This window comes from Hemiscyllium ocellatum, chromosome 7 (genome assembly GCF_020745735.1).
Source record: "Hemiscyllium ocellatum isolate sHemOce1 chromosome 7, sHemOce1.pat.X.cur, whole genome shotgun sequence".
Classification (NCBI taxonomy): Eukaryota; Metazoa; Chordata; class Chondrichthyes; order Orectolobiformes; family Hemiscylliidae; genus Hemiscyllium; species Hemiscyllium ocellatum.
In genome coordinates, this window is record NC_083407.1 from 23,687,419 (window position 1) to 23,831,597 (window position 144,179).

The 144,179-nt window shown below is 42.2% G+C and overlaps 1 protein-coding gene across 1 annotated transcript; it reads left to right on the top strand.

Annotated features, from left to right (window-relative positions):
• Nucleotides 1-1,767: 1,767 nt before the first annotated feature.
• On the top strand, nucleotides 1,768-115,880 carry si:dkey-219c10.4 (high affinity cGMP-specific 3',5'-cyclic phosphodiesterase 9A). The gene is made up of 15 exons (XM_060827737.1): nucleotides 1,768-1,858; nucleotides 43,542-43,685; nucleotides 46,277-46,282; nucleotides 47,069-47,120; nucleotides 54,141-54,243; nucleotides 58,237-58,379; nucleotides 62,545-62,604; nucleotides 66,190-66,367; nucleotides 76,776-76,898; nucleotides 86,208-86,300; nucleotides 90,932-90,999; nucleotides 98,479-98,581; nucleotides 109,037-109,141; nucleotides 111,320-111,466; nucleotides 115,620-115,880. Exons 1-15 carry the CDS (start codon nucleotides 1,768-1,770, stop codon nucleotides 115,878-115,880), a joined length of 1,677 nt encoding a protein of 558 aa, XP_060683720.1.
• Nucleotides 115,881-144,179: the final 28,299 nt, after the last annotated feature.

Sequence of the window (144,179 nt, forward strand, 5' to 3'; positions counted from 1 at the left end):
CTCAAAGAAATTTCAGAAGGCACTATCTATCAAAAGGTACCTTTTCCCATAAAAGCAGTAAAAAATAAGAAGACGGAGAAGACAGCAGAATTGGGAGACTGGAAGGAAGACTGGAAGATAACATAAGAGACTGTGTGGACTTGAGATTAAGTTAAGTTAATGTCATGTTTAATAACTGTGTCATTGGAGCAGCATTTTTATAGAGTTGGGGTCAGACAGTAATTAGTTAAGAAATTTGTTAATAGTTTTTGTTTAGTATTCACTATTAGGTTTAGGAAAATAAATTGCTATTTTCTTTAAATAGTGGGAATTAGGAGTTCTCTTTCACTTATACTTTTAATCGATTATGAAGTGAGGTGAGCTTTTCTGAATGTTTGGTTCGCAGAGGAGTTTGACCTCTGTGTCATAACAATTGTGTGGTACAAATGTTACTTGCTGCTTATCAATGCAAGCCAAATGTTGTCCAGGTCTATCAGTGTGTGAACAGCTTCAGTATCTGCAGATGTTGCCAATAATGGAGAATTTTAGCAATGGTGAAAGTCTGGATTGGTTAGAAATAGTTTCTTTAGAATTGGGGAGATTTAATTGAGGTGTATAAAATTATGATGGGTTTTGGTGGATACCAAGGACAGATTTTATTAGTAGAAGAATAGCTGGTGTACAGATTTAAACAAATTTGTACACATATTTGAGGGAACTTGAATATTTAACTCAGAGATTATTGGGAATCTGTAAATCACTACCTGAGAGGGTCGTTGAGATAAAAACTCCCATTACTTTGACAAAACATTGAAATATGCACTTGAGGTGTTATAGCCTACATGCTGTGGTACAGGCATTTAAAATGAAATCAGTGGAACAAATCTTTTTAGCCAGGACAGATCCAATGGATCAAATGGTGTCCCTTTGTGTTACAGGTCTGTCTACGTTTCTAAAGATGGCTGGGATTTTGTGCATTAGATGTCCAGTGTGACCACATATATATATATATATATATGTGCGTTTCATATGCTGTATGTGACTGTGTGTGTTAGTTACACTGTGTGTGACTGTGTATCAGTCACATTGTATGAGCTAGAAGTTGTGTTCGTTACACTGTGTCTGTGGGTTAGAAGTGTGTATTAGTTACATTGTGTTTCTGTGTGTTAATTACACGGTATGTGTTAGAGGCGTGTGTGCTAGTTACACGCTAAGAGTGACACTGTGCTCCTTGCACTGTGAGTAACACTGTGTGTATTATACGGTGTGAATCGTTGTGCATATGTTCATGATTTGGAAGTGCCGGTGTTGGACTGGGGTCTACAAAGTTAAAAATCACACAACACCAGATTATAGTCCAACAGGTTTAACTGGAAGCACTAGCTTTAGGAGTGCTGCTCCTTCATCAGGTGGTTGTGGAGTGTAACACCGTTGTCGGAGTGGCAGAGTGTGTTAATTACAGTGTGTGAATGACTGTGTTGCTGCTAGATGCACTGTCAAGGTGCTTGGATGTGCGTGCGTTCGGTTGTGTCGGTAGTTGGGTGATCCCTGCGATGGATTTAGATTAGATTAGATTCCTGACAGTGTGGAATTTGTTTTCCGCGCTCTCCTTGTATGACATATTCCACAATGACTGACTGTTTAAACTCCAGCTTCTGTGTGTATTGCTTTTATTGGTGACACTGGTCCCCAGTCCAGCGCTCCTCATCTGCCCGCATTTGTTAGACATTCCCAGGCAGCATTCTGCTGCTTCTCATCATCACACATCTGACTGGACTCAGACGGGCGATGACAACAACAAAGATCATTTACTTCTCGGTGGACGGCAGACCCGAACAAGCGGAGTTCCCTAGCGACTGCCCAGCCCAAGATGTGAAAGGTAAGAAAAGTTTTATTTGGGCGAAAAGCCGAAACATTTCACTCCTTGTGGGGTGAAGGGAAGTAGATGTTAACAAAGATTGAATTCCGTATGGTCGGCTTTTGATACGGGAGCAGAGGATTCAGCTAATGTAGTAAATAGCTAGCCATGGCCACTGGGACACTAATCGGACTCCTAATTGAATCCTGCCTGATGGATGCAGCTGTCTGCTGGAGGCGCAGATAGTGATTTCAAAAAGCAGGTCCCTTTATGACTCCTCATCGCAGATTGCTGAGGGTTTTTTTTAAAGTGTAATTTTGAATCGTTTTAATAAGTACAGCCAGCAATTCGGAGCTGTCAACAGTTGGAAAAACGCCGTGCACAATATGACTGACTTAAAGGAGGAAGAGCCATCTGATAAAAGTATTTGCAAGCACACCATCCATTGACTGAAGTCACGTTGAGGGACCTGGGTTCGATTCCCTCCTCAGGCGACTGCCTGTGTGGAGTTTGCACATTCTCCATGTGTTTGCGTAGGTTTCTTCACACAATCCAAAGATGTGTAGATCAGGTGAATTGGCCATGCTAAATTGCCCATTGTGTTAGGTGTACTAGTCAGGAGTAAATATACGAGAATGGGTCTGGGTGGGTTACTCTTTGGAAGGTAGGTGTGGACCTGTGGGGACGAATGGCCTCTTTCCACACTGTAGGGAACCTAATGAGCCAATCGGTTCTTGTATGATGTGTGGACTGAAAGTAGAACATTTTATCAAGTGCAATTCTTGTTTTGGACAATTTGTTTTTACATTGTTGAAAATTATCTTTAAAAGATCAGAATTATGAAACTAAAACATGGTGGCGAAGATTTGGGGGGCTGGGGGCAGCGATTTCCTTTATGTCCCAAGCCAGGCTGTCTTTAGAAAGGCTTTGACAATTCAAACACAATATGCATGGAAGGACTTGTTGCCCACTTGTTTTGTGATCAGAATGAGTTGGTCGAGTTATGCATTGCACCTTGCAGGAAATTCCCTATCTAGATGTGCATGAAGCATGACCAATGCTTCTTTTCAGTAGCTTGTTTTACCTGAAAGAGGTCATCAGCCTGAAGCTGTTCCAAGTGTCAATCAAATGTAGCTTGAGGGGCACCACTCTGCGTTCATGGCTGACCAGAACTTTCTCCCACTCTCATTAATTACCATAGGCCTATTGGAGGGATTTTGCAGATAACAATTAATCCATCTGGTTGCATTCTGTACACACTTTCAATGGCCACCAAGCCCTTGAACGGGACCTGAACCTACAGCCTCTGGCTCAGAGGTAGAGAAACTACCCTTTGCAACATAAGATCTCCTTGTGGCATTTTCCACATTAATTAAGCTAAACATGATGGCAAAGTCTTTGAACCCTTTCTGAAGAAGGGTCACTGGGCCTTCTGAAGAAAGCCCAAAACGTTACCTCCACTTTCTTTCCACGGATGCTACCAGACCTGCTGAGATTTCCCCAGCAATTTCTGTTTTTATTTCTGATTTCCGGCATCTGCAGTTCTTTTTTTGACATTTAATGGTTTATTCTATCCAAGTCTCAACCAAATGTAAGTACATTAAACAAATAATGTGCATTAACAGGTTCCAAGTGGTTCTTTTTCCTTCATTCTTTCTTAGGATGTGAGTATTAGTGACAAGACCAGTATCTTTGCCCACCTCTATTGGACTTGTCAGATTCATAGGGTGAACCACATTTCTGTGGGTCTGAAGTCACATGTAGGTCTGACCACGTAAATGTGGTAGATTTCCTTCCAAATGGGTCTTTGCAACAATGAATGATTGTTTTCATGGTCACTATTATTGATACTAGCTTTCAATTTCACGTTTTATTAATTTAATTTGAATCTCACCCAGCTGCTGTGATGGGATTTAGACTTAGACTTAGACTTAGACTTACAGTGTGGAAACAGGCCCTTCAGCCCAACAAGTCCACACCGACCCGCCGAAGCGCAACCCACCCATACCCCTACATTTACCCCTACCTAACACTACGGGCAATTTAGCATGGCCAATTCACCTGACCCGCACATCTTTGGACTGTGGGAGGAAACCGGAGCACCCGGAGGAAACCCACGCAGACACGGGGAGAATGTGCAAACTCCACACAGTCAGTCGCCTGAGTCGGGAATTGAACCCGGGTCTCAGGCGATATGAGGCAGCAGTGCTAACCACTGTGCCACCGTGCTGCCCAATTGAACCCAAAGCATCAGTCTAGGCTGCTGGATTACTCATTAACTATGGCTTTAATGCAAAAAAAATTCAAGTTCAATTCACCTTTTGTTATCCTGTTAGTCATTTGATTCAATGATAATGAAGTCATTTGTTAATCATAGTCATCAATTTCAATCAACACAGCAGACCAGTTAGGATGGAAGGAATTAACTGGTAATGGGCTGTGTTGCAACAAGGGTCTGACATTTGTGTAACAATCCAGAGCCGCTGGATTGAAGTGCCTCTGGATGTTAAAAGCATGGTAAAAACATTAGTTGTTGAAATTTGGCCTTCTTGTCCTTTCCTGCTTACCACATGCAAACCTCTGTAGTTTGAAGATAGCTAAAAGCTCAGTTATGATTTCCTATGTCAAAAATGCTGCTGACATTTATTGTGAATGCTGACGCACGAAGAATTATGTGAGGGTGTATAGTTCCCATTGAACTGTAACTCAGCTGTAGGTCAAAATTTTCAGGATAGACAGTGAGAAGAGAAAATTGGTGAGGCAGGCAGTCTTTAAAACATAATTCAGTGGCAGAATCATTTGTTCCCTCTGGCATGCTTAACTACTCAATAATTACTTTGTCGAGTGGATTGATATCTGTTAAATGAAATATAATTAACAAAGGACTCAAGTCAGGCATTAGAAAGAATTGTAAGTATAATGTGCCCAACTGCAAAACAAAAAGACTACGGTTTTGATTTTTTTAAAGTGCCAGTCAATCCCCTGTGATATTGCACATGGATGGATGGCAAAAATGGTTGCATACTGAAATCTTTACCTGGCTTATTTCTTTTAATTTCTTCTGTTTCTGTTTTTCCTCTATCAATTAGCTTCTATTTTTTTTCTTTTGGCTTCGACTTTTCTACTTAACAATCTGCCTTTCTTTTACGGCAGGAGATGACTGCTAATATTGCAGGAAAAAGAAAAAAAAGAACAGCTGTAGAATTGAACTTGGACTTGCATTTGAACTTTTTTTTCATTAAAGCATGGGAGACACTGGCACAAAAGCAACTTTTCAGATGGGCAGTTCAGGGAAACAATATACCTCAAGAGAACTTTTTTCAGCTCCTTCCACAGACTGTCATGCGTTCCCTCCATCCTTTCACTTACACTGTGTCCATTTACACATTTACCCTCCCACAACCCATTCCTCTTCCTCCACCACTTCATATCCAAAACAATCCTATTTCTTTCTCTCTGATTAATTTATTCCACACCGTATCATGGGTTCTACACTTACCTCATCTGTAACTTTCCTTCAGCCCATTCACCCCCCGCAGATGGAGAGAACGCAAAGCTTTCTCACCCTCAACTTTTTTCCCTTCTGACTGATTGATCTGATTTATTGTTGTCACATGTACTGAAGTACAGTGAAAAGTGTTATCTTGCGTGCTATACAGGCAGATCGTACCATGCAAAGTGCAGCAGGGTAGCACAGTGCAGACTACAGCGTTAAAGTCACAGAGAAGGTGCAGAGAGAGAGAGATCAGAATTGACTTTTGAGAGGTCCATTCAAAAGTCTGATAACAGCGGGGTAGAAGCTGCTCTTGAATCTATTTGTGTGAGTTTTCAAACTTGTACATCTTCTGCTCGACAGAAGAGGATGGGAGAGGATATAACCAGAGTGGGAGGAGTGTTTGATTATCTTTGATTCTCCTCTTAACACTAATATATGGCAGATTCTGGAAATCTGAAATTAACTCAAACACTGCTGGAAATACTCAGGAGGTCAGGTGTTTTCTGTACAGAAAACCAGAGTTAATGTTGCAGATGGATATTAACTTTTATCAAAACTAAAGAAAGATAGAAATGTCATAAAGTAAAAGGTAAGGTAAAGTAATGAAAATCTTACCAGACCACAGGGCAGTTCTCCCATTTAAGAGAGACAACGGGTGATGATTTAGCCAGAGGGTCACCATGCTGCGAAAAAAGGAGAGAGGTTGAGAAGAAGACTCCTTCATGCAACCTCAGCTGCTAGTGGAATTAAACCCACGATGTTGGTTTCACTCTGCATCACAAGCCAGCCATCCAACCAACTGAGCTAACCAACCCCCAGTTGACTGTAATAGGTTTACACTGACTTTTTTTTGCTACCTAAAGGCAGTTTCCTGTCTTGCTTCAAATTTGAAGCTGGCAGATGGAGGTCTGGAACAGGGATCCAGTGGGCCACCCCAGCTCGGACCTCAGGCAGGACAGGAGAATGCCTCTCTGCAAGGCCTCCTTTCCATATCAAGCATCATCCCACAAAGTTTGCCCTCCTGTAAATGCTCCCTCCTTCCCTTCCAGCCTTTCCCTCAAAATCTCCACTCCACACATCTACAAACCTTCACAGCTCCAAAGACTAGATATTTTAAACTGCTCTGTTAAGTGACTTTAAGCCTGTATCTTTTCTTGTCTCTCTTAGGTTAGGTAGCACAACTGCAAACTTTAACAGTTACCCGAATAAGAATACTGACCTTTTGCTTTACTCACACAGGCCTAGAGTTTTAAGAGTTGAGTGAGATGGGAGGCCTTTTAAAATGGTGGATGGGACTGGACCCGAGGACTTCCCCCCCCCATTCCCCCATTCCTGTTAGTGGCAATTTCCATCAAAGAAAGATAAGGAAACATGAAGGGAGTTGCTTGCAGCACTTCTGTCCTTACTAACCCATCTGTTCTGTTCATAAATGTGGTCCATGGTTTCTCAGAAGAGTCATAGGTAAACCCTAGTCCTGAATTGGGAATCAAATAAGCCTTTCAACACTCCCTTTGAAGTGCATTGCCTCTTTCACCTTATTGTAAAAGTGACAATCAATCTATTCATTCTATCAATGTTAAGAAACTATTATCCATTTCACATCTCTTATTCTTGTGTGTATAAACACAGTTACATTGAAAAAAAAAGCTCTTCAAAGAAATAATAACTTATTTTGACATAATGAAGATGTAATCAAATAAAACTTCCACTCCCAAACAGCTACGTTGCCCCTACCTGTTGAGAACTAAGTACACTAACTGTTCTTTGGTCTCAGCTAAGCATTCATAACCAGGTTATCTGGAGAAAGCAGATGACTAGTCATCTGCTTTAATTGCTTCTGTTTGGGGTTACAGAAGGAATATCAGGGGATATGGAAGTATGAGTTGCCTAGAGGGGAAATAGAGTCCTAGGTTTTGGAGTAATTATAGGGGACATGAGGTGACACAGAAGAATGTAGTTGTGGGCTATGAGGGGTGGTGAGCAATGAGGGATTGACAACCTGACAATCTTGATTATAACTGGAATGATGTCTCAGTAAGCAGGGGTGGGTCTTTTAGCATGGTTGCCTTACCATCTGTGACCTAACTCTGCAGGAGATGGCCTGATTGCATTGTGCTTCCATCTTTCCGAACTGAAAATATTGTTGCTGGGGTCATTCTTTTTTTCTTCTTCATACAAGTTTGGGCTAGCACCTCTTACTCAAGAAGATGTCCAATATAAACTTTACATTGGTAAATCTTTTCAAGTTGAACTGCTTTAAAAAATGAATTAATGTTCCATCTGATCACTGCGGCTGATTCATTCAAAGAAAATAAATAGATGGTACAGTTAGGTACAATTCTGATTCAGCTCAAAAAAGGAGCTGAACTTAAGATTTTGAGGGTGGGGCTGAAACTTATCCTGAAATATTAACAAGGGAACTAAATGCACAGATAGATAAAATTATCATGTGGCCATTTTAAGGGGAGACTAGATAAATAAATGAAGATTTATTAATAGTTTGAAACGAAGTAAGCTCAGTGGAGGCTTGTGTGGTGTAAACTCTAGTGTAGAACAATTGGACCAATTGTTTATGTGAAAAAATTCTTTAAATTTGAATTTATATATTTAAAAAACAATTGCAAGCTTCTATAATCTAATGGTTTTAAATAGCTCAAGGCATAAAGAACTTAATACTCAATACATGTTTACTTAATAACCTTCTGGATGGGCTGTAGCTTTTGCACATATTTGTTTCAGTTCTCTGCTCCATCAGTTTACAATGTGACAGTATAACTTGCCTGCATCTAATATAAAGACACTAGTGAAGGATCTAGGAATTAAAATTGTTGACAGAAATTTTCGAGATCTCTCTGAACACAGGTTTCATTCTGGGGTACTGGATGATTGCAAATGTGGTACCATTGTTTGAGAAAGGGGCAAAGGATAATCCAGGAAACTACAGACCTGTCAAGTTGATATCAATAATGGAAACAATGATGGAGGCCAGACTATGGGAAAAGGGAAAAAGTTATACTTACAATACAGGAAATTAAGTTAATACTAAACAGTTAACATGGCTTTGTCAAGGGCAAGTCATGTCTGACAAATTAAATTGAGTTCTTTGACAAGGTGATACAAGCAGTGAATGGGGGTAGGCTTGTGGATGTTGTACATTTGGACTTTCAGAAAACATTCGATATGGTATCACACGGTGGGTTAGTTAGCAAGTTAGAAATCTTTGGGACTGATGGGTCCTTGGCAACATGGGTCAGAAGTTGACTAAAAGATAGGAAACAGAGGGTAGTTATAGAATGGAGATGAGTTGAATGTGATGCTACACTAGGATTAGTGTTGGGACTCTTGATGTTTCTGATTTGTGTAAATGATTTGGAGGTTGGTGTTGAGGGCAAATTATCTAATTTTGCACATGATACTAAGCGAAGGAGTATTGTGAGGATGAAGTTGAGCAACTTCAGAAAGACACTAACAAGTTGGTCAAATGGGCAGATACTTGGCAGATGAATTTCATGCAGAGAGATATGAGGCAAGGAATTTTAGTAGAAAAAACATGGACCAACAATACATGCTCAATGGTACAACTTTGTAGGGAGTACAGGAGCAGAGGGACCTTGGTTTCATGTGCATGATTCTCTGGAGGTGGCCAGGCAAGTTGAAACAGTTGTTAGGAAGGCTTGTAGGAACCTTGGGTTTATAAACAGAAGCATAGAGTGTAAAAACAAGGCAGTAGTCCTCCAACTCTGCAAATCATTGCTTAGACCGCATTTGGAGTATTGGTTTCAGTTTTAGGTACCTTATTTCAGGAAGGATGTTAAATCCTGGAGAGAATTCAAAGCAGATTTTCTAGAATGATACCAGGATTTTAGAAACAAGGAAAGATTGGAGAAATTGGGTTTATTTTCTTTGGAGCAGATAAAATTAAGAGGCAACCGAATCGGGATGTTCAAAACAATAAACAATTTTGAAAGGGTAAAGGAGGATTTTCTGTTTCTACTAGTTGGTATGTCAGTAACTAGGGGTCACAACTTCAATAGTGTCAGTGAGAGAGGTAGGAGTGAGATGAGGAGAAGCTTCTACATTAAGAGTGTTGTTAAGATGTGGAATGTGCTACCTGAAGGGTGGTGGGAGCGGATTCAGTAGGAGGTTTGAAATGAGAGCTGGATATATATTTAAATGTGATGAATTTAGAGGGCTACAGAGATAGGACTAGAGAATGGGGTGAGATAGATAGCTGTTTTGGGACCTGGTGCAGACATGATGGGTCAAATGGCCTCCTATAATGTAAAAATCTATGATTGTCCAATGTTCTCAAATTACACAGTCAGGCTTAGAAGAGCCCTGAGGAGTAAGAGAATATGCCTCCATCAAACTATAGCTCAATATCATTAGATGTTTCACTGCACTTCTGAGCTATGCACATATTCAAGTAGTGACAGAAATTCAATTCTCCTGATGTCAGTTCTGTATGAAGACACACCTTGGAGATGTCTTAGCGTCATTATTTATTATTCCTATCAGTAAAGGCTTGAGACAACCAAGGAGTCAATGCCATCTAATACCCAGCAACTCTCTCATTAGCCTTTACAAGTAATAGAGTGGTGCTGGAAAAGCACAGCAGTTCAGGCAGCATCTGAGGAGCAGGAAAATTGACGTTTCAGGCAAAAGCCCTTCATCAGGAATAGAGGCAGGGTGCCTGCAGAGTGGAGAGATAAATGAGAGGGGGATGGGGGTGGCGAGGAAGTTGAGCAATTCATCAACTTCACCAACACATTCCACCCTGACCTTAAATTCACCTGGACTCTCTGACACTTCCCTCCCCTTCCTGGACCTCTCCATCTCAATTAATGATGACCGACTTGACACTGACATTTTTTAACAAACCCACAGCTACCTGGATTACACCTCTTCCCACCCTACCTCCTGCAAAAATGCCATCCCGTATTCCCAATTCCTCCGCCTTCACCGTATCTGCTCCCAGGAGGACCACAGAACACACTAGAGAGTCTCCTTCTTTAGAGGCTGCAATTTCCCTTCCCATGTGGTTAAAGATACCCTCCAATGAATCTCATCCACATCCCGCCCCTTCGCCCTCAAACCCCACCCATCCAACCGTAACAAGGACAGAACCCCCCTGGTGCTCACCTTCCAACCTACAACCTTCGCATAAACCACATCATCCAATGACATCCATGCCCCCTACAACCCACCCTCCCTTCCCGGCACCTACCCCAGCCACTGCAGAAATTGCAAAACCTGCGCCCACACCTCTATCCAAGGCCCCAAAGGAGCCTTCCACATCCATCAAGGTTTCACCTGCACATCCACTAATATCATTAATTGTATCCATTGCTCCCGATGCGGTCTCCTCTACATTGGGGAGACTGGATGCCTCTTAGCAGAGCGTTTTAGGGAACATCTCTGGGACACCCGCACCAATCAATCCCACTGCCCTGTGGCCCAACATTTCAACTCCCCCTCCCAATCTGCCAAGGACATGCAGGTCCTGGGCCTTCTCCACGGCTGCTCGCTCACCACCCGACGCTTGGAGGAAGAACGCCTCATCTTCCACCTTGAAACACTTGAACCCCAGGGCATCAATGTGGATTTCACCAGTTTCCTCATTTCCCCTTCCACCACCTCACCTCAACTCCAGCCTTCAAGCTCAGCATGCCCTCATGACCTGTCCTACCTGCCTATCTTCCTTTCCACCTATCTACTCCACCCTCCTCTCTGACCTATCACCTTCATCCCCACCCCCACTCACCCATTGTACTCTATGCTACTTTCTCCCCCCCCCCCTCTGATTTATCTTTCCACTGTAGGCACCCTGCCTCTATTCCTGATGAAGGACTTTTGCCCAAAACATTGATTTTCCTGCTCCTTGGATGCTGCCTGAACTGCTGTGCTTTTCCAGCACCACTCTAATCTAGACTCTGGTTTCCAGCATCTGCAGTCCTTGTTTTTACAAGTAATAGCACAGCCACACACATCATCAAGGAGGTAGTTTACTGAGCCTGAGTGGTAGGAGCGCATCGCTAACAATGGAGTTCAGGTGTGGAGAAATAAGTGGCAATGGCAGAAGAACCAACTTGTCACTATCAATAAATCCCTGTACTTCAAGAAACATAGCAACACATAGACATTGGGCTTCTGTGCCATGCTTCTGATTCTATTCTGTAGAAATGAAAGCAAAAAAGTGGAGTAGTGCATGAGTCGGATGTTTCCTACAATTAGGTGTCAATTCTACTGATTTGTACCACATTTGACTGGCAATCAGAAAGTCATGAATTCAAGATCCACTCCTGAAACATGAGCATGTAATTTTAGATTAGATTAGATTAGACTTACAGTGTGGAAACAGGCCGTTCGGCCCAACAAGTCCACACCGACCCGCCGAAGCGAAACCCACCCATACCCCTACATTACCCCTTACCTAACACTACGGGCAATTTAGCATGGCCAATTCACCTCACCCGCACATCTTTGGACTGTGGGAGGAAACCGGAGCACCCGGAGGAAACCCACGCAGACACGGGGAGAACGTGCAAACTCCACACAGTCAGTCGCCTGAGTCAGGAATTGAACCCGGGTCTTCAGGCTCTGTGAGGCAGCAGTGCTAACCACTGTGCCACCGTGCCGCCCACAATTTGATTTGATATATCTGTACTGATTGAGTGCACCACTGTTGGTGGTTTGGTGGAATGGATGATCAAACAAAGAACTGGGGATGCTGAAGATTGGAAACAAAAACAGAAATTGCTGGAGCAACTCAACAGGTTTGGGAGCATCTGTGGAGAGAGAGCAAAGTTGACCTTTCAAGTCCAGTGACCCATCTTTAGAACTGAGAGTAGCTTGGAAAGGTCTAAGGAAAGGGAGTGGAATGGAAAACAAGCGCTTGGTAGGTAGAGACAGAGCCCAGAGAGAGAGAGAGAGAGAGAGAGAGAGAGAGAAAGGAAATTAGGCAAAAGGATGGTTGGTATCCCTTTGTCTATCTAACTGTATTTCTATCTCTCTGGGCTCCATCTCCAACTGTTTGTTCACTTCCTTTTTTTGATTAATTCATTAACGGAATATGGACATCACTGGCTAGGTCAACATTTACATTCCAGAGGCAGTTAAGAGTCAACCACATTGCTGTGGATCTGGAGTCACAAGTAGGTCAGACCAGGTAAGGATAGCAAATATTTTCCCTGAAGGACATTAGTGAACCAGATAGGTTTTACCAACAAGTTTTCGCATTCACCATTAGAATCCCAAGTCCAGGTTTTTTAAAATTGAAATCAAATTCCATCACTTGCCATGGCAGGATTTAAACCCATGCACCCAGAACATTACCAGGGACCCTGGAATAATAGTCAAGATTCGAGTGGTGCTGGAAGAGCACAGCAGGTCAGGCAGCATCTGAGGAGCAGGACATTTTAGGCTGGGGAGAAGGTAGCTGAGAGTGCAATAGGTGGATGGAGGTGGGGGTGAAGGTGATAGGTCAGAGAGAACGGTGAAGTGGATAGGTGGGAAGGAAGATTGGCAGGTGGGACAGATCATGAGGAAGGTGATGAGCTGGAAGGTTGGAACTGGGGTTAGTGGGGGGAGGGGAAATGAGGAAACGGGTGAAGTCCACATTGATGCCAAGGCGTTGAAGGGTCCTGAGACAGAACATGAGGCATTGTTTCTCTACACGTCAGGTGGTGAGGGAGTGGCGATGGAGGAGGCTCAGTACCTGCATGTACTCAGCAGAGTGGGAGGGGGATTTGAAATATTCGGCCACAGGGCGGTGGGCTTGATTGATGCAGGTATCCTGGAGATGTTCTCTTAAGTGCTCTGCGAGAAGGTGTCCGGTCTCCCCAATGTAGAGGAGACCGCATCAGAAGCAACAAATACAATAAATGACTTGTGAGGAAGTGCAGGTGAAACTTTGATGGATGTGGAAGGCTCCTTTGGGGCCTTGGATGGAAGTGATTGGGGGGAGGTGTGGACACAGGTTTTGCAATTCCTGTAATGGCAGGGGAAGGTGCCGGGAGGGGAGAATAGGTTGATGGGGGGCATGGACCTGACCAGGTAGTCGCAGAGGGAATGATCTTTGCGGAAAACAGATAGGGGTGGGGAGCGAAATATATCCCTGGTAGTGGGGTTCATTCGGAGGGGCCAGAGATGTTGGCAGATTATGTGATTTATGCGGAGGTTGGTAGGGTGGAAGGTGAGGACCAGGGAAGTTCTGTCCTTGTTGCGGGTGGAGGTGCGGGACGTGGATGAGATGCATTGGAAAACATCATCAATCACGTTGGAGGGAAAGTTGCGGTATTAAAAGAAGGATGCCATCTGGTATGTTCTGTGGTGGAACTGGCCCCAAAGGAGCCTTCGACATCCATCAAGGTTTCATCTGCACTTCCACACATGTCTTTTACTGTATTTATTGCTCCCGATGCAGTCTCCTTTACATTGGGGAGACTGGATGCCTTCTTGCAGAGCGCTCCGGCATCTGCCATACCCACTCCACCCTGGATTAATACCTAGTAATAATACCATTCAGACATTGCCTCCCCCCCCCCCCTTCCCCCCCCCCCCCCCCCCCCCATCAACATAAATAATATCTTTCCTTGCTATTATTAGTTCCGAAGATAGGTCACTGGACTCAAAAGCTTAACTCTGCTTTCTCTCCATAGATGCTGTCAGAACTGCTGAGTTTCTCCAGCAATTTCTGTTTTGCAGAAATGAATGTTGGATTGTAGAATTCTTACATTTTTGAGGGTGCCCTGTTCTTCATGGTTAGTTTCTTTGGAATTGTAGTAACAATAGGAGTCATTTTCAGCTTCACAATCAGTAACCCAGCAAAACAAAATTCTCCACTTGTTGTAGAACCTGTCTGACTTTCACCCTATTTAAAAAAAAAACTCTAATTTGTTCTGTTTTTGTCATCTTACAGACATTTTGTTCAAAATTTGGTCAGGAAGATACAAAGGCATTTCATTAATGTTAGCTAGAAAAATATATCATTATTCTAAATGTTGACTAAAAGTAGATAATTACTGAATGAAATCATGAAACATTGGCTGGAGCAGAAGTAAATAGATCCATTAACTAATAATGAAGAGAAAACTCGGATTGTTGTTTTGCGAACTGTGATTTTAATCAGCTTTTCTTTAATATTTGATTACATAATAGGCAAAAGGACCTTCAGTGAAATGTCAGAGAAGCAAACAGACAAGTTAAATGCTTTTGTTGGTATGCTGGGTGCAAGTACAATTAGACCCCTTGATAATGAACAGAATTACAGCCCACAGGCAAACACCACAAGGTGCATTTTCAGCAGGAATTGAACAGTGCCAAATCCCATGGTTTGATGTTATCTGGTGATTTAACTTATACAGCTGGGAGAAAAGCTGTGATTAATGTGGTTTGCAGACCTATCTTGATGAGTTTAACACTACATTTACGGGATTTTACATGTTCTGAAATCCAGATTTCACTCTCCACTTTTTATGAAAGGATTTTGTTTGGAAGTTTGGTTTTAGACAATTTATTTTAAGATGGCAAATTAATTAATGTCCCATCTCCCTCCTTAGAGTAAAATGCTGAAAATACACCACTTCCTGGAGACTTCAAATATTGGAAAATTAGCAATAACAACTTGCATTCAGAGTGTGCCATTGCAGGGAGCTTCACAAGTGATCTTTGGGTCAATGGCAAAATGCTTGGTCAAAGAGATAGATTTTAAGGAGTGTCTTCAAGGACAAAGAGAGGCAAAGAGATTTAGTGATGGAATGCCAGTATGTAGGGCCATGGCAGTTTAGTGAATGACCAACAATCATACATAGATTGATTAAAATCAGGAATTCTCAAGAGCTCAGCATGGAGGAGGACAAATATCCCAGAGGACTGTTGGGCTGGAGGATATCACTCAGATAGGGAGAGAATAAGACCATGGAGATATTTGAAAGCAAAGATGAATATTTTAAAATGAAATCTTTACTTAATTGGGAGCTAATGGGGGTCAATGAATATGGGATGATGAGTTTCCTGAAAACACTTTACAAATGTCCACAAAGCATGCATAAGGAGATCAAACAACCATGCTTTGGGATGTGACTGGCCAATATAAGAAGGGTTCATTGGGAAACATTGAAATATTTCATTGGAAACTTGCAGAAGCAAAATCGAGACATTGGAGAGAGTGCACAAGCATCCAAACCTGATCCAGACCTTTCAAGCATCATGAGGCAGAGTCTTCGCACCTATCAGTCATTTTTCAGAACCTATCAACACCTAGTGGAAGCAAGTCATTGTTCATTTTGAGGGACTGTTTAAGAAGTTAAGTTTCCTCTCTTTTTCAGAAATAGACTCCTTTAATCATGTAATGCATGCTGGGATGGATCTGATGTTTGTACTCCCTGAGTTCAATGTAGCCAAAGGAACATATGAACAATGATTGACATGACTGATATTGTCAGGTTTATTTATCTGCAGACTCAGGCAAATAAGATAAATACTTCCCTCTCCACCAAAAATCATAACATCGTAGGACCAAAAAGAAATGAACATCTCAGAATAACTTTGGAAAAGTAATATCTGGGAAGAAAATACTACCTTCTGAAACTCCGTGAAGACAATTTGAGTTGGGAAAATGAAATTTCTGATTTCACACTAATCTTTAGCAGTTTTATTTTAGTGTATTGCATCATTCTCTTTCAATTACTCTTTCATCCTGTAAAATTGTTTTGAAGGACTTGGTTCGTCCAGTTGGCTTATGGTTGAGTATATAGAGCAAAACAATGCAAAGAAGAGTATGCAAAATATGTTGGAATCTTTGGAATTTGAATTGATTTGAAAAGAAAGGTATTTGAATACAACACGATTATATGATAAAATTCAATACAACCCCTCAGTCTATCAAGCATGTGCTGATTCTAGCCCTTATTTAGATCCGCCCAGGCATGGTTTCTATCCCACTTTTTGCCTGTCATTCATGTTTTCTTTAGAAGAATATCTACAGTGTGGAAACAGGCCCTTCGGCCCGACAAGTCCACACCAACCCTCTGAAGAGTAGCAAGCAGGAGAGTCGATGTTTTGGGAATAATGAAGGGCTTATGTCCGAAATGTCGACTCTGCTGCGACTCTCCTGCACCTACTGTGCTTTTCCAGCACCACACTTTTCATCTGGGATCTGACTTGACTGGTAGTACCATCAGCTGAGATCAAAACAAAAATGCCAACCGCAGGGGTACAATCCTCAAAAAGAGGAGCTAGATTTGTGATAATGAAGGCCATGTGTATTTGAAAATGGTTCGGCCATGCTGAAAGCAACCCATCTCATGACAGGAAATGGATTGTGGGATAGGTACCACATAAGGTAAGGGGTGTTTATACCTTGAAATTGTTAAATTTGATGTTAAGTCCTGAAGGCTGTAAGGTACTGAAGTGAAAGATGAGGTGTTGTTCTCCCAGCTTGTGTTGAACCTTGCTGGAGCGCTGCAGTAGTCTGTGACAGAAAGTTTGGCATAGGGACACGGTGGTATATTGAAGTGGCAGGCAACTGGAAGGCTTACTATCAGCAATACCTTTGTCTGCCTGTCCTTTATTTACCTCTGTCTTTGCTCCATCTCCATCCCAACTGCCTGTTCAAATTTTACCTGCACCATTAACATCAAACAGGTTGTCCGCTAAATGAAGCTCAACTCCTTCATCTTTCTCTTTAGTTTTTGCTTCCTGCTGTGACTTAAGATAGTGGGATCTTGTTACTACACAATTTGGGAAAATACCAGAGTATTTTTCTTTTAAGTCCTTAGTTCCCTGGTCTTTCTTGGGTTTCTCCACAACAAGGGCTGTCACTCCCACCTTGAATCCTGCTAAATCGTTCCCAAGGACAAACTAGATTCCTGGAACTGACACTTGTCAATCATTCCCACGGTTACTTCACCAGTCCTGAGTTGGCACTCTAGCTTGATCTTACATAGGGGAAAGCTGAATTTCTGTCCATTGATCACACAAATTACCTCTGTCTCAGGTAACAGGTCAGAAAGAGTGCAAATATGTTCATCTTTTACTATTAGAGATTGGTTAGATTCTGTATCTCTCAAAATTATAACTTTTGACCCTTCTCCCCCTGCTCTTTCTGAGTAAACTTTACCCACAGAGGCAAATTTTTATCGAGATCAGGCACTAACTTCATACCTTGCCCCTACGTCGGCTATGCACTTTACTGTAGCTTCTTGACTTTTCGTAGAGTTCCCTTCACTACTTTCAGTATTCCCACTGGCTTAGCTTCTTTTACTACATATTTTTCCACAGCATCTTTCTTTAATGACTAGCACTGTGACTTTATGTGTCCCACTTTACCACAGTGGAAACACCTGAGGCCTTTCACCTCCTTTCCACCCTTGACAGCTTCTTTTTTTAACCTATGGAAAACAATTACCAGTGTTCTCTACTATTTGTTTCATAGCATAGGATCTCTTCTTCTCCCAATTTCTATCCCTCACATGATGAAATTCTTGCTGCAAGCTAAACTTTGCCTTCCTCACCAATGCATGTTCATCTGCCATCTCTGCTGCTCTTCTTACTTCTTGAACTTTCTGTTCATTCACATTAATTCTTCCCATCTCTGGAAGTGAGTTTTTAAGATTGTCCAGCAGAATAATTTCTCTTCGAGCCACATATATTTTTAAGGCCTGCACTCATCTATCAAAATGACTATGGTTAATTCTTTCAAACTCAACATAAGTCTGACCTGGTTCTTTCTTTATGTTTGTGAACCGCTGTCTATATGCTTCTGATACTAATTCGTAAGCAGTCAAAATAGCCTGTTTGCATAATCTCTTTACTCCTCATCTGACAGCGCTGCAAATACCTCACTCGCCCTGTCTACCAGTTTGGTCTGAATTAACATTACACACAAGTGCTCTGACTATTCCATCTGCCTAGCCAATTTTTCAGATGAAATAAAGAAGGCATCAACATCTTTCTCATCAAAATGTAGCAGTGTTTTAACATATTTGAATGGATCATGATCTTCTCCCTTCATCTCCATCCTGTTAACTTAACTTTGCTGACTAAGTCGCAACTTCTGAAGTTCAAACTCTCTCTCCATTTCTCTTTCTTTTCTCTCCTTTTCTTCTTTTTGTCATTGTTCAGCTTAGAACCTTCTCTCTCTTTTTCCTCTCTCTCTTTCTTTCTTCCCTCTCTCTTTCGCTTTCTCTCATCCTTTGTTTATCTTTTAATTCCAATTTTCTCAATGGTAATTTAAATTTTCCTAACTCTATTGCATTTATCTGTTTCTCTGATAGGCTGAAGTTTTTGAGTAACTCCCTTACAATTTCAGCTTTATTTTTGTCCCTGGTTAGAACCAATTCTTATCTCTTTGCTAATTGTAAAAGTATGTTATTTTCTTTCCAAACTTTCTCGGCAAATTTGGGAATCATCTTCAAACTCCAGAACCTCTTTAGCGATTTTAAGAGCCATTTCTCTCACTTTTAATTCAATCAACCACAAGTAACCAAAGCTAGACAAATTGTCTTACATACATTTTATTTAATGTTCGAGGACACTAATCGGACAAGTCTTTCAATTTGCTGGGATCTTTCATACTCCAAATCTATTCAAATCTCAGACTGTCAAAACCTGTCCAAATCATGGACCTGAGCCACAAACTGTTATGGCATGGCAGTGAGCCCTTCTGCTAATTAAACCAAATTCTGTTAAATTATTGAATGACAGAGAATTATCCAAATTCTACTATTTAAAGAAAAAAATAACAAATTTATTCTTTAACTCCAAAAGAGAACATTAAACAACAACTATTTACAACTCTAAGCCTCCTTTCTCTTAAAGATTTGTTATCAACCTCCCACTCTATAACCATATACTGATCCAATAATGCCCCTATTAAATTTACAGCAAATCAACTTTCAAAACCAGCAGTGATGTCGATCCTTCTCTGTAGATCTCCCTGGGTCATCTTCGTCTTTTGCTGTACAAAATTTTCATAAGAGAAAGGTACCTTTTAGGGAGTTTTTGGGCAGTCTGTCTGATAATAGCAGAAAGTGCCCTTTCTCCAGCTAACTGTCCAAAATGCCTGCTTTTTAATACCCCAAAACATCAGATCATCACATTGGTTCAATGTTGTCAAAATAGTAAAATTCAAGTTCGATTGGGTTTTAGTATCTTGGGGCATAATTTAAACTAATCAATTAAATTTGAGCTGCTGTGAAGAAAACTCAGAATTAAAGTTACAGCCCTAATGTTACATCATCAAACTGTACAGTACACTTTGTGCGTGCCAGGTATTGCTAGCTTTCACTCTCTCTTAAAGGTACAGTACACACTTCGACTTCATAACAGAAGTCTCTGCAAACCAGATAGCGTTGTTTGTCAAAACTGACTTTGTCAGACTGGGTCTTGTCCTTTGGCAGACAGGATAGGGGCATTTGATATTCGTGTTGGGTCCATTGACTCGGAGAAAGAGCCATAGCATGCTCCATTGGAAATTTCAAAATGTTCTTAATCCATTTATGCCTAGTTCCACTGCATGCTTCTGAATACAAACCTCTTCATTTTCGTTGATGTTATCTGGGATGGAGAAGTTGTAAGGTTGTTTTGGATTGAGATGACTCTCAGAGCATGCTAGGAGCAGCACCAGGCCTATCTCAAGTTAAGGTGTCACCCCTTGTGAAGCTAAACAGTGAAAGCAGGGAGATCTATACGATTCCACAAGCAACGATTCAAAGATTTGCAGCACAGCCAGACAGTTGTGAATGCTGGTTCACAATTAAATGATTGAAAAGAACTGAAGGCTCCACAAATGTCTCCTCCTTCAGTGTATGTGGAATCTGCATCAGTGCGAAACTCAAAGCTGAAGTGTTTGTGGAAATGTCAAGTGGGTGATCCATCTTGAACTTTGTCCTGATATCCACACAATTACAGAAGTCAAACTTAACTCAATCCAATTCTGTCTATATGCTGTAAAGAGATGAGTGATGGTATTGGTTACAGCAAGAGCTGCAGGCCTTGACAACATTCAAACTACCATGTTGAAACCTTGTACTTCGGAAATATCTATGTCTTGAGCCAAGCTATTTCAGCACCAATACAACACTGGCATCTACCTGACAAAGTGAAAAATTGCCTGGGTATATCCTATCCATAAAAGCAGAAAACGTTTAGTTCAGCCAATTTCTGCATCACGTTCAAATTTATGAGAGTTTTGTTTTCAGTTTGAATTTGGTTGGGCTGATAAAAGGGAGCCAATAGGTGCAGTATACTTGGATTTCCAGAAGCCATGTGATAAAGTATGACACAAAGAAATTCCAAATAGGGCTCATGAAGTTGAGGTTAACTTGGATGAAGGATTTATTAATAGAGAAGGTATAGGGAATTGACAGGAAATTCTGAGAGAAATACTGACAGGATCAGTGCTTGATCCTCAGGTTTTATAAAGTGCATGAATGACTTAGATATAGACACTGAGTACAATGGTACAAAATTAAGGTAGAATATAAACCGTGAGGAAGATACAAAGAGGTTGCAACGTGGTAGTGAGAGATTAAATGAGCAGGCAATAGAATAGATGATGAAATCTAATGCATAGAGCATTATAGTTACAGTGCATTATAGGCCCTTCAGCCCTCGATATTGAGCTGAACTGTGGAACCAATCTGAAGCCAATCTAACCTACACTATTCCATTCTCATCCATGTGCCTATCCAATGACCATTTAAATGCCCTTAAAGTTTGTAAGTCTACTACTGTTACAGGCAGGCCATTCCACACCCCTATTGCTCTCTGAGTAAAGAAACTACCTCTGACATCTGTCCTATACCTAATCAGCCCTCAAATTGAAGCTACATGCCCTTGTGCTAGCCATCGCCATCCGAGGAAAAAGGCTGTCATTGTTCAACCTATCTAACCCTCTGATTATCTTATATCTCTTAATTAGGTCACCTTTCAACCTTCTTCTCTCCTTCCTGGCTTCCTAGAGAATCCTAGGATAAATGCCATCTGGCCCAGGGAACCTATCTATTTTCACACTTTCCTGAATTGCTAACACCTCCTCCTAATGCACCTCAATCCTGTCTAGTCCAGTAGCCTGTATCTCAGTATTCTCCTTGACAACATTGTCTTTTTCTAGTGTAATACTGACAAAAAAGTATTCATTTAGTGCTTCCCCCATCTCCTCTGACTCTATGCACAATTTCCCACTAGTATCCTTGATTAGCTCTAATCTTACTCTAGTCATTCTTTTATTCCCAATATACCTCTCAAAAGCCTCAGGGTTTTCTTTGATCCTATCTGCCAATGACTACTCATGTCCCCTCCCGGCTCTTAGCTCTCTCTTTAGGTCTTTCCTGGCTAACTTGTAGCTCTCAATCACACTAATTGAGCCATCACATCTCATCCTAACATAAGCCTTCTTCTTCCTTTTGACAAGAGATTCAACTTCCTCAGTAAATCACGGCTTCTGCACTTGACAATTTTTCCTTGCCTGACTGGTACATATTTATTAAGGACCCACAGTAGCTGTTCCTTGAAAAAGTTCCACATTTCTATTGTGCCCACCCCCTGCAGTTTCATTCGCCATCCAAAATCTTGCCTAATTGCATCGTAATTACCTTTCCCAACTATAACTCTTGCCTTGCAGTATATACCTATTCCTTTCTATCACTGAAGTAAACATAACCGAATTGTAGTCACTATCACCAAAATGCCCACATAACTCCAAATTTAACACCTGCTCAGGTTCATTACCCAGTACCAAATCTAATGTGGCCTCCCCCCTTGTTGGCTTGTCTACATACTGTGTCAGAAAACTCTCCTGCACACATTGGACAAAAACTGACCATCTAAGTATTTGAACGATAGTATTCCCAGTCAATATTTGGAAAGTTAAGGTTCCCCCATAACAACTACCCTGTCATTCTCGCTCCTATTGAGGATCATCTTTGCTATCCTATCCTCTACACCTCTGGAACTATTTGGAGGCTTATAGAAATCCCAACAGGGTAACCTCTCCTTTCCTGTGTCTAATCTCAGCCCATATTACCTCAGTAGACGAGTCCTCAAACGTCCTCAAATGTCCTTTCTGCAACTGTGATATTGTTATTGTCCTTGACTAACTTATTGGAATATCCCAGAACCTGCAATAACCATTCCTGTCCCTGCTGTAACCATGTCTCAAATTCAAAATCCCAGGTATCAACTGATGCTGCAAGTTCACCCACCTTATTCCTGATGCTCCTGGCGTTGAAGTGAACACACTTCAAACCAACTTCTTGCCTACCAGTGCCTTCTTGTGTATCTTAATTCTGACTTCACTACTCTCAGACTCCAATATACTCGAACTACAATTTCGGTTCCCATCCCCCTGTTGAATTAGTTTAAACTCACTGGAAGACCATTAACAAACGTCCCCCCCAGGATATTGGTACCCTCCTGGTTCAGATGAAGACCGTTCTGTTTTTAGAAGTCCCACCTACCCTAGAAAGTGCCCCAATTATCCAGGAATCCAAAATCCTCCATCCTGCACCATCCCTGTAGTCATGTGTTCAACTCCACTCTCTCCCTATTCCTCACTTCGCTATCACATGATATGGGCAACAAACCAGAGATAACAATTCTGTTTGTTCTAGCTCTAAGCTTCTGTCCTAGCTCCCTGAATTTCTGTTTTAAACTCCCATCTCTCTTCCTACCTATATCTTTGGTGCGTGTGTGGGGCAGGACTTGGGGCAGCTCCCCCTCACCTGCTAGGATCCTGAAAACATGATCAAATACATCATGAACCCTGGCACCTGGGAGACAATGCACCAACTGTGAGTCACTCTTGTTCCCACAGAACCTCCTATCTGTCCCCTAACATTGGAGTCCCCAATGACTAATGCTCTGCTCCTCTTCCCACTTGACTTCTGATCAACAGGGGCAGACTGTGTGCCAGAGACCTATGCCCCATTGCTTACCCCTGGTAAGCCATGCCTCCCAGCTGTATCCAAAAACTGTATACTTGTTGTTGAGGGGAATGGCCACAGGGATCTCTGCACTGCCTGCCGGTTCCCTGATGGTAACCTATCTACTTTTTTCTTTTACTTGAGGTATGACTAGTCCCTGTAACTCCTTTCAATAACCCCCTCCTCCTCCCGAATGATCCAAATTTCATCCAGTTCCAGTTCCAGTTCCCTAACGCAGTTTTCGAGGAGCTGGAGTTGGGTGCACTTCCCACAGATGCAGTCAGCTGGAACACTAGTGATGACCCTTACCTCCCTCATTCTGCAGGAGGAACATTCAACTGCCCAAACCACCATTCCCACTATTCTAAATTCCCAATGAGTCTACTGAAAAACTAAAAAAAAGAAACCAGTCGACTTACCAATTAGCTCACAGAATCTTTTTTTTGGTGGGACAGGTGGGAGACACTACCCAAGTAATGTTTCAGGTAAAGCAATCACCCAAATATAAAGTAAAAAATGAGGTCTGCAGATGCTGGAGATCACAGCTGCAAATGTGTTGCTGGTCAAAGCACAGCAGGCCAGGCAGCATCTCAGGAATAGAGAATTCGACGTTTCGAGCATAAGCCCTTCATCAGGAGGGCTTATGCTCGAAACGTCGAATTCTCTATTCCTGAGATGCTGCCTGGCCTGCTGTGCTTTGACCAGCAACACATTTGCACCCAAATATAAAGCCTCACTTACCCAACAGTCTCGTGTCTGCTCCTGCTCAGTGTGCGTGCCGCCTATACACGAGGTAAACTTTTCTATCTTTTAAAATTTACCTTCAGGCCTCTGGTCCTCGCTGTCACTCCTCCCACTCCAACTGCTCCCAAAAACAAGATGCTGAAGTGCAGGAAGCGTGAGGCTATTTATTTGGTTATGAAAATAGAAAAGCAAAATGTTTACAAAAGGATGCAACTTTTAAATGTTGATTTTTGGAAAAACTTGAATATACCCATACAAATAATACAGAAATTCAGAGAGCAGGTAGCAATTAATTATGAATGCAAGAGGATTGGAATATAAGAGTAAAGAAGCCTTGGTAAAATTATCGAGGATTTTGGTGAGACTTTGGTTAGGGGCCTTTTGATCTACTCCGGCTCCAATTTCTTTGCGTCTAAATGAAGTGTGTGATGTTAGCTGCATGAGTGCAGCTCCAAAAATACTCTCAAAGTTCAACACCATCCAGGATCAAGCAGTCTGATTGGCACCTCATTTACTACCTTAAATATTCACTCTGTCCTCCACCAAAGCCCCATGGCCACATGTGTACTATCAGTAGGATGCACAGCTGTACTTTGACAAGGTTTCTTCAATCTCCCAAATCTGTAATCTCCGCTAATCTAGATTAATAGGTATTACAAGGTTAGCAGGAAGACTGGAAGACTGCTACATGTGAGTCATACACCATTAACTCATGTGTCACTCTTCCTTCACTGTCACTGGACCAAAATCCTGGAATTCCTTCTTTAACAGCAGTGGGTGCATCTACACCATAAAGTCTGTAGCAGTGCAAGAAGGCAGTTCACCATAATTTTGTCAAGGGCAATGGGTACTAAATGCTACCCATGCCAATTGTGCCCACATCTCAAGAAATATTAGAATTTGATGCTTTGAAGGTAGAAGGTTGTAACTCATCAACTTTCAATGTGGACTTGATAGTCTGACCTCAGAGCTAGGTAGGTATGAAGTATTCTGGTCCATTATTAGAGATTGATAGGTTAAATCAATTCATCTGTGAGACAGAGAGAATTGCCTGCTATTGTAACCTGGGTGTTGTTATATCTATACCTCACTCCAAGTAAAATGCAGTTGATTAGTTCACCAGAAACAGCAGGGAGCCAATTACAAATTTTTTTGGGTGATGGGGAAAGTAGTTTTATTACTTGTTAATTTCGTTGAGAAACATAATAAAGACACAGCATTTAAAACAGACGGGAGAAAGTGAGGACTGTAGATGCTGGAGATCAGAGCTGAAAATGTGTTGCTGGAAAAGCGCAGCAGGTCAGGTAGCATCTAAGGAGCAGGAGATTCGACGTTTCGGGCATGAGCCCTTCTTCAGGAAACAGACACACAACAATGTACAAGTTAAAAAGTGGACAATGTCCAGGAAAAAATAGGATGAGAGAAGTTTATGTAGTCTTAAGTCCTTAAGGTGCTCTTGAGGTATTCGGCTTTAACCTGAGACCATGGTCAATTTTGTATATGCTGAGTCAGTGACAGTCATGAATATTGCACCGAAGAGTTACAACAGCTTCTATTTACGGGAACTGCTTTTGGCAAAGCAGGGGAGAGGACTTAGACAAGAGCTTTTGTCTAAGCCCAGTTACAAAGTCATCTCCCCTCTTTTCCAAAAGCAGTTCCCTTAAATAGAAGCTGTTGTAATTCTTCTCAGGATACAATATGTCTCAATAATTCACATTTTATTCTTCCAAACCTCAATTGGTAACAGGCTGTTCAATCTTTCCTGATTAGATGACTTGCACCCATGCCTCTATCAGTCAAGTGAAGGTTCTCTGAAATGCTTCTAACACATTTTCGTCCTTTCTTAAAGAGGGAGACCAGAACTGTACAAAGCACTCCAGATATGGTCTCTACTAGGTCCTGAACGACTGTGCAACTAGTAACTATAGGCCAGTGAGTCTGACTTCAGTGGTGGGCAAAGTCTTAGAGAGAATGGTAAGGGATAAGATTTATGAACATCTGGGTAGGAATAACGTGATCAGGGATAGCCAGCATGGTTTTGTGAAGGGCAGGTCGTGCCTCACAAACCTTATTGAGTTCTTTGAGAAGGTGACTAAGGAAGTGGATGAGGGTAAAGCAGTAGATGTTGTGTATATGGATTTTAGTAAGGCGTTCGATAAGGTTCCCCATGGTAGGCTAATGCTAAAACTTCGGAGGTATGGCATTGAGGATACATTAGAGGTTTGGATTAGGAATTGGCTGGCTGGAAGGAGACAGAGGGTGGTAGTTGATGGATTGTGTTCATCTTGGAGCGCAGTTACTAGCGGTGTACCACAAGGATCTGTTTTGGGACAATTGCTTTTTGTTATCTTTATAAATGATCTAGAGGAAGGACTTGAAAGCTGGGTAAGCAAGTTTGCGGATGACACAAAGGTCGGTGGAGTTGTGGATAGTGAGGAAGGAAGTGGTAGGTTACAGCGGGATATAGATAAGTTGCAGAGCTGGGCGGAAATGTGGCAAATGGAATTCAATGTAGCTAAGTGCGAAGTCGTTCACTTTGGTAGGAATAACAAGATGATGGATTACTGGGCTAATGGTAGGCTACTTGGTAGTGTGGATGAGCAGAGGGATCTTGGTGTCTATGTACACAGATCTCTGAAAGTTGCCACCCAGGTAAATAGTGCTGTGAGGAAGGCATATGGTGTGCTGGGCTTTATTGGCAGGGGAATTGAGTTCCGGAGTCCTGAGGTCATGTTGCAGTTGTATAAGACTCTGGTGAGGCCTCATCTGGAGTATTGTGTGCAGTTTTGGTCGCCATACTATAGGAAGGATGTGGAAGCTTTAGAACGAGTGCAGAGGAGGTTTACCAGGATGTTGCCTGGAATGGTAGGAAAATCTTATGAGGAAAGGCTGAGGCACTTGGGGCTGTTCTCATTGGAGAAGAGAAGGTTTAGGGGAGATCTGATAGAAGTGTATAAGATGATTAGGGGTTTAGATAGGGTAGATACTAAGAACCTTTTACCGCTAATGGAGTTAGGTGTTACTAGGGGACATAGCTTTAAATTAAGGGGTGGTAGGTATAGGACAGATGTTAGGGGTAGATTCTTCACACAGCGGGTTGTGAGTTCATGGAATGCTCTGCCCGTATCAGTGGTGAACTCTCCTTCTTTATGGTCATTTAAGCGGGCATTGGATAGGCATTTGGAAGTTATTGGGCTAGTATAGGTTAGGTAGGATTCGGTCGGCGCAACATCGAGGGCCGAAGGGCCTGTACTGCGCTGTATCCTTCTATGTTCTATGTTCTATGTTACACCCTCCAAAGAGTAACCCACCCAGACCCATTCCCCTTCTGTCCTATATTTACCCCTGACTAATGTAGCTAACCTACACATCCCTGGACACTATGGGCAGTTCAGCACAGCCAATTCAGCTAACCTGCATATCTTTGGAGTGTGGGAGAAAACCAGAGCACCCAGAGGCAACCCATGCAGACACAGGGAGAATGTGCAAGCCCCACACAGATAGTCACCTGAGGCTGGCGTTGACCCCAGGTTCCTGGTGCCTTGAGGCAGCAGTGCTAACCACTGAGCCACCATGCCACCTCTTGCTATACCTGCACTCATATTACATCTGAGAGGATTTGACAGGGTGGAAGTGGAAAGTGTGCTTCCTGTGTGGGAGAGACTAGAGCTTGTTTAAAACTACAAGATCTTTCATTTAAGACAGAGGTGAGGAGAATTTTCTTCTCTCAATGGGTCATGCAACAGTAAAGTTAGACTAATCGAATACATTTACGGCTGAGGTGGATAGTTCATTGACCAACAAGGGAGTCAGAGGATTTCAGGAGTAGCCAGGAATGTGGAGTTGAGGCCACAATCAGATTAGACATAACCTTTATAAATGGTGGAGCAGGTTTGAAGGGCTGAATAATGTACTTTGCTAATGCTAGTTTGTATGTTGATATGGACGTATTAATCCGCTGTCCAAAAAAAGTGACATTGCTAAGTTTGCATTTTGAGAATGTGAGGACAGATGTCTTTGTACTCAATAGACTATTATATCCTAATTAAGAGCATCATCTGAACAGATAAGCACTATTATTTCCATTAATTAACATTTTATTAAGTACTGTAATGCAGACAAAACAAAGTAAGGTAGCATTCTAAAATATTAAATAATCTCACAAACTAAACAATTTATGTAACCTAACCTACACACTGAAAAAGAAAATTTAACTCTGCAACTCAGACTCAGGCTTTTGTGCACAGGTAGAATGACTGAATTGTTGAATACAACCATGAGTTAACTGCAAGGGTAAGGTAAAACTTGTCAATCTCCCTGTTTGACAGCAGTATTGCAGATGTCATTCGCCAGAGACATTGTGGGAATCATTTTTGTACCCTGCCCCCCAGAAAGAGTATTGCAAGGTAATATACATCGCTCAAGGCGAGTTGTGTGGTGGTGCAGGGCATATTGAATATGCAATCCACATAAAAATCAACTTTTGGATGTATTGTGGGCACTGCTTTTGACTTTCAAATATTCTAATAACTGGAATGATTACATGTATTGCATAGCAACCCTTTCAGTAATGTGTAATCTTTCATCTCCCTTGAGAGAAAGAAGAAGCCTTGATGTATTTTCTTTTAGATCTAGCATTGGATTGGTCCCAATTGAAGAACAAATGATGCTTTGTCTCTGTAGCAGCACAGACGTAACATAATGTAAATGGTAAGACATGAGTACTTCATTAGTGAGAGATGGGACCATCTCTTGTTTACTAAAAGCTTCGTGATACAAATTAGAACTCATAGTAAATTGGTTTGGATGTCTGTTGTGTTTGGATTAACTGGAGTATAAATCTGTATTATAATTCCGAAGGCTTATATCTGTGAGAATAATAATCTTAAGGTTTTGATCTATAACTACTGAAGACAGGTTAGAGTATTTGTGATATTCTGAGGAAGAGGTTTCAAGAGCTATATTAAGCACTATTTATGGATTAAATTTATTAGAATAACATACACAATATGCACACCATTTTCATTAAGCCCCACTGGGAGTTCTCAGTGATAGCTTACACTTGCCTTCTCTATGGCAGAGCAGGCTTGGGGCTGAGAGTCCAGTCCTGCTTGCATTTCCTATGATTATTATTGGAGATTACATTTGCTGAATTGGTCGATATGCTTTGACATAAGTTGAAATAAATTAAAAAGCAGTTGTAATAAGCCTGTGTAACTGGGATGTCGTAGTACTGTCTCTAGACTAGTAATTTAGCCAGTGATTTGGGGGTCTGGGTTCAAATCTCATCATGGAGGAGAAAGTGAGGTCTGCAGATGCTGGAGATCAGAGCTGAAAATGTGTTGCTGGAAAAGTGCAGCAGGTCAGGCAGCATCCAAGGAACAGGAGATTCGACGTTTCGGGCATAAGCCTGAAGAAGGGCGTATGCCCGAAACGTCAAATCTCCTGTTCCTTGGATGCTGCCTGAACTGCTGTGCTTTTCCAGCAACACATTTTCAGCTCAAATCTCATCATGTTGATATTTCAATTCTGTTAAAGTCTGCAATGGAGATCTTGGCTAATGGTGACCATGTAGGCACTATTAGTTGTTGCAAAAACCCATCTTATTCCCTAATGTCCTGCTATCCTTACCTGGTCTAGCCTACATGTGACTCCAGACTTACGATCCATGTGGTTGACTCTTAAATATCCATGAGGGAATTAGGGTTGGACAATAATGTCAGCCTATTCAGCAACACCCACATCCTGAAAATTCATATGCATTTTAAAAAAATTATTGCCACCACACAGCTCACCACGTTTTGAGTCTTGCTACTGTTATTTTCTTAGTCTGTGCACAAACCATGGTACTGGAAACTGAGAGTTGGTTATTTTTAACACTATTTTAAGGGAACATGACCTATTCTTGCTATAATGATTTGGAAATGCCGGTGTTGGACTGGGGTGTACAAAGTGATAAATCACACAACGCCAGGTTATAGTCCAACAGGTTTAATTGGAAGCACTAGCTTTCAGAGCGCCGCTCCTTCATCAGGTGGTTGTGGAGGACACAATTGTTATAAATTGCGATAGATTCTGTGCCTTACAATTGTGTCCTCCACAACCACCTGATGAAGGAGCGGCGCTCCGAAAGCTAGTGCTTCCAATTAAATCTGTTGGACTGTAACCTGGTGTTGTGTGATTTTTAACTTTATCCTTGCTATAACACTGCAATAAATTATGAGACATTTTCATCAATAACTTTACAAGCATTTCCCCAACAGCGTCAATGGCAGTGTCTCCAATGGAGTCAAAGTTTGTAACATGATGGAGTTTCTTTTCTCCTGTTCTTGAGGTCTCCTTCTCCTCAGGGGGATACATCTTGTTGAAGGCCTTTTAGGAAGTTAAAAGGCGGATTAACATATTTTTCCTGCAAAGGGGAAGAATCTGCATTGTGCAGGCAAGAGGGAAAACTCATTGTAAGGGCAATGGCAGCAAATGAGTGTATGAGTGCAATCACAGGGTGGTGTAGTCGTATTTCATTCTCTACAAAAGAAGAAAAATATGACGATTAACTTTATCTTGGTAATTCTATCTGCTCTTTAAGTAGATCCTAGAAATTCTGCTGCTGGCATTGACCTGCCCAACCACCTCTCTGTACTTCTGCTAGCTAATTTCCTGAGGCAGAACTTTCACTTAGAGATTGTTTTTGAAGAATGTATTCCATGCACAAGGGTTTACATTTAATATATTGTCACTTGTACCAAAGTATAGTGAAAAGTGGGTAATATCACCATGTTCTGGCACCAGCAAAGAGACAGGCCCTTCACTTCAACTCGTCCATGCTGACCAGATATCCTAAATTAATTGAGTTCCATTTGCCAGTGCTTGGCCCATATCCCTCTAAACCCTTCCTTTTCATATACCCATCTAGGTGCCTTTTAAAAGTTGCAAATGTGTTGCTGGTCAAAGCACAGCAGGTTAGGCAGCATCTCAGGAATAGAGAATTCGACGTTTCGAGCATAAGCCCTTCATCCTGATGAAGGGCTTATGCTCGAAACGTCGAATTCTCTATTCCTGAGATGCTGCCTAACCTGCTGTGCTTTGACCAGCAACACATTTGCAGCTGTGATCTCCAGCATCTGCAGACCTCATTTTTTACTCGCCTTTTAAAAGTTGTATGGCAGCTCATTCCATACACGCACCACTCTCTGTGTGAAAAAGTTTCTCCTTACATCCCTTTTAAATATTTCCCCTCTCACCCTAAACCTATACCCTCTAGTTCTGGGCTTCCTCATCCCAGGGAAAAGACGTTGTCTGTACCCATGCCCCTCATGATTTTATAAGCCACTATAACACCTCAGCCTCTGACTCTCCAGGGAAAACAGCCCCAGCCTATTTAGCTTCATTCTAATACTGAAAAAATAATATTAAAGTGATGTTTCTAAATCTGCAACAGCTTTGAAAGTCCATCTTTCCCTCTCGTTAGACCTCACCCTCTTTGCTCCTCCAGTTGTCACCATCTGGCGTGTCCCCGGGGTCCTGGCAATGTGCTCCTTTTTTACCGCCACTGGTGCCGTCACTTCTGCGTCTGTCGCCTCTGAGCTGGAGACGATTATGTTACATGGATCCCGCACACTAGATATTGTCTGACAGGGCCTGGCTCCAAGTCAACCGATGAAGTACTGACTCATCTTCTGATGCCACCTCCCAAGATGGAGATACATGGGGCCCTGGCTTCCAATAGGAGGAGACTCGAGGGCAACCAAAACCAAAATAAAGTGAATGAGCTGTAAAGACAACCAAGTGAGTGGGGCAGAACATATCGCATGAGCCAAAGGCTGTGGAACACCCCGTGTTTTAATTGGATAAAATACCAGTAGAGCACTCAATTCTTGTTGTAACTTTGTCCCCCAAGAATGATTGGAGGGAAACATCGGGTGATCCAGCTTTTTACATTTGCTCAGAACATAGAAGCTGCGGTGCATGTTTTCCTCGCCTTGCACCTGACTGCTAGGCTGTCTGTTGCAGTTGGACTGACTCCTGCTGCAGTGACCTTGACCCTGTTTGTATTTCTTGGTCCAGATTTGCCTCCTCCTAATGGCAAACTAGACAATTCTGAGGCAAAGTCAAACAGCAAAGGGCAGGTGTTACAGGTCCATTACTCAAATGCTTCCCGATGCATTATACCAAAAAAATCAACTCTTATGTGTGCATGGCTGAACTGTGTGATCATGAAGAAAGAGTTTTGGAGAATGTTGTTAATGTTATTATTTTCAAATAGATCTGTGCTTTTAAATTCCACAAATTTGAAAGCAAATCAATTTTCCATTCAGCAAACAATTGTTCGTATCACAATATTAAAAAAGCGTATGTAGTACTGACACTTCAACCAGTTTCTACATAAACTCATTTTACTCAGGTACAATATTTGTGAGAGGACTTCATTCCTGATGAAAGGCTTTTGCCCGAAATGTCGATTTTCCTGCTCCTCGGATACTGCCTGAACTGCTGTGCTTTTCCAGCACCACTCTAATCTAGACTCTGATCTCCAGCATCTGTAATCCTCACTTTTGCCGACTATATTTGTGAGACAAGCACAGGAGTCAGAGTCAGCTTGTAATTCATTGCAAGTTTATTCACAAAATACACTAAAGATGCAAAGAGGCCATATAACTGAACATTGTCTAAAACCTTGCGCTTTCGCAATAAAACTCTTGATTCTTACAATAATTATTCTATCAATTGCAATGTTAAGTTTTTGTCACAATTCTCATCTAAACTACTACTAGCAGCCAGACCAGGACCAGGTACTATCCATGCAGTTAACCTCAGCCAGGCTGTGTCATTGGCTATGATTAACTTGGGAAAGGTTGGTCTAAAACATGGTCCTTGTTTCTGTCTTTCCAGATGGTCAGGACTCCGCTGCTGGGCCGGCTCAAGTCTTCTCTGAGGGAATGACCACCAGGTGTCCCTTCTTGCCCGTCCCTGCTCCATCCTTCCAAAATGTCCTCAACCAATTGATCTTCCAGGTCAAGGCCACGGTATATATTAGGATCTGCATGGAAGGCGCTGGGACAATCTTTGGTATCCATCCTCTACTGTATCAAGGGCATGTCACTCCTTCTCCATACATGGTCATGGCATGCAAAGCAGCCTTGTTTCCTGAGCAAGACTAGGCTTGACCTTTCCTGTCTTTGCCTTGTGTGGATGCTTTGTGCTTTATCTGTCCTGCAAGTTCCTTCAGGCTTGGCTGGTCAAAGTGTAGCCATTCTGGTTTCGGGCCTAGCCATTCAGGCACTGGGCTATCTGGCCACATGTTTATGTGTGAGAGTAAAAGATTCCTGGCTATACATTAAGTTCTAAATTAACTAACAATAACAAATTGCTGTTTGTCATACCTTATTACCTACATTTTTTTGATAAAACAACAGTAATGATACTTAAACAATTGCTTCTGAAGCACTTTGAGATGTCCTAAGAGAATGAGAGATCCCAGTTTGTTTTTTATAAATGTCATTTTAAAAAAATCACTTCATTTTAATGAGTTTGAGGTTGAGCAACAACCCAAACCACAAGGGGATAACAAGGCTAAAATTTGGAAACCAAAATTTAGAGAAGAAAATAAGGGAAATACATTCTGTTCAAAGGTCTGGTCTATAATGTTAGTGGTCTTTTCTTTTTCCAGATGTTCATAAACCTGCTGTTTATTTCCAATATTTTCATTTTCTTATATAAGCATTGACAATGTGGCATTGCAAAGCAGAGGTAGTTGATGTACGTTCACTGGAAGTTTGTCAGAAGTTCCACGTCACACACATCAGGTGGATGTTCCACTCCAGTCACAGTGATGCAGCAGAAGGACCTTGGAGGGAATCTGGTTCCCTTGACATCCAATAAACTATGCCTTTTTTGAAGTGTACATGTATATTAACCTTAATGTTAATTTGAACAGCTGAGGCCACGATTCTTCGGTTTCCTCAATGGGGGGAGTATCATCTGCTCAAACCTAAGACAATTTCACAAAAGCGTCAACTTCTGGCAATTACATTAGATTTCCTAATTGCTGGTTGTGGGCATCAGGCAGACAATCTCACACTTTGCAAGAAAATTATACCCTGCTTCTATGAGGAGCAATTTGCATTCCCTGGTGACATAAAACAAAATAGAATAGAATTCTAATGTCATATCAAAATCTGTTTGAGTTACAGGGAGATTGTTTAACATTGTGTTTTTATCAAAAACTGACAGTGCTCACTCTTGGATTCAGTTCAATTTGATTTTAAAAAATAGGTCACCATTCATCTTAATTCAGTTGTCAATATTTAATAAAATTCCATACATTGCATGCTCTATAAACCAAACCATCACTTTTTGTTAAAATAGTGCACATAGAGATTTGATGTGGACACATTGGCTGATATGCTAAAATAATACAGTTACTACATTTTTCCCACTGACAATAAATAGCTTGCTTCAGTGTTAGTTATTGCTGTTTAATGTATTTCTTTTCCATTCACATTCATAGCTCCACAGCAAAGGGCTAGAAATATCATTAAGCTCAAGAGTATTTTTGAATTGCCATGTGTCAACATTGAGTTAATTGGTTGATTCGCTGAAAACCCTGGTGTTAAATGTCTAATCTCATCATATCAATCGTACAATCACATGCAGAATCCACAATGTCCCAAATCTTAAGTAATTTTCAACCAGGAGTTGCTTTTGATAATGTGAGTTTCAACCTAACATACCTATGGTAACCGAAATAAGAAAAAGTGCAATAATATCATATTAGACTAAATTGAAAGAGCAGATATTCTACAAAGTAAGTGGACAAAGCAAATGTACCTGTGTTATAATGTTATGAGGTACATTTTTGTCACTTGTCTGTTAAGCATACATTAAGTTTAAAAATGACAGTTTAAAGATTAAAATTACTAGTTGGAGAATTAAAGCAAGCATGCATTCAAATGTCTGACTGTATTTAATAGGCAAAACTCAGCATTAGAAACATTGGTCTAGAAAAATTACTCCATGGTTACTTCAGTACAATACCTCTGATTGCAGGACCATGACTCCCTTCTTAACTAAGTCATTGTTCCCTACATGGACCATGACCTCTGGCTGTTCACGGTCCCCCAGTAGAATGCCCTGCAGCCACTCTGTGACATTCTTTACCCTGGCAGCAGAGGATAACCGACCATTCCAAAGTCATGTCTATGGCCACAGAAGTATCTGTCTGTTTCCCTAACTCATGAATTCCTTATCATTTTGGCTCCCTGTCTTTTCTTCCTCACTGCTATTGGCGGTGTCACAACCATGGTTCTGCCTGCACTCCTTTGAGCAATAAATAGTCTCACAAGCTTCTGAAATGGGAAACTAATTAGTGAGCAGGATCCCACAGCACTACCTGTCTGTTTCTCTTGGACTGCTTGGTGGTCAGCGATTCCTTTTCTACTTCTAGGCCTGATCTGGCTCTTGACATGCAGGGTACAATTTCAAAATTTGCGGATGATACATAATTTGGGGAAATTGTAACTAGTGAGGAGGACAGTGTGGATCTTCAGAAGGACATTGACACATTGGTGATGTGCGTAAATAGATGGCAGATGAATGTCAATGTGGGGAAGTTTGAGGTGCTACAAAGCACATGGAGGGATGTATATGTAAAAGGTATTACTCTAAGGAGCAGAGACACATGAGCGTAAATATACATCTGCAGAACAGGTAGACAGAGTTGTTCATAAACCATACAGTTTTCAAAGTATCATTGATAGGAAGCCAGAATACAAGATCAAGCTCGTTGTTATTAACTTATATAAACCACTGATTAGACCTCAGCTGGGGTGTTGTGTACACCTCTGGGCGCCACACTATATGATCAATATAAATGCATTGGAGAGAGTGCAAGAGGTCTACAATAATGTTTCCAGGGATGGGACACTTCAGTTGTGAGGAAAGATTGGAGATTTTAGTACTGCCAAAGAAGGTTGAGAGGAAATTTGAATTAATTTTTTTATCTTGATGGTCCAGACAGAGTAGATAGGAGTAACACAGAGAATGCAGTTTAAACTGCTTGTAAGTGAAGCAAATGCAAGGTGAGGAAAATGTTTTTGACACAACAAGGAGTTAGGGTGTGGAATGCAATGTGTGGATGTGTGGTTGAGGCTGGTTTAATGGAGGCATTCATGAGGGCATTTAATGATTATTAAATATGTAGGGTTTTGAGAAAAAGGCAGGAGGTTGGGACTAGGTTCTGCCGATGTAATGGATTGAATGGTTTCCTTCCACACTCTAACAACTCAGTGATCCAGTGATTTATTTGCAGTACAGCCTGAGAAAGTGGTTGATATAGAACTGGGACTACGGTGTGACTATTGGCAGGAGGAGGCAACCCATTTAAATGAACATATTAATGATAAAGATGGTTTTAGACAATTATCATGACAATAGTTGTGTAGCTACAGGGAAGAAAGCCAGGATGCATTTGCTGTAATAAAAACCTTTAATATTTACGCCAGAGTGAATTTGATACTCTCTGCTTTTCATGTGCCTCCCATATGTAGACATTGACTCAAAAAAAAATTGGTGATTGTGTTTGAAGAGCTGGCCTCTGTAATCAGTCCCACTGAGATTATCATATTGTTTTATAAAAAGACTTTCTTATTAGGTCAGCAAGAGCTAAGTAGTACCTTTACTAATTAGCATTGACAGATTAATTAAAATGCTCTCAGCTCATTTAATGACAAGGCAAACAGCAGATTTGATATTAGAAGTGGCTATCCACTGCCCCACATGTCTGGCTAACAGAGAACTGGGTGTCAATAAAACCTGACCAAACCATCTGGAAGGACTAGTTAAGTTCAAGAGCTTCACAACAGGAGAAGTGGTTACTCGGCCTTCTGTTAGCAAAACAAAACAGATGAACCTGACAACGAGATATGGAAAACCAATGGTCCACTTGTGAATTTATTTTTAACATTTCTTATGTACTTCAAAGTTCCTGGACCATGTATTATCAGACTAAATGATAACAATGACTATAATGTAGAAAAAAATTAAATGCCTCTTTTCTATTTGATATTCTGAAGATTTTTGCTGTGCATGTTTGTTATTATCCCAGTTGATGATGCTACTGGACAAGTCAGGTCCCAGGCAGGAACCCAACTTGACAGATCAATGTTTTTGTTTTCATTGAAAAATAAGGATGCAATGCTTCAGAATTGACTTTAACAATAACGTTGAAAAATGTGTTGCTGGAAAAGCGCAGCAGGTCAGGCAGCATCCAAGGAGCAGGAGAATCGACGTTTCGGGCATAAGCCCTTCTGCAGGAATGGCCTGATTCCTGAAGAAGGGCTTATGCCTGAAACGTCAATTCTCCTGCTCCTTGGATGCTGCCTGACCTGCTGCTCTTTTCCAGCAACACATTTTTCAACTCTGATCTCCAGCATCTGCAGTCCTCACTTTCTCCTAGTTGATTTTAACAATAACGAGGCACTTCAAGTTTTACTTCTATTTGGGTAGCTGATTGTCCTGGGAAGACTTTGGAATAGGACAGCTGTGTTTTTAAGAGAAGGATATAATGAGTCCACATATGAAATAATTGCACAGTGGACAGTATCCCATCACCAAGTCCCCCTTTACTTACATGTGCACAATCTACTGGCTGTAGCCAACCAGCTCAGAGTCAATCCCTGAAGTCCAGAGTCTCTCTAAATCCCCTGTTTATTTTTTTTTCTTTTGATCAAACAGACACTCCTATTTATTTTTCTTTTATTAACCCCAACACTACCACCTAACTGCGGTAATGATTAGAAATCCTCTGTTTATATCTGTCAGCCAGGGCTCCCTGATTGGCTCCAATTACAAGTGGTGAATCCTGCAAATCCGGTCTGGGGCTGCAAATTTCATTAGTTACAGCGACCCAATCATGTGGGTCTCCATCTCCTTCTGTAGGGAGAAGGAGGGCAGGGTTAAGGACGTTACATCGCTTTATTGTAATGTTAGGCATCTCCAATAACAAGATATTGTATCTCAGCCAACGTGCTGCTGATATGTGTGCTGTCTTTTGCTTGGGAAGCAGTAAGGATACTACAGAAGTGCTGATTCCGGGGCTAAAACAAGAGTCTCCAGACTCCTGCGTAGAGCCTCATTATATATGTTGGGGGACTCCTAGTAACCGTGACAAAGTCGTGTGAATGTATATGATTTCCCTTTGAATGAAAAAGCGAACCCGAATTGACTATCTGGGTGTACCTGTACGCGAAAGAAGGCATTTGCTCAATCCACAACACAGAACCATTTACTGTCCGGTGGAATTTGAGCTAATATAGTGTAGGGGTTAGGAACATTTGGGGTGTGCGGGACAACAGCGCTATAGACTGCCAGCAGGTGTGAACAAACCTCCATTCCTTCGGTTCACCTGGAATGTTTGCTTTAATTGACCGGAAAAATGAGGGTTCTCACTGGTGAGTTCTCACAGGGGATTATCACTCCAGCCTTTAGGAGGGATTCAAATACTGGAGTAATTCCTTATAACCTCAGGTTTTAACAGGTATTGTGCTCTGCAAGGACGCGATAAATCTCTCTCGTAGCACTACTCATGATGCACCCATTGAGTTCAGGAACCTTCCGTTCATCTTTATTGGTGTTGACTCTCTGAACTGGCTTGATTTAAGGACTGAATATGTTGCCCCTGTATCTACCAAAAAGGTAATGGGTGTACCTTCCACATATAACATAGAGGTAGGCATTGACTTATACGCATTGTTGTTATGTTGGACATATTGTCCACACTTTGCAATCTCAGCGCTCAATATAGAGGTGGGATATGTCTCAGTGCCCGTATGGTTAGGAGAAGAGATTAGCATAAGCGAGTCTTCATTGCCAAGCATGAAGGAAAGAGGCTTACCTGTACCCTGTGGGCTGCCCACCTCCACCTCAGCCTTCCCCTGTCAGTCCCCCCGATCGCTCAGCCTCCAGGGCCAGTTGAGGCTGTCTGTGTGGGCACTGTCTCACCCAGTGGTCCATTCCTCCACAAACAAAGCACCCGCCAGATCTACCTCTGCCCGCGCCTCTTCTTCTCTCTTTTTCCGCAGCACCTCCCTCCAACAGCTGGGCAACTATCTCCATCAGAGTAAGCTGAGCTTTATGTGTTTGCTGTTCCATCTTTAGTTTCCACTTATCCTTCTCTTGGGTAAGCAGTTTTTCAGTATGTGTCGCATGCTGTTCTATCAAATTCAGCTTTCCCGCATCCCAGGTAAGGAGAAAGTGAGGACTGCAGATGCTGGAGACCAGAGTTGAAAAATGTGGTGCTAGAAAAACACAGCAGGCCAGGCAGCATCCAAGAAGCAGGAGAATCGACGTTTTGGGCATAAGCCCTTCTTCAGGAATGAGGCTGGTGTGCCAAGTGGGTTGAGATAAAGGGTAGGGGGAGGGAATTTGGGGGAGGGGCACTGGGAATATGATAAGTGGAAGGAGGTGAGGGCGAGGGTGATAGGCTGGAGAGAGGGTGTGGGCGGAGAGGTCGGGAAGAAGATTGCAGGTCAAGAGGGCGGTGCTGAATCCAGGGATTGGGACTGAGATAAGGTAAGCGGAGGGGAAATGAGGAAGCTGGAGAAATCTACATTCATCCCGCGTGGTTGGAGGGTTCCTAGGCGGAAGATGAGGTGCTCTTCCTCCAGGCGTCATGTGGCCAGGGTCTGGCGATGGAGGAGGCCAAGGACCTGCATGTCCTTGCTGGAGTGGGAGAGGGAGTTGAAATGTTCAGCCACAGGGCAGTTGGGTTGGTTGGTGCGGGTGTCCCAGAGGTGTTTCCTGAAATGTTCCGCAAGTAGGCGGCCTGTCTCCCCAATGTAGAGGAGACCACATCGGGTGCAGCGGGTGCACTAAATGAGGTGTGTGGAGGTGCAGGTGAATTTGTGACAGATGTGGAAGGATCTACTGGGGCCTTGGAGGAAGGTGAGGGGGGAGGTGTGGGCGCAAGTTTTGCACTTCTTACGGTTGCAGGGGATGGCGCCGGGAGTGGAGGTTGGATTGGTGAGGGGTGTGGACCTGACGAGGGAGTTGCAGAGGGAGTGATCTCTCCGGAACTTTGATAGGGGTGGGGAGGGAAATATATCCCTGGTGGTGGAGTCTGTTTGGAGGTGGCGGAAATGACGGAGGATGATACAATGTATCTAGAGGTTGGTGGGGTGGAAGGTGAGGACCAGTGGGGTTCTGTCCTGGTGGCGATTGGAGGGGCAAGGTTCAAGGGCGGAGGTGCGGGAAGTGGAGGAGATGCGGTGGAGAGCATCGTTGACCACGTTGGAGGGGAAATTGCGGTCTTTGAAGAAGGAGGCCATTTGGGTTGTTTGGTAGTGATGCGGAGGCGAAGGTAATGCATGTGTCCCAGGTAATACATGTGTTCTTTACCTTCTTCGCTATTTTGTCTTTCATTCCATTGATGAAGCTGTTCCTCAGGTGTGCTGCATACGCTGTGATTTCTGCCACTGTTATGTTGTCGGGTGTTCTCAGTCGTCTATGGGCATTATGGACTTCAGTGAGGCGCGTAAGGTACTGGGACACTGTCTCACCTTCTTGTTGTTTACACATTGCAATTTTGATCATGTCCATTCACACTGGGAATGCTTCCCTACAGGTGGTTGCCAGCGCTGCAACAAAAGCATTAAAGTGTCAGTTCTCTTCCGCTTGCCGGTCGGTTGGTCTGGCATGGACGTTTATGGCTGTCCATCTATACTTGATTTTGGTGACATTGGCGCCCAGGTTTCGTCCCAGGAGACGTCTCATCTCATGGGACGTGGGACGGAACTCGGTACAGAACTTTGTCACTTCTTGGGCGAACTTATTACCTCCAACCTTTTGTGGGTCAGGCACTTTCCAAATCCTTCATGGTCCATGGTCGGTGGACCAGCACTGGGCACCCTTCTGGGACTGCAATTTCAACCATTGGTGCTTGCAGAACTACCTGATTAGATGATCGTATGCCAAACCCTTCACTGTCTGAGTCACCATCCATTTTGAGGAGATTGCGAGCAGGCCCTGGATGCCTTTCCATCTTAGAGTGGCTGTTGTCAGTTTGAGTTTCTTGCTTCAGTTGGTTGTGGGTACGATTTGCCATCGGTGATCCAGCAGACCCTGAGGCGATGGCCACTGACCTGGAGCCTTCACCAGGACCTCGTAGAGGGGCTGCAGGTCTCGGAGGGGAGTCATCAAGGTCAGGATCTGGAACAGACTTAAGACACTGTACAGCTTTGTTAGGATGTTTTCTGCACGTGTCTGCCTGTGTTTATACACATATTTGATCTATCTTTTACTTGAGATTTCCTTTCTCTGATAACAGCCTCAGCCTTCCACATGTTATAAGCACTCCAATTCACAGGTTCTATTTTTCCCTTTCATTTCTCCTTCTCGCTCTCCTTCAACTTCAACCTCAATACTTCCATCTGCCTTTTACTAAGACATCCCCCCTCCAGAAAACCACATTCCTTGATCCTCAATTCTAACTGTTTTACAGGCTCTGGGCCATAATTATTTAACATGTACTGTAGTTTTGGTTGGCCATTCCAATTCCTCTGTGGACCTTCTTTTTGTTTGCTCTTGCCGGAGCCCATTTTCAGTGTTACTGGAAAAGTGTTCAGCTCCGTCTCTCTCTCGCAGTACCATTATCTTTTTCCCTTTGACTTGCTTTTTACCTCCGGATCCCCTCTCACATTGGGCGCATTGTAAACCAAGAAACCACGTACCTGATACGTCTTTGGCGAATCCAACTCACCCAGTGGTGGTTCCAAGTCTAAAACCACCCTTAAACTTGCTGTCTCTCAAACATTCTAGAGACGGCAATCCTTTCCCTTGAGTTTTGCTCAAATACTGCGCGTGAGTTCACTGAACCCTCTTCCTGATTCATGTATTCTCTTAGGATGAGTCTATATATAGGATTACTTAAGCCATGACTCTTACCCCGACCCTATTCAATTCGGACCCTGACGTCAGGGCGGTCCACAGATTCCCCGTCCTCTCACACAAAGGGGCCAATTCAGCTCTTGAGATGAAGTGATAAACGTTCAAGTCACTGGCACCTGCACCTCCTGGGAATCCTCAGAATTTTATCCAGTCGCGGGGTGCCGGGACAAGCCCCCAAACTTACTGTCATGGAAATTAAATCGACTAGACTCAACTATTAGCAAGAGCAAAGAAAAGTGTTATAATAGGCCTTTGCAAAGGGACCCTCTGCACTTGACAAAATGCCTTATGCAAGGGTTATTTGAACATAATTCGGATACTCATCTTATCCTGTTCCTTATCACGCTATCAAGGGCAAAGACTGGTAAAACTCAAATTGTTATTCTCTTATCCCCTGGTCTCGGACATAACAGTTCTCCAGCTTTCGCTGAATTCAACTGTCGCAAGGTCAAGTTGAATGTTTACGAAGTTCAAACAGAGACAAGCTGGCTGCAAACCTCATCAAAGTTCTGTTTACAAAGCTCAGCACGGCATTAAATTTTAGAAAAGCATTCTCTTTCAAATTTCACAGTAAATGCAAAATTTGTTAATTTTCCATTACAATGCCTTTTAAATGTTGCAGTTGTACCAGCCTCCATCACTTCTTTTGGCAGCTCATTCCACACGTGCACCACCCTCTGTGTGAAACAGTTGCCCTTTAGGTCCCTTTTGCTTCTTTTTCTCTCACCCTAAACCTATGCCCTCTCGTTCTGGACTCCCCTTCCCCTTGGAAAAGACCTTGTCTATTTACCCTATCCATGCCCCTCATAATTTTATAAACCTCTATAAGGTCACCCCCTCAGCCTCCAATCGTCCAGGGAAAACAGCCGCAGCCTATTCAGCCTCCCCCTATAACTCAAACCCTCGAATCCTCTCCCCCTCTCCTCCCTCCTCCTGAGCTTGAACACCCAGGCCTGGCCTCAGACTTCCAGCCTCCAAAGCAGGTTCGGCAGTCAGCGGAGATAACAGCACCTGCAGTGAGGACCAGCAGCCTAGAACAGTGGCACCATCGAACAGCAACCCAGTGTGGAGCGTGACAGCATCTAGTGGTCAGACCACATGGTGGCCCCCTGCACTGGCCTGCCACAGAGAACCTTTAGACAGAGACTGTGATGTTTGTCTTTTTAACTTTGCTTCCTGTTTTCCTGACATGTGTTTATACTGTGTTTAGCTGTAATGTAACTTTCTTTTTCTGCATTTCTCTATTCTGTAACTAACGATTGTACCTCGGTACTGTATACCTAAGATGGTGCTGTAAGTGGTAAACTTTTCATTTCCGGACTTGTGACAATAGCAGTAATTTTAGTTTTAATGATGGAGCAAATAAAGTCACAATGAACATAAATCCAGAATTGGATGCTTGCAAGGCTGGGGGAGAGTTACAGAGACAGGGAGGACGGACGGTACAAAAGGATTTGTAAATAAGGATAAGAATTTTTGAACCAAGAATTTGTCAGTGGTGTATGCTGGTTTGGGTACATGGGACAGAGATTTGGATGAACTCATGAGTTTACTCTAAGGATTTGGTACTAACATGTATTCCTTTATTTTTTTCCAGAGGTTTTCCGAGCTGCTGCTGAAGCAGGTCCTTACGATATCTTGAAACTATATAACACAAAAGGCAACATTATAAACATCTCCCCAAAGCTGGAGTCTAATACTCGTCAGACACAGTACAAACTGGAAGTTGTTGCTGCGGATTGTAAGACTTATTCCTTAGGTAAGCAGCATCTCACTAGTTTAGTCTGAGAATTACATGTTAAATCTAATGGTGATAGCCATTGAGGCTTGCTGAAGAAAGGACACATTTTGTCCAAGCTTTACATCTTACACACATCAGGATAATTTGCAAGAAAACCAATTTACGGGGAAAACTAACATTTATATTGTATGAACAGAGTGCATTCTCCTTGCCGTTCATCCAGTATAAATATTAATTCTTCTCTTAAATTAGTATTCTTGAAAATCATCCTGAAGTGTGCAAGATGAAAAGCTTTGACAAAATGTGTCTATTTTTAAAGCAATTGTGTGGGCAGTGGTGAGAATGGCACAGTGGATTCCTGATTAAGGGCTTTTGCCCCAAATGGCGATTTCGCTGCACCTCGGATGCTGCCTGAACTGCTGTGCTCTTCCAGCACCACTGATCCAGAATCTGGTTTCCAGCATCTGCAGTCATTGTTTTTACCTCAGTGTGATAATACAGAGTAAGTTAGCATAGCACAGGATGGGTGACTGGAACTAACTGTGCAATGCACAGTGTAAAAGTCATTTCAGCAATAACAGAATAACATTGTGGAGTCAAGCACCGGAGTTTAGTTTATTTTAAAGCATTGCTTTAAACACTAGCTTTTGCTGTCAAGGGGAAAGAAAAACCTCAAAAACGTGTGTAAGTCGGTAACTGACGTAACTATGAAAGGGCAAAAAAAAAGAAAATTAATAAAAAGAGCATTTATAAAAATATCCATTGACCTTCTTCCCTGAAAAGTGATAAATATTTGAAATAATCGTGTCAAAGAACAAAACAGCAAGTTGGGCTGACACAAGATGCCTTTCTAAAATGATAAACTTTTGCCTCTACATGGTTCGTATACCTTATTCCCTGTCTATTCGTGTATCTGTCAAGATTCCTCTTAAACATTGCTGTTGTCTCTACCCCCACCACTTCCTCTGGCAGCACATTCCAGGCACTTATAAACATTTGTGTAACAAAATCTGTCTCTCACATCTCCTTTTACCTTAAACCAATGTACCCTAGCAACTGTTATTCCTACCCTAGGAAAAAAGACTCAGACTATCCATTCTATTCATGCCTCTAACAAATTTTGTAAACTACAATCAGGTCGTTCCCTCAGCCTCCAACATTCAAGTGAAAACATACCAAGTGTGTTCAATCTCTCCTCATAGATAATACCTTCCAAACCAGGCAACATCCTGGTAAACCATTTCTGTACCCTCTCCAAAGCCTCCACATCTTTCTGGTGACCAGAACTGTGCACAATACAGTAATGTACCAATTATTGAGTTTTCTTAAAACTACATTCACTACTGAGTTCATTTCCCACCTCAGGCGACTGACTGTGTGGAGTTTGCACATTCTCCCCGTGTCTGCGTGGGTTTCCTCCGGGTGCTCCGGTTTCCTCCCACAGTCCAAAGATGTGCGGGTACGTAGTGTTAGGTAAGGGGTAAATGTAGGGGTATGGGTGGGTTGTGCTTCGGCGGGTCGGTGTGGACTTGTTGGGCCGAAGGGCCTGTTTCCACACTGTAAGTAATCTAATCTAAAAATCTACATTTATGTAAATGTAAATGTAAATTACTATGTTATAAGATAGAAAATGAGCTTCAGTGGATCAAGTCACATTTAGCTGCTGCTGTCGTCTTGCTGCACTGCTGCAGAATATAGGAAGAGATAGGAACTTTGCTGGAAGTGCCACAGAGTCTGAAACATGTGCATTGATTTGGTAACGCCAACCAGTTGAATGGCAATGATTTGATGAGAAATTCTTTTCGCAAAGCCTTTCCAGGTGCACCAGTAATCCCACCTACTTTCTGACCCACTATTTGCAACAATCCTTGAACACAGTGGAGTTTTACACACTAAGAGCAAAAGCTCTTTACTTAACATCGTCCGTTGTAGGTTTGATAACCTTTCCTTCTGTAAATGTTGTATTGAAATCATTGGTGAGTACAGTCCCTTGTGGATGCTTTCTGTGCTAATTAACCTAGTGTTCCAATGAGGTGGTGTCCATCTCGCAGGACACTGGGAAGTGGAAGATTCTTGATCATCTGCTGAGAGCACTTGAGCTGCCTGTGAGTGGCATCCATTAGTTACCTGGAGGTGATGATCAAGATGGAGATGACTAGAACCAATAATGTAGCATGTAAGGGAGTAATAAAATAAACTTGCTATGATAAGTAGTGACTGTTGATTGCGTTTCCTTCATTGAAAAGATCCTCTCGGTGTTATGTAGATTTGAAGCAACAGATATTTACTATGTGTCAGATGTAATCCGCATTGAATACTTTAATGTGTCCTTCAGGAACATGGTGGCATGTTTGGCATTCTTCATGGTCTTCAAGGAAACGAAAACCCGCCACAACTGTGCATTAACCCTCAGTGCACAAACACCAAGTTCCATTCAATGCTGCCTTTCTATCTTTCCCCCGAGTTGTGAATGATGGGTCTGATCACGTTGCCACACAATGCTCTGAGCAACTGGTCCACACCTGATTATCTTTCAACCACAGAAAGGTTTGCGAGGAAAAAAAAACACCTTTGACCTACACATCCATCAGGCTCCAGTTAGTGTTTAAGGCCCTGCAGGAAATGGAGCAGTTTGACCCTGGTGATTTGTTTCCTGAGCAGACTGTCCAAGCTGGAACCTTCCAGCTCAGTGACCAAACTTACTCCAACCTGAGCTACAAATCTTCTCAAAACTTGCTAACTTGTCAAAGCTATTTGGCAGAATGTCTTATCTCCAGAATTTATAAACAAGGCCCATCCTGTCACATCCTTCCTACATGCCCAGAGTCTTAAACCTTCCTCATGTTGTGTCTGAAGTCAACATGGTGGGGACAAGATTGTTGTCCGTCTCTTTGTGAAATATGTCCTTGCAAATGTGTCTGTAAAAAGTTAAAGTGTTTTGATCAAGGTTCATCCCAAGTAGCTCCATGACAGAGGGCACTGTGCACTGGGAAACAAAAATGTGAAATCTTCCACAAATGGCAATTAATTTGAAATCTGAGATTGATACATTTTTTAAGGTCGTAGATTCGTTCACTGAGCTGGTGTGTTTTCCTGCAGACATTTCCCTGCCTCGCTCAGTGATACATTATTTTGTTAACCAAAGGTAATAAAGATTGTGGAGCAAAGGAGGGTACGTGGAGTTAGGTGGCAGATCAGCCATGATCCTGTTGCATAATGGAATGGGTTTAAGAAGGCAACTGGTTTCCTCCTTCTACTTTTCGTGCATCCCAATGTTCCTATGATATTGGGAGAACTCTCTCTCCTACCACAGTGATAATTTTCTGACAGAACATTTATGTGATAGTAATAGGTGATTAATTAATCTTATTCTCTACATACAGGTTCTGAACTGGCAACAGCTTTGGGATTTGATCTGTCAGCTATGGAGAAAAGGTTCGTCCATCAAATCTGCAATTTGAAACATACATTTTTAATATCTGCCAACATTTCTTTCCACGTGCGAATAACATTGGCATAAGCATAGCTCTGTAAAAAAAAGACTAAAACTATTTAAGCATTTTAAAGATTCAATGTGTAATAAAAATCAGAAAATGCTGAATGTATTCAATTGGCCTGGGAGGATCTGTGAAGAGAGAAACAGACTTGATGGCTGATTTTTTTTGGATAGATGCAAGTTGCATTATTTACCAGAAGGATTCTTGCCACAAGACCAAGGGAAGTTTCTCACCACATTTTACTACCTACCCCATCCCTCTGGTGTCTGATTCTAGCCCCATCTTACAACATGCCATTTCCAGAATCACTTAGAGTCATAGAGTCATAAAGATGTACAGCATGGAAGCAGACCCTTCAGTCCAACCCGTCCATGCCGAACAGATATCCCAACCCAATCTAGTCCCACCTGCCAGCACCCGGCCCATATCCCTCCAAACCTTTCCTATTCATATACCCATCCAAATGCCTTTTAAATGTTGCAATTGTACCAGTCTCCACCACATCCTCTGGCAGCTCATTCCATACACGTACCACCCTCTGCGTGAAAAAGTTGCCCTTAGGTCTCTTTTATATCTTTCCCCTCTCATCCTAAACCTATGCCCTCTAGTTCTGGACTCCCGACCCCAGGGAAAAGACTTTGTCTATTTATCCTATCCATGCCCCTCATAAGTTTGTAAACCTCTATAAGGTCACCCCTCAGCCTCCGACGCTCCAGGGAAAACAGCCCCAGCCTGTTCAGCCTCTCCCTGTAGCTCAAATCCTCCAACCCAGGTAACATCTTTGTAAATCTTTTCTGAACCCTTTCAAGTTTCCCAACATCTTTCCAGTAGGAAGGAGACCAGAATTGCACACAATATTCCAACAGTTGCCTAACCAATGTCCCGTACAGCCGCAACATGACCTCCCAACTCCTGTACTCAATACTCTGACCAATAAAGGAAAGCACACCAAAAGCCTTCTTCACTATCCTATCTACCTGTGACTCCACTTTCAAGGAGCTATGAACCTGCACTGCAAGGTCTCTTTGTTCAGCAACACTCCCTAGGACCTGACCATCAAGTGTATAAGTCCTGCTAAGATTTGCTTTCCCAAAATGCAGCACCTCACATTTATCTGAATTAAACTCCATCTGCCACTTCTCAGCCCATTTGCCCATCTGGTTAGGATCCTGTTGTAATCTGAGGTAACTCTCTTCGCTGTCTACTATACCTCCAATTTTGGTGTCATCTGCAAACTTACTAACTGTACCTCTTATGCTCGCATCCAAATCATTCATGTAAATGACAAAAACATACTGTTGCTGTTGCAAATTTCTCATAGCTTCTATCTGACTCTCCAACCGATTCACTCACACTGATAAGATTCGCATCCAACAGCATTTATGGCAGATATAATCCACAGTAACCCTTAAACTCTCTTTAAACTCCCACATCTGACAAGAAGTACATATCACTGCAAAGGCTATTTTTGCTCCTTCACAATCTACAAACCCAGAAAATAACACCGTCTTATTTCTCTACAAACACTTGCCCAGGTTAAATTAATAACTATGGCTTATATTTTAAGTTTACTTGCTGCTCCTTGGATACAGGCTGAAAGAGCCTAGCATCCCTGGCGCCTGTGCTATTTTGTGCCCACACAAGTAATGCTCTGCATTGTTTGATTTTATTTTATCTATTTATTGTCACGTGTACCTAAGTACAATGAAAAGCTTTGTTTGCGAGCAGTACAGGCAGATCATGTAAGCAAGGACACACAGATCATGGGGTGAAAAATCTTGGACAGAGTAACGCATATAGGGTACCCTGCACAAGACTTGCATCAGACAAGATCATCATTAATAAGATCAGCATTATTTGAAGTTAGAGACTCCATTCATCAGTCTAATAACATCAGGGACTAAATTGTTCCTGAACCTGCTGATGTGTGTGTTCAAGCTTCTCTATCTTCGGCCTAGTGGAAGAGGTTGTAGGAGACCATTACTGCTGTGGGATGGCAGCCTTTCCGTGACAACAAGATACATAAATGGAGTCCATTGATAGGAGTAAAAAGTGAGGTCTGCAGATGCTGGAGATCACAGTTGAAAATGTGTTGCTGGTTAAAGCACAGCAGGTTAGGCAGCATCCAAGGAATAGGAAATTTCCACGTTTCGGGCATAAGCCCTTCATCAGGAATGAGGAGAGGGTGCCAGGCAGGCTAAGATAAAAGGTAGGGAGGAGGGACTTGGGGGAGGGGTGATGGAGATGTTATAGGTGGAAGGAGGTCAAGGTGAGGGTGATAGGCCGGAGTGGGGTGGGGGCGGAGAGGTTAGGAAGAAGATTGCAGGTTAGGAGGGCGGTGCTGAGTTGAGGGAACCGACTGAGACAAGGTGGGGGGAGGGGAAATGAGGAAACTGGAGAAATCTGAGTTCATCCCTTGATGAACTCAGATTTCTCCAGTTTCCTCATTTCCCCTCCCCCCCACCTTGTCTCAGTCGGTTCCCTCAACTCAGCACCGCCCTCCTAACCTGCAATCTTCTTCCTAACCTCTCCGCCCCCACCCCACTCCGGCCTATCACCTTCATCTTGACCTCCTTCCACCTTTCACATCTCCATCGCCAACCCCCCCCCACAAGTCCCTCCTCCCTACTTTTTATCTTAGCCTGCCTGGCACCCTCTCCTCATTCCTGATGAAGGGCTTATGCCCGAAACGTCGAATTTCCTATTCCTTGGATGCTGCCTAACCTGCTGTGCTTTAACCAGCAACACATTTTCAACATCCATTGATAGGAGGTTGGCTACTATGATGGTCAGGCCTGTGCACACAACCTTCTGTAGTTTCTTATAGTCCTGAGCACAGCAGTTGCCATACCAGGTTGTTGTGCACTGGGACTGTGTGCTTTCAATGGTGCATCTGTAAGAATTAGTGAGGGTCCTTTTGGATGTGCCGAATTTCCTCCGCTGCCTGATGAAGAAGAGGCATGACTGTGCCTTCCCGACCGTTGCTTCTTGACACTTATCCCAGTCATGGCAGACAGGAGAATACTGGCATCCTACTTTGTTGGCAAGCATCAGGATGTCCTGCTGGTGATATAGATGTAGAGCCTCTCCTTTCCCCAGGGTCCACAATAGAAACCATAGCAATCAACCCTGCTGGTCTGTCTGCGTTGGTCACCCAGGTCAGTGCAGTATCAGCAGTCTGGAGCAATACACAGCAATGTAACATTAATGCCACTATCTTCTCTCTGATACCTCACACTCAATCTATCTCTGCTGCTGTACCCATCTCCCAACAAGGCTCATGCTCTGCCACTTCCACTGTTGCCTACAGCATCTTCCCCACTTGCTGTCACCCAACTCTCAACTCTTGATAGCACTAATCCCGCATGTCCTTTGTGCTGCCCAATCACTCAGTTCCGTTACATTGCCTCCTGTACCAACAGTAATAGCTGTAACACCATGTCCATCCCCTGTAATACCTTTTTATCTCTCTCATTCCAGGAGAAAGCAGCCCCAACATCATAAGTGATGAGGAAACAAATGTCAGGCAGAAAGAGTCAAGTGATAGACTACCTGACATTTGTTTCCTCATCACTGATGAGGAGATGACCTTGACCCTGATTGCCCTCCTGACTGGTTAATCAAGTCCAAGCCCTCAGACTGATATTGGAGGTTGCCCTTGACTCACTGTGTTGACATCTCCTGATCCAAGGCTGTCTTCACCGAGCTCTGCTTCACTGAGCTCTGCTTCACTGAGCTCTGCTGACAACAATGATGAGCTTTCTGGATTTGTGTTAAACAGTAAGGCAAGACAGAATTAGAAGGCTAGGAGAAAGTGAGGACTGCAGATGCTGGAGATAAGAGTTGAAAAGTGTGGCGCTAGAAAAGCACAAATGGTTAGGCAGCATCTGAGGAGCAGGGGAGTCAATGTTTCAGGTGGATACCATTCATCAGGAATATGGGGGGTGGGGTAGGGCTGGGAATGGGGCTGAGAGGTAAATAGGAGGGAGCATGGGGCTGGGGGTAAGGTAGCTGGGAAGACGATAGGTAGGTGCAGGTGGAGGGTGATGATGATAGGTCAGAGGGAAGGGTGGAGCAGATAGGTGGGAAGGAGGATAGTTCAAGAGGGTGGAGGGTTGGATCTGTGATGAGGTGAGGGGACGGGAAATGAGGAAACTGGTGAAATCAACATTGGTACCACGTGGTTGGAGGGTCCCAAGGTGGAAGGTGAGGCATTCTTCCTCCAGTCATCAGGTGGAGGAGATCCGGACTTGCATGTCTTTGGTGTAGTGGGAAGGGGGAGTTGAAGTGGTCGGCCACAGGGCAGTGGGGTTTTTTGGTGAGTGTGTCCCAGAGTTGTTCTCTGAAATGTTCCACAAGTTGGCGTCCTGTTTCCCCAAAGTAGAGGAGACCACATTGAGAGCAACAGATACACTAGATGAGGTCGAGAGTTGAGTGCTGGGGCACAGTAGATTAGGTGTTTGGATGTGAGGGAAAATCTCTGCTGGATGTGGAAGGATCCTATGGGGCCTTGGATGGAGGTGAGGGGGCAGGTGTGGGCACAGGCTTTACACCTCTTACGGTGGCAAGGGAAGGTGCCTAGCGGAGGTGTGGACCTAACGAGAGAGTCACAGAGAGAATGGTCTCTGTGGGATGCTGAAAGGGGTGGCAAGGGAAATATATCCCTGGTGGTGGGGTCTGATTGTAGGTGACAAAATAGCAGAGGATAATGAGCTGTATCTGGAGGTTGGTATGGTAGAAGGTGAGTTGAAAAATGTGGTGCTGGAAAAACACAGTGGGCCAGGCAGCATCCGAGGAGCAGGAGAATCAATGATTCGGGCAGAAGCCCTTCTTCGGGGCTTATGCCCGAAACGTTGATTCTCCTGCTCCTCGGGTGCTGCCTGGCCTGCTGTGTTTTTCCAGCACCACAATTTTCAACTCTGGTCTCCAGCATCTGCAGTCCTCACTTTCTCCATGGTGGAAGGTGAGGGCCAGGGGATTCTATCCTTGTTGCGCTGGGAGGGGTGGGGTTCAAGGGTGGGGGTTCAGGAAGTGGAAGAGATGTGCTGGAGGGCATTGTTGATCGAGTGGGAAGGGTAATTGTGGTCTTTGACATAGGGGGCCATCTGGGATGGAGCTAGAAGGCTGGATGAGCTCAGGTTGATTTCTCTGGAGGGAAGAAAGTTGAGGGTGAACCTGATTAAGGTACGTAAGATTATGAGGGGCATGGACAGGATGAATAGAAAGCAGCTGATTCCCTTAGTCAAAAGGTCAGGAAGAAGAAGGCATTATTTGAAAATGAAAGGCAGGAAGTTTGGAGGGGATTTGAGGAAAGAGCTTTTCACCAAGAGGGTGATGGGGTCTACAATGCACTGCCTGGTTCGCGTGGGTGACTCATCGCATTTAAAATATCCTTGGATGAACACTTGTAGCGTCATAGCACTCAACAGTTTGGGCCTGAAGTGCAAACGTGGGACTAGTGTATTTTTGACAGCACAGGCTCAGTGGGCCAAAGGGCCTCTTCTGCACTGTATGACTCGAAGTAATATGAGCTTGGAATCTCAGGGTGCAGGGCAAATAGACAAGGCAAAGCAATGCAAGGCAGTGATGTTGTGAGCATCCAGATAGGTTCAAAGTAAGAGAGCACTAAGGTAGCAAGCGATGAGCCCAGAGGTACAGCCTGATCCAGTCCATGAGCTGGACACTATCCTTGCTGCAGCACTACACTGGTAATTGCAAGCATTGAGATGCAGGAGTGCTCTGTAAATGGATTGTAGTTGTGATATAATGTTTCTCAGAGGCTGGTACATGTAGGCTGCCAATGTCCATGGATGTGGGGTGCATCAATGGTGTACCCGTGGCTGTTGTTGCTCAGTGACTGAATTTGCCATGTACTGGCTGTGACTCCCAACAGAGAATTATTGATGTCTTGCCTGTTTGTAAAGATAGGAATCTGAATATTAATGAGGCAAGTTTGAGCAATAATAAAGCTATGAACTCTGCCCACCTGTAACCCATTGCTGCCAACCAAATAACTTGCCACATCACTTGTCAAAAAAGCTGTACTGAGATGCTTTTGATATGGAGGCCAACGTTGATTCTTCTTGTCTGATTCTGCCACAAATTACACTAGAGACAAGCAGGAGGCCTGAAGAACACGGCAAGCCAGACAGCATCAGGAGGTGGAGAAGTCGATGTTTCATGTGCAACCCTTCTTCAGGACTGGGGGTGGGTATAGGGGGAGCTGCCAATTAAGGGGGTGGCGGGAGCAGGGTGGTGAAGTGGGGAAAGGTGAAGACAGGTAGAACATATTACCTGGTTGGTCAATGGAAGGAATGGATCTGGTAGGTGGTTGGGAGGGGTGGAAGGAAGGTGGAGGACTGGGAAGGGCATTGGGGGTTGGGAAGGGAGGTTATTTGAAATTGGACAACTCAATGTTGAGTCCTCCAGGCTGTAGGCTGCCCATGTGGAAGATGAGGTGTTGCCATTATGATTTACAGTTTGGTTTGTTGTGGCAATGGAAGAGGCTAAGGATGGTCATGTCTCAAAACAAATTACACTGTAGCACATGTCACTTAGGTGCCCATAAATTTTCACCTAATATTTCAGAAGGTCTTTCTTCAGAATCTTAACCTGAAAGCTTTGTTTCTCTCTCCATAGTTGCTGCCAGGCCTACTGATTATTTCCCGTGCTTTCTATTCTTAATTCACATTTCTAGCACCCACAAATATTTTACTTTACAATTAAATATATATTATTTTATTCTTGTAAATAAAAATTGAAACTTGCACTATAAAGACATGCAACCTTCAGACCCTTTGAGATGATATCACTGATAGAGACTGGCTATTTAACTAATGGTGTCTCTCCATTTCTTTGCTGAGTCTATGATTTCAGCCTCAGAATCAGTCTGAAGGAAATGATGCAATGAGTAGATATGCAACAACATTTAAATGTGTGCAATAAATTTTGTCCCTAGGTTACAGACATTAGAGAAAAAAATTCTGGTTGCATCTACAGACATGCCATCGATCATGTATGAGATGAGAAATCGGGTAGAGTCATTTCGGGAGAAACTTGAAGTAAGATAAATCAATTTTGTGAACGATTAATGCCAAAACACTATATCAAGCCAATGGTGAGCTTTCCATATGGTGAGACTTTGTGTGTTTTGATTTCATTATTTTATTTGGTTTATATATTTTATTAAGTATCTCCATGGGTGTCTATTATGTCAAATCTCTGAAATGATTTATGCACCAAGGTTAGGACAAAAGGCCAGCACAATGGTTAGCACTGTTGCCTCACAGCACCTTGGACCCAGGTATGATTCCATCCTCAGGCTGTCCTGTGTAGAGTTCACATATTCTCCCTATGCTTGTGTGGGTGCTCCAATTTCCTCCCACAGTCCAAAAAATGTGCAGGTTAGGTGGATTGGCCATGGAAAGTGCAGGATTATGGATTTGCCCAGTCACTGGGGTGCTCCTCGGAGGGTTGGTGTGGACTCAATGGGCTGAATGGCCTGCTTCCACACTGTAGGGATTCTATGATTAAAATATGGCATTGTTTATTCTAGTTTGAGAAGTTATGGTGTTCCTCACATAATCTGAAAACATTTTACACTTCAGGAGAAGAACAATCACAAAGAAATGGACAACATGTCTGATTATTACAGTTCAAATGAATTAAATGAATGTTGAAATACTTTAATCATTTTTCCTATTTTAAGTTTGAGTTTGGCAAGAAGTGAATAATAGAATACAAACTGTAGTATTATAAGAAAGTTCACACAGTTGAAATGGATAATTGGAAGTGTGTTTTGAGTATTTGCATTATTAATGTATAACAAATTATTACTGTATACTGTATCACAGTACAACAAATCATTCAAAATAAAGCAACTGTGAGACATCAATCTAACGAACTTTCCCTGAGAAATCTTCAGACCATTCAGCATTGCAATTGCATTCACTCTATCAGCAGAGATAGTGGCAGATGAAGTTATGTAACCTGAGCCTGACATGCCACAAATTTGAATTAATTGGACTTAACATGGATTTCGTGGCTGTTGGGAAACTTAACTGTTGGGGAATGTTGAGAACTACCTGCCGCCATGGCAAGTGCCCTTCCAGATCTCCTAGTGTAACATGAGGAGTATCTGCACTCTCTGTAGTTCTCTTGGCAACCCCCAATCTCAGTTCCAGCCTTGACTCCAACTCAGCTCTCCCTGCCTCTTCTTAGTAGAATCATAGAATCCCTACAATCTGGAAGCAGGCCATTCAGTCCATTGAGATTATACCACTGCTCCAAAGTGCATCCCACTCCTCTATCCTATACCTGTAACCCTGCATTTCCCATTTCCCAGACTTCACATCAGTTCTGTTGAAAAGGCATTTACACTCAAAATGCTAGCTTCTCTCTGTCCTTAAATGCTGCCTGACCTGCTGTGATTTCTAGTACTTTTTGTTTTCCATGGCATATCCACCTAGCCTACACATCCCTGGACACCTTTGGTAATTTTGCATGGCAGTCCACCTAACCTGCATATGTTTGGACTGTGGGAGGAAACCGGAACACCCAGAGGAAACCCATGCAGACACAGGGAGAATGTTCAAACTCCATAAAGGTTCCGCCTGACGGTGGAATTGAACCTGTGTCCCTGGCACTGAGATAGCAGTGCTAATCACTGAGCCATCATGCAATGGGCCTCCTCCCCCTATCCTCATGTGCCACGCTGTCCAGTCTGCTTGTCAGAATAAACCATTATTATGGTAGAAATCAGACTCATAATTTCCAGTCATTGCATATGCAGCTCAATGCAAAACCAGAAAGTGTGTTCTAAGTTAGATGCACAAATTTTGCTACACTGTATATCTCATTGAGAGAGTCATTGGTTGCATGAATAAAAGGAGTGAAACCATGGTCATTATCTAACAGATATTTGGTAAGCTCACCAGCTAAAGTTGGGGCTTGTCTATTGATATCGCTGGGTAGCACAATGGAAGTCAATTCCTGGAATTATCACAAAAGTTAAATATTTTGAACAGTACACAAAATTCTGCAATTTACCTGACCTAAGTTGACAGAAAATACAGATTAATGTTCTATATTTAACAAGAATAACTTTTTCCTACAAATAAGTAGAATTTAACTATTGGTAAACAATTACGAACCATTGACATATAACTCAGCTTGTTAAAGCTTTACTCCCCTATAAACTCCCCTTTTACTACAGACATATACACAGACACTGACATTATGGGTGGCTGGAAAGACTGGGAAGGCCTTTCAACAGCTCTTGGTAACAAGGTTCACTGAAATGGTCCTTTGGGCTTGTCAGATGTGCTGCACCTTGATTCTCCTTCTCTAGATGGTTTCACTTGCTTGTAGAAGGTACAGGGTGGGCTGGTTCACTTTTAAAATTAAGTCTCTGGTTTTCTAGCTAAGAGCTACAGCTTATAGCTTACAGCAATGGTAGAAGGGCAAAAGGAAACAACTATTTTCAGGTTTGAGATGCTTTTCACCGTAGACCATAAACATCTCCTTCTCCTCCAGAGGTCAGCCAGCTTTTATGCCATTCTCATCCCCAAATTGTTCATCTATCTGGGGGCCAAGCACTTTTATCATTGATAACTGATCACTAATACACAGACCAATCTGCTACTTGTTACCTACCAAAGCTCCATTTGTGGGCATCCCTTGGATCATCTGTAAACCAGGCTTCCAACTACTGCTTGACCAAGCAGCTGTGTAAATAGCACTTACAATGAGTGCTTTTAAAAAATGCAACAATCTTTCAACAATTCTTGTCTTTTTTTTAAAAAAACTGTTCTTTTCCCATTTCAGTCCACAGAAGTACAGAAAAATAAAAAAGATAAGGTCTTTATGCCATAGCAGTGTAAGTAACCATTTAAAAGTGTAAGGTGTTTTCAATAAGTCAAACAGAGTCTCAAAGATTAAGCATTACATTTGAAATGTGGAATTCATTTCTTCAGATTTTAATAATTGCTGGAGACGTTTAAGAACTAAAAAAACACATTTTTGTACTACATTTCTTTTATTGGTCATTCAGCCCTTAGAGCCTGCTGTACATTCAACAAGTTCAATAACTCCACCCAGGTGACCATCTCTATAACTCTTGAGTCCCTTGTCTATTGAGAATCAATTTAACTCAGTCCTGAATAAGTTGAATGACCCAACCTTCTCTATATTCTGAAGAAAAGAATTCTACATATTAACAACCATTTGAGAATAAGAATTCTTCATATTACCATCTTAAAAAAGAGACCTCTTATACCTAAGTTCTGTCCCTCAGTAAAGGAACCATGCTTTCAGTATCCGTCCTATCATGTATGTTTCAATAAGATCAGATCTTGCATTTCTAAAATCCAATGGATAGAGGCCAACATGTTCAAACTTTCTTCATAAGGTAAGCCTTTTAACCCAGAAATTAGTTGAATGAGTCTTCTCTGAATTGCCTCTGATGCAATTATATTCTCCTTCAAGTAAGGCAATCAAAACTGTGCACAGTATTCTGGATGGGGTCTCACCAAGGCCCTATATAGCTTCAGGGCCATTTATTCCTTTCCTCTTGTAGTTACCAACAAATTTAATTTACCTTCTTTATCACTTGCTGTACCTGCATAATTTCCATTGTACTTTCTGTGCATGATGTGACATTGAATGAACTATTGTAATTTTAACTTCCTGGTTCACACTTTGCACATTTAATTAGAAATTCTTCAATTCATTGATTCAGGAGATATACAATTGTCTGTCCTGTTCACACCAGAAGACCACAAGATATAGGGGTAGAATTTGGCCATTCAGTCTATCAAGTCTGCTCCACTATCCAATATGCTTCTCAACTCCATTCTCTTGCCTTCTCCCGGTAATACAAGTTCCTGATTTCTCAACACTGAAATGGCTTTCTAATTATCACATGTTCCAGGGCTAAAGCCCATAGGTCTGTCAGCAAGTGGAATTATGATTAGTAACTAACATTGTTTGTTCTTTGCTAGCTGTGAATACATGTTCTTTTCTTCGTCCTTATTAAATCTCTTTAATGTTCCCAGAGTGTTGAACACCTCAGCTGGCTAGGGTTATTTAAAGAGCTGTCAGATGGAACGAACAAGCCGTCACCCTTCTATCACAAACGTTCATTAAGAAAAACAAAAGAAGAGTGCCAGCAAGTAATGGAAAATTACCTGCAGATGAGGTAACATACATTGTGAGGAAACTCACTGTGGTGAAACTATGCAGCAACTAAACTCTCTTCTACATTTCTTTTTATTCTTTTGAGGTATGGACTTTGCTCATTGGACACACATTTATTTTGCGTGTCGAATTGCCCTTGGAAAGGTGGCAGTGAGATGCCTTCCTGATGCAATCTATTTGGTCCATTATGGAAAAAAATGAGCAGGACATGCAGATGTGAACAAGGAACAAAAGAGCCAAAGTTAATATATAAGAAGAGATTGGCAGCTAAGGGAATCTGAAAATCTTTTAAAAACATAGAAATAAGAAGAAGGGAAGAAAGAGGAAGAGTGGGCCCAGTTAGGAAAGGGGATCCACACCTGGACATAGAAACGAATGACAGAGATACGATATGATTACTTGCCATCTGTCTTTAGCAAGGAAGAAGATTGTGGCAGAGTCATATTTTTAAAGACATAATGGGCTAAAATTGGACAAAAAGGATGAATTAAAAAGGGTGGTCACCAGATGGGATGCTCCAAGGATTCTGAGGAAATTTGCAAAATCTTTTTTCCTTGCAGATATAGTGGTATTGCCAAGAGACCTGATAATTGTGAATATTATGCCCTTGTTCAACAAACAGTGTGAGGATTAACCAAGCAATTACAAGCCACTTGGTCTAACCTAGGTGGTGGGATTATCATTTCAGAAATAATAATCCTGGAACAAATACTACAAAACACTTGGAAGTACAAGTAATAATTAAGAAAAGTCAGCATTTTCTCTAAATGTGGTTATTCTAAATGCAGTTTATATTTAACTAACTTGATTAAGATTTTTGATGAGGGTAATACATTTGTGGATTTCCAAATGGCAGTAAAATAAAAGCTGAAGAAATACCATCAATGGACTCTTCACAACCTTGAACAATTTGGGCAGTGGTGAGTCATTTGGGAAAATATGGTGAGATTGGGAAAATGTCTGATTTTCCACCTAAGACTTTAATGCGAGATGAGAGACTCACCAGTGAGCAGAAAGGGGTTTATTTGCAAATATTAACATCTCATTGTTACTTATTCATGCCTCAATTATATACAGGATACTATTTTCCCAGGCAGCAGAGAGAAACTAGATGGTAACAATTCCTGATATGAAAGTCTGAGCTATATCTGGCAGTTCTAGCTCTCTATTTTCTCTTCTGGTCTTCCATATCGACTGTCATAGGCAAGCTGGTGGAATGGGTAAAAATCTAGCTGATGATATTTAACATTAAGAGATATATAAGATGATGCATTATGGTAGAAAGAATGAGGAAATATCAACCAAAGTATACAATTCTAAACAGGGTACAGGAGCAGAGGGGCTGGGGTATATGAATATAAATCATTAAAGTTGGAAGGGCAGATTGAGAAAGCAATTATAAAGATATTGCAAAATCCTGAGCTGTGTAAATGGAGATACAGAATGAAAAAAACAATGATTTTAAAACTATGTAAAATAATTAGTTTTTTTGGCCTCACCTGGAGCATTAAATCCAACTCTAGCCTCATACTTTAAAAGAATGTGAAAGCAGTAAAGAGAGTTAGGAAGAGATTTATGAGACTGGTTCCAGGGAATAAGAAAATCACAGTTACTTAGACGGGATAAAGAAGCTGGGGTTATTCTCCATCAAGAAAAAATATTTGAAAAGAGATTTTGTAGAGGTATTTAAAATCCTAAAGTGTCTGGAGAGAGTCGGTCGAGAGGATAATCTCAGTTGACTGAAACTTTAAGAACCATTGAACATCAATATGAGGTGATTAATAAAAGAACCAAAGGCAACTTAAGGATTTTTAAAAAATTCAGTGAACACTTGTTATAGGGGGTGCACTGCCTCATAGAATAATGGAGGCAGTTTTAATTGTGGGTTTCAATAGGGAATTGACTAAATTGCTGTTGCAGAGACCAGACACAAACTTGTTAGTTTGAAAGACCTCCTGTGTATTTACCATTCCTAAAGAGTGATGGTGCTGGCAAAAATAAATTTTTGTTTTGATACAACGTTGACATTTGATATCCCAGAGTCCAAAGATGTGCAGGTTAGGTGGATTGTCCATGTTAAATTGCCCACAGTGCCCAGGGATGTGCAGTACAGGTGGATTAGCCGTGGAGAATGCAGGGTGACTGGGACAGAGTAGAAGGGTGGGTCGGGGTAGAGGCAGTGTAGACTCAATAGGCTGAATGACCTGCTTCCACACTTTAGGGAATTCTATGATTCCATGAAATCATCAAATCTGTTCACAAGCATGGTAATCATAACATCCTGGGGAGTGTTGCTGAGCAAGGAGACCTTAGAGTGCAGGTTCATAGCCCCTTGAAAGTGGAGTCGCACGTAGATAGGATAGTGAAGAAGGCTTTTGATATGGTTTCCTTTATTGGTCAGAGTATTGAGTATAGGAGTTGGGATGTTGCGGCTGTACAGGACATTGGTTAGGCTACTTTTGGAATATTGCGTGCAATTCTGGTCTCCTTCCTATCAGAAGGTTATTGTGAAACTTGAAAGGGATCCGAAAAGATTTACAAGGATCTTGCCAGGGTTGGAGGATTTGAACTAGAGGGAGAGGTTGAATAGGCTGGGGCTGTTTTCCCTGGAGCATTGAAGGCTGAGAGGTGACTTTATAGAGGTTTATAAAATTATGAGGGGCATGGATAGGATAAATAGGCAAAGTCTCTTCCCTGGGGTGGGGGTGTCCAGAACTAGCGGGCATAGGTTTAGGGTGAGAGGGGAAAGATATAAAAGATACCTGAGGGGCAATTTTTTTCATGTAAAGGGTAGTACTTATATGGAATGAGCTGCCAGAAGAAGTGGTGGAGGCTAGTATGACAGTAACATTTAAAAGGCATCTGGATGGGTTTATGAATAGGAAGGGTTTAGAGGGATATGGGCTGGGTGCTGGCAGGTGGGACTAGATTGGGTTGGGATATCTGGTCGGCATGGACGGGTTGGACCGAAGGGTCTGTTTCCATGCTGTACATCTCTATGACTAAACAATGAAGGGAGTGCAGATTTACGAGGATGTTGTCTGCAGCAGTTTTGCTCCAAGGAGAGGCTGCGTAGGTTCAGGCGGGCTTATCTTAAGATCATAGAAGGCTGATCTGTTTGAAGTATCTAAGTGTATGAGAACATGGACAAGGTTGATAGAAAGCAACTATTTCCCTTAGTTGAAGAGTCAGTAACAACAAGGCCTCATTATAAGATGATGGGCAGGAGGTTTAGAGGGATTTTAAGGAAAGGTGTTCTTTCTACCCAGAGAGTACTGGGAATCTGGAATGCACAGCCTGGGAGGATAGCAGAGGCAGGAAGATTCTGGAATGCACTGCCTGGGAGGATAGCAGAGGCAGGTAAACTCCAAACCTTCAAAACCTACTTGGATGAGCACTTGAAATGGCATAACATTCAAGGCTGTAAAAGTAGATAAGTGATGTTTTTTTTGTCAGTGTGGACTCAATGGGTTGAAGTGCCTCTCTTGTATTGCATGACTCTATGATTATGACTGAATGAATTTGTTAGAAGTGTTGTCTGGAAGCCAAACTCAGCAGCAACTGACACTGAAGTCCCATCAACCCCAAACAGCAAAGCTAATATTCCTGGAGGAAGATTTTCGCCAGGTAAGACCTGAATAGTACCATGAGACTTTACATTCCCCTGAAAAGGCATTTGGGACTCAATTTAATGAAAAGAATTGGGCTTCTAGTGTTGCATCTTTTGCTCAGTGCTGTCCAGAAATGTACAGGAATCATGAAATAACAAAAACAAATATTGAAGTTATTCCTCATTATGATAAGTGAAAACTTTCATTCCATGGTACAGAAGGTATTTTAGCTGCTGTAGGAATTACATGACTTCTATTTGTGTCAGATTAACTGAACTCAGTCAGTGAGTTGTTTGCCATATTCTGTGCAAAGAAGCAGTAAATTTGGCCAACTCTGTAATCCTTGGGTGGAACAAGTGGCCTTCTTCTTGGCCAAGATGATTTGATTACCTTATCTCCTAAAACAAGAACAGAACCTTGAACAGAAATAGATGCTTTATTAGACCTGAGTAACCAGCTAAATATTGCTAACCAGCTGTTAATTCGAGGGACATCATTGCTGATGACAGAGTAAGTGAGATCGCTCTTAAAATATCACATTCTTTTTCACTGCAGCAGTCTTGAGGTCACAGAAGAAGTCAGACAGTATCTGAAGACACCAACCTTTGATAACTGGTACGCAAGCCTTGGAGTCTTCCCAGCGCAAGTTTTTAATCAGTATCAATTAATTGTTGTTGGTTTTGAATGACCTGTTCAGATATGTTAACTCATGTAAAAGGTGGGACTTGAATTCAAGTTTTCTAGCTCAGAGGTAGGGACATCACCACTGGACAACAGCCCACAATTACTTGTGTATTTGAACTGAATGATAAATATCGGCCCAATATTTGTCCAACTGTATTTCTGAATTAATAATTGACAGGCTTGTCTGCTGTTAATGTTCTGGTTTGTAACTAGGGGTGGCACAGTGACACAGTGGTTAACACTGCTGCCTCACAGTGCTAGAGACCGGGTTCAATTCCCATCTCAGGTGATTGACTGTGTGGAGTTTGAACATTCTCCTCGTGTCTGCGTGGGTTTCCTCCAGGCGCTCCGGTTTCCTCCCACCATCCAAAAATGTGCAGGTTAGGTGAATTGGCCATGCTAAATTGCCTGTAGTGTTAGGTAAAGGGGTGAATGTAGGGGAATGGGTCTGGGTGTGTTGCGCTTCGGAGGGTCGGTGTGGACTTGTTGGACCGAAGGGCCTGTTTCCACACTGTAAGTAATCTAATCTTCTCGGAAACGTTGTTAATTATGAATTGACCTCAAGTATTAGTCAATCTTAAGTAGTATGTGTACTAGCTGCTGTCAGCTAATGCTTATAAATTGATAAGCTAAGCAGCGATTCCAACACTGTTAATAATGTTATAACCTACATTCCATCACACATTGACAGCAGGGAACGTACAGATTGTCAGTGTGCATTGTGACACTTCATTGGTACCAACAAATCTCTAGATTGGAATACAAGCACCATTCCAAACTCAACATAAGTGTACAACTCGAAACTTATCTTTCAATACTATCAGGCATTCAGTTAGGTGGGGTTGCTTGTAACTGATCATGAGGTAGCAAGAAACAATGATGGAGCCAGAGGAATATCGAACTAAATATCAGGATTAGGCTATTCTTCCATTTGAGCTTGCTCCACCAAGTGGTTCTAACATGAAATGGAATAGAAGTTTATGATAAGCTTGTGAATGTTGGAATGACATTTCCACCTTGAATCCAGACATTCGTTTTTTTTTCAAAAATTGGTTAATCACCTGTGACAAAACTCATAAGTGAATCAGGAAGACATTCATGACTCGTAGCTGCTAATCTGATCGGTTAATTCAAGATAACTGTCTATGCACTACCAGTGTGAATATACTGTAAGTAGGTCTGGGAGTCAATTGAAATGTAACAATTTGTTCACTTGGTGTACTTTGCAACCATAGACCTAGATATACTGTCATCAGAAAGTCCCGAACAGAGCCCATGCCCATCCACAGGAAATAATGTAAATCAGAGGAGAGTTTGGACTTCTCAAGTTCAACTCTACTGGTGAGGTAGACGTCTCCTGCCACTAAGCCGATTTTAAATCCATCTTGTCAAGTTTACCTTCTTTATAAGTTTCTCATATGGAACCATGTCAAAGACCTTGCTGAAATCTAGAAAAAAATCCATCAACTGCTCTACCCTCATCCAAACACTTGGCCACCTCCTCTGAAAATTCCATTGAATTTGTTAAGCCTGACCTCCCTCTAACAAAGCATTGCTGATTATCCCTGATCAAACCTTGCCACTCTAAATGGAGAGTAATTTTCCCCTTCACTATTTTCTCCAATAGTTTTCCTGTCACTGGCATTAGACTCACTGATCTATAGTTCTCTGGTTTATCTCTACCACCCTTCTTGTAAAGTGGAACCACATTAGCTGCTTTCCAGTTCTCTGGCACCTCCATTGTGGCCAGAGATGATTTAAAAATTCGAGTCAGGGCCCCTGAAAATTTTTTCCTTTGTCTTCTGAACCAGCCTGGGATATAACTCATCTAGATCTTTAATGCCTTCTCGCTTCTTAATCAATCAGTTCAAGAACTTCACAGTCCATCATCTTATGTTTTGTACTTGAATCTTCCATCTCCCAATTAAAGACAGATGTGAAGTAAACATTTAACCCTTTACCAATGTCCTCAGGCTTCATGCACAGATTTCCCCCATGGTCCTTAATAGGCTCTACTCGTTCCTGGTTATTCTCTGCCCCTTTGATATACCTGTAGAATATCTTGGGATCCTCCCTGCCAGCATTTTCCATTCTAATTGCTTCTTTGAGTTTCTCCCTGCACATCCTATACACCTGTAGGGCCCCTGTTGTTTTGAATAATCCAATTTCTGAACAGGAATGTTCCTCCAAGACTTGGCCATCAATGGACTTTATCAGCCTCGTAACCCTGTCATGCACATGTCTTTCATTGAAATTAGTAAAAAGAGGAAAACAGGGGCTTTGTGAGGAACACAGAACAATGGAGGAACAAAAATGAAAGGTTTGGAAATAATTAGATAACTCTTTCAAAGAGCTAATTTTCTGTATTACGTGATTCGTAAATAGATGAGGACCGGGAGTAATTTACAAGTAGGAAGAAGACTTTTTTTTGTCATAATGTCTGGTGAACACCATGGTGATGCATAATTGATTTTTATTAAGAATGCAAATACATCTATCAGCTGGGTTGGCTGTTTATTCTCATGGCTTTGTTTACTATTTATCTGTACCACAGTTAATTATGTCTTTTTTTTTCAAGCTTATCAAATTGGATGAAAGCAATTACATCTCATTATCATTCATATCTGTTCCAAAGCAATGGCTACAATGAACATGTAATCAGAATTGAAATTAAATTCAAGGTAGCACCAGTTTTTGACAGTGAACGAATGCGATTGTAAAACAATCAAAGACTTGTGTAGGAGTCCTGCTTTTTTTTTTCAGATTTATGAGGCCTGCAACATAGAGGGCACGGATAATCACATGAATTTGAGAGTCACTCTATTTGGACAGCTCTTTGCTAGCTGTGGTCTATTTGCAGTTAATAACAATAAACCCCCAAAGTCTCAGTGGTGCCAGACAATGTTGATAATTGTGACTAAATTCATAAAGTGAATGCCAACTTTAAAGTGCATTTGGAGATTTTGCTTCCAGCTTTATTTGGTTTGTCTCCCTTGTCTTTATGCAGTGCTTCACATCAACCAATGCAGAAGAAGAGTAGAGGTTTAAGCAGTGATATTACTGTCAGTCCAGCATTTGCATGCATTCATGTTTGATCCAGGGCCAAATTTTAATAAGAGATACAAAGGGATCTTTTCTGATATGTCACCCTTTTCTTATCAAGTCTTTCCAATCTTTCACTCCCAATCTTGTCTCTTATTTGGTAAATTCTACTGAACCCATTGCTCCTGTGAAGAACATAAATTTATTTTCTTAACATTTACATGTTTCACGTTTCACTATTGGGGGAGAAATCTGTCTACATATACATGTCTCTAAATCTGTCAACTGCTTGCATTTTGGGGCAAGGCTGTTATAATTCATGCCAGATATTATAAATTTGATTTTGTTGTGCTTGAGTCTGATCTTCAACTACAAGTCTCAGATTGATAGGTGAGTGCAAATGCACCCAAAATGTTTCAATATTTTGACACTGGTGATGATTTTGTGTTAATCTCAACACTCTTTTCACACCAGGCAATGGGAAGATGCAGAGATCATGGTGCTCCTTCAACTGATGTACATAGACCTGGATTTTATGAACAAATTCAACATTGAAATGGAAGTTCTGCAACAGTTCCTTTTTGAGGTGTATCGCCATTATAACAACATTCCCTTCCATAACTTCAAGCATTGCTTCTGTGTCACCCAGATGGTAAGATAATTACTGGTGCAAAGGGCACAAATTTAACTTACATGGTGGTGGGACCCTGATAATATTGGATGCAATGCTGGTTTGGAACTCACCCATTTTCAAACTCTATTGAAGTCAATGTATAACATTGGGTGGGTTGTAAAATGGGTGTTCCACCTGATCCAGTGGGTTTCCCACATGGTAAATCAGATCAAAATTGTCTTCTAAGTTTCCAAGCTTGAGATATGTTTGCTTTATTTTCATTTTTGCTACATTTCTGGTTTTGAGTATAATTGGAATTCCTTCCTCTCAGCTCTGAAAACCATAGAATTGTCATCGCAAGTCTTGAAGTAGCTGAATCATATAATTCACCAGGAAGCAATCGACCTTTGATGTCTTGCTCAATAATCTATTTCATGTGAGTGAGGCTGAACAGTGAATGTCAGAAAGCTGTCCAAATATAGAGGGCTTTACAACCAAGTCTGATGTAAATTCAGTCTATACATTCAGACAATATTCACCCAGGCAGTTTTATAGTCCCTTTGATCCAGGAGCAGTGAAGCTAATTTCAAATTGTTGAGCTTGACTCAAATGATACAAGGCTCTATAGTCTGGAGTCTTTCAGTTCTGTGTTATTCAATTCCACAATGCCAATGACCTGGAAATTGTGCATGATTTCTGGTCAATCTCAGTGTAATCTGAGCAGGATGAATGAAATAACATGAAATATTGAAGGATTTTAAAAGTGAGTTGACCTTCACTACTTTTCACATGAGCATCCATTGATTTTTATTCAAAACCAGAACACCCACAAAACTGGTGATCTTCCTCCAAGATGCAAAGGCGAGAAAACATGTATTTGATTGTGTCCCTCACATTGCTCCTAGTCACCTGTGTAGCTTCAATTGTTTGTTGGTCACAACTTGTGTTTACGAAAGGGAGATTTAAAAAAGCAGTCACTTTAACTGAATAAAAGGGGCATGAAATCAGTTAGTTAAAGAATTGTTCACTGGCTTGGCATTTCCAACCTTGTTCATGGTTCTGAGTGATGCCTAGTTCTTGACACAAATCAATTGCAGTAAATTATACACTGATTTACAGAAGGTTTAATTTCTGGGCTAATGAAAATGAGATTGCATGGAAAATTGAATTTAACTTCACCTTCCCTAAATTGACATGGTGTATTCTGGGTACATTGTTCCCTTAGCAGAAGGTCTATGCCAATCAGGTTATCAAGTGATGTGTCAATAACTATCATTCTTTTAAATGTAATGAGGTTTCAACCAATCCTGTCTGAGAAGCTGCTTTCCAATTAAAACCAGGGCTAATGACTCCATTACGTTTAAACTGAACACCGAGATGATCGGGAGATGGTGGTGTGATTGAAATCTAGATGGCACAAGTAATGCTGTGGAGCTATGGGATCAAATCCCATTATGGCAGCTCGTGGAATTCAAATCTAATGAATAAATCTGCAGTATAAAACTAGTCTTAGTAATGGACACCAAGAAATCCTTCCTGACTCTGGTGAGAACTAATCTGGTTCTTTAGGGAAGGAAACCTACCATTCTTACCACATCTGGACCACATGTGACAACCACTGCGGTATGGTTTACTGTTAACCGCACTTTGAAACAAACCACCCATTTCAAGGACAATTACTGACAGCAAAACACCCACAGCCCGTGAAAGAATAATGGGAAAAAAATTAAATTGGGCTAAATGGAAAAACCACATTCATTAGAAGTGTCATTAAAAGATAAGTGTTATAACATGAGAGGAAATTACATTCTGAAGATTAATAATGCATATTAATATCAAATACTATGCAATTATCTGCAGTGATTAATTTTAAGAGCATTATGAATAAAAGACCAGTGTAGATCACATTCAAAGGTATACTTTTATAGCTTTTTTGTATGTCATGCATTTATATGTATTTAAGAGTTTATTAATCTCTTAATAATAAATGAGAGGTCAAAAATTTTTACTGATAGATTTTTCAATAGAGGAGCTGAAAATGTGTTGCTGGTTAAAGCACAGCAGGTTAGGCAGCATCAAAGGAACAGGAAATTCGACATTTCGGGCCAGAGCTCTTCATCAGGAATGAGGAGAGTGTGCCAGGCAGGCTAAGATAAAAGGTAGGGAGGAGGGACTTGGGGGAGGGGCGATGGAGATGTGATAGGTGGAAGGAGGTCAAGGTGAGGGTGATAGGCCGGAGTGGGGTGGGGGCAGAGAGGTCAGGAAGAAGATTGCAGGTTAGGAGGGCGGTGCTGAGTTCGAGGGAACCGACTGAGACAAGGTGGGGGGAGGGGAAATGAGGAAACTGGAGAAATCTGAGTTCATTCCTTGTGGTTGGAGGGTTCCCAGGCGGAAGATGAGGCGCTCTTCCTCCAACCGTCGTGTTGTTATGTTCTGCCGATGGAGGAGTCCAAGGACCTGCATGTCCTCGGTGGAGTGGGAGGGAGAGTTAAAGTGTTGAGCCACGGGGTGGTTGGGTTGGTTGGTCCGGGCGTCCCAGAGGTGTTCCCTGAAGCGTTCCACAAGTAGGCGGCCCGTCTCCCCAATATGGATGCTAGTGTAGCTGCGGAAGATGGAGTGCCTGTATTGGCGCTGCCTCGTGCTCCCACGAGGAGTTTGAACAGTTCATCAACTTTACCAACACCTTCCATCCCGACCTCAAATTCACCTGGACTGTCTCAGACTCCTCCCTCCCCTTCCTAGACCTTTCCATTTCTATCTCGGGCCACCGACTCAACACAGACATCTACCATAAACCGACTGACTCCCACAGCTACCTGGACTACACCTCCTCCCACCCTGCCCCCTGTAAAAACGCCATCCCACATTCCCAATTCCTTCGTCTCCGCCGCATCTGCTCCCAGGAGGACCAGTTCCAATACCGTACAGCCCAGATGGCCTCCTTCTTCAAGGACCGCAGATTCCCCCCAGACGTGATCGACGATACCCTCCACCGCATCTCCTCCACTTCCCGCTCTTCCGCCCTTGAGCCCCGCTCCTCCAACTGCCACCAAGACAGAACCCCACTGGTTCTCACCTACCACCCCACCAACTTCCGTATACAGCGTATCATCCGCCGTCATTTCCGCCACCTCCAAACGGACCCCACCACCAGGGATATATTTCCCTCCCCTACCCTATCAGCGTTCCGCAAAGACCACTCCCTTCGTGACTCCCTCGTCAGGTCCACACCCCCCACCAGCCCAACCTCCACTCCCGGCACCTTCCCCTGCAACCGCAGGAAATGTAAAACTTGCGCCCACACCTCCTCCCTTACTTCTCTCCAAGGCCCCAAGGGATCCTTCCATATCCGCCACAAATTCACCTGCACCTCCACACACATCATCTATTGCATCCTCTGCACCCGATGTGGCCTCCTCTATATTGGGGAGACGGGCCGCCTACTTGCGGAACGCTTCAGGGAACACCTCTGGGACGCCCGGACCAACCAACCCAACCACCCCGTGGCTCAACACTTTAACTTTCCCTCCCACTCCACCGAGGACATGCAGGTCCTTGGACTCCTCCATCGGCAGAACATAACAACACGACGGTTGGAGGAAGAGCGCCTCATCTTCCGCCTGGGAACCCTCCAACCACAAGGAATGAACTCAGATTTCTCCAGTTTCCTCATTTCCCCTCCCCCCTCCTTGTCTCAGTTGGTTCCCTCAACTCAGCACCGCCCTCCTAACCTGCAATCTTCTTCCTGACCTCTCCGCCCCCACCCCACTCCGGCCTATCACCCTCACCTTGACCTCCTTCCACCTATCACATCTCCATCGCCCCTCCCCCAAGTCCCTCCTCCCTACCTTTTATCTTAGCCTGCCTGGCACACTCTCCTCATTCCTGATGAAGGGCTCTGGCCTGAAATGTCGAATTTCCTGTTCCTTGGATGCTGCCTAACCTGCTGTGCTTTAACCAGCAACACATTTTCAGCTCTGATCTCCAGCATCTGCAGACCTCACTTTTTACTTTTTCAATAGAGGAGTCAAGGCTCCATTTTTAAGCCCATTCTGCACTGCATGACCAGCTCCGCTGGAATGGCAGTCAGAGACATGGTGTTGCAGTTGGCATTCATGCCCTGTATGAGGGAGGTAAAATCAACCAGGGCTCTCCCTCCAGAGTATCACGTAATAAATACTATTGAGGCTGCATGTGTGTCAATATTATATAAGAATAGTATTAGTCCATTTGTAATGGCCTCAACCCGTGTGAAGACATAGAACCACAGCACAAAAGAGACCAGTTTGTCCATTGAGTCCATCTCTTTCAACGAGCAGTGCAATAAGTCCCATTTCCCCAATCTTTCAACATACCCTTTCCATCTCTTCTTCACTTCCAATTGTCCAGTTTCCTTTTAAGCCTACTCTTGAATCTGTATGGACCATTCTTTCAGCTTATCATTCAAAGCTGAATCATTCAGAGCATGAAAATATTGTTCTTTATCTCATCTTTGATTCAAAGTTCAATTCCCTGAACTCTATCTCCCTTGGTTATTGAAGCTTCAGCTAATTCAAAGTTTCTTTTTATTTACTCTATCCATTTTAAAATACATTTTCATGGAGTGTAGGCTTCACTGACATTTGCCTGCATCTCTCCTATTCGGTATTAATGTTACATTGAAATTTAATGAAAACAGAAATTTCAAATGATGCACCCAGCAACTTCTAAAATATCTGGCCTGTTAATAGTAAACTCTTCACACATTTTGTCATAAATAACTGGCATCTCTTTCTCTCCATATTGTTAATATTTATTGGGGTTGTTGTGTTTAGAGCATAGAATAGTACAGCATAGTACAGGCCCTTTGGCTCTTGATGTTGTGCTGACCTTTTATCCTACTCTAAGATCAGACTAACCTACATACCCTTCATTTTACTATTGTCCATGTACCTGTCCAAGAGTCGTTTAAATCTCCCTAATGTATCTGACTCTACTACCACCACTGGCATTGCATTCCACGCACCCACCGATCTCTGTGTAAAGAACCTCCCTCTGACATCTCCCCTAAACCTTCTTCCAATCACCATCTTGTACACCTCTATCAAATCTAACTCTTCTTCACTCCAATGAGAAAGGCCTCAGCTTCCTCAACCTTTCTTCATAAGATATGCCTTCCAGTCCAGGCAGCATCCTCTGCACTCTCTGTAAAGCTTCCAAATCCTTCCTATAATGAGGTGACCAGAACTGAACACAATATTCCAAGTATGCAAGTATGGTCTAACCAGCTTTATAGAGCTGCAGCTCTTAAACTCAAACCTCCTGCTAATGAAAGCCAACACCAATATGCCATGCACCTTCTTAATAACGCTATTAACTTGGGTGGCAAATTTGAAGGATCTATGGAGCTGGACCCCAAAATCCCTCTGTTCCTCCACACTGCCAAGAATTCTGCCTTTATCTCTGTAATATGCATTCAAATTTGACCTTTCAAAATAAATCACTTCACAGTTTTCCAGGTTGAACTCCATCTGCCTCTTCTCAGCCCAGTTCTGCATCCTGTCAATGTCCCGTTGCAACCTACAACAGCCCTCCACACTCTCCACTACTCCACCAACCTTTGTATCATCAGCAAAATTACCAACCTACCCTTTTACTTCCTCTTCCAAGTCATTTAAAAAAACTACAAAGAGCAGAGGTCCCAGAACTGACCCCTGCAGAACACCACTGGTCACCAAGCTCTAGGCTGAATACTTTCCATCTACTACCACCCTCTGTTTTCTATGGGCTAACTAATGTTGTATCCGACAGCAAAATTTCCCTGTATCCTATGCCTTCTAATTTTCTGAATGAGCCTACCACAGGGAACCTTATCAAATACCTTGCTAAAATCCATATACCCCGCATCCATTGTTCTACCTTCATCAATGTATTTTGTCGCATCCTCAAAGAATTCAATAAGGTTTGTGAGGCATGACTTGCCCCGCACAAAGCCATGCTGGCTATCTCTAATCAAACTATCGTTTTTCAAGTAAACATAAATCCTGTCTCTCAGAATCCTCTCCAATAATTTACCCACCACAGACGTAAGACTGACTGAATCATTGAATACCAACAGTATGGCAACAGGCCCTTCAGCCCAACAAGTCCACACCACCCCTCCAAAGTGTAACCCACCCAGAGCCATTCCCCTACTTCTTTACATTTACCCCAACTAATGCACCTAATCTACACATGCCTAAACACTATGGGCAATTTAGCATGGTCAATCCACCTAACCAGCACATCTTTGGATTGTGGGAGGAAACCGGAGCACCCAGAGGAAACCCACGCAGATACAGGGAGAATGTGCAAACTCCACACAGACAGTCACACAAGGCGGGAATCGAACCTGGTGTTGGGAGGCAATAGTGCTAACTACTGAGCCACCGTTCCGTCCCCATCTGGGTCTGGGACTGGTCTGTAATTCCCAGGATTATCCCTATTTGCTTTATTGAATAAGGGAGTAACATTTGCCACCTAATTTGGCAGGGAAGGCGGGGGGGGTGGTGGAGAAGCGGGTATTGAGGGTGGTGGGAACCAGAGTTACAGATCTGAGGATGGAGAAGCTAGAGAAAAGGTAGATATAGCATGCAGAGAGTCTGTAAGAAGCGATAAAGAGTTGATAGGTAGAAGTTGCTGTCAATGTGGTGGGTTTAAGTGTATTTCTATTAACACAAGAAGTATCAGGAATAAAGGTGATGAACTTAGAGCATGAATCAAGACTTGAAACTATGATGTTGTGGTCATTACGGAGACTTGGATATAACAGGAGCAGGAATGGTTGTTGGATGTTCCAGGGTTTGGATGTTTCAAAAGGAAAAGGGTGGGGGTTGGAGATAAAAGAGGTGGGGAGTGGCATTGCTAATCAGGGATAGTATCACAGCTGCAGAAAGGCAGGTCATTGAGGAGGGTTTCTCCACAGAGTCAGTATGTGTGGAAGTCAGAAACAGGAAAGGAGCAGTCACTTTATTGGGAGTTTTCTACAGACCGCCCAATAGCAACAGAACCAAGGATGAGCAGATTGGGAGGCCGATTTTGGAAAGGTGCAGGAATAACAGTGTTGTTGTGATGGGTGACTTTAATTTTCCTAATATTGATTGGAATCTCCTTAGATCTAATAGTTTTGATGGAGCAGTTTTTGTCAGGTATATGCAGGAAGACTTCCTGACTCAATATGTAGATAGGCTAACTAGAGGGGAGGCCATATTTGATTTAGTGCTTGGTAATGAACCAGGTCAGGTGTCAAATCCTTTAGTGGGAAAGTATTTTGGTGATAGTGATCACAACTCCCTGACCTTTACTATTGTTATGGAGAGGGATAGGTGCAGATAGTATGTGAAAGTGTTTAATTGGTGGAGGGAGAATTACAATGCTATTAGGCAGGAACTGGGACACCTAAATTGGGAACAGGTATATAAATGCCAGAAATGTGGAAGTTGTTTAGGGAGCACTTGCTGATAGTGCTGGACAGGTTTGTCCATGGAGGCAAGGAAGGGATGGCATATTGAAAAGACTATGGGTAACAAGGGATGCGGAATATCTAGTCAAGAGAAAAAGGAAGGCTTACTTAAGTTTGAGGAGACAAGAATCAGACAGGACTCTAGAGGATTACAAGGTAGCCAGGAAGGAACTGAAGAATGGACTTAGGAAAGCTAGAAGGGTTAGGGTGTAAGATTAAGGAAACCCTAAGGCATTCTACACTTTTGTGAGGAATAAGAGGATGGCCCGAGTGAGGGTAGGACCGATCAGCGATAGTGGAGGGAACTTGTGCCTGGAGTCGTAGGAGGTAGGGGAGGTACTTAATGAATATTTTGCCTCAGTATTCATGACTGAGGACAGGATGAAACAAACTGAGATGCTCGAACATGTTCATGTTAAGAAGGTGGATGTACTGAAAATTTTGAAAACATAAGAGTAGCTAAGTCTCCTGGGCCAGATGGGATATACCCTATGTTACTACAGGAAGTGAAGAAAGAGATTGCTGTGCATTTAATGGTGCTCTTTGCATCCCCATTGTCCACTGCAGTAGTGCCAGATGATTGGAGGGTGGCAAATGCTTTGACTAATGCTTCCCATGTTTGCTGAAGGTAGTCCTAAATAAACTGTTGTATTCTCTTGATAAATATTACAGAATCTTGCAGGATGAAATTTACCAGACCATTACTTTACATATGTTTACTGATTACTTGCTATGAACTAAGAAGTTTCTTTAAGATCTTATGTGGCACTGAGCCATATTGGCAAGGCCATCATTTGTTGTCCATCGCTGATTGCTTTGGACAGTGTGGTGGTGAGATACCATCGGAAAGTTGGTGATGGTCCTGAATTGAGAAGCTTCAGGACACCTTTGCCGAGGTTTCTCATCGTATTGTCACAGGGAACTCCATCTTTTATTGCTTCATGTGAATCAGGGGAAACTCTCCACTGATTGGTGTCATCTCTAGCACAAAGGAAGATGCTTGTGGTTGTCGGAGTTCAGTATTGTCAGCTCCAGGACATCTCTGCAGGAGTTCCTCAGGATAGTGGATGTTTGCTGATGACAGCACCACTCATGATTCATCAGATACTGAATAATATGATATCCATGCACACCACACAAGTGCTAGGCAATGACCATCTTCAAGTATAGATATGAACCTAAAATTTAAATTAGTTACATGAAGTTAACTGAAATGAGGAAAATAAAAGAATCCTGGTGATGACACATTGATCAAGCAGGTCACTTGTTTTAATGTGTTTCTGTCTTGTTATGGAACTAAAGAATCGCTGCTTGATTAGATTAGATTACTTACACTGTGAAAACAGGCCCTTTGGCCCAACAAGCCCACACCGATCCGCTGAAGCGCAACCCACCCAGACCCATTCCCCCCTTCACCTAACACTACGGGCAATTTATCATGGCCAATTCACATTTTTGGGGTTGTGGGAGGAAACCCATGCAGACACAGGGAGAATGTGCAAACTCCACACAGTCAGTTGCCTGAGGCAGGAATTGAACCCGGGTCTCTGGCGCTGTGAGGTAGCAGTGCTAACCACTGTGCCACCGTGCTGCCCTTGGCTCATCATGTCTGCACCAACCCTCTGAAGAGCATCCCAGCCTATAATCCTTGCATTTGCCATAGCTAACCCATCTAGCCTACACACCACAGAGCAATTTAGTATGGCCAAATTACCTAACTTGTATATCTTTGCGCTATGGAATGAAATCAGAGCACCTGGCAGGAGTCCACACAGACAGAGGGATAATGTAAATCCCTCACAGACTCAAGGCTGGAATTGAACACCGATCTCTAACACTGTGAGGCAGCAGTGCTAACCACTGAGCCACCATGCCACTCAGTTATACTGAAGATGTGTGTGTGTGTGTGTGTGTGTGTGTGTGTGTGTGTGTGTGTGTTTACATTGAATGTTATAACTCAGCAGCAATGAACTGAACTGTCACAGTAAAACTGTCTGGAAAAGCTGTTGTGCTATTTGAACAGTCACAGTGAATCAGATGTAATAATGAGAACTATTTATCAGCTACATTTATGACTGTCTTGGAATTCTGCTGAGTAGACAACTGTTGATTCATTAGCATAAAGGTGGTGAGTATCTTGAACAAATTGGCTTGAAGCCAAAGTTCATGAAGTCCAAGAATTAAATCTATTTCCAAGAAGAGACATGTAAGTCTTAGTGAGCAATGAATCGTACTGGCTGTAGTAGATGACATGGCTGTGATGTTTGTCAGTGGTCAACCTGATCATTTGCTGGAGACTGGACAGTGTGAAATCTTGAATGCATCAGTTGTCTGCATGCAAGCTACCATCCCTTCCTTGCCTGTCCAAACCTGTCCAGTTGTCAGAATGGAAAAAAGGGTACAAAATGCCTCCGAGTAAAGTCAGCCAAAGCAGCTGGAGATTTGGTCAGAGGAGCGTGTTCAGAGGAGGTTCCTAGGAATGAAAAGCTTGACATCCGAGGAAACTTTTTGAAACTTACAGCATATAGACAGTATGGTCAGCTGGACAGTTTGGATGTTGGGAAGGTGTTTTCATTGGTAGGAGAGATTAGGACCCGAGGGCACAGCCATAGAGTAAAGGGAAAACATTTCAGAAAAGAGGTAAGGAGAAACCTCTTCAGCCAGAGAGTGGCGAATCTAAGGAATTCACTTCCAGAGAAGGCTGTGGAGGCCAGGTCATTCAGTTATTTAGTACAGAGATGGATAGGTTCTTGATTGCCCAGGGGATCAAGGGATACTGGGAAAAAAAATGGGAAAATGGGATTGAGAAACTTATCAGCCATGATTGAATGATAGAGCAGACTAGATAGCATGGTGGCACAATGGTTAGCACTGCTGCCTTACAGCACCAGGGACCTGGGTTCAATTCACACCTTGGGCAACTGTATCGAATTTATTTCATGGCGTGTCTCATTTTGTTTCATACAGATGTATGGGTTGATCTGGTTAACAGACCTTCAAAACAAAATGGATGATATTGATATCCTAACCATGCTCACCTCAGCAATATGCCATGATCTGGACCATCCAGGCTATAACAATGCATATCAGGTAATAATATCCATTGGAGACATATTAATATGGCACTGTTTTCCATTCATATTTGTTTACTTATGCAATTTATATAAGCCATTAATGTTTTTCTGATTACATTGATAACAATAGCAGGAAAAGGCAGAAGTCTGCTATCAAATATTAGGGCTCCTTCATTACTTGCACAGCATGGACTTTTTTTTGTGTATAAGCATACTCATGTACTTTAGATCAACCAAAATAGCTAAGTAGTGGTAAGTAATGAAAGATCACTTCCTTGATTTAATATGGTAGCTGTGTGAGCAACCCTCTGTTTGTGGTCCATAGCCTTCACTGTTGTGTTCATGTCAAGATGGGAAATTACTAGCCCTAGATCCCCGTGTTATATCATTGCTGACAATTGGACAATGAGATCCAGGAAAGTCAATATTTCTATTTTCCAGTACTTCCACGTTTTCCTGCCACAGGCTCTGTAGTGGGTTTCAATTATTCCTGGAAGATCATAAAGTTCCATCTCACCTGACCTCCATGATAACATTTCTGAGTTTTGTGGTCTACCTTGTGGATAATTGACTGGCCTGGAGCAGACAAACCCATACTGCTTGTTGGGTTGAGGGAGTCTAGTAGTTTATCGAACCCATGTCCAGTCCAGAGTTCAGGTTTTTATATAATCATAGAATAGAATCATAGAATCCTTACAGTGTGGAAGCAGGCCTTTTGGCCGGTCGAGTCCACACTGACCTACTCAGAATATCCCACACCCCCTACCTTTCCCTGTAATGCTGTATTTCCTATGGCTAATCTACCTAAGCTGCATACCCCTGGACACTTCGGACAATTTAGCATAGCCAATCCATCTAACCTGCACATCTTCAGACTGAGGGAGGAAACTGGACCACCCGGAGGAAGCCCATGCTGACATAGGGAAAATGTGCAAACTCCACAAAGTAAGTCACCAAAATCGAACCTGGGTTCCTGGCACTGTGTGGCAGCAGTGCTAACCGCTGAGCTACTGTGCTGCCCACGCAGTCCTGTTTCCCAAATGCCTATTCACAATAAACAATTCACATACAAGTCTGCAGTGTGCTGGAATACTTCCCCTTTGTCTAAGTGACAGCAACTCGAACTCATAAAGGTCAACACCATCCAGAGTGGAGCATCCCACTTCATTGGCACCACACTCACTCTCTTGAACATTCGCCCCCTTCACCACTGATGCACAATGGCAGTATCATCTCCAGGATATGTTACAGCAACTCACCCACACTCCTTCAACAGCACCTTTCAAACCTGATAGCTCTGACTTGAGATTCCTTCACCCTGACAACTGTAGCTGTTCAAGAAAGCAGCTCACCACCACCTTCTCAAAGTCATTTCGTGATGAGCAATAAACGTTGGCTTTGCTAGTAGCCCACACCTCATGAGTAAATTTAAAAAATGACAAGAAGGATCCACCTGATATTGCAATCTCCAGTAGATTGTGAGAGTTAAAAACAGGATGCACAGACTCCGATTATAAAAAAAGTCACTGCTTTACATCAGGAGGAGAAAAGTAATCAGATGTGACACGTGATCAATTTTCTTATCTCATAAGTATCTCATAACAGTATCTCTCAATGTTACTGATGCTCTAAAGATAGTAGCTATTTGGATCCAATGGGGACTATGTCAAATATCTTTTACATTCATTAGATATCTGCACCTCTTGTGGACCTATGAGGAAGATGCATCTATCTTGCTGGCAGTATAGTGTGAATAGGCTTTGGGATTGTAGATAATTCGAGCTGTTAGCAGATTTGAGATTGTATGCATCTCCTAATGCACTCACGTGACAAGTACAGCATCCTCCTGAAAGTGATTTATCCTGAATGGTAAAGTTGTAGACTGCCTTTTGAAGCAAAGTGAAGGATGATTACCTTCTTCATACAGCTTTACAAGCAAGAAAAGCCACTGCACATCAATGTTAAAATAATGGTGGTAATCCACTCTGATCTTTAATGGAAATATTTCTTAATCATTCATTTTTTAAATGAAGACTTTATCTTTGGATGTTCCAAATTTTAGACTATCATCTTCCATATCTTCAGTTGAAATTAATCTACTCGCTAATCCTAATAGATGCATCCTTTGCTACAACAGAACCATAAAATGCGGCCGATAATATTAGGAAACTGAGTAATCGAGACTTATTTAAACCTAGTGTACTGAACTTCTTTGCTATGGAACTGGAGCTGCATGGGATTATACGTTAATAGGTTTATTTATTATTTCAACAAGACTTCAAAACTCATTGGAGTTATTTGTTACTTGTCAAGATGTCATTGCAAGATAATAAGGACATTATTTATAAAATGTATGCAGAAAACTTACATGCATTATACCTCAAATTTCTATCAAACTTGGTGCCTTTGGTATCTTTAAGTTGGAGATGTGAATTTGGTACACTGTGTTGCATGGTTTTTGTTGTAAACATACCAACTGCACAACAAGGATTAGCAAAACAATAAAAGCCCACAGGCTTTTGTTTGAAGATAAGATTACACACAGATCACGGTAACTGGGAAGCTATGTGAAATAACTCCACCAAGGCCGGTATCCTGTCACTACCTCTCCATTTACTTACACGTGCATAGTACATAGCACTAATCCAGCTACCTCAGTGCCTGCTCCAAGAGTGAACAGAAACCCTGACATTCCTGTCAGCCAGGTCTCCTTGATTGAACCAAGTTTATAGCCCCAATCAGGGAACTCATATTCTATGAGGTCTACCTGACCTTGTTCCAATCACTACATCCCTCCCCAACCTAAGTCCTAAGATATAGACCTGTTCTTTTTCCTGTAGCTTGTCCTGGGATGTTTTTGCACAAGGTCCAGTTCCTCTGCCTCAGCTTTGGATACAGGCAGCGGGTACTGGATTGTAGCCCGCATCTTGCAACCGGAGCATCTCGGCCAAAGTTCATCTTCTTTGGATGGTAATGGTGTAGAGGCTGCAACATTTACAATGTCCATCTTGTCCTCAGATGTTTCTTCAATGCTAGGTGAAGGCGGAGAACCCATGGGTTCTGACAGCCTTGCCAGGTGTCTTGAGGGGCTGGGTATGTTCCCCTCAGTTTGTGAGGTTGCAGCTTTCATGTGGTCCATGTGCTTTTTCAGGACCATCTCACCTACCCACACTTGGTACGTCATGGGATCTGACCTCACCTCAATCATGCTTCTTACCAAAGTTCGTCCCCTGAACTAAACTGCCTCTCTCGCTTAGAGGAATCTTGTGTCTGGTATTGGCATTCCTGATGCCATTTCACTCACCCCCTCAAGGTCCAGGATAATCAGGTTTAACCTGGTGCAGAGTCTTCTGCCCATGAGCAATTCTGCTGGTGCTATTTATGTAGTTGCATCAGGGTGGTCCTGTATTCCAACAGGGACTGGGACAGTTTGCTATTACGTGAAGCTGTCGGCTGTTTAAGCCCGCCTTCAAAATTTGGACTGCACTTTCCACCAGAACATTAGATGATGGATGGTAAGGGACTGTACTTACATGTGATTTGAGGACATACTCAAATTCTCTGCTGGTAAATAATGACTTGTTGTTCGTGATCAACACTTCTGGGAGTCCATGTATTGTAAAAGCTGCTTACAGCTTTGCAATTGTCATTCCTATGTTTGACACATGTCCAACCACTTTGAATCGATGTCCACAAAGATTAATATCATAGAGCACATGAAAGGACCGGCATAGTTGACTTGAAGCAGAGTCTAGGATTTACCTGTCCATTCCCATGAAGGTGGGGAAGCTGCTGGTTGTAATTTTTGTCCTTGTTGGTACTCTGGACACTGCCCCACCAACGTGGCTACGTCAACATCCAATCCTGGTGAGACAGAACTTCTCACCAACATCTTCATTTTGGAAACCTCTGGATGACCCTGGTGGAGTTTAGCCAGTACCTGCTGGCGACCTTGGCTCTGGACAATCGCTCTCACTCTCCATAATAATATGCTGTCTTCTGGTCTCACCAGGTCCAGAAAAGTTTCAATTTTCCATGTGGTGGCCCTTTTATCTCCCCCAACACCACCAGCTGGTTTAGTTTTGCGGAGATAGGATCTTTTTGCGTCCACAGTCTGATATTATCAGCGGTGACAAGAAGGGTGCCCAGAAGGTTTAAAACCAGAACAGGCTCTTCCAGTGGCAGCACTCCTGCCATATCCACCAGTGAGAGACAACTCAAGGCATCCACATTTACCACTTGATCTCCCAGACTGTTTTCAAATTTGCAATTGTATGCACTCAGAATGAGAGCCCACGGCTGAATTCAACCTGAAGCTATGTTTGGCATTTCCTTGTCCTCTTTATGTAGCCCTATCAGGGTTTGTGGTCTGTCACTGTCACAAATTTACATCCGAAAAAGTATGGATGGAACTTTCTCACACCACAGATGGCCGCCAAACCTTCCTTCCGTATCTTTGTTCGTCATCAGCCAAACTCTCGGAAGCATAAGCTATCAGATGTTCCTTTTTGCTGGGCCACTGGTGAGCAAACACTACCCCAGTACCAAACAGGGAGGCATCACTTGTCAGCACCACATCTCACAATATCTCAGATGACGATAGCTGCTTCTTTACTTCCCTAAAGGCTACACCTTGGCTGTGAGACCATTTCCAAGTCTGACCCTGTTTCAATAGCAGATGTAAGGGCGCCAAGATGGAGACCTGGTTACGTATGAACTTTTTTGTTATAATTCACCATCCCAAGGAAAACCTCAGCTGTGGTTCAGAGAGGAGAGTCAGAGCACCTTTGATCACCCTCACTTTATCTTCCAACGAGTATAACCCAGTCTTGTCAACTCTGTAGCCAAAGTAGATCACTTGGGGGTGCCCTGAACACAGATTTTTCCCTCTTAAGGCCACTTTGGAAAACATATAAGGACTGTGTCCAAGTTTTCTAAATGCTCTTTATTCATCTTCCTGTTATTAACACGTCATCCAGATAAATGGCAACCTGGGGTAGACCTTGTAAAATGTATTCCATCATAAATTGGAAAATGGCTCAGGCTGATGATACGCCAAAAGGCGTATTGGCACTATTGCCTATTGGTACGAACTCTTATGGATATTAATAGTAGCATAATTCTGGGAATCCTCATCTAACCGCAATCACAGGTACGCTTGGCTAATGTTCAGCCTCATGAATAACAGCCCTGCTGCCAGTTTTGTGTGTAAATCCTCTATGTGAGGGATTGGGTATTTATCCAGCTGCAAAAAGCGGTTTACCATTTATTTGAAATCCCTGCAAAGGCAAACCAAACCATCAGATGCCACAAGCAATACAACTGATGCTGCCCATTCCTCAAACTGTACCAGCTTTCCAGCCTCCGGATGTCTGCCTCTACTTTTGCCCATAAGGCAAATGGCACTGGGTGGGTCTTGCAGAATCGTGGAATTGTTTCTCAGTCAACGTGCAAGGTAACCTTGTCCCCTTTGATAGTCCCTAGACCTTCCTGAAAAACGTCTGGGTATTTAATTAGGTCTTCACTCATCAGCCATTTTCCAATGGAAAAATGTTCGGCCAATCAAGTTGAATCTCACTTGACCAATATCACCCCATCAAGTCTTGGGCTCAAGTCTTTTACTACAATCAGTGATACCTGAACCAATTGCTTTTCACAAGAGACTGTGTTTTGGTCTTTGCTGCTGTTTACCTATTATTTACTTATCTATGCTATTTAACTATATGATTTGCCTACAATGCTCGCAAGACAATGTTTTTCACTGTGCCTTGGTATGCTGGACAATAAATTTAATTCAATTTAACCGAAGTTGAACCCTAAATCCGTGGGAGTTCGCTGGTATAAGTTCTCAGCCTGGCCAAGGTCTCACACAAACTTAAAGGTAGGAGTTCAAAGTGAATGGTAGTAAAGACTAGTTCCACAATCACTGATATAGCCAGGCCACAATCACCCTCCATTAGAATTGGTGACTATTTAACCGATGTTTATTTTGATTGGTTCTGATTTGGATGTTGCTAAGCAATTTAATTGTTCTAAACCAGCTCTAGAGTGTGCAATCTCAAGGATACCAGCCTATGAGTTCTCTGACTCAACTCTATCCCTGTCTCGAATCCGCATATCATCAGCAACTACAATGGCTTGCTGGCCTCGATCCTGAAGATAATTTTAACCACTTGGCCAAGTCTCGGCTTTGGTTTCAGGTTTTGCTGTGAGTTTACATTGAGTCCCTATCTTCAGAATATGTCCCGAGTGAGGTTCTGCAATTGCCTTCACTCAGGTGGTGTTTCCCAAGCTCAGTCAGCCCAGCGAGGGTGTCCACTTCCATCAGAATTGAAAAGTGTGGTGCTGGAAAAGCGCAGCAGACCAGGCAGCATCTGAGGAGCAGGAGAATCGACATTTCGGGCACAAGCGTTTCTTCAGGAAGAGCTTATGCCTGAAACGTCGATTCTCCTGCTCCTTGGATGCTGCCTGGCCTGCTGCGTTTTTCCAGCACCACACTTTTCAACTCTGGTCTCCAGCATCTGCAGTCCTCACTTTCTACTACTTCCATCAGAATACCCTGTAAGTCATGTACTCCACTTGCTGCACTTTCTAGAATTAGAATTAGATTTAGATTACTTACAGTGTGGAAACATGCCCTTCGGCCCAACAAGTCCACTCCGACCCACCAAAGTGCAACCCATCTAGACCCATTCCCCTACATTTGCCTAACACTACGGGCAATTTAGCATGGCCAATTCACCTAACCTGCACATTTTTGGACTGTGGGAAGAAATTGGAGCACCCGGAGGAAACCCACACAGACACGGGGAGAATGTGCAAACTCCACACAGTGAGTCACCTGAGGCAGGAATTGAACCTGGGTATCGGGTGCTGTGAGGCAGCAGTGCTAACCACTGTGTCACCGTAGGTTTATTATGTAATGAAAACATCAGTTGCAGTGCCTGAAGTCCAGTTGAGCTTCAGTTAGTAGGTGCTTTTGCATGGTCACATCATTAATCACACACACCAAAGGGTCTCTGAGCATCTCACTTACAGTTAAACCCAAAATCACATGTCGTCTTAACCTTGTCAAAAACCTGAATACAAATTTCCCTGGTTTTCAAATTGCTGAGTAAAACTGATAGCATCTAAGAATTAGAGGAGGCTTGGGGTCATAATATTCCTTAGCTAAATCCATCAACGCTTGAAAGGTTTTAGTATCTGGTGCCACTGGGAAAGTTAGCTTTCTAATAACTGAAAAAGCTTTGGGTTCACAAGCTGTCTGGAAATTGCTCATTGCTTTTCATCTGCCCCAATGTCATTTGCCCAGAAATAGTAACAGATTCTGTCCACATACTGGGGCCAATTTTCGATGGCGGGATCGAATGAGACAAGCTTCCCAAATAGTGGCATGATGCCTTCAATGCTTATCCCAATTCAAAGACAATTGAATCTCTTCATAGCTATGCTTTGCTCTCGTTACCAATGAAATAACTCGGCAAAGGCCGATATCTCTTCAACAAGTCACCCTTTGTTTACATGTGCGTATTACGTGACACTGACCCAACTATCACAGAGCTGCCTTCTAGAGTGAATAGAATCCCTGACACTCCTGTTTTTTTAATTTACTCCTTTTTTAAATTACCCCCACACTACCACCTAACTGCGGTAGTGCTTATTTTTCCCCAGCACCCATGCTGTGTGTGTGCAGCTGTGAGACACAGTGAAAGACACAAGGTGCACAAATCTTTATTCAGTTTCCACCACCAAAAAGAAAAGAAACACCCGAGTGCCCAGTGACAAGCAGTGCCCTTCACATCAAAGGGCAATGCTGTGTGATCAAACAGTGAAGGGGAGGGCAGGGACTAAATCAAAATAGAGTTGGAGGGGGAAATGATGCACTCCACTCCCTGCGGCACCCACCTCTCCCTGAACAACTCCAGGGTATTGGTGGACATCACGTGCTCCTTTTACAGAGACACCTGGACTCTAACATAACCGCGGAAGAGGGACAGACACTCTTGTTTATTTTTTTTTAGTTCTCCCTTCTCCTGAAGCAATCAAGAGGAGAGTCCTTCTCACACACACTGGCCCAGCTCCCTCAGAGCCAGCTATCAGAGTGAGCAGAACCTCTGGCACTCCTTTTTTTTAAACCCCTACACTACCGCCTAACTGCGGTAGTGCTTATTTTTCCCCCAGCACCCATGGTGTGTGTGTGCAGGTGTGAGACACAGTGAGAGACACAAGGTGCCCGAATCTTTATTCAAATTTCCACCACCAGGAGGAAAAGAAACACCCGAGTGCCCAGTGACAAGCAGTGCCCTTCATGTCAAAGGGCAATGCTGTGTGATCAAACAGTGAAGGGGAGGGCAGGGGTTAAATCAAAATAGAGTTGTTGGGGGAAATAATGCACTCCACTCCCTGTGGCGCCCACCTCTCCCTGAACAAATCCAGGGTGTTGGTGGTCACTGCGTGCTCCTTTTTCAGATACACCTGGACTCTAACATAACCGCGGAAGAGGGGCAGACACTCCTGTTTATTTTTTTCTTTTTTTTCTTTTTTTTAATCAAAGGGCAATGCTGCATGATCAAAACACTCCTGTTTATTATTTTTTCCTGTTTATTTTTTTAATCAAATAGACACTCCTATTTATTTTTAAATTTACCCCCACACTACTGCCTAACTGCAGTAGTGCTTATTTTTCCCCAGCACACATGGTGTGTGTGTGCAGGTGTGAGACACAGTGACAGACACAATGTGCACGAATCTTTATTCAACTTCCACCACCAGGAAGATAGGAAAATACCCGGGTGGCCAGTGACAAGCAGTGCCCTTCACGTCAAAGGGCAATGCTGTGTGATCAAACAGTGAAGGGAGGACAGGGGTTAAATCAAAATAGAGTTGGAGGGGGAAATAATGCACCCCACTCCCTGCGGCACCCACCTCTCCCTGAACAACTCCAGGGTGTTGGTGGACACCGCATGCTCCTTTTCTAGGTACACCCGGGCTCTAACATAACCGCAGAAGAGGGGCAGACACTCCTGTTTATATCTGTCTGCTAGGGCTCCCTGATTGGAAGTCTCCAGTAAGGGAACTCATTTTATGACGTCCACCTGGCTGACTTCATTCCAATCAATACTCTAGTAAAACTTCTGACCAGCAGCACTGCTACTGTATTTGGTCTATAGTGTGCATGGGATTATTGGTCACATCCTGCAGTGTGGTAGGTAGTGATTGGCAGTAGCTTAACCACTTCAAGATCTCCTGATCAACGTGTATTTTCTCTTTGTTATTGGTTGAGTGAGTTTAGTGGAAAATTAAAAGCTTGTTTGCTTTTCCTCAGATAAACGCTCGCACAGAACTGGCATTGAGATACAATGACATCTCTCCCCTGGAGAACCATCATTGTTCTGTGGCCTTTAACATCCTGGAAAAGGTAATTCTGCATTAAACTCTGAGAAAGTCATTGGTTAAAAGCAGCCAATTTAAATTTATTAGGCGCATTAAGTTAAATTTAAAATGTGTTTCAGGACACTACTTTCTGCACCCTGCAGATGCATATCTCTACATTTAAAAGAGAATTTAAGTTGGCTGCAGGTGACCTTCAACAGAAGGCAAAAGTCTATTGTTATTCTATTGACACTGTGGTATTTGGTTGCTGACAATTATGTATTTCAATACCTTAAAATTTAGTTAATGTCCTAATAGTGAGTGCAAGCAGAATAGATCCAGTACCACTGCTTTCATGGTCTACTTTATTTCACCTTGTTCCACTTCATCATGAAATACGTGCTTGATAAACAGGCACCAAAACCCCATCATTAGGCTTGCCTTCAGTGACTGCTCATCACAGGACCCTGGGCTTGCACCGCCATGGACAGGTTTTCCTGCAAATGACTCACTATCCTGTCTTGGGGAAAAAAAACATTCCTTCACTGTCACTGTCCTGGAAATTCCTTCCTCAATATCAAATAGATTGCAACAGTTCAAGAAGGCAGCTCATCACCATTTTCTTAAAGGCAAGTGGTGATCGCCAACAAATGTTGGTCCAGCCAGTAATGCCCAGATGAAGGAATAATAATATGCTTTGGCTCCCTCAGCTCCAGTGAAGGTTAGTGAGTTTATTTTGATTCCACAATAGTGCAGTTTACGTGGGCTTCAGTACAGGCTTTGATGAGGTTGCAATAGAAGACTGGTCTAAAGGTAAGAGCACATGCAATCCAAGGCAATTTGATAAATTGAATCTAAAATTAGCTTGCAACTGGAAGGCAAAAGGTGATGATAGAGGGATGCTTTCGAATTGGAAGCCTGTGACCAGCAGTGTACCACATGGTTTGGTGCTTGGACCTTTGCTGTTAGTTATGTATGTTAAAGACTTGGATGTGAATGTTGAAGGTATGATTAGTAAATTTGTAGATGACATGAAAAGGGGTGGTGTTGTTGATAGTGAGGAGGATGGTCTCAGGTTACAACCTGATATTGCTCAACTGGTAAATTGGGCAGATCAATGCCAAATGGATTTCAATCCTGATTAATGCACTTTGGGCAGTCCAATAAGTAAAGGACACACACAATGGATGGTGGGTCCTTAGGGAGTACTGAGAACCAAAGGAATCTTGTTGTACAAGCCCATAGATTCCTGAATGTGCCAGCACAGGTGAACAGTTTGGTGAATGAAATAACTGCACAGAGACCATTATCCCATCACCAAGTTACCCTTTATTTACACATAGAAAGTCTTTGACTCTGGCACGGTCTTGTCTGGGTCAGCTCTCAGAGTGTCAGAATGTCTGATACTCCTGTTTATATCTGCCATCCAGGGCTCCCTGATTGGATCAGATTAACAGCCCAAATAAGGAAACTTATTCTATGAGGTTCAGCTGGCTGACTTTGTTACAATCACTCGATGAAGAGGGCAGACAAGATGCTTGTCTTCATTAATTTGAAAGTGGAACATAGGAGCATGGAAGTCTTGTTACAATTTTATAAAATATTGTTCAGGCCACAGATGGAATACTATGTGCAGTTCTGGTCACCACACTATCTGCACTGGAGAGGATACAAAAGGAGATTCACCAGGATGATGCACTTGATGAAAAGTCTCAGTTGTAAGGAGAGACTATATAAGGTTGGGTTTGTTTTCCTTGGCTCAGAGGACACTGAGGGAGATCTGACTGAGGCATAGACATGGTAGATTGTGAAAAATCTTTTTCCCATGGCAGATGTGCTTTAGACCACAGGGAATAAGTTAAGGCGAGGAGTCAATGTTTTCAAGGAGATCTGAGAATTTTCTTTCATGCAGAGGGTGGCAAATATATATAACAGACTGCCAGAGAGGGTGGTGAAGGCAGGTGCTTTTGCAACATTGGAGAAGCACCTGGATGAGCACTTTAAATACTCGGATATCATCGGCTATGGACCAAGTGCAACTAAATGGGATTATTATGGTTTGGTGTTTGATGATTGGCATTGGCATGGTGGGCCGAAGAGCTGTTTCTATGTTGTGTGACGCTATGACTCTAATAAGTGGCCATTATCTTAAAAAATGGACTGGGCCATCTGGAAAGGAGAGAAAGAAACATTTGTTAAAAAACAAAGGGTAATCGAAATCTGGAATGCACTAGTGAGAATGGTGTGCACATTGGATCAATTACAATTTTCAAGACAGATGAATATTTGTTTGTTAGGGAAAGACCAATCGAAATGGAATACAGATCAGTCATTATTTAACTGCAGAACAGGTTTGGGATGCTAAACAGCCTTCTATCATTCCTATGTTTACTTCTATGTTGCCAAGTTCTGTAAAAATTGAAGTTCACTTTTTGACAATAATATTTGATGAATTTTCAAATATTAAAAAATCAAATTTACTATCCTGACTTAGTCACAATTGTCCTGTGATTAAAAACTATCCTGATATTATAAAATTAAATATTTCATAAAAATGTAACTTTTAAACAATAAAAGAAGTATGCTTTTCTCTATATTTTAAAAATAATCATTCTTGGAATGTGGGCATTGCTGGCTGGTCCAATTTATTGCCCATCCCATTCATGGATAATCCCAAGCACCCATTCAAAACAGCCTTTAAGTATTAATTTAAATCATTTTGCTTGAATGAAACCAATGAAATGTGCACAGGTATAACTGGCTAGAAAATTGTGGGCATATAAAATTGGCTACAACACATGGTTAAGGATAACTTAGCCAGTTTGTGGGTTCCCAAAATGGACATCACAAAATTTACATCATTCATGACTTCTTTCAAAATATGCATTCTGTAATTTTCATCTTTATTCTCAACGAATATACATAGAGCTATAGTCTTAAAAAAAAACCCTTCTGTCTAACCAGTCCATGCTGAACATAACCCCAAACTAAACTTGTCTCATCTGCCTGCTCCTGGCTCATATTCCTCCAAACATTTCCTATTCATATACTTATCTCAGTATCTCTTAAACGTAGTAACTGTGCCCGCATCCATCACTTCATCAGGAAGTTGACTTCATACACGAACCACTGTCAGGGTAAAATAATTAGCCCCTCTTGTCCTTTTAAAATCTCTCTCCTACCATTAAGCGTATTTATACTCCTCAGGATTTTATAAACGTCTATAAGGCTGCCTCTTCACTTTCTATGCTCAGGGGAAAAATGTACCAGCCTATTCAGCCTTTCTTTATAATTTAAACCTTCCATACCTAGCAACATCCTGGTAAATCTCTTCTGAAGCCTCTCCAGCTTAGTAATATCCTTCCTATAACAAGGTGACCAGAACTGGATGCAGGATTCCAGAAGAGACCTCACCAACGTTGATATAACCTTAACATGACTACCCAACTCCTACAGTCAAAGGACTGAGCAATGAAGGCAAGCATACCAAATGCTTTTGTAACCATCCTATCTAGATGTGACGCAAACTTCAAAAAATTATGTTCCTGAACCCCTGGGTCATTCTTTTCTACAACACCACCTAAGACCTTTAATTGTGTAAGTCCTGCCCTTGTTACTTGTATCAAAATGCAACACCTTTCATTTATCCAAATTAAACTCCACCTCCCATTTTTCGGCTTATTGACCCGTTTGTAATCTTAGAAAACCTTCTTCACTGTCTGATATGACACCAATTTTGGTGTTGTCCCCAAACTTTCTCACCATGCCTTCTATATCCTCAATGTGCAAGTTCCGGTGTTGGACTGGGGTAGACAGGTCAGAAGCCATGTGACACCAGGATATATTCCAACAGGTTACTTTGAAATCACATGCTTTCGGAGCTCTGATCCTTCATCAGGTAAAGTGAAGGAAAGCATACAGGCACAGATTTTCTAGGTGGAGAGATCAGTGGGCAGAGAGATCAATGGGCAGAGAGATCAAAGATCATACAAATGATGTGACTAGAGTGTTGAATAATAAGTCTTATTATTCTCCATTCCATTCAAACCATTTGTATGATCTTTCATCTCTCTGCCCATTGATCTCTCTGCCCACTGATCTCTCCGCCTAGAAATTCTATGCCTGTACTTCAGCTGATGAAGGAATAGTGCTCTGAAAGCTTGTGGTTTCAAATAAACCTATCGGACTATTACCTGGTGTTGCGTGACTTTTAACCTTCTGCATTCTCTTCCAAATCATTTATATTAATGACAAAGGAGGACCCAGAATCAATCCATGTTTAAATATTCATTTTGTGATGCGTGTGCAATTGGACGCACCAGCTGAATAGCAGTTAAGTAGGTCAAATTTGCCTTCAATATATGATATCTGGCATTATCCAGGATTTTAATTAGCCTTTTGTGGATTATCTTGTTTGATTCTAATAATTTATGGAATCTTATCTGTGAATTCATATATTTTTTATTGATGTTTGGGGATCGTAATCTGTGATCTGTCTATTTTATTAGCATTTTGTGAGTCTTATCCTGTGATTCCATCCATTTTTTTTGCAAATAATGACATCAATGGCTTTGCCCATAATCATTTAACAATGCCAGTGCTATTACTGAGGTGTTCCTGGGTTATAATTGATGATTAGCACTTAGTAAATATTTATGTTATTTCTGGCACCTACAGTCTGAAAACAACATATTCCGAAATTTGACAACAGAACAGTTTAAACGGATTCGAGAAGGAATGATAAAGTAAGTATTAATATTCACCCTGGGAGATGAGTTTATTATATTTTTTGTGAATTATTCATAACATATTCACTGGCTCGAGGGTTCATGGCTGATACCATCGAGCACAGCCAAATGGGAAATGTGAAGAATATTATTTTACAATCAAATCATGAGAAAGCTCATAATTGGCATGTGCATTTAGACCCTTTTACAAAGCTTGCATACAGTAAGGTCATAAGGTCATACAACATGGAAACAGACACTTTGACCCAATGCTGACTAGGTTCCCAAATTAAACTAGTCCCACCTGCCTGCATTGACCTGTATCCCTCGAAACCTTTCCTATTCATGAACTTATCCAAATGTCTTTAAACATTGTACCTGTACCTACTTTCACCACTTCCTTTGGCAATTCATTCCACTCATGAGCAGTTGAATGAATTGCCCTCTGTGCAGAAAAGTTACCCTTAGTGTCTTTTTTACACCTTTCTCCTCTCACCTTAAAAATATGCCCCCCAGTTTTGAACTCCCACTCCCTGGGGAAAAGATTCTTGTCATTCATATTATCTATGTCCCTCATGATTTTATAAATCTCAATAAGGTCACCCTTCAACCTCCTATGCTCCTGTGAAAAAAGTCTCAGTCTTTCTAGTCTATTTTTATATTGCAAATTCTCCACTCCTGGCCACATCCTGGTAAGTCTTTTCTGAACACTCTCCAGTTTAATAATATCCTTCCTACAACAGTGCGACCAGAACTGGACACAATACTTCAGGAAAGGCCTTACCAATATCCTTGTGGGAGAGGCCAACACTAGAGAATGTAGTTTAAAAATTAGGATCTCCCATTTAAGCTGGAAATGAAAATATTCTTTTCCCTTAGAGAGGTGAGAGTTTTTGGATCTCCTGAGTCCTGTGGAGTCAGGGTCATTAAGTACTTTTCAGTAAAGGTAGGTATGTTCTTGCCTAACAACGAAGTCAAAGGTTGTCAGGGTAGGCTGGAATGTGGAGCAGATGAGTGTGGTACTGGAAAAGCACAGCCAATCTGGAGGCATCCGAGAAGCAGGAGAATTGACATTTCAAGTGTAAGCCCTTCATCAGGATGAGGCTTGTGGCCCAATGGGGCTAAGAGATAAATGGGAGGGTTGGGGGGTGCTGCTGGAGGGAAGGTAGCTGGGAATGCGAAGGGTAGATGAAGGTGAGGGTAAAGGTCATAAGTTGGAGAGGATGGTGGAGCAGATAGGTGGGAAGGAACATGGATAGGTAAGACAGTTCAAGAGGACAGTGTCAAGTTGGAAAGTTGAATCTGGGATAAGGTGGGGCAGCAGAAATGAGGAAACAGGTGAAATCCACATCGATCCCACGTGGTTGGAGGGTCCCAAGGCGGAAGACGAGGCATTCTTCCTTCAGGCATTGGGTGGCTAGAGTCTAATGATGGAGGAGGCCCAGGACTTGCATTTCCTTGGCAGAGTGGGAGGGGGAGTTAAAGTGTTCAGCCTCAGGGCAATGAGGTTCAACCCTCATCAGCAAATCATCATCTCCCAGACCATCCAAAACCTCATCACCTCAGGGGATCTCTCACCAACAGCCTCCAACCTCATAGACCAAGAACTCCTCCAATTCTGCCACCTGCAAACAGACTCCACCACCAGGGATATATTTCCCTCTCAACCCCTGATTTCTGGAGAGACCATTCCTTCTGTGACTCCCTTTTTAGGTCCACACACCCCACCAGCCCACCCTCCACGCCTGGCACCGTCCCCTGCCACTGCAAGAAGTGCACAATCTGTGCCCACACCTTCCCCCTTACTACTGTTCAAGGTCCCAAAGGATCCTTCCACATCCAACAGAGATTTACCTGTATCTCCACACACATCATCTACTGTGTCTGTTGCTCTTAATGTGGTCACCTCTATATTGGGGAGACAGGACACCAACTTGCAGAACGTTTCAGAGAACTCTGTGGGACACGCGCACCAAGCAATCCCACCACCCGGTGGTCGAACACTTTAACTCCTGATCTCACTCCTCCAATGACATGCAAATCCTGGGCTTCCTCCACCGCCAAACTCTAGCCACTTGACACCCGGAGGAAGAAAGCCTCATCTTCCGCCTTGGGACCCTCCAACCACACGGGATCAATGTGGATTTCACCGGTTTCCTCATTTCCGCTCCCCCATCTTATCCCAGTTCCAAACTTCCAACTTGGCACTGCCTGTTGACCTTTCCTACCTGTCTATCTTCCTTCCCACCAATCTGCTACACCCAGCTACCCTCCACACCACCCCCCCCCCACCCCCCACCTCCCATTTATCTCTCAGCCGCATTGGGCCAGAAGCCTCATTCCTGATGAAGGGCTAATGCTCAAAAGTCAATTCTCCTGCTCCTCAGATGCTACCTGACCGGCTGCATTTTCCAGCACCACGCTCTTCGACTCTGATCTCCAGCATCTGCAGTCCTCACTTTCTCTTAGGAATGTGCAGACCATAAACAGATACGCCATGAGAAATTTTCTGCTTAAAGGGGTTGTTAGAGTTTCCCTAGAAAGTAACAGAATTTGGGTCTTTAACTTTATTCAAGGTGAAGTTAGATTTTTGATGAACAGGTTATCTGGGTCAGATAGGGAAGTGCAGTTGAGACCAGAACCAGATCACCCATGATCTTATTGAGTGGAGGAGCAGACTGAAAGATAAAATGGCCATGTTAAATTGTCTGTTAGTATGTTCATTTACAGAAGTTAAAGAAAAAACATTTGTTGCACTGAATAACAGTGAAATTGGTTTTGTTTATATAGCAGACACTTTAATAGAAGATCATTGTGCAAGACTCCTAAAAGGCACACATTGGATTAGGGTGAAGAATGGAGAGTTGTTAGACCACAGGCAGTTGGTGACATTATAATCCTTTCAGATACAGAATTATTGGGACAGATTTTTGGATCTTTTCTCCTGGGTAATAAACATCACCAAGAATTAATATTAATAACAACCAATGGTCAAGGTCAAATTCTCTTAACAGATCAAACTGATATAAGACCATAAAACATGAGAGCAGACGTAGGCCATTCAGCCCATTGAATCTGCTCTGCCATTCAATTAGATCATGGCTGTTCCTCAACTCCAGTTTCCTGCCTTATCCCCATTACTTTTGAGTCCTTTACTGATGAAGAAGTAGTCTATCTCAGCCTTGCATACACTTAATGACCCAGTCTTGACAGCCCTCTTCAGTAATTAATTCTACATATCACTAACCTCTGAGAGAAAATTATTCCTCACCGTCTTTGTCTAAATATACGACCCTTTGCTCTGAAATTCTGCTTTCTCTCCCAACGAAGAAACAACCTTTCTGCATCTACTCTGACAAGCTCCTTAAGAACCTTATGTGTTTCTCATTCTCCCAAACTCCAATGAATACAAGCTCATCCTACTCAACTCCCTGCAATTGTGTTCATCTTTAGTGAAATAAAAATCTTCTTTATTTCAACTATCTTCCTGAATCATTTGTGCCTTGCCAATTAAATGCCTTGACCAGCACAAAATACTGAAGGGAGCCATGACATTAAAGGAAAATTGGAAAGAGGGTCTTGCTTGAATAAGTCAGGGTCAGATTCCCATTGCCTCGTTCCACAGACCAAGAAAATGTTCCTGGGCCTTTCTGTGTTAATCCAGCTTCTCCTTTACTGGTAATGCAACCTTGTTTTACTCTCCCACTGACCTGCAAGCTACTTGTTGGGAAATTGGTAACAATGCAAATTATGTGTATGTGGCCCTGTGCCCAATTTCTCACTCCTGAACCCCTGCCATGCCTTGCAAGGATGCAAGCTGTACGCAGGTTCGTAGAACATTTATCTCCAGCTTATCACTCAATTACGTTTTAAAACTGCTGCATCAGATCAGCTGGACATTGATGTGTATATTATGATTCCCAGATCCTCTCAAAGCCTGTAATTCGGTTATATTCATTGCAGTTCTCTATTCCACATCTTTCATCTTACTTGTTAACGTTGTTGGTTGAAATTTGATTTTCAAATGCAGTATGTCAGCCCAATTGCATATGTAGTATTGATATTTTGCCTCATTTATTCTCTGCTGTTTATTGTGTTGTCATCAAATTTGGATGTCTAATACTTTCAGATAGAGTGAGTGCTGCTTGATGGAAATACTTAGTAATCTGTCTTGAGCAATGTTGAAGGAAAACAGAAAAGAGACTGCAGAGATGCTGCAAAATTCTAAGTGTTGCACAAAAGCAGCTAAATCACTTCAAATTTAGAAAAAAAATTCATTATTGCCCAATGATTGAAGTCTTGTAATTGGCTCTATACTGATGCAATGGGCATTGTTACATTTTTAGTAAAGACAGGTAAAGCCTCATGCTAAAAAATAATTTTTAGTTTGTTTTGGCCAATTAAGAGAATGAAATGAGGGGTCTGGTTCCCCTTTCCTCACTGCTCATAACAGCTATAAGGCAATTGAATCATTATTGCCTTATAACTGTTATGAGCAGTGAGGAGGGGGGGATCCAGCTCCCTCAATTTAATCTCTTTAATTGCCAAAACAAAATTAAAAATTCATTTTTAGTATGAGACTTTACCTGTCTTTACTAAAAATGTAACAATGCCCACTGCATCAGTATGGAGCCAATTACAAGGATTTCTTAGAACATAGAAAAGTACAGCACAGAACAGGCCCTTCGGCCCTCAATGTTGTGCAGAGGGTTAATCCTAATGTAAAATAAAATAATTTAACATATGCATCCCTCAACTCACTGCTATCCATGTGCATGTCCAGCAGTCGCTTAGATGTTCCTAATGACTCTGCTTCCACCACCACTGCTGGCAACACATTCCATGCATTCACAACTCCCTGCATAAAGAACCTTCTTTTGACGTCCCCTCAATACCTTTCTCCTAATATTTTAAAATTTACGAACCTTTGTACCAGTCAATCCTGCCCTCGGGAAAGGTCTTTGGCTATTGACTCCATCCATTCCTCTCATTATCTTGTAGACCTCGATCAGATCTCCTCTCTTCCTCCTTCTCTCCAGAGAGAAAAGTCCAAGTTTATTCAACCTCTCTTCATAAGACAAGCCCTCCAGTCCAGGCAGCGTCCTGGTAAACCTTCTTTGCATCCTCTCCAAAGCCTCTGTAGCTTTCCTATAGTAGGGCGACCAGAACTGGACACAATATTCCAAGTGTGGTCTCACCAGGGACTTGTAGAGCTGTAACAAACCTTGTGGCTCTTAAACTCGATCCCCCTGTTAATGAAAGGCAAAACACCATATGCTTTCTTAACAAACCTATCCACTTGGGTGGCAACTTTGAGGGATCGATGTATTTGCACACCAAGATCCGTCTGTTCCTCCACATTGTCAAGAATCCTGTCTTAATCCTATATTCAGCATTCAAGTTCGACCTTCCAAAATGCATCACTTCACATTTATCCAGGTTGAACTCCATCTGCCATTTCTCAGCCCAGCTCTGCATCCTGTCTATGTCGCGCTGAAGCCTGCAATAGCCCTCAATACTATCGACAGCACCTCCAACCTTTGTGTCGTCTGCAAATTTACTAACCCTCCCCTCAGCCTTCTCATTCAAGTCATTTATAAAAACTACAAAGAGCAGAGGCCCAAGAACAGAGCTCTGCGGGACCTCACAGGACACTGACCTCCAGGCAGAATACTTTCCATCTACAACCATTCTCTGCCTTCCGTCAGCCAACCAATTCTGAATCCAGATAGCCAATCTCCCTGTATCTCATATTTTCTGACTTTATGAATGAGCTTATCATGGGGAACCTTATCAATGATGCATACACATAGTCATGAAAAAATTAAAAAAAGATAGAATCCACTGCAAAGGAAGATGGAAAAAAATACAGTTAAAAAAACTTAGGATGTCTTTTGCATAGAAATATTTAATTTGTGGTAAAAACAATGACTGCACATGCTGGAAACCAGATTCTGGATTAGTGGTGCTGGAAGAGCACAGCAGTTCAGGCAGCATCCGAGGAGCAGTAAAATCGACGTTTCGAGCAAAAGCCCTTCATCAGGAATACAGGCAGAGTGCCTGAAGGGTGGAGAGGATCAATCTCACTGAAAAATACAGGAGTATTAAGACAAATGCTGAGAGGCTGTTTCCCCTCATGGGAGAGGAGAAAGTGAGGACTGCAGATGCTGGAGATCAGAGCCAAAAGGTGTGACGACTGTGTTTTTCCAGCGCCATATGTTTTGACTCCCCACATGGGAGAGTCTAGGATCACAAGACATCATCTCCAAATGAAGGGATGCCAATTTAAGACTTGAGATGAGGAGAAATTTCTTCTACCCAGAGTGTTCTGAGTCTTTGGAACTCTTTACTATAGAGAGCAGTGGGGGAAAAGTCCTTGTGAATATTGTAGGGGCAGGATGTCATCCAGTGCCCTACGTGGCACAAGGTAACTCTGCCTGTATTCCTTATGAAGGGCTTTTGCCCGAAAAGTCGATTTTACTGCTCCTTGGATGCTGCCTGAACTGCTGTGTTCTTCTAGCACCACTAATCCAGATTTTTAATTTGTGATCAAAGCTGTTTAATTGATGTCTTGGATCCTCAACAGAAACCGATATTTCAGTTGTTGTTTGAGATGAGGGGAGGGGGGTGAGAGCGGTGGTGTGGGGGAGTGGGGGTGAGATCGCAGTTGTGGGGAGATGGGGAGTGGTTCTGATGTCTCTTTTTAATCATTTCCATTATCAAGCACTTTTAATTTTTGAGTGGCTGAGAAAGAGAGAGCTTCCTCCAGTTTTGCAGTCACAAATCCATCACCCCTGGTCAGCCACAAGCAATTGGCTGAAATATAAGCTGGTTTACGTATTGTAGCAGCTGAGTTCACTATTTAAAAGTTTGATAATGCGGATTATGTCTTTCATCTCCAATATGTGAAACTCGCTATAGAAATGTGAATTAAAAAGGGGAAATGAGAGCCTTTCCATGCCTGGCAGGGTACACTACTTTTTAATGTCTGTTAAGAAAATGTTAGTTACAGTTCAAGATGATTTTGTTTATTTCACATTGATTTCCTGAAGCTTGGCTAACCTGTGTGATCAAATACCCACCCTGGATATATTATGTCAGTGTTTTTCCTTTTTAAAAGTGACTTCAGTCCATGAAAGTAACCAGTTACTAAAATAAGGTGAAGGACTTTAAAAATCATTAGTCCATATTTATTAATGTCATGACAAAAACAACATGGCTTGAATGAAAAAATAATCTAAACAAATAGTAACTCCTATCTGTACATATCTAAATGAAAAAGTAATTTTTAATACTCTGTGCAATCTGTTGGGTTTCTGGGTTGGCAGTGGAGAAACGTTGTCTCTTCCTATCATGTCAGAAGATCAAATGTAGCACACTTGATGTTGCTGATGGGTGAAATTCCTCTCTGCATTCGGAAATAGGTACCTATGTGTAAGGACGAGGTGGAACACCTCTGCAGACTCTTGAACTAATGTCAATTTTATCTTCCATTAGGTGTGTTCTTGCCACAGACATGACTCGTCATAATGAGATTCTGAATCAGTTCAGATCCATTGTGTCAGTGTTTGATTTTAACAACAAAAACCACAAGGACATCGTGAGTACCAAGTTATTTCAGGCACACTCTTAGAGTCACTGCCTCACAGTCATTTAGTTTGCTGTACAACCTAAATGAATGAGACATTGGTGTGGATAACACTATAGTTTTGTTATATGTATTATTCAGGGGTGGAAGTCTGAGCTCAAAATAGAGCCTGTTACCCTTGCATGTAATGTGGACAATTAGAAACTGGAACACTGCTAATCTGTAAACAGGGTATGTGTAAAGCTTAAAATGTGTTGCTAGTTAAAGCGCAGCAGGTCAGGCAGCATCCAAGTAACAGGAAATTTGACGTTTCGGGCACAAGCCCTTCATCAGGAATCATGTGTAAAGCTTATTTAAATGAAGCGATCTCCTCAAGTGCAAATGAATTAGAAAAGCTATTAATCAAAATATGGGGCAAGAAAAGTGAAGTTTCATTAGTAAACATTTAGCAATATGTATTTCTCTATTTTATCCAGGCTTTCAGAGATGTATGAAAACATATACTTTTAGTACATGAGGATTCTCTGCCTTTGCTTTAACTAAATTGAGGTTCCTCTCAGAAACTCATTTCTCACAATATAATTTTTCCAACTTTCTGGGCAAATACACATAACTTGTAAGCAAAATTCATTTGTCCTTGAAAATGTTTAAGTTAAACAGCCGTTCCATGATACAGCTGGAACATATTCACAACCAGCCACACAGCTGGATCTGGGCACTGAAGGGAGAACTCAGTAAAAAACATCGTCCATTCTCTTGGCTTTTAGTTCTTATATGATCTCTGATCCCTGTGTCTGGAGTCTTTGTGGTGCCACATTCAGTGCCACTCTCTCTACCATGGAAAATTTGTGAAATTAGGAAGTCAATGGCAAATTGGCCTTTATTGAAGGAGGATTGGTATACAGGAGTAAAGATGTTTTGATACAAATAGGGACTTGGTGAAATCACACACAGAATATGATGTAAGCTTTAGTTTCTATACTTAAGGAAATATTTAATCCATATTGCATTGGAGGTAGTACTGTGAAAGATCAATAGATTAATTCTATAGATTGAGATCTTGGCCTACGATGTTATGGTGAGTAAATTGGGTTGACATTCTGTGAACTCTTATGAAACATACAAAATCCTGAAGGGAATTGTCAGGATAAAACTGAAACTCAGCACACAGACACAACAGCCACAAGAGGTGAAGAATACTGCAATGAGTGACTCACTTCCTGACTCTCCAACGCCTGTCCACCACCTACAAGACACAAGTCAGGAGTGTGATTGAATATTCCCCATCTATCTGGATGGGTGTAGTTCCAACAAAACTCAAGAAGCTTGACACCACCCAGGACAAAGTGGCCGATTTAATTGACACCACTTCCACAAGCATTCACTATTAGGCCTCTGTAACAGCAGTGTGCCATTTACAAGGTGCACTGCAGACACTTACCAAAGATCCTTAGGTGGCACCTTCCAAATCCACGACCATTTCCATCTAGAATGAAAAATGTAGCAGATATATGGGAACACTACCACATGCAAGTTCCTCTTCAAGCCACTTACACCCTTTCTTGAAAGTGACTTCACTTTTATTGGATCATAATCATGGAATTCCCTTTCTAATGACATTGTGGGTTGCAGTGATTCAAGAGGCAGCTCGCCACTGCCTTCTTAAGGGCAACTAATAATGGACAATAATTGCCGGCCAGCCAGTAATATCCACATCCAACGAATGGATTACAAAAAAGATCATGCATGTTACAATGGTCTATCAGTTAATATTTTTAAGGCTGTGATAACATGTAGATTCAACAGGTATGTGGAGAGTGGGAAAGTAAAGTTGAGGCAGAAGATTAGCCATGATCATATTGAATGGCACAGGAGGCTTGGGCGACTATATTGATTGCTGTTATTTCTTAACCTGTTCCTATTTCTCATGTTCTTATATTCTCACCTACTCATCTTGATTTTCCTCTATCCTGTGCGGTGAATATGTAGGAGAGGAGGATTAAACAAAGATGTTCCTGACCCCTTGAGATGAAAGAGATAGTAAATGATGAGGAAGTACTTGACTGTCTGCTGCTTCACAGGGATGTCATGTTGTTGGTTTCGTCTACAATTTGCAATGTCTCAGTGATCACACTTCTCCCACAGTTAAATGGAATATTTCCCCAGCAACATTATGGCCTTATTCCTCATAGGGTGGTATGGGTAGCTCTGTGTTGTCTTGTATGTCTCCTTGTGTTTCCCTATCTTTCATTAGCAAAGTGTACAAATTTCTCCTGCAGCAATACTGAGCACCTGAGATTCAAATAAGCATTTGAAAATTTTGCCCAGTTATCTTGCAATAGATATAATAGAAATATTAATAGCATACTGTTGAATTGGAGGAAGGAGTTCATTCCAGATATGTACATCCAGGGGTTTGTTAGCTATAGAATGAGTGAACTCCTGAATCACAGTGCAGTCTGAAGGTTGACTTGTATAGCTCTTGATTAATGAGGTGGAACACTATGTTGGTGTCAAAAAAGAATAGACAGTGACTGCCATAACCTGTTCTCAGTTGGCACTGCTGAAACATGAGAGATCTAGCATACCATGACACTGTCATATTCCTCTCCACGGCTTCTTTCAGGTTTCCTCCAATGAACATTGAGCAGGCATTCTCTTCCTTTGAATGTTCATCCTTCCAATTCCCTGGACCTTTCTTTGCATGCCTCTTTCTGAAACTTCCACTGGAAGCTGTTATGTGAGATCTTACTTGAGCCCTCCATTACACTACTAATTAACCCAGGTTTGCAAAACCTTCATTAATTACTGGCTGCACAACATTTCCAGGTGTCCCACATTCTCCTCCAGTGAAGTTCTCTGAGGTTACATGCATGTTACATTTATCTACTGGGTATTCAATTGATTAAATGTTGCTATATATGTTGAGTTGAAAATGTGTTGCTGGAAAAGCGCAGCAGGTCAGCAGCATCCAAGGAACAGGGAATTCGACGTTTCGGGCATAAGCCCTTCAGCAGGAATCAACCCTTTCCTGATGAAGGGCTTATGCCCGAAACGTTGAATTTCCTGTTCCTTGGATGCTGCCTGACCTGCTGCGCTTTTCCAGCAACACATTTTCAGTTCTGATCTCCAGCATCTGCAGACCTCACTTTCTCCTCATATATGTTGAGTTAACATTTTATCTGATTCTTAAGAGGAAGGCTTACTCCAGTTATGTACCATTGGACAAATGGTCAGTAGGAATCAATTAAGTGAAGTGACACAATTTTAAATTGTTGTCCTAAGGAACAGTTCATGTATCTTCTGATTGGAGAGAGGCAAAGCCTTTAAATCTTAATCTAACTTGAGACTACTTAAAATGTTCCTCTCAAGCATCTTAGTCCAAGTCAAATAGGTTTCTCTTAAACATTTATTTATGATGATAAGGGCAGTTTTAGGAAGGCTGCATCTATAGCTTGTTGACTTGTATCTGCGCTAGCCTTCTATCTAGTTTATACATGTCTCAAATTATGTTCAAGATTTAGATCATGCCCCATCTTCAGCTATGTTGCTCTGAAGAAAATCACTTAACTTCCAAGTTCGACTCTTCATAACTGAGTGCTGCAGAGATTTGGAGTTAATTTGGCTTTCTCCAATATATCAAGGCCCATTTGAAGTTAGGGCACTCAAGCATTCATGAATTATTCTAAATATAACTTCACAAATGAGCTGCACAATGTCACAATAATGTGCCTTAGTTCCTATTCAGCTGTGTTCAATATATATCCTAAAGATTGATGAGCGTTCTTGGCAATACCCTCATATTCACATTATTTTTAATTTATCAATTTTACATCCATCCACTGTTCCCAAAATAACTGATGAACTTTACCTATTCATGGAATAAAATATTGCTATATGAAAAAGTTGCCAAAAAGATGACAGACTCTAAGTCATTAGTTAAAACTCACACAACACCAGGTTATAGTCCAACAGGTTTAATTGGAAGCACAAGCTTTCCGAGCATTGTTCCTTCATCAGGTGATTGTCACAACCACCTGATGAAGGAGCAGCACTCTGAAAGCTAGTGCTTCCAATTAAACCTGTTGGACTGTAACCTGTTGTGGTGTGATTTTCAACTTGGTACACCCCAGTCAAACACCAGTCTCCAAATCATACTCTATGTTTGTTTTCTTTTCAAGTCTTCTGTCTCATGCGTATGTGCACCAAATAGGAGAAAAAATAGGCATCATTGACTGGCTTCTTCGATGAAATGGGCACATTCATTCAGCCATTTGTTCTGCATCTCTTCCTCATTTAAATTTCATTAGTGTGAAAATATAGCACAATATTGACATTGCCCATTTCAAATTATGCCCTGGTTTGGGGTTGGGGAAATGATGAAATGAGAAGAGTGAAAATTGCTGTAATTCATTAAAGATAACTAAGATGGAGAGAAATTATTGTAGGTACATGGGAAATGTTTTCTTTCTAGTTATTTCTCAGTTAATTAACATGATTCTTCCAGGATACAGGGACTTTGGACGGGAGAGTTGTGATTCAAGCATTGCAAGGATGTTGTGAAACTTGAAAGGGTTCAGAAAAGATTTATAAAGATGTTGCCAGGCTTGGAGGATTTGAGCTATAAAGGAGAAGCTGAATAGGCTAGGGTTGTTTTCCCTGCAGCATTGGAGGCTGACGGTTGTCCTTATAGAGATTTAATAAAATCATGAGGAGCATGGATAGGATAAATAGACATAGAGCTGAAAATGTGTTGCTGGAAAAGTGCAGCAAGTCAGGCAGCATCCAAGGAGCAGGAGAATCGATGTTTCGGGCATGAGTCCTTCTTCAGGCTGACCTGCTGCGCTTTTCCAGCAACACATTTTCAGCTCTGATCTCCAGCATCCGCAGTCCTCACTTTCTCCTAAATAGACACAGAACACAGAACACAGAACACAGAACATGGAACATAGAACAGTACAGCACAGAAGAGGCCCTTCGGCCCACAATGTTGTGCCGAACATTTGTCCTAGCTTAAGCGCCTATCCATGTACCTATCCAATTGCCGCTTAAAGGTCACCAATGATGCTTACTCTGCCACTCCCACAGGCAGCGCATTCCATGCCCCCACCACTCTCTGGGTAAAGAACCTACCCCTGACATCGCCCCTATACCTTCCACCCTTCGCCTTAAATTTACGTCCCCTTGTAACACTCTGTTGTACCCGGGGAAAAAGTCTCTGACTGTCTACTCTATCTATTCCCCTGATCATCTTATAAACCTCTATCAAGTCACCCCTCATCCTTCGCCGTCCCAATGAGAAAAGGCCTAGCACTCTCAAACTATCCTTGTACGACCTATTCTTTATTCCAGGCAACATCCTGGTAAATCTCCTCTGCAGCCTCTCCAAAGCTTCCACATCTTTCCTAAAATGAGGCGACCAGAACTGTACCTTACCAAGGTCCTATACAGCTGCAACATCACCACACGACTCTTGAATTCAATCCCTCTGCTAATGAACGCTAATATACCATAGGCCTTCTTACAAGCTCTATCCACCTGAGTGGCAACTTTCAAAGATCTATGAACATAGACCCCAAGATCCCTCTGCTCCTCCACCTTACTAAGGACCCTACCATTAATCCTGTATTCCGCATTCTTATTTGTCCTTCCAAAATGAACAACCTCACACTTGATAGGGTTGAACTCCATCTGCCACTCCTCAGCCCAGCTCTGCATCATATCTAAGTCCCTTTGCAGCTGACAACAGCCCTCCTCACTATCCACAACTCCACCAAGCTTCGTATCGTCTGCAAATTTACTGACCCACCCTTCAACTCCCTCTTCCAAGTCATTAATAAAAATTACAAACAGCAGAGGAATCAGAACTGATCCCTGCGGAACTTGTAACTGGGCTCCAGGCTGAATATTTACCATGTACCACCACTCTCTGACTTTGACCGGTTAGCCAGTTCTCTATCCAACTGGCCAAACTTCCCACTATCCCATGCCTCCTGACTTTCCGCATAAGCCTACCATAGGGAACCTTATCAAATGCCTTAATAAAATCCATGTACACTACACCCACTGCTCTACCCTCATCCACATGCTTGGTCACCTCCTCAAAGAATTCAATCAGACTTGTAAGGCAAGACTTACCCCTCACAAATCAGTGCTGGCTGTCCCTAATCAAGCAGGGTCTTTCCAGATACTCATAAATCCTATCCCTCAGTACCCTTTCCATTACTTTGTCTACCACCGAAGTAAGACTAACTGGCCTGTAATTCCCGGGGTTATCCCTATTCCCTTTTTTGAACAGGGGCACAACATTCGTCACTCTCCAGTACCCTGGCACCACCCCCATTGACAGTGAAGATGAAAAGATCATTGCCAACGGTTCTGCAATTTCCTCTCTTGCTTCCCACATAATCCGAGGATATATCCCATCAGGCCCAGGGGACTTGTCTATTCTCAAGTTTTCCAAAATGCCCAACACATCTTCCTTCCTAACAAGTATCTCCTCTAGCTTACTAGTTCATTTCATACTCTCCTCTTCAACAGTACGGTCCCTCTAATTTGGAAATACTGAAGAAAAATACTCATTCAAGACCTCTCCTATCTCTTCTGACTCAATACACAGTCTCCCACTACTGTCCTTGATCGGACCTACCCTTGTTTCCGTCATTCCCATGTTTCTCACATACGCATAAAAGGCCTTGGGGTTATCCTTGATCCTACCCACCAAAGATTTTTCATGCCCTTTCTGAGCTCTCCTAATCCCTTTCTTCAGCTCCCTCCTGGCTATTCTGTATCCCTCCAACGCTCTGTCTGAACCTTGTTTCCTCAACGTTTGTGGGCAGCACGGTGGCACAGTGGTTAGCACTGCTGCCTCACAGCGCCAGAGACCTGGGTTCAATTCCCACCTCAGGCGACTGACTGTGTGGAGTTTGCACATTCTCCCCGTGTCTGCGTGGGTTTCCTCCGGGTGCTCCGGTTTCCTCCCACAGTCCAAAGATGTGCGGGTCAGGTGAATTGGCCATGCTAAAATTGCCCGTAGTGTTAGGTAAGGGGTAGATGTAGGTGTATGGGTGGGTTGCGCTTCGGCGGGTCGGTGTGGACTTGTTGGGCCGAAGGGCCTGTTTCCACACTGTAAGTAATCTAATCTAAAAAAACCTTATGTAAGCCTCCTTCTTCCTCTTTACTAGACATTCAACCTCCCTCGTCAACCAAGGTTCCCTCACACGACCATCTCTTTCCTGCCTGACAGATATATACATCTCAAGGACACGTTGTATCTGTTCCTTGAAAAAGTTCCACATTTCAATGACATCCTTCCCTGACAGCCTATGCTCCCAATTTATGCTCCTCAGATCCTGTCTTGCAGCATCGTATTTACCCTTCCCCCAATTGTAAAATCTACTCTGTTGCACGCACCTATCTCTCTCCATAACCAAGGTGAAAGTCACAGAATTGTGGTCACCATCACCAAACTGCTCACCCACTAACAAGCCATCACTTGTCCCGGTTCATTACCAAGTACCAAATCCAATATGGCCTCCCCTCTGGTCGGACAATCTACATACTGAGTTAGAAAAGCTTTCTGGACACACTGCATAAACACTACCCAGTCCAATCTACTTGATCTAAAGAGCTTTCAATCAATATTTGGGAAGTTGAAATCGCCCCTGACTACTACCCTGTGGCTTCTGCATCTTTCCAAAATCTGTTTCCCAATCTGTTTCTCCACATCTCTGCTGCTATTGGGGGGCCTACAGTAAACACCCAACAAGGTGACTGCTCCTTTCCTATTTCTGACTTCAGCCCATACTACCTCCAAAGGCAGATCCCCCTCGAACTGCCTTTCTGCAGCCGTTATATCATTTCTAATTAGCAACGCCACCCCCTCTCCTTTTTTACCACCCCCCCAATCATACTGAAACATCTGTAACCAGGAACCTCCAACAACCATTCCTGTCCCTCTTCTGTCCGTGTTTCCGTGATGGCCACAACATCGTAGTCCCAAGTATTGATCCACGCCTTAGGTTCACCCACCTTATTTCTGATACTCCTTGCGTTGAAGTATACACACATGAGCCCATCTGTGTCCGCAAGTATTCCCTGTCAGTGCTACCTTCTCCACAGCCTCCCTACATTCTTGGACATCCTGACAAACAGCTAACCTACTTGCTGGACTACAAGTCCGGATCCCAACCCCCTGCCAAATTAGTTTAAACCACCCCGAAGAGTGTTAGCAAACCTACCTCCCAGGATATTGGTGCCCTTCTGGTTCAGGTGCAACCTGTCCTGCTTGTACAGGTCCCACCTTCCCCAGAATGCAGTCCAATTATCCAAATACCTGAAGCCCTCCCTCCTACACCATCCTTGCAGCCACGTGTTCAACTGCACTCTCCCTATTCCTTGCCTCACTGTCACGTGGCATCGGCAACAACCCAGAGAAGACGACTCTATCCATCCTAGCTTTTAGCTTCCAGCCTAACTCCCTGAGCTCCTGAATGACCTCCCCACCCCTCTTCCTACCTATGTCGTTGGTGCCAATGTGCACCACGACTTCTGGTTGCACATCCTCCGCCTTAAGGATTCTGAAGACACGGTCCGAGACGTCTCGGACCCTGGCACCCAGGAGGCAACAAACCATCCGAGAGTCTCGCCCGTGTCCACAGAACCACCTGTCTGTCCCTCCAATTATAGAGTCTCCTATAACTAGCGCTTTCCTCCTCTCCTGCTTTCCCTTCTGGGCCTTAGAGCTGGACCTCGTGCCAGAGACCTGGTCACTGCAGCTTACCCCTGCTAGGCCGTCCCCCCCAACATTATCCAAAGCGGTATACTTATTGTTGAGGGGAACGACCACAGGGGATCCTTGCACTGCCTGCTTCCTCCCTTTCCCATAAGGCCATCAGACATAGGAGTGGAAGTAAGGCCATTTTTTTTTAGGATAGAGGAGGAGGGAGGGTGGGAGACACTACGCGTGTAGTGTCTCAGGTTCCTTCTCCAATCAAACTTCTTAGACAAAGGTTTTTCCCTGGGGTGGGGAAGTTCAGAACTAGAGGACATAGGTTTAGGGTGAGAAGGGAAAAATTTAAAAGGGACCTAATGGAAATGTTTTCACTTAGAGGGTGGTGTGTGTATGGAATGAGCTGCCAGAGGAAGTGGTGGAGGCTGATACAATTACAACATTTAAGAGGCATCTGGATGGGTATATGAACAAGAAAGGATAAGAGGGCTGGCAAGTACTGGCAAATGGGACTAGATTAGGTTGGGATATCTGGTCGGCATGGATGAGTTGGACCAAAGGATTTGTTTCCGTGCTGCACATCTCTATGACTCTATGACATGACTCATCTCTTTCTTTAATGTTCTTTTTTCAATATTTCAGTTTGGACATGTCTTCTTCTCTGCTTTTGGATTTTTGTATATTGTTTCATGAGATGTGGGCATCACTGGCTGTGCCACCATGTATTGCCTATTCCTAATTGACCTTGAGAAGGTGGCGGTAAGCTGCCTTCTTGAACCACTGGTATTGATGTGGTATAGATACACCTTAACAGTACTGTTAAGGAGGAAATTCCTGAAGTCCGACCCAGCAACAATGAAGGAACAGTGATATATTTCTAAGTCAAGGTGGTGGGTGGCTCAGAGGGAACTTGCACATGGTAGTGTTTGTATGTGCTTGCAGCCCTCGCCCTTGTAACTCATTGAGTTTATGAGTTTGGAATGTATATGGATATTGTCAGCTCCTGAATCAAGCATACAGTCTTTTCTGTCCAATATAAACAATAAATGCTAATTTAATGTTCACAGTTCCTAAATAAATAAAATGAAACCAGTGTACATATTTTTTCATAGAATCATAGAATCCCTACAGTGTGGAAGCAGGTCATTTAGCCCATTGAGTCCACACCACCCCTCTGAAGAGCGTCCCACCAGACCCACACCCCTACTCTATCCCCATAAAGCTGCATTTCACATGGCAAACCCACCTAGCCTGCAAATTCATGGACACAATGGGGAACTTAGTCTGGCCAATCCACCTAACCTACACATCTTTGGGCTGTGGGAGAAAACCGGAGGAAACCCATGCCGACATGGAGAGAATGTGCAAACTCTATACAGACTGTCACCCAAAGCTGAAATTAAACCCGGGTCCCTGGCACTGTAAGGCAGCAGTGCTCACCATTGAGCCACTGTGTCATCCCATATGTAAAATTAAAATGATAACTTTTAAATTCATAATTTGACCATTTCAGTTATTTAAGACAATAGAACATGAAGGACATAGAATTATGTTGGTGTCCAGAGATTCAGTTGGCTACATGTTTGTCTGTTTCCATTTGTAAAAATGCTCGCATATTTTTAAGAGTCTCACAGCTGTGACCAAATAGCCTGAGAAAATAAAGTAGCCTCAACATTTCTACCTGGTTGCTTTGAACAAAGTAAGTTCAGACTCTTTTTATTGCTATTTGCTTACAGCTTACAATGATTATTATAAAAGTAAGCGACATTTCCAATGAAGCTCGACCTTTGGATGTAGCTGAACCTTGGCTGGATTGCTTATTGCAGGAGTTTTTCAATCAGGTAACCTGAAAACATTAAATACAATAGAACCATTTTGTTAAGGATATTGGTGCAATGGATTACAATGGGAACGGAGTGGTGAATAGATACTGACATTTGCCGTGTACCCTTTTGTAGAAATTGTAGGATGTTCAGAATACTCTTACTCAAAATTGAGTGGATATTAGCAATTCTGTGAGGAAACCAGATGGTGTCTTCAAGGATTCTGACTTCTTCAGATAACAGTAGCAGAAGATAGTTCTTTGCCAGTTGAATACGTAAGAAAGAAGCTTTGTAGACCAGATCTGTCAATGTTCTAAGCATAAAGAAACAAACTATTGTGGATCAACTCTCACTCTGGTGCTGGAGTGGCACTTAAAAGAAGTTTTAGATTAGAACTAAGAAAAAATTAAAATGTCACAAGAGTTGTGCCCCCTAAGGAGCCCAACAGAATTCTTAACTGTAAAATTCCAGACCCTTATGTAATTAATGTTGTCAGAAATACAGTTAGAAACTTCATGTTGTTCATAATTTTTCTGTTGAAAACATAAGGTTGAGCTAGATCCAAAAAAGAGGTAATTGTGGATTTGGGATTCCCATGGGAAATTTAATTATAAAAAAGAACAAGTGGTTTTGAAGAATTGTACATCTAAATATTATGGTGTGCAGATTCAGCATTATAATCCACATCAGCGAAAGTCTCTGTTGAGTTCTGTCACAATACTTTGGAATTTTAAAGTATTTTTAAATCCTTAATTTTCATGTAATTTAGTAGCTTTTAGTATTATATCGCTACATTCAATGCAAAGAAATTTTTAAATTTGTTTTTGATTGGAAATTAGAAAATGGCTACCTTGTTTGATATATACTGTCTCTATTAGGTTTCTATTTACAGGCACTACCCTAACAGTTGTCTGAAGCATTTAGCAGCAAGGATGGACAGTTTAGAGATTGTTATTGCTTTTCTCACTGTTTATCCTGACCTTGCCACAAGAAACAATTTATCGGAACTGATTTAACTCATTCAGCTGGTGATTAATTCCAGTAATTGGTCATATATAAATTCCAATAGTTAGTTTTAAAATAATTAGCTTGAAAACTGACATCCATCAATAATGGAGCCATCCTACAAACAGATAAAATTAGGAGTTAAAATTGTTTTCTGTAATTTGGGTCGGTTCTGTAAAGGAGCGTTCAATGGGTACTTAATGGTCTAGTGGTATTATTGCTATGATATTAATCCAGAAACTCAGCTAACATTCTGGGGGCCAAGGTTCAAATCCTGCCATGGCAGATGGTGGAATTTGAATTCGATAAAAAAACTGGAATTTGGTATTGACCACAAAACTATTGTTGATTGTCAGGGGGAGAAAAATCCATCTGGTTCACTAATACTCGTTAGGAAAGGAAATCTGCCATCCTTACCTGGTCTGGCCTATATGTGACTCCAGACCCACAGCAATATAGTTGATTCTCATCTTCCCTCTGGTCAATTAGGGATGGGCAATCAATGATGGCCTAGCCAGAGGTGCCCACATCCTGTGAGTGAATTAATACCAAATTTCCCACTTTACATTCTATTATTTATCGGCTTAACAGAACAGAAATGCTTATGGATTTGTGACTTCTGCCGAAGAAATTTTACTATTAAATTTAATGGATATATATCTGGTCCCTGTTTGAAATTAACCCAGTTTGGCAGGAACAGGGCGGGTTCAGATTCAGCAGTACATTTTTGCTCTCAGCTCATTTTTTATTCTCCATTCCAAGATATTCCTTTTCTTTTTGCCACTGGATTACTTAATTGAAAATTGGGACCATCATTTCCTCCTCTCACTGTTAACATTAAATGTGTAAAAAAAAGGTGCTCTGGATTTGAGTTCTTTTAAGATATATGATTAGGTTTCTTTCAGAGAGATGAAGACCCATATCGATTTGTCACTATGAGGGTTTGTAGAGCATCCAGGCTGGTTGGAGAAATGCAATTGTACCCTGGACTGAAGTCTTTGTTTCTGTGCTGTATGACTCTATGTCCCTCTGACTCAATGACTGTACTGCTGGTTTGGTCTCATTGTGTGTTCTCTACCTCTGCAGTAAGTGCATTTGGTGCTGTCTATGGGAACCATTAAATACACATCATTTGAAACACTAGCAATTCTGCATTCTGATCTTATGGACATGTTCAAATATTTCTTATAGAGTGACATGGAGAAGCTAGAAGGGTTACCAGTGTCCCCATTCATGGACAGGGACAAGGTGACAAAGCCATCTTCCCAAACGGGTTTCATCCGCTTTGTGTTGCTGCCATTGTTTATTGAACTCGCCAATCTATTCCCCAGTTTGGAGGTGAGTCCTTCTAACTATCTTTTCCAAGCAGGCATTGCCATGTCATGTGACTTGTCCACAGCCACTTCTTCTCAGTGGCAGGAATTTGCATTTTTCACCAAATTGGTCATGCAGAGAAGAAGGTTCCACAGGTGTAATAGCCACAATACATGTATTCAAAATTCAGTTTCTGCTTTAAAAACTCAAATGATAAATTGTAATATAATCCAATATCAAGGTGACCATAGAACCATAAGAAAAGGGAGCAGTGGTAGGCCATTTAGCCCATCTTGTCATTAGCATTTTCCCCACTTTTATGTTCAGTCGAATGTTCTGTATTACTGTTTCTCTCCTCCCTCCTTCTTGAAATAATTGCCTTATGTTTGCCAAGCTCTGATGTGCCAGGTCAAACATGTTGATATGTTTGTTCCAAGTGGAATGGATATTCTATCTTGTTAGAATGCAACCAAAATTATCTTTCAAAGATTATTTTCTTTTACATAGAATTTGGGCACCATTGGCAAGACCAGCATTTTGTTACCATCCCTAATTGTCCTTGAACTGCATGGATTGCTAAGCCTTTTCAGAAGACATTAAGAGCCAGCCACATTGCTGTAGGTCTGGTGTCACATGTAAGACAGAATGGATAAAAATGGCAGCTTTCGTTCCCTGAGGGTTGTGAGTTAACTGATTTTGGCAGTCAATGGCAGTTTCATGGCATTACTACTGAGACTAACTTTATATTTCAGATTTATGAATTGAATTAATTACCATGATAAAATGAAAACTGATGTTTCCAGAGCATTAGACTGGACCATTGAATTGCTAGTTCAGTGACACATGCTGTCATCTCCTCCCTTGTCTCTGGTTTACTAGCTGGAGATCCCCTTTGGAGACCTGAGGCTATGATAGAGACATAATGAAAAATGGAAACTACCACTGAATCCCTTTTCAACTTAATCATTTCCTGCTCCCACCAGGTTTACCAATGGCCATTCATCATAAGAAAGTTAGAGTGTATATTCCACTTAGAGAAAACATATCAACGTGTTTGAAAAGACATGGGGCTTAGTAACCAGGAAATACTGAATTACCTCTTTGCCCCCCATGTTGCAGCCACTTCCCTGAATCCCTATGGCAAAGGTACTAGTCAGACTTCCATAATTGATGGCAACTTCCTGAAACATTTGCTGCAGGGAGAGAGTCCTGTAGTAGTCTCGGTGCCTCCATTTGGACCCTAATCATTTTAACCCATAAAGATCTATCTCTTTGCCTGGTATAACAAGGTTGCAAGCCCAGCTGCTTTTTAAGCTCCTTTAGGTTAATTCCTAACTCTTAGTCAACTTGACAGGGTGGCTGCTAAAAGAATGCTTCCCTTGTGGGAGAGACTAGGGCTATGGGACACAGTTTAAGAATAAGATGTTTCCCATTTAAGACTGAGTTAAAGAGAAATTTTATCTCTCATAGGCTTGAGTCTTTGAAACTCTCTGCTTGAAGGAACATTGCTAGGTAAAGGTTGCCAGGAAACACAGGAATTCTCAAAACTAAGAAGCCTGCGTGTGCTGGCCATTTTGTATATCTCTACTATTCAGGTGCCACCACACCGAGCTAAGGGTAACAGTATTGGGTGAAATTTAGTGTCCTTTGTCATGGTGGTTTGGTGTTGGGGAGGGCAATAAATCAGATGGGAGGATGGTGATTTGGCTACTGCTGCCTTCCTGCCTCCATCACAACTATAGGTAGAGTGGCAAGGCTTCTCCATCCCTCCCAACGCACTACCAAGTGAGGCCCAAATATGAGTGATTAATGCCCATTTGGGATGTCATCGTGCTACCGCTGGTGTTGAACAGTTAGTGAGCTTGCCTGTCACCGTGCGTGGAACCTGAAAAGGAAACTCTGGGAGAGCAGGCGCGTCATTAATGGACGCAGAAACCCAGTGATCCAGTAACCTATCCTTCGCTCAGCCATTGGCGCTGATCCTAGACCTCTCCTATACAATGGCATTAACAGGCAGTACTGATGAGTATACGTTGCTTTCAATCAGTAATTAGTCTGGGATCCTTGGTCCAGGGAAAGGCCTCACTAGTTGTCAGTGAAGTATCTAAATGGAACTTAATTCAGTGGGCCTTTCTTAAAAGAATGCTCTAAACTACCTGAGATTGTGGGATTGCTAATTGAGTGACATTGCCAGTACACCATCATTAACTCTTGTGGGATTGTTTCCTTTATTAGTCATGGCCTAGATTATGACAACAAGCTTTACCAGAATCAAATGAAACACAGAAGAGGTTTCAGCTAGTGCATTATGCATTTTTATGTTCAATGTATTATAGGATAGATGTAATTATACTACAGAGATTACTTAGAAGATTTACAAAGAATTGAGAATTATAACTATGAGAAAAGGTTGAAATGGTTTGGGTACTTTCTGTGGAACAGGAGAAGCTAAGGGAAATTTATTTAGTTAAACATTATCAACTACATATGGATGTGACAGATAATTAAGATACATTTGAGTGTATATAGAATTCCCTCAAGTGTGGAAGCAAGCCATTTGGCCCATCAGGTCCACACTGACCCTCTGAAGAACATCCAACCCTGACCCACCCCATGCCTTGAACTCTGCACTTCCCATTGCTAATCTACATCCTGGACACTACGGGCAATTTAGCATGGCCAATACACCTCACCTGTACATCTTTAGACTGTGGGAGGAAACCAGAGCACCTGGAGGAAGCCCATGCAGACACAGGAAGAATGTGCAAACATCCACACAGTCTTCCGAGGGTGGAATCGAATCCGGGTCCCTGGAGCTGTGAGGAAGCAATGCTAACCACTGAGCCATTGTGACATCCATAAGTAGGTATAACGGGTACCAGACAAGTAGTTCTAAATTTTGTATCTTGTCAGATTGTGTACTTTTTGATCAGCATTCATCAAGAACAGATGATCTGTCAGACTCCTGACCCTCAAGTGGCTAAGCAGCAACTGTGCTGTGCTCTGTAATGAAACTGCATCCAGGAATAACCAGCATCCAAAGAGAAAAGAAACGTTAAGTTGCAATTCACTTCATTGTAGTATAATAAAATTGCCTGTATTACCTCACAGAGGAAAATATTCAACTTGAGTGCACATCTCTCCATCTTATTTGTTCTCAAGTGAGAAGGTCTTGCGACATTTAAACATGTACATAGAATTCCTGACTACTCCAGTACATCCCACTCCTGATAATTGTCATGTGGCAAAATTTGAATTATCAAAACATTTGAGTTTAGTAAATTGTGTTTTTTCACTTGTTCATGGATTACTAGTAAGGCGAGCATTTATGACCTGTTCCATTTGCCGTTGAGAAGAGCATCTTGAGAAGCTGCCCCGATCATCTTAAACTGCTGCAAATCCATCTGTTGTTACCAGCAATGCTGTTAATGATGTAGAAAACTGTTAAAAAGCTGAGACTTGGTTAAGGGAGAAGTAGAGTGTATTGCTCATATGATTCCAACCTAAATTTTCCTCAGTTTTAAAATGATACCTTTTTCTTTTAGCACCATGCCAATAGGATGTAGACATTTAATAATCAACCTGTTCAGAGATGTTATTACACACCCTGGAGCAGGTGGGACTTGAACTTAGGCCACTTGGCTCAGAGCTAGGGATACTACCACTGTGTGCCAGAAGAGCCCGCACTTAGATTACTTAGATTACTTACAGTGTGGAAACAGGCCCTTCGGCCCAACAAGTCCACACCGACCCGCCGAAGCGCAACCCACCCATACCCCTACATATACCCCTTACCTAACACTACGGGCAATTTAGCATGGCCAATTCACCTGACCCGCACATCTTTGGACTGTGGGAGGAAACCGGAGCACCCGGAGGAAACCCACGCAGACACGGGGAGAACGTGCAAACTCCACACAGTCAGTCGCCTGAGGTGGGAATTGAACCCAGGTCCCTGGCGCTGTGAGGCAGCAGTGCTAACCACTGTGCTACCGTGCCGCCGAACACTAGCCATTATATGATCACGGCATCCCACAGGCGTGCACACTAACCGAATGCCCTAATTACTTCTTACATTATTTTTAGTAGGCAAGGTTATTTGCACTTATTTGTCATTGTATTGAATTATCACAAATTAACTCTCAGCAGTATTAAAAGCAATGTGTGTGTCTTACAGCAACACATCATTGACCCTGTGCGAAAGGCTTTGGACTATTACACAGAGATGGAGAAAGCCTTGGAAAAGGAGAAACAGAATCGTACTGGAGGGTCACAGTGTGATAAAGTAGTGCAACCTCTGGACAAGCAAAATGAAAACCAAAAAAATACAGATCAAACTGAGTCCAATAAAATTGTCATCAGTACTGAGCAGAAAGTCAGCAGCTCAGGCATGTTGAAGAAGACAAAAGCATTGCAACCTTTGCAGAAATTTGAGTAAATAAGTAAAAGCAGAGGATTTGAGCTTGGAAATGATCCCAACAAACAGACAATAAATATTTATTGGCCTAGATTTTGCAGCGAATCCTGCTCATCACTAACTCTCTGGCACACGTTTCCTCATTTCTAATGTTAATTTGAATTTGGCATGAACAGAAGGAGGCTTCTTGCTATCCAGCAGTAATGATGTCAGCAAGCAGGATAAGCAGCTAATCACATTTAAGTATTTTCACAGACAGCAAACCAGGAAGTAAAATGCAATGATCACCTTTCACTTTTGATAAATTTTACAACAGATTAAAATAAAGATTGACGTACTTCTATTGGAAATTTAAATATCATAATAAATGTTACATTTTATTACATTACAAAACGTGGGATTATTATTGGATGAAAAGTGTTGATTTTGAAAAATATCACATTGGTTTTCCAAGGCTAGAAGAGGTTCCCTGGTGTTGGAAAAATAACACAATTAGTAACAAGTCATAGTTTTTGGGATGCTTTTAACAGTGATAATACAGTGCAAAATGGGCCAATTTCATCAGTTCAGTAATTTCTGAATTGATCTCTGCTCACAGGAATTTAGATTCGATTAGATTACCTACAGTGTGAAAACAGGCCCTTCGGCCCAACAAGTTCACACCAACCCTCCGAAAAGTAACCCACCTAGACCCATTTCCCTCTGACTAATGCACCTAACACTATGGGCAATTTACCTAATCTGCACATTTTTGGACTGTGGGAGGAAACCACAGCACCCAGAGGAAACCCACACAGATACAGGGAGAATGTGCAAACTCCACACAGACAGTCACCCGAGGCTGGAATCAAACCTGGGACCCTGGTGTTGTGAGGCAGCAGTGCTAACCACTGAGCCACCCTGCCGCCCTGTAACACTGCAATGGCCGGGTATTGAACCTAGGTCAACTGCATGGAAGGCAGCTATGCTCAACACTGTACCATCACTCTGCATATTCTATAGAGAAATATAGTCTTGTTTAATTGCACATTTGGAGACTCCAGAAGTTACCATTAGTTTTCAGGGGAATAATGAAGAGGCATGGTGACAGTTCCACCATCATTACTGCCATACAATCTGGGCCAAACAATACACTGCAGTGAGTCCAACTGTCAGAGCTAGACAAAATCTCATCCATCTATGTATTTAAGCATCTGTCAGAAATCATCTAAATAATATTTGGCTGTTTCCTAAGTCATTTTGTGCATTGTAGTGTAATCCTGCACTTGAAAACAATAATGTGGAAAAAGAAATCATGAATTGCTCTCTTGCTGTCAATGTGAAAAGTTTATCTGTAAGTTTTATACTTAACACTAAATAATAAACAGGGTAAATACTGAGCAAAATGCACGGGAATAGAATAACACATAAATAAGCTTTCAGTATCGTTACAGATAATGTTTATTTATGACATATTCTTCACGTCAAAAATATTAAAGAAAGACATTTTGAGTGCTATTTTGAGAACTGAATGAGCAATATTTGAATGTATTGTTGTTGCACCTTGGTCAGGCTTTTAAGTAAATTTATTTGAATTAAAACAGATCTTGCAGCTCTTGACCTGTTTGTTTCCCTTTTGTCTTTCATTTGTCACCTGACCCTGATCACCCTGAAACTCAGGGCAGTCAAGACTCAATCACATTACTGAGAAGAACATAACAATACCAAGCATGCTTCACAGAAAGGACACTCAATATGGTTTTTCTATGGATACATATTAATTAGAGATTTTGGAAATCAGAGCCCATTGTAGTGAGACACTATTGTTTTTCCCAAAGAACTTGTCATATTTAGTGCCAATTTCATAGTAAATAATAGCATAAGTCTTGACGCATTTCTAGCTATTTGAGTACAAAATGAAGAGCTGTTCTCACAATAGCCCTTTCAGTATGATTCAGCACAGTTCCAGCTACTGACGTGTATACACACTTCATGTATAACCTTCTTGGTCCACAAGTATGCAGTTAGTCAAGGTTCCATGGACTGTACTTCTACCTGATTCTGAGTTATGCCAAGTTTTTCAGAGGGTTTGTTGCCATGAGGCTTAGTGGGTTTTCCCTCTGTATCTGACCATTCTTGCCTCAATAATTATCTACCACACTCCTATGATATCTCTCATGTCCAATTTCCATCCTATCTTACCATGTGCCATTTCTGGAATAACTTATCACTCAGCTGATATCCGCACAATCCCTTGTGCCCACTTTGAAAGCCTGTGACGTGACCAGAGGAGCACTGTCAGTCTGAAATTGCCCAGGATGGTTGCTGCCAGTGTCTTTGGGACACCGCAAAAGCAGGGTCCTAGTGCTTTTGCTGGAAATGTGGCGGCCACATAGGGTGCCTTCCTCTCCACAAACCAATCATGGAGGCCACGACAACAGACCATGGCAGCCTCATCTGAGGTTGCTATCTATGTTAAAACACTGTCACCCATCCCGAGGATTACTGAGTGGTGTTGCAGCAAGAAGATCAATGTCCTGCTCCACTTGCTAGGGTAAGTATCACCATCTACTCTCTGATAGCTCACACTATTGTATCTCTGCTACTGTACCCACCTCCAATCAAGGCTCATGCTGTACCACTCTCATTATCACATGTAACATCTTCCTCATTCGTTGTCAACCAGCCCAGTACCCACACTATTGACTCTGTGTGCCCTCTGTGATGCTTACACACATGACCAGGACAGTTCCCACCTGCACCAATCTTAATAGTTACGCCACATACTACCATCGCTCATAATACTTGCCTTTCTCTCATTTCAGGAGGAAAACAGCCCTCAATAAGGCAGCAAAAATCAAGACAAGCGGGGAGCTGGTTAACATTTGGAGAGGTTAGCATTTCATATGTGGAGAGGACCCTGACTCTGGCCACGCTGAGCAAGCGCTGGACTGGTATCAGTGGTTGCCCTTGACCCACTGTGCCAAGAATCCCTGACTAAAGGCTAGCTCCCTTGGTTTGGCTGGGGCTTGCTGACAACCCTGACTAGCTTCATTCCTTTGTGCTTGTGTTAAACAGCACAAAAAGACAAGGCAATGAAAGGAAGTAATGCTGTTAACATCCAGGGAGGCTCAGAGCGTGTGCATTATGACAATAAGAAAGGAGCCCAGAGATGCAGCCTGTTCCAGCTGATGAGCTGGATGCATGTCCCTGAATGCAGGGTGTCCTTGCTGTAGCATTACCCAGATAGTGCTGGTATTTCCTGAGGTACAGCATTCAAGCGGAGAGCATGCTGCAGCCATGAGGGTTTTTAGAGGCTGGCACATGTTGAACATAGACATTGGCATGGGGTGCAGGTAGCAGGTACTCATGGAGCAAGACATAGTAGTGCCCAGTGTCCAACATAGCGAGTGTTAGGAGCCAGTGACAAGCAGAACCCACCATAGAACTTGATGTTGCGCCAACCTGTCATACTAATCTGAAGCCCATCTAACCTACACTATTCCATGTACATCCATATGCTTGTCCAATGACAACTTAAATGTACTTAAAGTTGACAAATCTACTACCTTTGCAGGCAAAGCATTCCATACCTTACTACTCTCTGAGTAAAGAAACTACCTCTGACATCTGTCCTATATCTATCATCCCTCAATTTAAAGCTATGCCCCCTTGTGCTCACTATCACCATACTTGGAAAAAGGCTCTCCCTGTCCACCCTATCTAACCCTCTGATTATCTTATATGTCTCTATTAAGTCACCTCTCAACCTTCTTCTCTCTAATGAAAACAGCCTCAAGTTCCTCAGCCTTTCCTCGTAAGACCTTCCCTCCATACCAGGCAACATCCTAGTAAATCTCCTCTGCACCCTTTCCAAAGCTTCCACATCCTTCTTATAATGCGGTGACCAGAACTGTACACAGTACTTCAAGTGCGGTCGCATCAGAGTTTTGTACAGTTGTAGCATAACGCCGTGGTTCCGGAACTCGATCGCTCTATTAATAAAAGCTAAAACACTGTATGCCTTCTTAACAACCCTGTCAACCTGGGTGGCAACTTTCAAGGATCTGTGTACCTGGACACCGAGATCTCTCTGCTCATCTACACCACCAAGAATCTTACCATTAGCCCAGTACTTTGCATTCCGGTTACTCCGACCAAAGTGAATCACCTCACACTTGTCTGCATTAAACTCCATTTGCCACCTCTCAATCCAGCTTTGCAGCTTAGCTATGTCTCTCTGTAACCTACAACATCCTTCGTCACTATCCACAACTCCACTGACCTTAGTGTCATCTGCAAATGTACTAACCCACCCTTCTACGCCCTCGTCCCATTCCTCCGCATTGTGTACAATAGCCTACTCTGGGGAACCTTATTGAATGCCTTGCTGAAATCCATATACACCACATGAACCGGTTTACTCTCATCTACCTGTGTGGTCACCTTCTCAAAGAACTCAATAAGGTTTGTGAGGCACGACCTACCCTTCATAAAACCATGCTGACTATCCCTAATCAAATTATTCTTTTCTAGATGATTATAAATCCTATCTCTTATAACCTTTTCCAACACTTTACCAACAACTGAAATAAGGCTCATAGGTCTATAATTACCTGGGTTGTCTCTACTCCCCTTCTTTAACAGGGGAACCACACTTACTATCCTCCAGTCTTCTGGCACTATTCCGTAGATAATGACAATTTAAAGATCAATGCCAAAGGCTCGGCAATACTGTTGAAAAATATTCATTAAGTGTTTCCCCTATCTCCTCTGACTCCACATACAACTTCCCACTACTATCCTTGATTGGCCCTAATCTTACTTGCATCATTCTTTTATTCCTTAAATACCTATAGAAAGCCTTGGGGTTTACCCTGATCCTATCCGCCAACAACTTCTCATGTCTCCTCCTGGCTCTTCTGAGCTCTCTCTTTAGATCTTTCCTGGCTATCTTATAACTCTCAAGCGCCCTAACTGAGCCTTCACATCTCATCCTAACATAAGCCTTCTTCTTTCTTTAGACCAGAGATTCCATTTCTTTCGTAAACCATGGCTCCTTCGCTCTACAGCTTCCTCCCTACCTGACAAGTACATACTTATCTAGGACACACAGGAGCTTTTCCTTGAATAAGCTCCACATTTCTAATGTGTCCATCCCCTGCAGTTTCCGTCTCTGTCCTATGCTTCCAAAATCTTGCCTAATCGCATGCCCCAGCTGTAGCTTTTGCCCAGTGGTATACACTTATCCCTTTCTATCACTAAAGTAAACATAACAGAATTGTGATCACTATCACCAAAGTGTGCTCACCTACTTCCAAGTCTAACACCTGGCTGGGCTCATTGCCCAGTACCAAATCTAAAGTGGCTTCACTCCTTGTTGGCCTGTCTACATACTGTGTCAGAAAGCCCTCCTGCACACACTGGGCAAAAACTGACCCATCGAGAGTACTCGTGCATGCTTTGGTTTCTTTGTTAAGTTTGCCCAAATTCTATCTTATTTGGTATGTTTGGCAGGATGGGAGGATGGATATTAATGAAGCATGCTAGACTGTTAGCGAAGCATTCAACAGCATTTCTTACCTGTCCCTGATTACCCTTGAGAAGTTGGTGGTGAGCTGCCTTCCCTTCCCATACCTTTCCGCCTTCCGCAAAGACCGTTCCCTCCGTGACTACCTGGTCAGATCCACGCGCCCCTACAATCCACACTTCCATCCTGGCACCTTCCCCTCCACCGCAGGAACTGCAAAACCTGCGCCCACACCTCCTCCCTCACCTCCATCCAAGGCCCTAAAGGAGCCTTCCACATCCATCAAAGTTTTACCTGCACATCCACTAATAACATTTATTGCATCCGTTGCTCCCAATGCAGTCTCCTCTACATTGGGGAGACTGGGTGCCTCCTAGTTGAGCGCTTTAGGGAACATCTCTGGGACACCCGCACCAATCAACCACACTGCCCTGTGGCCCATTATTTCAACTCCCCCTCCCACTCTGCCGAGGACATGGAGGTCCTGGGCCTCCCTCACCACCAGATGCTTGGAAGAAGAATGCCTCATCTTCTGCCTCGGAACACTTCAACCCCAGGGCATCAATGTGGACTTCAACAGTTTCCTCATTTCCCCTTCCCTCACCTCACCCTAGTTCCAAACTTCCAGCTCAGCACTGTCCCCATGACTTGTCCTATCTGCCTATCTTCTTTTCCACCTGTTCACTCCACCCTCCTCCCTGACCTATCACCTTCATCCCCTCCCCCACTCACCTATTGTACTCTATGCTACTTTCTCCCCACCTCTACTCTCCTCTAGCTTATCTCTCCACGCTTCAGGTTCTCTGCCTTTATTCCTGATGAAGGGCTTTTGCCAGAAACATCGATTTTGCTGCTCCTTGGATGCTGCCTGAACTCTGTGCTCTTCCAGCACCACTAATCCAGAATCTGGTTTCCAGCACCTGCAGTCATTGTTTTTGCCTTCTTGTACCGCTGCAGTCTTTGTGCTGGTGGTAGACCCATAATGCCCTTCAAGAGATAATTCCAGGATTTTGACCCAACAACAATGAAACAATTGTGATATATTTCCAAGTCAGGATGATGAGTGGTTTGGAGGGGAACTTGCAGGTGATGTATCCGCTGCCCTCGACCTTCTAGATTGAATTAGTTGCAGGCTTTTTGTAAACATCTGTCAAAGGATCTTTGGTGAATTTCTGCAGTGCATGTTGTAGTTAATATACACTGCTGTTACTGAGCATTGCTGGTGGAGGGAGTGGATGTTTGTGAAGTTAGTGGATGTGGTGCCATACAATAAGGTCATTACAGCTAAATAGTGAGCTAGAAATTTAGACTTTAAGTCCAATAAGGCAGATTTATACGTATATAAAAAGCATTTTAAACCCAATGAATTTGTAATTCTTTCTGCTGAATTGTAAGGAAGAGTACCAAAAAGAAAGATACAAATCTGCAGGTACTTTTAATCAGCCTGCTCAGAGATGTTAAGACACACCTTAGGAGCAGATGGGATTTGAACACAGTCCTCTTACTAATTTGAAAGTAGGGACATTACCATGGCACCACAAAAATCCCTCTACACTGGCTAAAACTGTATTCGCTTCCTTCCTGGCCACCATCACCACACCCAGCATGCATAGCAGGCAGGTCAAATAATCTGGAATCATTTCCAAGAGGTATTGGCACTTTATGGACCAGGAGAAGTGAAAACTTGAAAGAAAATCAGATGTTTTAATTATTCCACTGTTGTAACATTTATTTCCATAATGCTATTCATGTAATAAAGATGGTTGTTTCAGTGTTTTGTTTTGCACAGTTGACATGCTATTACAGGAGGGTTCTACAAGTTCAGGAAATAACAAGTGCACATTCCATGATGTACTTCCTGAAAGTGCTTTTGGAACCACACAATAAACCTTTTCCAAGGTCCTTGCTTCATGTTTTAAAATTACACAGCCCTGCATTTATAGAGGAATTGGAAAACTGAAAAAAAAATTCAGACAATGAAACAAAAGTATGAGATTTTGAAGAAAAATACATCTGATTAACATGCCCACACCAAACAAATGGAAAACTGTAAAAGGTGAACAAAAATAGGATTTCACACTAATTCAATAACTTGTTGATGTGCCAGGGACAGTAATGTTTACTGGAAACACCCATTACATCAGCTGGTGGAGCAAGGCCAAAGCTGTGCTGATTTTGTAACAATGCACAAGGTTTTCTTCAATGTGCTGAAAGATAACTTTGCCCGTCATATTTACCTCAACTGCAATTGATTTCTTCTGCCGCATCTGTCAATCTGCTGTCTAATCCTGATCAGATTTGCAAAGCTGTCTCAAATTGTTCCCCAAATTTATTCCAATTTATCAAGAGGGAGCAAAATGGGTATTATTCTATCTTGTGTTTTAGGTCAATATGACATCCTGCACATTGAAATACTGGAGTATCTTGGTCTATGAATGTCTGCACATATACTGTCTCTTGAGTCTTATCGTTACCTAAAAGTCAGGCTCTTCAACTCATTATGTCCTGCAACACTTTTTTATTTACATCTGAAGAGGTTAGGTTATCAGGTGCACTGTTCTCATGTATCATGTAACACCTTTCTTCACTTCTTCAGTGTACACTAGTGTCCTTTCTTTAGGTGATGTCAGTCATGTGATCAGTAACATCATCATAATTTACAGGAATCTCATTATACAACATCTGAACTGACAGAGGAATTGTTAAATACAGGTACAGTTACATTTAAAAGACATTTGGACAAGTACATGAATGGGAAAGTTTTGGGGGACTAGGGATCAAATGCAGACTAGTGGGACTAGTTTAGCTTGGGAACATGGTTGGCATAGCCTAGTCAGACCATGGAGTGTGCTTCCATGCTGTGTGACTCTATGACTCGACGACCTGCCCCTCAAGTTTCTCTCTACTTTGGTTTACATACTTCTAGCAGGTTACTGTCACTTGCTTACATAGTCTCTGTAATTATTAACATCACTATTACCATTATCACTGTTATCACTATTAGGATCACTTCCCTTCAATGTCTGAATCTCACAGGCTCAGTGGGCGGCACGGTGGCACAGTGGTTAGCACTGCTGCCTCACAGCGCCTGAGACCCGGGTTCAATTCCCGACTCAGGCGACTGACTGTGTGGTGTTTGCACGTTCTCCCCGTGTCTGTGTGGGTATGCTCCGGTTTCCTCCCACAGTCCAAAGATGTGCGGGTCAGGTGAATTGGCCATGCTAAATTGCCCGTAGTGTTAGGTAAGGGGTAAATGTATGGGTGGGTTGCGCTTTGGCGGGTCGGTGTGGATTTGTTGGGCCGAAGGGCCTGTTTCCACACTGTAAGTAATCTAATCTGGAACTCTGACTGGACCTCCTGATTTGGTTCACTTGGGTTCAATGCTTGTGCCTGGAATTGTTGTACCAGACTGTGCACTGTCTGATTTTTGAAAGTGTCCAATGGGCCACACTTACAGCACTCAGCACCTCCTGCTGGCTATTTGTGCTCGTGATTCTATTTTGAACCATATCTTGTACAGTCTACTATGGGCCTCTGACATCGATTCCTTTGGTGGACTTTCAGGAAGGTTACTTTGCTAACTGGGGCCTTTTCTTAGACTGTGTTGAAAGAATGCCTGAAGTTTTCTCAGAGTACTGATCAGGTTTGAGCCCTGATTTCTGCCGACATTAAATGTTAGCTCGAATAATCTCAAAAACTTCTTATCTATCCCACTGCCTACTGTACAGTTTCTCATTAATTTATCCTCCATAGCTCAGTACCACCTTATTAGATAACATGAATCCATTACACAGCCTTCTATTTTTTACTCAGTTCACTGAGTAAATCTTAACCATTCTAGCACTAAATTTCTTTTAGGTCAAAAGTACATATTAATTTTGTCAATGCATCATGCTCTATAGTAGTTTCTTCTATGCGTTGTTTTACTAGAACATCATCAGCTATTGGACCTCCAGAATATAAAAATGTACTGACTTAATGGGGTTGCCTGTTTTTTTGTAAGCCTGAAACCACTCTATAATGCTGAAAAAGCTGCTCCCAGAGCTGCAACTTTTCACCTCCTTGAAACATTTTTGAACCTGTTCCACCATTCATTATGATCAATGTTGATCATCCAACTCAATAGGCTGTTCCTGCTTTATCCCCATATCCTTTCACCACTTTAGCCCTGAGTGCTATATCTAACACCCTGAAATCATACAATGTTTGATCTCAATTGCTTTCTGTGGTACCAAATTCCGCAGGCTCTGGATGAGGAATTTTTCCTATCTCAATTCTAAATGGTTTTACTTTATATCCTTAGATTGTGACCACTGGTTCTGAGTTCCTCCACCATCAGGAACATCTTTCCTGCATCTACCCTTCTAGATTTTTACAAGTTTCTATGACATTCCCACTCATTCTTCTGAATTTCAATGATTACAATCCTAAGTGATTCAATCTAACCTCATATGTGAGTCCTGCCTTTCCAGAAATCAGTCTGGAAAACCTTCACCATACTCCCTCTATGGCAAGAGCCTCCGTCCCCAGATAAGGAGACCAAAACCGCATATGATATTCCATCTGCAGTCTCAGCAATGCCCTGTATAATTGCAGCAAGACATCCCTTCTTCTGTACTCAAATTCACTTGTTATGAAGGCCAATATACCATTTGCCTTTTTCTCCACCTGCTGTACTTGCATATTTATCTTCAGTGACTGGTGTACAAGCAATTCCTGATGAAGGGCTCTTGTCCAAAACATCGATTCTCCTGCTCCTCAGATGCTGCCTGACCAGCTGTGCTTTTCCAGCACCACACTCTTCAACTCTGGTGTACAAGCACACTCAGGTCTCATTGCACATGCCTTTCCTTCAATTAACAGTCATTTAATTAATAATCTGCCTGCCTGATTTATCCAGAAAAGTGGATAAACTCATATTTATTCACATTACACTGCATTTGCCTTGCATTTGCCCTCTCACTCACTCTCGGCCTTTCACACTGTTGTGGTAATGGCAGGGTCTCTACCAGATTTGGATGAGTATTTTTTTTTCTTCTGACTGTTGGCGTGCTTTGATCCTTGTTTTCATTCTCCAGAATATTAACAGTTTATGGCTAGAGTTGAAAATCTTCCAAGAGTCTGTTTCTCACCTTTCAAAGTCTTCCCACACTATAGCATTGCTATTGAAATCTACCAAGGTCTTTCCTCTGCCTTTGGAGTTTTCTACCTTTTCAATTTTTTTCAATGCCTAATTCTGCGATCAGAATCTTCCTGCTCTTTTCTTCAGCTGCACCTTCAATGTCTTCTGAGGCCCTGAACTGCTTTTAGAGTCTTCCGTCTTTGGCTGGTTCACATGAAATCTCATTTAACTTCAGATCCTGACTTTGGAGCTCCCATCATTTTTCATCAATAAGGCAACTTGCACATTGAGATACTGGTCTGGAGTAGCTTGGACTATGGGTGCTTATACATATAGCCTGTCCCTGAGGCTGCTTGCTCCTTATATCTAAGCTAGTGATTATTGAACTGAAATGCTCTGAAAGGGCTAGTTCTTGAATACAGTAAGTGATAGTTCCAATGAGGGGTTACTGGACTCAAAACTTTAACTTTTTTTTATTCATTCATTTGTGGGGTGTGGGTGTTGCTGGCTGGCCAGCGTTTACTGCCTGTCCCTAGTTGCGCTTGAGAAGGTGTGGGTGAGCTGCCTTCTTGAACCACTGCAGTCCACCTGCTGTTGGTTGACCCACAATGCCATTAGGGAGGCAATTCCAGGATTTTAACCCATCGTCAATGAAGGAACAGCAATATATTTCCAAGTCAAGATGGTGAATGGTTTGGAGGAGAATTTCATGGTGGTGGTGTTCCCATATATATTCTACCGTTGTCCGTTGAGATGGAAGCAGTCGTGGGTTTGAAAGTTGCTGTCTGAGGATCTTTGGTGAATTTCTGCAATACATCTTATAGATAGTACACGCTGCTGAGTGTCAGTGGTGGAGGAAGTAAATGCTTGTTGTTGCGGTGCCAGTTAAGCAGACTGCTTTGTCCTGGATGTTGTCTAGCTTCTTGAATGTTGTTGGGGCTACAGTCAACCATGCAAGTGGGAAGTATTCCATCGTACTCTTGACTTGTGCCTTGTAAATGGTGGAAAGGCTGTGGGGAGTCAGGGGGTGAATTACTCACCGGAGTATTCCTAGCCTCTGACCTGCTGTTGTAGTCACTGTGTTTATGTGGTGAGTCTAGTTGAGTTTCTGGTCAATGACAACCACCAGGATGTTGATTGTGGGGGTTTTGGTGATGGTAACACCATTGAATATCAAGGGTGGTGGCTGGATTGTCTCTTATTGGTGGTTTTATTGGTAACAGTCATAGCTGACATTTGTGTGGCACAAATGTTACTTGCCACTTGTCAGCCCATGGATTCCTAATGAAGGGCATCTGCCCAAAACGTCGATTCCCCTGCTGTTCGGATACTGCCTTACCTGCTGTATTTTTCCAGTACCACACTCTCGACACTGAGCTCCAGCATCTGCAGTCCTCACTTTCTCGAAGCCTGGATATTGGCCCAATCTTGTAGCATTTGAACATGGACTGCTTCAGTATCTGAGGAGTCATGAACGGTGTGGAACATTGCATAATCATCAATGAACATCCCCAATTCTGACCTTATGATGAAGCAGCTGAAGATGGTTGGACCGAAGACCCTACCCTGAGGAACTCCTGCAGAGATGTCTTGGAGCTGAGATGATTGACCTCCAATAACTATGACCATCTTCTGATGTGCTAGATATGACATGAACCACTGGAAAGTTTGCCCCTGACTTCCCATTGATTCCAGTTTCATAGAGCTCCTTGAAACCACACTCGGTTGAATGCAGCCTTGATGACAAGGGCTATCACTCCCACCTCACCTCTGGAATTCAGCTCTTTTATCCATGTTTGAACCAAGGCTGTAATGGGGTCAGGAGCTGAGTGGCCCTGGTGGAATCCAAACTGGGCATCACTGAGCAGGTGCTGCTTGATAGCACGGTTGATGACACCCTCCATCATTTTACTGATGATCTCGAGTAGCCTGATGGGACGGTAATTGGCTGGGTTGGATTTGTCCTGAGTTTTATGTACAGGACATACTTGGGCAATTTTCCACTCTATCAGGTAGATGGTAGTGATTTAACTGTACTGGAACAGCTTGGCTAGGGAAACGGAAAGTTCTGGAGCATAAGTCTTCAGTCCTCTTGCTAGAATGTTTCCTTGATAGCACGTGGAGTGAATCAAATTGGCTGAAGACTGGTATCTGTGATGCTGGGGACCACAGGAGGAGGCCAACATGGATCATCCACTTGGCACTTCTGGCTGATGATTGCTATGAAAGCTTCAGCCTGATCTTTTGCACCAATGTGTTGGGTCTTCCATCAGTGAGGATGAGGATATTTGGGGAGCCTCTTCCTCCAGTGAGTTGTTGAATCATCCACCACCATTCATGAATGGATGATGCAGGACTGTAGAGCTTAGATCTGATCCATTGGTGTTGGAATTGCTTAGCTCTGTCTCTCGAGGAAGTCAATCTGGGTGTTCACCAACAGGAAACTGTGGATGAATCAGGACATACAGAACCTACCAAAAACCAGGTGTGAGGCCTTCAGATCAGGAGATCCACTCAAATATAAGGAATCCAAATATGACCTTTGCAGAGCCATTAAGACAGCCAAGGACCAATACGGATCCAAACTAGAGACTCAGACAGACAACCGGTGACTATAGCAAGGACTGAATGACATCACAGGTTCTAAAAAGAGATAGTTCAAGATAGCAGACGATGACATATCCCTCCCAGATCATCTCAACGCCTTCTATGCTCTCTTTGAGCAGAATTTCAGCGGAGAGGTAACACCTATTCCAATAAGTCCTGATGAACCTATCCAAACAGTCACTGCATCAGACATCAGATCAACTTTCCTTCGTGTGAATCTAAGGAAAGCGATGGGACCAGACGGAGTACCACGCCGTGCACTTAGAGCATGCGCAGATAAACTGGCAGAGGTCTTCTCGAACATCTTCAACCTCTCCCTGCAGCAGGCCACTGTCCCTGTCTGTTTCAAGAGGGCCAACATCATCCCTGTGCCTAAGAAGGCTCATGTAGCTTGTCTCAATGACTACCACCCAGTGGCCCTAACTTTGGTGGTCATGAAATGATTTTAAAGGTTGGTCATGGCATTAATCAACCCCAGCCTTCCCACTACTCTTGACCCACTCTAATTTGCCTATCAGACCAACAGATTCATGTCACAGGTGCCATATCACTTGCCTTTCATTCCTCCCGAGAACATCTTGACACCAAGAACAGAGACTTAAGAATCCTACTCATTGAATCCTTCAACACTATTATCCCCTTGAGACTGATTACTAAACTTAGTGATCTCATACTAAGTCCCACTCTCTGCAACTGGATCCACAGTTTCATGACCCAGAGGCCACAATTACAGTGAAGCTTGGGGACAATATTTCATCCTCACTAACACTCAACATTGGAGCCCCCAGGGATGCGTACTCAGCCCCCTACTTCATTCACTGTATACCCACGACTGCATCACCAAATACTAGACTAATGTCATTTACAAGCTCACTGGTGACACCACCATAGTTGGTCGAATTTCAGATGGCGATGGAACAGACTACAGATGGGAGGTGGAAGACCAGGAAACATGGTGCACTGAGAACAACCTAGCTCTCAATGCTGGCAAAACCAAGAAACTCATTAATGACGTTTGGCGAGATGTTACTCATGCCCCTCAACACATTAATAACACAGAGGTGGAACGAGTGGAGAGTGTTAAACTCCTGGGAGTGGTCATCCACAACAATGGACTCTTCATGTGGATGCACTGGTTACAAAGGCCCAACAATGTCTCTTCTTCCTCAGGCAGCTGAGGAAATTTAGCATAAGGCGAATACTTGTGCCAACATTTATAGGTGTGCCATCGAGAGCATTCTGTCTGGATGTATCACTACCTGGTATGGTAACTGTACCTTTCAGGATCAGAGACGGTTACAGAGAGTGGTGAACTCGGCTGGATAATCACTAAATAAAAAGTGAGGTCTGCAGATGCTGGAGATCAGAGCTGAAAATGTGTTGCTGGTTAAAGCGCAGCAGGTCAGGCAGCATCCAAGGAACAGGAAATTCGATGTTTCCTGATGAAGGGCTTGTGCCCGAAATGTCGAATTTCCTGTTCCTTGGATGCTGCCTGACCTGCTGCGCCTTAACTAGCAACACATTTTCAGCGTGGATAATCACAAAGGCTAACCTCCCATCTATAGAATCCATCTACCAAGACGGTGTCAAGGAAAAGCTGCCAGCATTCTCAAAGATCCATCCCACCCTGGAAATGTTTTTCTACAACCTCTACCGTAGGGGAGAAGGTACAGAAGCCTGAACACACGCACCAGCTGGTTTCACAACAGTTTCTACCCTTCTGTTGTTAGAATACTGAATGGACTCACAAACTGTTAACGTTCACCTGTAACTGTGTTTTTGTTTTTGCCACTGTTTACCTATTATTTACTATCTATGCTACTTAACTCTGTGATCTGCTTGTATTGCTCGCAAGACAAAGCTTTTCACTGTGCCTCAGTACATGTGAAAATAAATTCAATTCAATTCAACCATTTGCTGCTTATGCTGCTTGACCTGCAGGTAGTCCTGTTTGGTGGCTTCACCAGGTTGACAGCTCATCTTTGGGTAGGCCCGGTGCTACTCCTGGAATATCCTCCTGTACCCTCCATTGAACCAGGGTTGATCCCCTGGCTTGATGGTAATGGTTGAGTGGGTGATATGCCAGGCCATGAGGTTACAAGTTGTGCTGGTGTACAATTCTGTTGCTGTTGATGACCCACAGTGCCTCATGAATGCCAGTCTTGAGTTGCTAGATCTATTTGAAGTCTGTCCCATTTAGCACAGTGATAGTGTCACACATGATGAAGGTTATTCTCAACGTGAAGGTGGGAATTTGTCTCCCTGTGTGGTGGTCACTCTTACTGTTACTGTCATGGACAGATGCATCTGCAACTGTTAGATTGGTAAGGATGAGGTCAAGTATGTTTTTCTGTGAAGTTGATTCCCTCACCACATGCTGCAGACTCAGGCTATGTCCTTTAGGGCCTGACCAGCTGCCACACCACTCTTGGTCGTGGAGATTGAAATCCCCACCCAGAGTACATTTTGTGTCCTTGTCATCCTTGGTGTTTCCTTCAAGTGTTGTTCAATGTGGAGGAGTACTGATTCATCAGCTGAAGGAGGACCGTACATGGTAATCAACAGGAGATTTCTTTGCTCATGTTTAATCTGAAGTCATGAGGCTTCAATGTTGATGTCAGTGATGTCTGGGACATTGTCTGTAAGATATGATTTTATGAGTGTGACTATATCAGGCTATACTTGTCTGCGAGACAGCTCTCCCAATTTTGGCACTAGCCCCCTGACATTAGTGAGGAGGATTAGTGAGGTCGACAGAGCTCTTTCTGCTTTTGCCTTTTCCAGTGCCTAGCTCGATGCCAAGATGACCCATCCGGTTTCATTTCTTTGAGGCTTGGTAGTGATTGGTACAACTGAATGGCTTGTTAGGTCGTTTCAAAGGGCAATTGAGTATCAAATACATTGTTGTGGGTCTGGAGTCACATGTAGGCCAGTCCAGGTGAGGATGGCGGATCTCCTTTCCTGAAAGACATTAATGAAGCAGATGGGTTTTTCTGACAATTGTCAATGAGTTCAGGGTCACCAGCAGATCCTTAATTCCAGATTTATTTTTAAATTCAAACACCACCATCTGCCATAGTGGGACTCAAACCAGATTCCCAGAACATGGGTGTCTGAGGTAATAATCTAGCAATAATACCACTAGGCTATCGCCTTCCCATTTCCATGAGCACAGAGACCCGTTGGGTTTCTCCAGCAGCTTCTGTTTTTGTTTCAAATTTCTAGCATGCCTTTTTTTAATTGAAGTGATATTTTTCCCCTGCTGGATGACATTGGTTTTTGCTCTGATCTTCACTTGAAGTAACCATGAGAGAGAATTAATCCAGTTTGCAGACAGAATATGAAGGCATGAAGAAAATGATAGTGATAAGCAGTTATTATTTGGAAAAGTGAAATAAATGGTGCAAAACTGCCTTCATTGTTTGAAGGAAATTTGCAGAGACTACTACTGATTCAAACAGTTTCAATATCTTTAGTAGAAATGAAGGAATTGAATTATTCTGTTCAGTTGTTTTCTGCAAGTGATCAAAATTAAAAGAGTGAACTATTAAAATTGGCTAAGTAAAATTAAAATATTGTGACTGCTGATTTATTTGAATGGTGTAAGAGTAAAAATGCTTCGACATGTTGTTTCACATTAACAATGATGCAGATTCTACTGCTCGGACAATAAGACATCACGCTAATCCTTTAGCATTCATGGGCATTGTGGGGATACTGATTCAATGCCATCATTATGTGGACCTGCCCTGTAACACAGCCACATGCTATCCAGTTATGCTTTGTGCAGGGACAATAATATACAGGGAACTGATACCTCATATCTGTGGTTCTAGAGCTGCACAGGAACTGAAATAAGTTTGAATATGACTAGCAACTGAATCATTCACTGAAGATTTTTTTCAGAGATTGGTCAATCTCACAAAGATTTCTGGAACAGGGTAAGACAATTGGCCAACAGTAAAAGCCTGTTCAGCAAATTCCTTTACTGCACGTTTTGCTGATGTTCATGGCAATGACGATGCTGTTGGCCATCAAAACATCAAGTTACGTTATCTTACAATGTTGACCAAGGCATACTGTGTTCTTGAGGGGAGATGGAGTGATCAAGAGTATTTTTCAAATAACAGAAACTAACAAGAATCAGTGATGGGATTCTACTGCATGTGGGTGCAATTGTATTGTTCAATATTATTTTTAGTGTGCTCATTTGGAATTCCTTTTGTGAATTTAGCAAAATGTCAAACATTTAAACTAACACTCGAGCAAATTTTTACCTTAAAACTGCACTGTGCAATTTCATCACTGGGAGTACTGTACACACCACTGTTTAAATAGTTTTATCTGTAAACTGCAGAAATGTACGCGCTGAATAATAAATTAATTTTTTCTGTAAGATTATTGCCCTGCATTATATAGTGTAGCGGACATATCTAGTAGCTTTTTAACTCTTGCAATGCAAGAGGATCTTGACCAGTGACTTAATAAGGTAAATTCTAACATGCTGCAGCGAAAATGAAATTATTTCTCATTACATTTTCCAAGTTAAAAATTTAAAGAAGTTTGTCTGACAACGATAAAAGCAAAGTGTTGGAAATTTGAAATAAAAAATAGGAAGTGCTGGAGAAACTCAGCAGGTCTGGCAGCATCTCGATGCAACATGTTGATCTTGAAACATTAAATCTATTTCTTTATTCATGGATGCTGTTAGACCTGCTGAGTTACTCCAGCACTTTTGGTTTTATTATTGTCAAACAATGATGCTTTGCAGTCCTATCTTCTTAATGATTTTGCACATTTGTTATTTCTCCCATTAAAAATATAACATCAATTAAAGAGCGCAAATTCATTAGTTTTCTCTGTTCACAGCTCAGCTCAAAATTACTTCAATCTTCAGACTTGTGTAATGATAAAGGAATGGTTACTGCCACCTAGTGTTCTTTTCAAATATTGCATACAATCGTATAACTTTTGATGTAAGACAGCTATTAGTGAAGTTATTTGTTCTGCCTTACTTAATAAACTTTTTACCATTGAGGGAGTAACTTTGTGCAAGGCCACGTCTATTTTACACTGACAGGAATATTCCTGTGAGTCTGGATGAATTAAGACTCTTTTTAAATTCATGCAGTGAATTGCACAAATCAAACCACACACAAACAAGTCAAATTTCCCAAACCCTGAGACAAATGATATACAGCAACTGAGGATGATAATAAGGATTTTCATTTTTAAATGCTTGAATCTTCAGCACACAAAAAAACTTGGTTTAAAACAAGATGAGCCTTTAATTCCTATACTAGTTTTCTAAGAATGATTTAGTGTTCAACAAGGTCTTAACATATTATCTTGGACCCTTACCAAAAACCAGGAGTGAGCATTAGCATCTTTGGACATTTCAACAATACTTCCTGAAGTCGTATTACTGGGGAAAATTCCTGAAAAAACAGCAGTGGAAAGATATTCATTTTTTATTACAAGAAATGGATTGCCCAAATAAATATAATAAAGTCAAGGTTAGAGGTTTTATGTGACTATTCAAATAAATAATAAGACCATAAGACCATAAGACATAGGAGTGGAAGTAAGGCCATTCAGCCCATCAAGTCCACTCTGCCATTCAATCATGGCTGATGGGCATTTCAACTCCACTTACCCGCATTCTCCCCGTAGCCCTTAATTCCTTGTGACATCAAGAATTTATCAATCTCTACCTTGAAGACATTTAGCGTCTCAGCCTCCACTGCACTCTGCAGCAACGAATTCCACAGGCCCACCACTCTCTGGCTGAAGAAATGTCTCCGCATTTCTGTTCTGAATTTACCCCCTCTAATTCTAAGGCTGTGTCCACGGGTCCTAGTCTCCTTGCCTAATGGAAACAATTTCCTAGCGGCCACCCTTTCCAAGCCATGTATTATCTTGTAAGTTTCTATTAGATCTCCCCTTAATCTTCTAAACTCCAATGAATACAATCCCAGGATCCTCAGCCATTCCTCGTATAATGACAATAAAATAATTTGCATCTGTGCCTTATCATCCACAATTTCAAAGAGCATTGGAAAGCCAGCATCAAACTTTAAAAACCATGATTAGAGCTTATTTTCAGGAGTCTCCTAATGATTGGGATAACCTAATTCCTTTGTTAGTATTTGCCATTAGGGATGCCCCTAATGAGTCCACGGGACTTTTTAACTGAAATACAGATACGTGGCCAGAGGATTCCTTAAATTAATTAAATAAACAACTATAAACCAGAGCACAGAGATTACATTTCCAACTTCTGTGTTGAGGCTTTGAGAAAAATCTAATCAAAGTCAGTGAGGATTAGCCAAAAAATGGTAAACTGCTCACAAACAATAAATATTAGAACAGATTAAAAAAAGGCCAAAGTTTGGAATTTTCTTGCAGACAAGGTGTCAATATTGTTACTTGTTTCTGGAGAACTATTAAAAGCAAGTCAAGGCTGAATAGCTGGAGTGCCAGAGGCTGAGGGGTGACCTTATAGAGGCTTATAAAACCATGAGGAGCATGGATAGGGTAAATAGGCAAGGTCTATTCCCCAGGGTAGGGAATTTCAGAACTAGAGGGCATAGGTTTAGGTTGAGAGGGGAAAGATTTAAAACGGACCTAAGAAAGGGGCAACGTTTTCACGCAGAGGTGGTGCATGTATGTAATGAGCTACCAGAGGAAGTGATGGAGGCTGGTATAATTACAATATTTAAAAGGCAAATGAATAGGAAGGGTTTAGAAGGATATGGGCAAAATACTGGCAAATGGGACTAGATTTTTGTAGGATATCTGGTTGACATCGATGAGTTGGACTGAAGGGTCTGTTTCTGTGCTGTACATCTCTGTGACTCAAAGAAACCAAAACTGCTGTGAATTATGTAGTGAGGCCAACTGAGTGTGTTAAAATGATACCATCTTAAAGTGACAGGGATGATTATCAGATGAAGAGTGCAGAAAGAAATAGGGAGTGAAGTAAATATATTGGAGACTGACACAGAAATTGCAAGTTCAATACTTGATGCTCTAGTAATCAGACTGGATAATGGAGGAATTCTTGTAAAGTTGAATGGAACATTATGCTGTCATCTGGAAGACTATCAAACAATAACTCTGAAAAGCTTTAATAGGCTCATATTCTGATGTGTGTAAATACACCAGGGGAAAATTCTTTGGCTATACATAATATAATTAGAGCAACTCATAAAACAAAATTCTTACAGACTCAATCAATTCAATTTAGTCAAAGCGAGGGAAGATGTCAATCTTATGATGGACGATAATACAATTGAATTGAGTCAGTAGCTGGAGCTCACCTCTTGTGAGGTTGTGGATATCAAGTACATCGCAACAACTGTGCATAGATTATTGCAAAGTTAAAATTGGTTTCATACCTGATTGTATGTTTGGTAAACATTACTGAGAAGATTGGATAAGGTTGTTTTGTTATAAGGATATTAAAAGGACTGAAACAGTCAAAGAATTATCAACTTTTCTAACACTGAGTGGACTTTATCAATGTAAAGTCATGTTGGTTGGAGAAAAAACTGCAACGGCATCTTTTTAACAATGAACTAACAAAGTTACTGAAGGATTATGCAATTGTGCTGTATACACAGATGGCTTGGTTGTGTTTGGCCGAATGTGGTAAGAAAACATGCACTTGAACAACTGTTTGATCAGTTATGAAAAGCTCATTTCATCATAAGTTTAGCTAATAGCCAAAAATAAACAACTTATTTGGGTCACACTCTGGGATATGACAAGGTAATACAGAGAAGCAAAATTAATGGCTATCTTAAAGGCTAAGACAAAATGCAAAACTTGCAATCTATTGACATGAATGGATTTATTTGGATGTTTGGCTTGAATTGCAGCATTGTATTTGCTCAACTGACAAGATTCTTAAAGAAAGATGAGAAACTTGAATATATAAAAGGTCAGACTGCCCTTGATGACGTGAAAGCTGTACTGATGACTGCACTGGTTTTAGCAGAACCAAAGTATAAGCCATTTAAAACTACTGTTGATGCCAGTGACATAGCTGTTGGTGCAGTGTTGTTCCAAGAGTTGCTATCCAAGATGGGGGCTAATCACTATATTTATTCTACTTATACAAAGACTTCACTTTGGCAATACTCATTTTACATACACAAAGTTGTTCCATAAATGCAACTTTCTACAATTTTGATTAATGCATACATTTTCTTTAATACTTGCTCTTCATTAGGCATCTGTTATAATATTGTCTTTTCCTGTGACATGAATGATTTTCAAATTATATGGCTGCAGCATTAAACTCCAATGAAACTGTCTTAAATGCTTAGATTAGTGAAAGGACCATAATCCTGGTATAAAAATTCTTTTCAGAGTCGTTAGATATGTAGACTTCAAATCATTGTAGAGCCAATACACAAAACCACTTTCTCCACAGTCAAATATTTCTGTTGACACACACATTTAGTTTGCATGAAATGCTGCAGTTGAATGATTGTTTTCCCAATTTGCTTATTCAATGGGTGTCATTTTTCTGATATGCTGTGTGAAACAGGCAGGGAGAGTGAGTGTTTCAGTCCTTGCCATTATTCTATATTCTTTCTGTCTGATCTGCTCTGTAATATATTTATGTAGTGTTCCCAAGTCTAGGTCCATTGCCTTTTCAAACTGGCAAGTGAGCCTTTCAGATTCTTATTGTTACAATAAGAATGGGACAAGTGATTTGTCTTTTACTGGTTCCATGACTCCATGGGTCACAACATAAATGTAATTGTTCTACTTGGTTCCCAATATGGCCAATCATATGCTTTGTCTATATCAGACTTAAATAAAAAAGATCAATCCATCAATCAGGTTACTACTATAAACACAAAAGTATTGATTTATTAGAAACAAAATTTATTCAATGCTGACACAAAATTGGTTCATACATTTAGTTTGTAATATGAAATTACAAATGTTTACCTCCTATATTATCCAAAACACACATATATTGAGCAAAGGGAAAATGAATTTTTCTCTGCAGAGATTCATTTTGGAAAGTAAAATTGGACTACAATTATGGTGTTACTGTTTATGTTCCTTGCCAAAAAGTCTTCGATCTTGTGGTCAAAAGAATATAGTGTGAAATATTCAGACAGCTGTCATTCTGACATTCTAGTGCACAAAGATGGATGACACCAAATACAAGCAAATGTCTCTGGCATCATTACCAAATAAAGCATTGAGAATTCTTCAGGAAGACCACCAGGCTTCAGGTATCACATTAGTTCCATAACAAGAGGTTTTTAACAATCATGAGAGTTGGGATTGAATTTATTTTTCTTCCTTAGGGTAGCCACCAAGTGAAAAGCCCAAACCATCTCCAAAATAGAAGCTGCACCTTGTCAGTTGTAAATCCAGCCAGGAAGTCTGCAGTTATTATATACCATGAGACTTTTAACATATACTTTATTAAAATAAAGTTCTGTTGTCTTTTTATTAATGCATGTAAAAGAAAATCCAGTTATCCACAACTCTTCTACCTGATCGTTGTACTTCAGAACTTTTAAGAGTTAAAAGAATTTGGCAAAAAGGACCATTACTCATCTAAAATGGCTGCCACAATCACCTGACCACAGATTGAGACAAGTACAGGACACTCGTGAGTAATAAACAAAACTGTCCACAACTGAAATTATCATTTTATCTAAATCTATTAAAATCAGGCAATTAAATCAGTGCCAAGAAATTCACAAGTATGATAATTGCATTAATTGAATTAGAGTGGCTTCATCTTTGACAATTCCATGTACTTAATAGAGTCACAGGGCTGTATTGCATGGAAACAGACCCTTTGATCTTTGGGAGAAAGTGAGGACTGCAGATGCTGGAGATCAGAGCTGAAAATGTGTTGCTGGAAAAGTGCAGCAGGTCAGGCAGCATCCAAGGAACAGGAGAGTCGACGGTTCAGGCATGAGCCCTTCTTCACCTTTGATCTTTGGACCAGATATCTGTCGGCATTGACAAGTTGGACCAAAGAGTCTGCTTCCATGCTATGCAGCTCTGTGACTCTATTAAGTACATAGAATTATCAAAGATGAAGCCACTCTAAGCAATATTTTATCATCCTTGTGAATTTATTGGCACTGACTTAATTGCCTGGTTTTAATATCTTTAGATAAAATGACAATTTCAGTTGTGGACAGTTTGGTTTAGTACACATGAGTGTCCTCTACTTGCCTCAATCTGTCTTCATGTGATTACATAGAACACAGAACAGATTGTGGTGGCCATTTTCCATGAGTGATGGCCCTTTTTGCTAAATTCTTTTAACTCATGAAAGCTCTTAGGTATAATGTTCAGGTGATGGAAGTTGAAATTTGATAGTCCATATTTGCTACTATCATAGCACTAAGAGAAATTCTTTCTTGGAGAGCCTGTCACAGGCAAGATGGGCTGAATGATCTCCTTGTGTGGTCTTATTTTGAACTAATTGATCTGCCAAAGTTGCAGCTGATCTTTTGCATTCTGCCACTACAGTTGCTGTAAAAAAAATTCTCATCCTCCTTACAATTATTTTCCATTGTCCAATTACTCCATCTCATTTTCATTTTAGTTATTCTCAACTGACTTTTACACAATTCCCAGCCCATGCTATTTTTGATTGCTACTAGTCCTAAAATACCTTTTCTTAGCCTTTAGGTTAGTTTTGACCTCCTTATTTAGACACTGGGGTCCTGGTCTTGAATTATTTTTCTCTTGCACTGTATAGTAATCTTCTCAATCAGAACATGAAGCCCCTGGCAAGGAATGTAAACAGTAACACCATAATTGTAATCCAAAAGTTTCAAACCTTTCTGTGTGGGTGATACCCTGAAAATATGAATGCATTTCTAGATATTATTATAAAGGTAGCTTTCCACAGGAACTTGAGAATATAAGTAGGTCATTGTGCTCATTGAGTCTGATCCATCTTTCACTAGGAGCATTGGCTACAGTTTAATTCCATTTACCTGTCTTTCTTCCATATCTCTTGACATATTTGCCAAAACCATTGTTGTTCAAAATTTAAATTGTGTCCCATTCTGGGGAGAGAATCCCAGATTTTCACGATTCTTTGTTTGAAAAATTGTCTCCCAAGTTCATTCCTTAAGAGCTTTGTTGTAATTTTAAGATTCCGGCATATTGCTTTTCTTTAGATTCCCTACAATGCGGAAACAGGCTCTTTGGCCTAACCAGTTCACACTGATCCTCCGAAAAGTAACCCATCCAGACCCGTTTCCTTCTGACAAATGCACCTAGCACTATGGGCAATTTAGCATTGCCAATTCACTTAACCTGCACATCTTTGGACTGTGGGAGGAAACTGGACCACCCGGAGGGAACCCACACAGACGTGGGGAGAATGCACAAACTCCACACAGACAGTCGCCTGAGTAAATTGAACCTGCGACCCTGGTGCTGTGAGGCAGCGGTGCTAGCCACTGTGCCACCTCACATCCTTTGTTCCAGATTCTCCTACTCAAAGGATTACTACCTCTGCTCTATCAACTGCCATTATTACTTTAAGCACTTCCATAAGGCCATTCCTCAATCTTCTAATTTCAGGGAATAAGAGCATGCAACCTGCCCTCTCAGATAAGTTTCAATGTCTAAAATGGAACCCAGTGGGTGGAATCTTATATTGGTCTGAATGACCTAGCCTGTTGAATGATGTGTGGCAGAATCAGGCCACAAGTGTAGCAAGCCCAATCTCAACATGAAGATCACCTCGCTCCAGCTTATATGCTTTTAATAAGTAGCTGAAAAATGTGTTGCTGGAAAAGCACAGCAGGTCAGGCAGCATCCAAGGAGCAGGAGAATTGATGTTTCGGGCATAAGCCCTTCTTCAGGAATGAGGAAGGTGTGCCAAGCAGGCTAAGATAAAAGGTAGAGAGAGGAGGGACTTGGGGGAGGGGGCGTTGGGAATGTGGGAATGTGATAGGTGGAAGGAGGTTAAGGTGAGGGTGATAGGCTGGAGAGGAGGTGGGGGCGGCTTTTGTCTGTGAGTGTTGTCCTGAGCTGGGGTAGGGCCGACTGCAGGGAATGTAGGTAGCGGCGCATGGCTGCAAGTGTGGAGCGGAGGATCCGGAGGGAGCTCTGTTGCTGGAGGTTTCGGATTTGTTGTAGGTACTGGTTGTCCTGGTTGGGTCCAAATTTTGTTGGTCTGAACGTAGTCCGGAGTCCGTGCGGGGTCAGTCGGTTCCGTAGACAGGTGCTGAGGAAGGAGATGTGGCTGTGGTAGCGAATCTGTTTGAGGATGTGGCTGAAGAGCTTTAGGGCAGAGGAGATGACCTGGGGTGTGCAGTGAGAGAGGGACTCACTGAAATCCTTGTAGAGGGAGGAAGAGAGCTTCTTCAAGGGAGGCATCTCCAGCAACACATTTTTCAACTTTAATAAGTAGAGAGGCTAGATTCGTGCTGGGGAAGAGCGAGATACCAACTGATGCTAACTATGGTTAGTACATCTCACCTCATTATTATTCGGACTCCTATCTTAACCAACTCACCAAATAAGCTAGATGTCAGGAAAACTCAGTAATATGTCCAGACTGTGTCCCTGGTGGATTCAGCTCACCTGTTGCTCTGAATGACTTTCATCTTTGGCACGGGCAGTAATTGTTCAGGGCACAGTTCATGGGCACCAGCTGCATGCACCATTCACCTTCAGATAGTGGCATCTAGAACATGCCACCCCCTCATGGCCATCATAGCACCTCCCCAATACACTAGCAGGCCGCTCATGAGGTGCAGACATGCATTGCAGGGTACAATGGCATCTAGCGTTGAGAAGGCTACAGCAGGGATACTTAGTACGCATGGACAAGCATCCAGTTCACAGATTGGACCAGGCTGCAGCTCCATGCTGCTCACTTGCTCTCTTAGCAATTACTCATTTTATGTCTATGTGCATCCTTGCACCATCTATGCCTTGCCTTACCATTCCATGCCCTGCCTGTTTGACATAGGTATGTCAGGCAGAGCAAAAGGTTGCCATCACTACCATTCCTAGGCCGACTTTAGCATAAATGCGCAGATAGACTGTTCAGCATGTTGTCAGTATTGGAACACCCTGGTGGGTGGGGGAACATCTTGCTGTATGGCACACTGAGGTAGCAATGTAACACCGACAGAGTGGTGGGGGCTAGTCCCCAGTCATTAAGTGGGTGGTGCTGTCTGTCAGGAAGGTGGCAGTACCATCAATCACAGGTTTAATCCACAGGTAATCCAGTAGCTCACTCACAGTCAGTCATTCATTTGAGATGCTCAAGGTTCGGGGACTGTTCAGTGGTCAAGTCCTGTAGGATCAGCACAAGCTGACAGGGGAATCGCATGTTATTACTTGGGAAGGTGCAAAAAAACAGCAGCAGGGTCTGTCAGTCATGACTAGGTGCTGATCATCAAAGCTGGGCAGAGATCTAGGACAAATACATATTTCTGAAGTGTTCAGGGGAATGATGTGTAGGGACAGCATGAAATAGGAAGGGACAGAGTATACAGTCATTAGCAATAAAACGGGTCATGAGGGAAAAGGCAAAATCAGTGACTCTTTACCGAAACTCACATGGTATTCAGAACAAAATAAATGGCATAAATAGAGGGTAATGGATAAAACCTTTTAGCCAATGCACGGTTACAAGCAGGTCAAACTTGGGATCTAAATATACAGCCATGCGTGATATTTCAAAAGGTCAGGCAGGAAGGTAGGGTGAACGGTTTGATTTGTTTTTAAGAGATACAATAAATATGATAACAACAAGTGATCTCGGAGTGGATGTGAGGGAGAAAAGGGAAGGAAGGCACTAGAGGGAATTATCTATAGACCCCCCCTAATAATAGCTCTGCAGTTGGACAGAGCACAAAACATGAAATAATGAGGGCATGTGAAAAAGGCAGTACATTCATCATAGGTGACTTTAATCTTTATGTAAACAGGGAAAATCAAATCGGCAAAGGTAGTCATGAGGAAGGATACATGCAGTGTGTGCAGAACTGTTCCTGGAAAATTTGTTATTGAAACATAAAAATGTAAAAACTAGGAGCAGGAGAAGACCATTCAGCCCTCCAGCCTGCTCCACCATCCAATACAATCATGGCTAATCCTCTTTATCAATGCCATGTTCCTGATCCCTCCCAAAACCTTTGAAAGTTTTAAAATCTTAAAAAGTATCTGTCTCTTTTCTGAATATATTCAGTGACTTGTTATCCATAGCCTTCTGTGTCAAGAATTCCACTATTTTTGAGTGAATAAAGATTACCTCACCTCAGTCCTAAATAGTCTACTTTGAATCCTGAGACAATGCCCCCTGATTCTCGACTCCCCAAGCAGCGGAAACATCCTCCCTGTGTCTCGTCTATCCAGCCCTGTTAGAATTTTATATATTTTAAAATCATATTCTCTCTAATCCTGCAAAAGTCTAGTGAATACAAGCCTAGTCATAGCAATCTCTTCTCATAGGACTGTCCTGCTATCCCTGGTCTCAGCCTTATGAACCACCACTGCACTTCAGCTATGGCAACTATATCCTTTCTGAGATAGGGAGACCACAGCTGCATACTTCAGGTGTGGTCTCACCAAGTCCCTGTGCAACTGCAGTAAGACATCCCTTCTTCTGAACTCAAATCCTCTTACAATGAAGGCTAATACGCCATTTGCCTTCCAAATTGCTGGCTGCACCAACCTGTCTATTTTCATTAACTAGTATATAAACACACCCAGATCTCTTTGTATATCCACATTTCCCAATATATCATCACTTTATTAACACATTTCCTTTCTGTTTTCATATCAACGTGTATAATTTAGCTTCATGATCTTACGGGGGAGTGGTTGTGCATCTAATCACGGAGCAGGCTAGTTTGGACCTGGTAATGTGTAATAAATGATCTTAGAGTAAGAGATAATTAGGCGAACAGCAACCATAACATGGCAGAGTTTAAAATTAATTTTGAGAATGAGAAACTTGGGTTAGAAACAACTGTACAAACATAAATAAGGGTAATTACATTGGGGTGAGGGCTAGGTTCACTAGAGTCGACTCCAAAGATAGTTTCTCAGA

Bases quoted from the DNA above. Each gene is read 5' to 3' on its own strand.
- si:dkey-219c10.4 (XM_060827737.1), top strand. From the start codon at position 1,768: ATGACAACAACAAAGATCATTTACTTCTCGGTGGACGGCAGACCCGAA. The intron at 1,859-43,541 runs GTAAGAAAAGTT...ATTTTTTTCCAG, and splicing joins CCCAGCCCAAGATGTGAAAG to AGGTTTTCCGAGCTGCTGCT. The intron at 76,899-86,207 runs GTAATAATATCC...GCTTTTCCTCAG, and splicing joins GCTATAACAATGCATATCAG to ATAAACGCTCGCACAGAACT.